This window comes from Sparus aurata, chromosome 24 (genome assembly GCF_900880675.1).
Source record: "Sparus aurata chromosome 24, fSpaAur1.1, whole genome shotgun sequence".
In the NCBI taxonomy this organism is placed as follows: Eukaryota; Metazoa; Chordata; class Actinopteri; order Spariformes; family Sparidae; genus Sparus; species Sparus aurata.
Window position 1 is genome coordinate 21,433,552 of NC_044210.1, and position 142,903 is coordinate 21,576,454.

The 142,903-nt window shown below is 44.0% G+C and overlaps 5 protein-coding genes and 2 long non-coding RNA genes across 28 annotated transcripts; 3 read left to right on the forward strand and 4 right to left on the reverse strand.

The window, feature by feature from the left end:
* Nucleotides 1–2,033: 2,033 nt before the first annotated feature.
* LOC115576597 (uncharacterized) lies at nucleotides 2,034–36,184 on the forward strand. Of its 2 annotated transcripts, XM_030409124.1 has the most exons (22): nucleotides 2,034–4,268; nucleotides 5,012–5,221; nucleotides 6,852–7,018; nucleotides 7,207–7,235; nucleotides 8,230–8,262; nucleotides 10,190–10,236; nucleotides 11,562–14,615; nucleotides 14,725–15,908; nucleotides 16,205–16,366; nucleotides 17,957–18,015; nucleotides 18,164–18,184; nucleotides 20,300–20,553; nucleotides 21,398–21,459; nucleotides 21,542–21,776; nucleotides 22,402–24,215; nucleotides 24,306–24,525; nucleotides 27,042–27,252; nucleotides 27,560–27,748; nucleotides 27,842–28,076; nucleotides 29,225–29,304; nucleotides 30,398–30,456; nucleotides 33,946–36,184. In XM_030409124.1, exons 1-21 carry the CDS (start codon nucleotides 4,172–4,174, stop codon nucleotides 30,429–30,431), a joined length of 8,397 nt encoding a protein of 2,798 aa, XP_030264984.1. In that variant the 5' UTR covers nucleotides 2,034–4,171; the 3' UTR covers nucleotides 30,432–30,456; nucleotides 33,946–36,184. The 2 variants fall into 2 exon arrangements, with proteins under 2 accessions (XP_030264984.1, XP_030264985.1); XM_030409125.1 differs by lacking the exon at nucleotides 8,230–8,262.
* Nucleotides 36,185–51,431: 15,247 nt separating this feature from the next.
* abi3bpb (ABI family, member 3 (NESH) binding protein b) lies at nucleotides 51,432–79,127 on the forward strand. 20 transcript variants are annotated; one of them, XM_030409160.1, is made up of 24 exons: nucleotides 51,432–51,813; nucleotides 56,463–56,642; nucleotides 60,908–60,976; nucleotides 61,061–61,193; nucleotides 64,050–64,231; nucleotides 64,324–64,376; nucleotides 64,840–64,879; nucleotides 65,453–65,524; nucleotides 66,018–66,092; nucleotides 67,897–68,103; nucleotides 69,080–69,157; nucleotides 69,600–69,788; nucleotides 71,000–71,065; nucleotides 72,608–72,694; nucleotides 74,008–74,076; nucleotides 74,172–74,297; nucleotides 74,475–74,564; nucleotides 74,638–74,847; nucleotides 74,958–75,063; nucleotides 75,727–75,806; nucleotides 76,160–76,189; nucleotides 76,268–76,426; nucleotides 76,513–76,635; nucleotides 77,022–79,127. In XM_030409160.1, exons 1-24 carry the CDS (start codon nucleotides 51,723–51,725, stop codon nucleotides 77,135–77,137), a joined length of 2,631 nt encoding a protein of 876 aa, XP_030265020.1. In that variant the 5' UTR covers nucleotides 51,432–51,722; the 3' UTR covers nucleotides 77,138–79,127. The 20 variants fall into 20 exon arrangements, with proteins under 20 accessions (XP_030265020.1, XP_030265022.1, XP_030265021.1 ...); XM_030409162.1 differs by lacking the exon at nucleotides 69,080–69,157; XM_030409161.1 differs by lacking the exon at nucleotides 66,018–66,092.
* A 27,082-nt stretch (nucleotides 79,128–106,209) lies between these two features.
* LOC115576697 (adhesion G-protein coupled receptor G7-like) lies at nucleotides 106,210–124,508 on the reverse strand. The gene is made up of 17 exons (XM_030409283.1): nucleotides 124,407–124,508; nucleotides 121,203–121,670; nucleotides 120,051–121,160; nucleotides 115,323–115,427; nucleotides 115,048–115,160; nucleotides 114,798–114,938; nucleotides 114,457–114,539; nucleotides 114,217–114,365; nucleotides 112,417–112,530; nucleotides 111,996–112,183; nucleotides 110,383–110,535; nucleotides 110,086–110,198; nucleotides 108,921–109,276; nucleotides 108,604–108,685; nucleotides 108,203–108,349; nucleotides 107,722–107,872; nucleotides 106,210–107,111 (listed from the first exon to the last, which is right to left on the reverse strand). The coding sequence occupies exons 1-17, from the start codon at nucleotides 124,438–124,440 to the stop codon at nucleotides 106,917–106,919; spliced, it is 3,702 nt and encodes a 1,233-aa protein (XP_030265143.1). The 5' UTR covers nucleotides 124,441–124,508; the 3' UTR covers nucleotides 106,210–106,916.
* LOC115576702 (uncharacterized) lies at nucleotides 115,722–118,151 on the forward strand. The gene is made up of 3 exons (XR_003982909.1): nucleotides 115,722–116,234; nucleotides 116,868–116,986; nucleotides 117,936–118,151. It is a non-coding gene; the product is annotated as an uncharacterized LOC115576702 (long non-coding RNA).
* A 714-nt stretch (nucleotides 124,509–125,222) lies between the features above and the next one.
* Nucleotides 125,223–129,617, reverse strand: LOC115576675 (adhesion G-protein coupled receptor G7-like). Of its 2 annotated transcripts, none has more exons than XR_003982903.1 (6): nucleotides 129,268–129,617; nucleotides 128,986–129,067; nucleotides 128,605–128,754; nucleotides 128,111–128,267; nucleotides 127,141–127,238; nucleotides 125,223–126,093 (listed from the first exon to the last, which is right to left on the reverse strand). XR_003982903.1 is itself a non-coding variant. In XM_030409261.1 (6 exons), exons 1-5 carry the CDS (start codon nucleotides 129,587–129,589, stop codon nucleotides 127,148–127,150), a joined length of 906 nt encoding a protein of 301 aa, XP_030265121.1. In that variant the 5' UTR covers nucleotides 129,590–129,617; the 3' UTR covers nucleotides 125,223–126,093; nucleotides 127,141–127,147. The 2 variants fall into 2 exon arrangements, 1 of the variants encoding a protein (XP_030265121.1); XM_030409261.1 differs by having other exon boundaries at nucleotides 127,141–127,342.
* A 361-nt stretch (nucleotides 129,618–129,978) lies between these two features.
* On the reverse strand, nucleotides 129,979–131,494 carry LOC115576552 (adhesion G-protein coupled receptor G7-like). The gene is made up of 4 exons (XM_030409080.1): nucleotides 131,346–131,494; nucleotides 130,389–130,541; nucleotides 130,092–130,204; nucleotides 129,979–129,982 (listed from the first exon to the last, which is right to left on the reverse strand). The coding sequence occupies exons 1-4, from the start codon at nucleotides 131,379–131,381 to the stop codon at nucleotides 129,979–129,981; spliced, it is 306 nt and encodes a 101-aa protein (XP_030264940.1). The 5' UTR covers nucleotides 131,382–131,494.
* A 4,524-nt stretch (nucleotides 131,495–136,018) lies between these two features.
* Nucleotides 136,019–136,773, reverse strand: LOC115576726 (uncharacterized). The gene is made up of 3 exons (XR_003982933.1): nucleotides 136,681–136,773; nucleotides 136,431–136,571; nucleotides 136,019–136,082 (listed from the first exon to the last, which is right to left on the reverse strand). It is a non-coding gene; the product is annotated as an uncharacterized LOC115576726 (long non-coding RNA).
* Nucleotides 136,774–142,903: the final 6,130 nt, after the last annotated feature.

The following is a 142,903-nucleotide window of genomic DNA, read 5'->3' on the forward strand; positions in this document are numbered from 1 at the left end:
CCTTAAGACCTCGTCCAGAACACATAACTGCTCGTGTGGTTTGGAGAGAAAACTGCTTCCTGTTGGTCTCGTAACGAGCCGAGTCGCTCCAGGAATTCAATGTAAATAAAACTGTGGGAACAGAATCTGGATTTAATCTGCTCGCGCCGAGCAGACAAGTACAGGATGGAACGAGGCAGAAACAGGAACAAGAGATGTGGAAACTAAACACAAAGTGAGGAAAGCTTTGACTTTATCTCAGTTATCCGTCCGGTCGCCTCTGTCGCTCCCTGGAGACAAAAGGCTTAACAAAAGGCTCCTTAATGGATCCAACATGTGAAGATTCTCCAAAACCAGCTTCTGCAGACAGAAACTCCAGTCACTCGGGTGTAGACCTGAGCTCAACCAGGTCGAGTCATCTGGATGAGACCTTCCTTAGTGTTCGTGCACCTTGTTGTCCTGGAAACAGGAAGTGACAGGAGTCATGATGCGTCCACTAGAGGGCGCTGTCACGGGAACACGTTTGGAGAACGTAGTGAAACAGCGATGATGGTAACTGATGGCAGAACACAAATTCTGAATCTACAAACGTTCTGATTATTTGCATCTGATCACGTCATTCTGTCTGTGACTGATTCCTAAAACCTTTTCAAACTAAATCTGTTGTTGCAGCGAGAATATTTTAATTTCCAACTTTGTTTCCAGAGCGTTGTGAGACACCAGTGCAGCGTTAGAGTGAACTCACTGTGACGACCTGAGAGCAACACTTCTTTATACGTTTCTCAAACTTAATTATGTGGATTCAAACCAAGAAGCAGAGTCGCAACTTCACACTGCAAAAAGTTCTGTCAGTCATCTGAATCTGAAAATCTACAAATCATTTCCTGGTATATATAGTCATATAATATTGACAAGGCAGAATTAATTAATCATGAATTATTTACTTCATTGGTTTTGTGATTGTGTGTGTGTGTGTGTGTGGTAATCTCTCGGGGTTTAGAGGAGCCCCCTGCCCCGCCCCCCTGCTGAGGACCAATCAGCTTACAGCTCATTAACTGTCTCAGACTGGAGGCAGACACCAACACTGGTCGTGATTAACTGATCAGTTTAACAATGATTATTGATCAGCAAACACTGTTCAACATACCGGTTGAACTCGTCACTCTGCGTTTTGTAAACATGATTATTAATTATATGTTTGGTGTAACTCAACATGTGATCAGCTTTTAACAGATGAAGATAAATTAAGCACGTCTGTCTTCACTGATGTCGTGTTGATCAATACATACACAATTACAGGAACACCTTGAGTCTGTGTACCGTTAAATAAAGGGTAAATTATCCAAATCTATCTGATTCCTGAACTGGCCCCGATCTGGCCTTAGAGTGGCCCTTACCTGGTCCTGGTCTGGAGCCAGTGTGGCCCTGGTCTGGAGCCAGTGTGGCCCTGGTCTGGAGCCAGTGTGGCCCTGGTCTGGAGCCAGTGTGGCCCTGGTCCGGGGCCAGTGTGGCCCTTGTCCGGGGCCAGTGTGGCCCTGGTCCGGAGCCAGTGTGGCCCTGGTCTGGAGCCAGTGTGGCCCTGGTCCGGAGCCAGTGTGGCCCTGGTCCGGAGCCAGTGTGGCCCTGGTCCGGGGCCAGTGTGGCCCTTGTCCGGGGCCAGTGTGGCCCTGGTCCGGAGCCAGTGTGGCCCTGGTCCGGAGCCAGTGTGGCCCTGGTCCGGGGCCAGTGTGATCCTGGTCCGGAGCCAGTGTGGCCCTGGTCCGGAGCCAGTGTGGCCCTGGTCCGGAGCCAGTGTGGCCCTGGTCCGGGGCCAGTGTGGCCCTGGTCCGGAGCCAGTGTGGCCCTGGTCCGGAGCCAGTGTGGCCCTGGTCCGGGGCCAGTGTGGCCCTGGTCTGGAGCCAGTGTGGCCCTGGTCCGGGGCCAGTGTGGCCCTGGTCCGGGGCCAGTGTGATCCTGGTCTGGAGCCAGTGTGGCCCTGGTCCGGGGCCAGTGTGGCCCTGGTCCGGGGCCAGTGTGGCGCTGGTCCGGGGCCAGTGTGGCCCTGGACAGGGAGGAGGTCATGTTTTGCCCCAGCAGCCATAGATTTGTGTAATCTGAACGATGGGAGGTGAAGATTAGACAGATTTAGTCTCTCCATGAAGTCTTCATCCCGCTTCCCAAAAATAATCTGAGTCCTCGAGACAGAAAACTGATCCTGAGTCTCTGCTGGAGGCCGACTGAAGTAGAACCACCTCGGTCCAGGACACAGGAGAGTTTCTACAGTTCTAATGTGAGAAAATAAAGTAGAACATTTACAGTCACAGACGCAGCATTCGTTCATGTTAAACATACTTTGAGACGTTTGTGGAATGAGAATCTTGCCGTCTTGGTTTCGTGTTGCTCTGCTCTCGCTTCGTTAATCCCATTATCCAATAAAAGATGTCTGCCATTGTTGACGGTGTGCAGCTGCGGGGGGTCCGGTCTGGACCAGGATGAGTTTAATTATAGAAAACCTCCCGAGTGAAGCTGCTCGGCTTGTTGTGAAGGTTCAGATGGATCCTAACAGAACCACAGTGTCAGCTGACGATTCAGCAGCACCTCAAATTAAAACTCATATTCTAGTTTTTATTGAGACATTTTTGTCACTTGTCGTTATCAATCACAAGTGTTTCCTCGGGGAATTTCTAATTCTAAGGTTTGCTATCACTTCACATGTAAAATCAACATTTTAGCTCACATGAGAACATGTATGAGTATGTATTTATAAATATATATCTTTGAAAATATCACAAGTAAAAATAAACATGAACTTTATTGGCAGTTAAAATTTTCTTGACCAAAGAAAAACAAAATATTGTTGCTGTCCTATAGAAACCACGTATCTCCCTGTCTGATATACTGAAGGATTAATAAAAATAACGATAATAATCATAACAACAATAACGACAACAACAACAACAATAATATTAATGAATATAATAATGATGATGATGATGATGATGATATTGACCATGTGACCTCTGGTCTTTGTATCTGTTCAGCTGCTCACCTTTGCACTGATGTAGTGAACACAGGTGGCGCCTCGCTGTCACCTCTGACCTTTGAGGCTTAATGTGACCTTGCAGCTCGTTCAGGTAATCCACCAGGTCAGTCGCCGTGACGACCACCTGGCTGCTTCTCGCCACCTCCAACTGTGAACTGGGCTGATTCTGATTCAACCTGAGCTCAATCCAAAGCCCAAAAAATGCTCCGACTGCGTCTGAACATCTCATTTTTATTTATTGTTGTGTTATTTTGTGTATTTGAGTCTTTCAGTGGGGCTCGTCCTCCTCGTGAGCGTCTCTCTGTGACTGTGGTCTGTAAGTTGTGATGTTTGGTGAAGAGAGTAAAACGGTTCCTGCTGTGCACGGGTCAGTTCACAGGTCAGGAGCTGCTAATTCATGTCTTTATTGTGATTTTTATTTTATTTTGGGGTCAAATCTCAACAACAACCAACAAACTTCCAGTAAATAAAGTTTAGTTAAAAAACCCACAATTTTCATCAAAGTCAAACTTTGATGATCATCACAGCCTGTGATTGGCAGAATGGTTGAAAACATTATTAATGTGATTAGATATTATTCCTGCTGTAATACTTAGATCTGCCTGCATTGTGTGTTATTAAACAGTTAGTAATTATTTATTAGTTATTTGAAGGAGATTTGAAGACGTGTAGGTTCTTCTCTTCAGCTGCACAGGTGAATCCTGGGAGATGAAGGTGTGAGTCTGCGTGGCAGCGTGCAGGTGGAGTCCCTCCGTCCTGCCTCCAGCAGAGCTCCAGCACTGATTCCAGGGTTCTTGCGTGCGACTGGACGTTGAAACGTTGCGTGTCGTCTCTCTGCGCCACATAATCGTCCTGTTTGTTTGATTTCCTCTGAGCAACAATGAGCCGTTACTCTGGAGCGCTGCGGCTCTGACACTCATCCACTCCAGCAGCTTAACAAATAGGATTAGAGCAAAGAGAAAAAATCTCCCCCGCAAAGTCCCATCTGCTCACCTGAGAGCAGCCCGGCGACGCCGCGTCAGGACCGTCCCGAGCTCCGGACTAGACCCGTCCACTGTGTGTCCTGTTCCATTCTGACCAATGCCGAGCGACCTGGTGGATGGATGACCGCGAGCAGGAGCCGCTGACGAGCTGGGAAGAGTCCGAGCTGGACGTTCAGATTCTCTGAGAATGACCAGAAAGTGTGGGAAGCTGGAGCTGTGGGCGCTGTGGGCGCTGTGGGCGCTGGCAGCCCTGCTGCTGTCAGGATACATGTGCAAGGAGACAGGTCTGTACCTCTACCTCATATAACCTGCTTACATTGTTGTTATAACATTATTATAACTTTATTATAACATTATTATTATGTGGGTATCAGGATACATGTGCATGGAGACAGGTCTGTACCTCTACCTCATATAACCTGCTTATAATGTTGTTATAACATTATTATAACTTTATTATAACATTATTATTATGTGGGTATCAGGATACATGTGCATGGAGACAGGTCTGTACCTCTACCTCATATAACCTGCTTATAATGTTGTTATAACATCATTATAATGTTATTATAACATTATTATGTCATTATTATAATGTTATTATAACATTATTATAATGTCATTATTATAATGTTATTATAACATTATTATTATGTCATTATTATAATGTCATTATAACATTATTATAATGTCATTATACCTTTATTATAACATTATTATTATGTGAGTATTGACATATTAACAGATCTGTTGCCACTCAGGGCTGAACCAAGTACAGGAACATCAAAGTAAAGTACTCTGATAACACGAGTCCTGCATTGTGTATCTAACCTCAGTAAAAGTACTGCAGTACAGTCAGACTGGTGTAGTAAAAGTACTGCAGTACAGTCAGACTGGTGTAGTAAAAGTACTGCAGTACAGTCAGACTGGTGTAGTAAAAGTACTGCAGTACAGTCAGACTGGTGTACTCAGTTACTTTGCCACCTTGACTGAGCGTCTCTGAGAGTTCTGTGGTTTTGGGTCGTAGTTGGTACCGGTGGCCTGAGCGTGGATCAGGAGGAGGGCGGAGAACTGGTGGGCGAGTCGTCGCTGGACTCGGTTCAGCTTCTGTACAGACGACACGCCGCTCTGACTCGGAGAAAAAGGAACGTCTTGTTTCCCAGCGGAGTGAAACTCTGCGCTCAGGAGACGTTTGACGAGGCCGTGACCAACCACCTCAGCTACTTCCACCTCCGAGGTACGTGTTCCCTTCAGCTTCCTGCTTCTTTCTCTTCACTGGAGCAGAAATTCCCTTCTGTCCACGTGTTTCTTTAACTCTTCAGGTGTTTCACTGAAGCTCCTGTTCAAACGGACTTACAAGCTTAAACTGACAGTCTGCTGTCATTAAAGGCAGCCGACCCCGCAGGGGTCAGAGGTCAGCAGAGCCAGATTCACTGCAACAACACGACCTTCTTAACAAGTCACATCGTCTACAAACAAGCTTTCGTTTGTTTCAGCTCCTCAGAGTCTGAACTCACGACCTCACACTCAGGATTCAACCACCTAACCACGTCTTCTAACACACTGTAGAGTATCATCACTCTGCGTGACCCACGTCACACGTTGGTGGAATTTCTAATCCACATTTTCTCTTTCGTGTTAAGATTAAATTCACATGATGAGAATTCTGTTTTCTGAGATTTCAGTGTTGTTTCCACATTTGTAAACTGTAATCCACATGTGAAAAAGACATTTTCATTCATTTCCAAAAAACAAAACAACCACTTGTGACGATGTGCAGTTCACTTTCTTTTCTCATGTTACAGTTTTACCCTTCACATGTGATGTTGTGGTTTTAATGTGTTTGTGGCTGAACAACGTGTCCTCGGTCGGTTTTTATCTCCTTCCTTTGCTTTTTCCATATCTTAAGTCTTCAGTTCTTTTCACAAAAGTGTTTTTGCTCAAATAAATAAAAAACATGATTGAGGATTAGCAGGATTTTATGTCAGGTACATCTGAAAAACATGAAAATCACCAAAACTAGAATCCTTAAGTTTGATCGGAAGAGTCAGTGATCCAAGAACAAACATCTGCACTGAGCCAAATGTTCAACACTGTTTCAGTTATTAAGTATATTTTTAAATAGAAAGTTGCAGTTACTGAGTTCCTGTTGGCCTGAACACAGATGAAGACAGACGTGTGATTATACCAGTTAAACGTTCTCCACATTCAACCAGCGTTCTTTGTCATGTTGTTCACCACGTTCTCCTAACAGCTGATGTTTATGACATTCCCTCCAGTTCTGGTCGGGTCCACACTAAATTCTTCTGTGTGTTTGTCCCAGAGCTGGTGTTCACACTGTCAGTGGACGATATTGCACATGAAGCTTTGTGGAAACATTCTGTTCAAACAGTCACTTTCATGTCAACAGGACCAGAAACTATTAACAACATCTGCTGATAATATCTGAGTTGGATTTACATAAAATCATCTTTTCAAGGAGAAAATCTCAGTGAGTGGAAGCACAGTTCAGGACACCTGAGAAAGTCTCGGCCCGTGTTGAGGCTGAGCTAGCAGGACTGTCAGTACGTAGCTGCAGCTTTCACTGCAGGGTAACATTGCTGTTGGTCGGCTATAAATAAGTCGTTAAGCTCTGAATGCAGCACAGTTACTGACAGGCCCGTGTTTTCTCTATTACATCACCTGTGTGTCCTTTTAAAGAAATATTAATGTATATGTTCACACTTTTATTTGGAGAAAACAACTGGATTCAGTTTGTCATATTTGTTGTGTTTGTGAGAACCCTTAGCCTGACAGCTCGGCACTTTACAGGGACCCTCTCTTCCTCATGCTCAGGACTTCCTGATATGTTTGTGTGTGTGTTTCAGTGTGTCAGGAGACGGTGTGGGAAGCCTTTAAGATCTTCTGGGACCGGCTGCCGGAGCGGGAGGAGTACCAGGACTGGGTCGGGCGCTGCATGGACGACTCCGTCAGCGTCAAGGACATCGGCAGCTTCTTCAGCAAATCAGAAGAGCACAGCAGTCTGATCCAGAGTGTGAGTAACACCATCGTTAAGTTTTCATGATGATGTCTGCATGACTACATCCAGCAACATGAGCACGCTGCCCGCTTTGTTTCATATTTCAGGAAAAGTGACAACATTGATTTGTTCTTGTGTTTTTGTCGGTGTCACTCGTAATCGGTGGTGATTTTCTCTGCTGACGATGTGTTGCTGTCTTTCAGAGAGTCGCCATGGCGGCTACGATGAACAGGTCAGTGTAAAACTCTTGTTGTGTTAGAAAGTGACATGTTCCTGTGTTCTTGTGCTGGTGTTCATGAACCTGTTCAATATTGATTTAACAGTCATTTAGTGACGTGTCTCGTCTCTGAATCTTCTTCCTTTAAAACGCGTGAAAACACGTTCTGACAGTCGGGTCAGACAGAACCTCATGAAACAGTCTTAACAACGTTTGAATATTTAGAATGTGCCCTCTCTTTGTTAGGTAGAAAAGACATCTTCACGGTCAGTTTAAGAGCATACCACAAATTCAAAGATAGAAACTAGTAAATGACTTTTAAGAAATGATATAAAAAAAACATTTAGCAGTGTATCAAAATGTTTTTCTGTCATTTGAATCCTTCTAATGTTATCATTAATCTGCTAGACACAGATCAAATATGAAGTATTTCCTATAATCCAGTAAAGTGTTCTGGATTGTAGAGCTGCACCTTAATGTCACTAATGTCGAGAGAAGTCAACAAGTTAATTTCTATCCTAATGACAGATTTTCCCTCCTTGTTTTGAAGATGTGGTTCTTTGTGATGTACAGACGGGTCCAAAAGTCTGAGACCATGCAGACCTGGAGATAACCAGAAAGTCTGAGGAGACAAAGAGGGTTTCTCTCATCCTCTAATCACAACCAGACTAAAGGACTCACAGATACAGACTTTACTGAATAAACGACCCGAGAGTCCAGTCAGCAGTGGTCCTGTCAGAAGAGGTGGTTTCTGAACCACTTCTCAGGGCAGAACCCGGGACAAACACTTGAGCTGGGCTCAGAACTACCAGAGTCTCCGAGACAGCATCAGATAATCTTGTCACTGGTTAAATATTCTCTCCACTGTTTGACGTGTTTTAAGGAGGCTGCTGCTCAGACGGGACACCACATTAAGTGACCTGTTACAGGTTTTTGCAGCAACATCTCTGTGTTCTGAATGAAGTGGTTGTGTTTTGACACCTGTGCTGTGTTTCATCACCTGCTGCAGTGTGCCCACCACCTCAGGCCCTCCTCCATGCAGGTAGGCCTGAAAACACCAAACACTGAGCTCCCTCCCAGGCTGTCCTGGAGTCAGCTCGTCAGGAACTGAATCAAAGCGTACCAACAGTTTCGACCTGGTGCATTTATCAAAAGGCTGAGGTTATTAAATAACAGGCAAATATTCTAAAACTGCATTAAAACTAGGAGGACACTTTTAGAAGTGTAATGACTCTGACTCACAAACAGAGAAGGGCTTTGCTGCTTTGCTGCTTTGCTGCCTTGCTGCCTTGCTGCCTTGCTGCTCACCCAGCCGGACTGCGAGCAGCTGAACTCGAGCCTGTTTGTGTACGAGATGCTCGCTTGTTGTGTTGCTTTGTTTGGCTTGTTGTGGTTCTGTTAACGCGCACTGTAAAAGTGCCTCTGCCCAATGGCTGTATTTTAATGACTTTAGAAGGGAATGCCAACTATTTTAAGGATTTGCAGATGTTTTGTCATTAACAGCGAATGAGACTGGAACTAGTTTGGTGTCTGTGAGAACGTTAGAAGCCGTGACTCTGCTGACTGTCTGAGGTCCTTTTCTCCTGCTGTCTAATCAGCTTTTAGGAGATTTAAGATGTGAAGCACAAACATGAAAGACCTTGTAAAATAGGTGAAATCTCCACTTTAACAGTCATTAGACAAGCTACAGTCTGCTTTTGCTCAGCAGTGCATGAATCCATTGTGCTGATGATTCTGCCTGGTTGGCCACTAACGCCTCGTTTCCACGCAGCTCTACATCAACCCAAAGTCCATTAGATCCATGAGAACCTCCACGATCCCCGATGTGTTCGCAAAACTCCTTCCATTTAATCGTTTATTTTTCTCTCTATAATATTCTTCAACTGTGTAAATAAATGTGCACTTTTGTGGCAGAATTTTGAGGAAGTTATTAACAAAATAATTAATTCACAGTTTAATTTATTTGCTTTTTTCAGTGTTGGATTTCTGAAACAATAATACAAGAGGCTTCATACGCTTGACCAAAGTTTAACGACATATTTAGCTAACATTAGTAGCGTGCTATGCTAGCTGTGTAGCATATAAAATGCTTGCATATTGTTAGTTGTTTAAATGTCTTTTAACAAAATACATTTGAATTTTTGGTGTCTGGTTTATTAGTTCCTCTCTCACGTTAGCGGTGGTGTTAATACATCCGGACTAAATGCATTTTCTGCGTTGAACACTTGGAGTCGCATGTCTGTTATTAAGGAACAAGACAAAACTGTGTAAACGAGGCATTACATCAATAACTTCATTGTAATGCTTAAAAATCATTGATTTACTACATGAATTATTAATAGCTGTCCTGTAAAATCTTTATATCTTAAACTTCTTGTGTGCTAAAAGGAACTTTGGTTTCCAGTCGATCCATTTTTTACATGATCAAACGACGTATTCGGGCTCAGCTTTTCAACAAATCTTGAAATATTCCAGATCTTTCATTCATCATTGGAAATAATCAAGTTTTTAAGCCAGTGATGCAGTCGAGCGTCAGCTTTTCAACATCCAGCATTCAAACTGAAATGTCATGCTCCAGTTATTTAGAAGTAAAAATATTGAAGTAATTCTTTCTTACTGACAAAAACACTCTTCTGCAACCAGCTTGAAAGTAGTGATTGATTAACTTACAGTCACCACATTTGGACATGAACCTGTTTCCACTGGCCATAAACACACTGCTGCTTTCATAACCTTTAAATCACAATGTCTTTACAGTTATGGATGCAGTGTTCATTCCCTGATCATGAAAAGAAACAAAAAACAGTTAATGCAGATGAATTGATTGACTTCAAAACAATGGTTATACTGATTCATTCTTTAATGTTAATCTAAACTGGCGGAAAATCAAAACAGGATTTTTTGTTACAGAAAACTCTTCAGATAAATCGGACGATGTTTTCTAACATCGTCTTCTTGTCTTTCCACAGCTCTGAAACATCGACCGTCCAGACAGGAGAGTCGGCGACTCTACAAGGTGACCTCACACCTGAAGATCACTGTTCATGTTTAGTCCAGTAACAGAGAGAATTTAATCCATTTCAGTTTGAGACTAAGATATAAACTTTATGATCTACTCTTTCTTTTAAAATGCTCAAATCAAAGGAGAAATTTAGGATGAATGGATTCCTCATCATTTTAACAGATATGACTTGATTGATGTGATTTTGACATTGAAAACTTCAAAACTGAAGCAGCTGAGACTTAATGTAAAACATCAGATGTCTCCATACAGCTGGTCTGCTGTGATCACAGTCTGCAGCAGAGAACACATCACAACCTGATCTTAAGAGATTACCACTTCATAGTCTCTCCTTACATGAGCAGAACTTGCCTTAGAAAAATCATGCATTTAAGTTTTATACAGTATTACAGTAATCCAGTGATAGTTATCTGTACATCCATGAGTTCACTGCAAATGAGTGCTAAAAGCAAATTTTAATGAAATTTTTGAGTTTTTTGTTCACGTATCTCTGTTTTAAATCAAGTCACAGCTGCTTCAGTTGTTTAGCAGAATCCGTTTTACTGTGAAGCTTTAGAACTGTTCTGTGGACTACAGGCAGTTTTGGGTGAACTGTTGCTTTAAGAGAAAACATTTCACAGTAAGCCTTCCTGAAATGCATTAAATGAAATGTTGGACCTGAAGCTTTTAAAGTTTGACAATTGGTAAAATTGATAATTGTAAAGACTTCAGTCAGTTAGCAGATAATCTATTTCATTAAGGGGTTTTATCTGACAGCAGGTGATTATAGTGTCGTCTTAACGACCGCTCAGTGACCCATCCAAAGTCTTTTATGACCTCATGATGGGTTGCGCCCACAAAAACAGTGGTTGTTGAAAGCAACAGTTAATGTCTGTATGAGTTTTAACATCCACTGTCAGCTGCAGTCCCTCACCTTACACCCAAATCTGTCTTACGTGAGGACGGAGTGGGTGCAGGAGGCTGACTTCCGTCACACGCTCCGCTCTCAGAATAGATCTGTAAGCCTATTTACAGGCAGCAGTCTGGTCAATGAAGGGAGGCTGGATGGAGGGCCAGCAGCAGAGATGTAGACGTGAGTTACTGCAGGACACGTATCAGGGTTAGTGAGATCACAGCTACAGACGGCCCTCCTGTTCTGTGGACTAAGTGACCTGCAATGTCAAAGTGCCATCAGAGAGTTCTGGTTTTACAGACTTTCTATAGATGTGAAAGATGAGTTAGTCGTGGGCTAACCAATCAGAGTTCATGGCTGGGATACAGATGAAAGTTATTTGATTTTCTATTACCTCAATCATGGAATTTTATCTATCTTTTGACAGGGGGAGGTGTTGTCATCATCGGATCGGAGACAATCGCAATGGACCAGGATGACCTCCCACCAGGCTTTGAGGTCACTGCTTGGACCCCTCCATTCTCTGCAACCGTAGGGTCAGTTCATGAAGGTGCAACACCTTCACCTGAGATTCCTGTGGGGCCCCCTGAACCTGCAACGTCAGGTTACACTGGAGGGGGTATCACTTCAGAGAGTCCACTGTTGGTCGTCACTAACGCAGAGGTTCCCTTAGAGTCTGAAGAAGCACATGTTGAGGAAACTGTGAAGGCTGCCCCAGAGGTTCCTCACTCTGTTACCCTGGATGTCTTTGATGGGATTGTTGAGAAAGACAAAACTGTCCCAGAAACAACAGAAGAGGAGGAGACTGTAGTGAAAGATGACAAGATCCTAGAGATCATTCCTGAAGATGTGGATGTACGTGATTCTGAGGTGATTCAAAAGGTTTCCCCAAAAGGTGAGGAGCCCCCCTCAGAGGCCGTGGCTGAAGAGGTCATCACAGAAGCTACTGCTGTGGTCCTTGCAAAGCCCACAATAATATCTGCTACAGAAGCTGTCACACTGGAAGAATTAGGGCAGGAAGTATCCCTGGAGCCTGCTGCTGAGACAACTGTCAAGGTCATTGTGGACGCTTCTTTGGATATCACCTCAGATGTAGCCTTGACTGATGACATAATAGAGGAACACACTGAGGATTCACAGGAGTCTATCTATGAAATAGTACCGGCAGGGCCTGTATTAGTTGAGGCAGCAGTTCTTGAAGAATCTAAAGGTGAAATACAGAAGCCGCCTGCAGAACATCCTTCAGAGGTTGCTGTAGACGTTGGTCATGATGAAACAAAAGTCAGCACAGGTGCCACTCCAACTGTATTTCTGATAACAGAACCAGATTCAGAAGAAGAGGCTGCAACATTTCTGAGTGTGACTCCAGAACAAGAATCTGTCTTGGACATAGAAGCCGAGGTTCCCTCTCAAGGCTCCATTCTGACTACAACAGACAAGATAACAGTAGAAGTTAGTAAAGATGTTGGTGAGGACAAAGCACCAGAAGACAAACTAAAGGCTGAGGACACTTCTGAGCCGGTTGTAGATGACCAAGACGAAGACTCCTCCCATGTGACTGAGGAGGCACCACCAGATACTACTGAGGGTGAAACGGAGGCAATAGAGGAGGTCACACCCGAGAAGGAAGAAACAGATGTAGATGTAAAAATAAATGAGGTAACTGAAGCTGCTGTTAAAGTGGAATCTGCTGAGGTAATAACGCCAGAGACAGATATGACAAGTGAGATTGTTGTTGATGAAACAGCAGCAGAAGAAGATGTCACTGTGGCAGAAGGGGAGATGGTAGAAAAAGCAGAGGAAACAGAGGAGGCAACAGTTCCTGAAGATGGAGTAGAAACTGCGGAACATACCAGAACAGCAGAATTAGAACCAGCTGTGATAGAAACAACAATCAATCAAGAAGAGCCAGTAAAGACAGTTGATGAGATGACTGAAGAAACAGAGGGAACAATTAAGGCCTCAGGAGAAGCAATTTCAGGTGCAGAAGAAAGACCTGAGGCACCTGTAGAACCTGTAGAGAAAGAGAGAGCAGATCGAACGGAAAATGCAACACCTGCAGAAGAAAGTGTAGAAATAGTAGAGCCTACAGGAGGTTCTTCACAAGAAGCAGAACTAGTACAAGAAACTGCAACAGAATCTGAATCCACAAGTGAATCACAACAACAAACAGAACTCACGGAAGAACCCTCAGAGAAGTCCACAAACCCCCCAGGAGAACAAGCACAAGAAGTGGAACCTGTAGAAGAAACCACTGAAGATACAGAGCCTACAGTGCAAGAAGTGGAACCCGTAGAAGAAATAGCTGAAGATACGGAACCTACAGGAGCACCAGCACAAGTAGTGGAACCCATAGAAGACATAGCTGAAGATACAGAACCTACAGCACAAGCAGTGGAACCCGTAGAAGAAACCACTGAAGATACAGAACCTACAGCACAAGCAGTGGAACCCATAGAAGACATAGCTGAAGATACAGAACCTACAGCACAAGCAGTGGAACCCGTAGAAGAAACCACTGAAGATACAGAACCTACAGCGCAAGAAGTGGAACTCGTAGAAGGAACCATTGAAGATACAGAACCTACAGCGCAAGAAGTGGAACTCGTAGAAGGAACCATTGAAGATACAGAACCTACAGCGCAAGAAGTGGAACTTGTAGAAGGAACCGTTGAAGATACAGAACCTACAGGAGCACCAGCACAAGTAGTGGAACCCATAGAAGAAACAGCTGAAGATACAGAATCTACAGGATCCCCAGCACAAGAATTGGAACCCATAGAAGAAACCAATGAAGATACTGAACCTACAGTGCAAGAACTTGAACCCGTAGAAGGAACCACTGAAGATACAGAACCTACAGGAGCACCAGCACAAGTAGTGGAACCCATAGAACGAACAGCTGAAGATACAGAATCTACAGGATCCCCAGCACAAGAATTGGAACCCATAGAAGAAACCAATGAAGATACTGAACCTACAGTGCAAGAACTTGAACCCGTAGAAGGAACCACTGAAGATACAGAACCTACAGGAGCACCAGCACAAGAAGTGGAACCCGTAGAAGAAACCACTGAAGATACAGAACCTACAGCGCAAGAAGTGAAACCCGTAGAAGAAACCACTGAAGATACAGAACCTACAGGGCAAGAAGTGAAACCCGTAGAAGAAACCACAGAAGATAAAGAACCTACAGTGCAAGAAGTGGAACCCATAGAAGAAATAGCTAAAGATACAGAACCTACAGGAGAACCAGCACAAGAAGTGAAACCTGTAGAAGAAACCACTGAAGATACAGAACCTACAGGAGAGCCAGCACAAGAAGTGAAACCTGTAGAAGAAACCACTGAAGATACAGAACCTACAGGAGAACCAGCACAAGAAGTGAAACCTGTAGAAGAAACCACTGAAGATACAGAACCTACAAGAGAACCAGCACAAGAAGTGAAACCTGTAGAAGAAACCACTGAAGATGGAGAACATAGAGGAGGAAGTGAAACCTGTAAAAGAAACCACTGAAGATACAGAACCTACAGGAGAGCCAGCACAAGAAGAGAAACCTGTAGAAGAAACCACTGAAGATGGAGAACATAGAGGAGAACCAGCACAAGAAGTGAAACCTGTAGAAGAAACCACTGAAGATACAGAACCTACAGGAGAGCCAGCACAAGAAGTGAAACATGTAGAAGAAACCACTGAAGATACAGAACCTACAGGAGAACCAGCACAAGAAGAGAAACCTGTAGAAGAAACCACTGAAGATACAGAACCTGAGCCAGTACAAGAGGAGATTCCAAAAGAGACAGAACCCACCAGAGAACCAGCTGAAGAACCAGAAGTTGTAAAAGAAGTTGCAGAAGAGACAGAACCTACTGGAGGACCGACACAAGAAACAGAACCTGATCTTACCATAAAGTCTGGAGATGAAAAACAAGAAGAAGGCGAGGAAGAAGAGGCAGCTTCTGAGGTGGTAACAGTGGAAGGAGTTGTTGTTGCCGAACCAGAAGCAGACGGATCTGAAGCAAAAATTGCAGAAGAAGAAGTCCCAGAGACTTTTGATGAAACCCCTCCAGAGTCTGATGAAGAGATCACTCCAGTTATTGTTGTTGTTCCAGAAGACACAGAGAGTTTAGTGCCTGGGACTGAAGTGGAGGAAACTCTTGAACCAGAGGTAATGGTGGAACATCCAGGAGACTCTGAGGTAGAAATACCACAAGAAACCACAAAGAGTCCTACACATATGGTGGAGTCTGGAAGTGAAGCTTCAGACTCCAAATCTTATCATGAAGTTGAGAAAGAAATTGTCCCAGAGGCTCCAGGTGAAACATCTCCTGAAGTTGTGACTGATGCACATCAAGGTCCAACGACAAAAATTGAGGTCACCCAAGAGCCCACTGATGAGCCCGTCCTCGAGGTTTCCCCTGAAGAGGACAGTGTCCAGGTTGTCCAGGCAGAAGTTGAGGGTATCGCCTCAGATGTTACGGCTGAAGGTACAGATGCAATCATGACAGATACTCCTGTAGAAGCCACATCTGAGTCCATTGATGAAATCATCCCAGACACTGTTGTGGAAGTCACTGCAGAGAGTGCCAAAGGCACTGCAGTGGATCAAACTGAGGAACCCACCCCCGGTGCCTCTGTAGATGCCACAACCAAGCAAGCAGTGGAGTACAACAATGGAAACTTCCCTGATCTGACAGAGAGGCCTTTTGATATAGATGACGATATACTTGGAAACAACGGCTTTGGGCTGGAGGATGAGAAGGAGAACTCGGTAAGGAAACAAGGTTTTTGATTGATTGAAATCTTTATTTTGTTTTTCCTTACAAACCAACAGAAGAGTAGTGAACATGAAAACAGGCAATTCTAATGTCAAAAGGAGCAGGAAGAAGTGTGAATGTATCTAATCCCAGCCCCTAACTACATATAAATGCATACATTTAAAAAAAGGAATTAAATAAATGAATAAACAACGAATACAAAAACCATCATAGAAGGTTCTGCTGATGTCAACTGATGATGATCAGTCAATAATCTACCAAACATACTGAACACGTGTTCCCTGCACAGATCGGTAACGAGATAGATGACACCTTGCTGTGGCCCTCGAGGCCCCTGCAGGACCAGGTGGTGGAGCTGAGCATCAAGCTGAGAGGAGAAACCTACAACGACGGTCTGAGAGACCCGGGCAGCTTCCACTACCAGCAACTGGCCAGACACTTAACTCGCAGGGTGAGATGATCTTTACACTTGTCTGAACATGTTGACCAGGAGAGTTTCCCACGTTAAAGCACGGTAAACGTTGAGGACTGAAGTAAACACACGGAGAATACATCTTCTTTACATGGAGGCCTAGTGGTTGGCACTGTCACCTCACAGAAAGAAAGTCCTAGGTTTGATTCCTGGCTGAGGCAGGACTTCTGTTTTGCTTTTTCTAAACGATGATTTCATATTTTTGCCCCTAATGTCAAAGCCACTTCATTAGATGTAGTTAACCGACGTAATTTCCTGTAAAGCGGATAAACCTGATGGTGGTGATGGTGATCTGATGGTGGCTTACTCATTTTTAAGCATACACTTTGTTGGGTAAGGCTTCAGGCTCCCTCTTCATTTTGTGGAAATATGGATAATTAGCAGATGAGTATCAGCATGTAAACAGTTATTACATCATCTCAGAGGTTAAACTTATGAACTGAAATGTTTTCCCTGACCTCGGTCCGTTAGCATCAGGCAACAGAGCCACAGCTCTGCAGGAGACGATCATCATGTTCTTTTGGAGAAAAAGACTTTGCAGTGAGCTGTGGTCGGTCTATCAGCCAAGTGTTGTGATCGCTGTGGTTCCCGTCCTCCTTTTCTTTACTCCTTTCTGTCATTTCTCCTCTGTTACTCCTCTCTGACGTCCAGGATGCACACTCATTACCAAATTGACTTGCTTGTGGTTTCCTTTAAACTGCAGACTCAGGAGTTGGGCTCTGGTTTAAAGGCCTCGCCTGTTTTTCACGCATTAAGGATTTTCACGCTTTAAAGCTCAGTTTCCTCGGCCCTGCCAGCTTTGGGCTATACAACCCGCCGAGGCAGAAACAGAGCTGGAAAACTTCAGAGAACATACAGAATACGAGCAGTGACTCACTGCGAGTTGGTGGAAAAACACGCCGTGCCAGGAAAGCAGAGAGCGCCGGTGTGTTCCCGTACCGCTGGGAGCTTTTCAGGCTCTGCTCCACTGTTAGTGACGCGGGAAGCCAGTTTATGGTTTGGATATCGGGGTCAGGGTCATTAATGAGGGAATATGAAGTGGATAACAGGGCTAATAGAAACAGCAGGAGGAGGAGTGCAGCCACGGGCCAGTGACAGCTGAAAATGTTGATTTTTATTACAAATTCAAGACGTTAGCAGAAAAACTAAATTCATTTAACATAATTCATGTCTGTGTCACAGCAGGCCGGTGGAAGAACACACAAAATGAACATATCCGTCACATGTTTGAATACTAAGAATGTCTTGATTTTAGTGTTTTTTATTGAGATTAATCGTCTTTGTTTTGTTGTGATTCATTTCCTTAAAGTCCTCAAGATGTTGTTCTTGTTCTCAGTGATTCAAGTATGAAAGTAGTTGCATTTTCTTTTTGTAAATGATGATCTGATGTTTTCAGCCGCCTCACTGAATGTCTTTACAGAGAAATGTTTCTTGTTATCCACATAAAACTGATAAAAAAAAGTTGGGCTAATATTTTGAGTCGAGAAAGTTCAACTCTTGAGCTTCTTGAAAAGCTACAAATGATTCAATATTAACGTTAAACTGTCTTTCTTCTCTTTTAACTTCCAGATTGAAGACGCCTTCCAGAGGCTGCCAGGCTTCAAGAACGTCTACATCGTGGAATTCAGGTACGCTTTGTTCTGAGTAAAGTTACTTCTTGTTCTGTTTGTCCACACTATTCTTGAACATGTTTGGAGATATAAAATGAAATATTAGTGGGAGCCTTCATTTTGGTTGAATTTGATGTATGTTGTGATGTTCTCTGTCTGTTTTCAGGCCGCAGAAGGACCTGGAGCGGTGAGTTTCACAAACCTTTCTCCTGTTTGAGAACGTTTTGGTTCTGGAACTTTTTGTACCTGGTTCCTTTTCCCCCTTTCTGCTTCACAGACAGCACTTTGGCGCTTTGGTTTCGTTGATTTTCATGTTTCTGCTTCAGCTCTTTGTGCTTCTCTTCAACATTTAAAGCATGTTTCAGTCCTGATCTCGCTGAGTTCATCCAGAGAGCTCTGAAACCGTCTGATCAATCCGTTTGGCGACCCGTGACTTTACTGCAGAGAATCAACCATCCCTTTAGTGAGCACGGCCTGATGGGAAATTCAGCTGTTTTCTGTTCTGGATGAGGCAGAACAAAAAGAACGACATGATTCCTTTTTGAAGGCGTACCGTTCGCTTCAGTAACTTGTTTTAACATTCTTTTTTACAGTGTCGCTCCCTAAAACAGATTTGATCTAAATTCAAATACAGAAAAATACAGACGCAAATAAAGATGGAAATATAATGTTGTCACATTATATACATTAATAGATGGCAATATATATTATTAAGATTAATTGTGGTGTATTTAATGGACTATTTCCTTTTTTGATGAGCCATTTGATGATTTATTGATTTAGCTTTGACTTTGGCAGTTTCAATGCTGAGTCATCATTTAAGGAAACTTAAGTCTTCTTCTCTGATGTCGGCTTGTTACATGTAAATACTTTCCGGTTTCTTCCCTCCTTCTGAATATCTCTGGGCTGTGGGTGACACACAGACTTCAAAACATTTAAACGTTTTCAGATATTTTATCGACCAAACAATGAGTAATTAAAATAACAGTGAAAACAAGCCCAGCTGCAGCCATGCTGCCTTCAGCTTGTTGGTTTCAGAGAGTCTGGAGTGTGAACGAGTCTGTGAGGGATTTCCTCGTGTCCTCACGCAGCGTCTCCTCTCTTAAAGCCCCTTTCACCTGGCTGTCAAGCTCTGCTGCTCCTCTGCTCTAATTTCCACTTAATGTCCTTAACAATAGTCACCAGCTCTTAAGTGGGATGAGTCGCTCGCTGCTCGCTGGCCACCTGCAGCTGCCGCAGGATTACCGTTAAAGGTTTACGGCAGGCTCAGTGAGCTCCCCCTCCGTCCAGGAACCCCCTGTAACAGTCTGACCGCACCGATAACTTCACTCTGTGATCTCAGAGAGGCTCTTAAACTCACCTGAACTCTGCTGAGCTGCAGGATGAAACCTGGAGTGTCAAGCTGAAAGACGATCCGGTTGTAAAATCCTCAGGTTCTGGTTTTTCTCAAACGCTAAGAAAAAGTGAAGAGTGAAGGATTGAGGTCAGAAAGATGAAGTGACAGACAAGATGAACAGATGTCAGTCAGGTGTTTGTAGATGAACACAGGTTGAAATTGTCATTCAAAGGTCCTGACCTCAGTGAAAAACAGACTTAATAGGTGTACATAAAAATAGGAAACTTTGAGGTCAACACAGATGAAATATCTATCTCTGAAACAAATCCATTGAATTTGATATTACAGCCAGTGAATAGAACGAAAAATGTGATATTTCCAATAAAATAATGACGCATTGTTTAGAAAAATACCCGACAGTCACACTCGAGTAAAAATAGAGACTCTTTGTTAAAATGTTGAAGTGAAAGTCAAACATATCAATAGTAACCAAGTAAAAGTCTGATCTGATAGAAAAAGTGCATGAATATCAAAAGTAAACTCTACATACGTTTGGCTCTGATGCAACATTTATATGTATAATGTGTGGAAGTATAAAGAAGCTGAAAAAGAACTTTGAAACTGTAGTTGGTAACAGAATGAACATGGAAAACGTTTCCTCAACACCTCTGAAATTTGGTAAAAGAAATAATAAAGGCAGAAACATGGCTGACTAAAGGAATGGATGGTTGAAACTTTTTACTAATTCATGTATTTCACATTTAATTTACAGTATGGTCTGAGTGAGTTGTTAATGTTTGGTGCCATGTCTTCATAAAAATATGAAAACATCATCTGAGTATGGTGTCATTCTGCCTTATACGGGTTATAAACAGATTTAATGACTCTTGAAAAATGCATCTTGAACAAAAATAAATCCTTCTTCTTCTTTTCTTCTTCTTCTTCTTCTTCTTCTTCTTCTCTCAGGGGCTTGGTGGTCCTGGCACACTACGCCATCACTCTGGAGGTCGACAGCAGCGGCATCACCAATGACACGCTGGACTTCATCTCTCTGCAGAACAACCTGGTGGAGAAGAATTACCCTGGAGCCGCTGAGCAACCCACCGTCGTTTACACCATCACTGACTTCCGCAACTACATCACTGAGGCTCTGCACAAAGACAATTTCATGACCAACAGCAGACTGGAGACGCAGCCCGACTCCCTGCAGCTGGAGAACGGTACAAATGTCCAGGTTTCATTTTGTTTGGTTTGATTGAATATAAAATATCTGAAAACAAAAAAATATTTGATGGTGATATTATTATTATTTGATGGTTAGTTAAGATATTTTGTGATGTTTGTGGTTTCCTGATAACTCCAAATCAGCTAACCCGTCAGTTCTTTTCACCCTGAGCTGAGTCTCCAGGTACGGAAGCCGACAACGGCCATGGATTTTTCTTCTTTTTATGGACTGTTATCTCGTGATTCCTGTACTATCAAATGAATTAATAAACATTTAATTATGTTTCACATTACATTGCTAAGCTAACGTTAGCCTACATTTACGTTATCTTAGCTGAAGCAGCCAGATAGATAGGAGTTTATCAGCCTCTCGCCTGCTAACCGGTAGCCCCTAAACAAACCCAGTCAAGTAAACAAACTAACGTAAAGTGTAACTTACTGGCAGGCTACAGCTACAGCCAGTGGCTACCAAAGCCGTTCGTGGCAGCTCTTGTAGGTTGAAATCAAGACGAACACATTATTAATTCGTTATCACGAGAAAACAACCTTTGTTATATCGAGATAACGACATAATCATTCGTTATCGCGAGATAAAAAAGAAGAATAGCATAAAAAAGAAGAGAAATCCATGGCCGTTCTCGGCCTCCGTATCCAGGGCCTTGAACGTTTACCAGCTCAAATATTCTGAGTTAAGATGTGATGATGATGTAAAAGCTCTAGTGATGCTGAGATTTGGAAAGTGAAACCTCAGGAAATCTCCTCACAATTAACCAATACATCAACCATTGAATGACAACAGATGTCAATGATTATTCTAAAAGATTTGACTCTCTTCTGCAGTGGAGAACTTGTTACCTGCTGTGAAACCTACGAGCCGACCGGCAGACACCTTCGACAACATGGTGAGTTCAACTGAATGAGAAGAAAAGACTAAATATTACTTTTGTTGTTAGAAACAGAAGAGACGTCTGTTGACTCTTTCAGGACAACGTCCTGGCTGCAGAGAAGCCTCCCGATGCTCCGAGCCACGAGGCTGACAGCACTGACGTCTTCCTGAAGAAAGATGACTTCCTGTTTGACCCCTTCGACCAGTGGAAAGGTCCTCAGGGCGCAGTGGTGAGCGAGAACGACGTCTTCATGTTTGATGAGAGCACAGCTCCTCCACCTGCTGCTGAGTTCCCAGAGAAGACGGTCGACCTGGAGCAAGTGGCACCAGAGAGTGAGTAAATGTTCAATGACTGTGTTTACTATTATCAGATCATTATACGGTCTCATCGTGTAAGTTGGCAGATTTGTAGTTCCTTTGGTTGCAACACAAATCGAAGCTCCAGCACTAATTCATCAGTGACCGATGCCCAAAAATAAAACCCAAAAATTTAATTTTAAGGCAGTTTACGAGTGTTATTAATGCTCAGACAGGTTGTGTTTATCCGGCTGAAATTAGGGGTAAGAACTTTGTAAAGTTGAGAGTTTGGTGATTCTGAAGACTTCTTGAGTACCTTACACAAACTTTGACAGGACTTGAAACCAGAAGTTTTTTTGGTGGAATAATTCTAATTCAGTTGACCTACCAGCTTTTTGGAGACCTCCGAAAAGGATGTGGGATTAAATGACAACAGTTCCTGAGAACACAAGAACAGATCTATATCTCCATGCCAACTCAAAAGTTACTGTTTCAACTTTGATCAAACTCAACACTTTACAGTTTGAAAAACAACAACAAGTAACCATCAAGTCTTTTTGCTCTGATCTCACTGAACTTTATCCAAGTGTGAACCTCATTCAGAGCTCTGAGGCAATAGATCCTGGCATTAAACCTCCTCATGTGCTTTTCTGGTTCACAGATAAAGGAAATATTGAAGATGAGGGATTCCTCCTCAGTAATGCCGCAGCTGAAAAAGACGATTCCCCCCGAGGGGACTATGCGGTCACACCGGCAGGCTCTTCTGCAGCTGCCCTCCCTCCGCCGGTGAAACCTCAAACAGGCTCTGAGGTCAAGCTGGACGAAGGATCTGGCTCTGGTTTTTCTGGATATGGCCAGGGAGCTGATCTCTGGTCCCGGCAGCCAGCAACCTCTGATGGGACTGACTTCTACGAAGAGGGTGACGGTAGCATGGAGGTGCTGCCGCCGCCTGATCTGGAGGAGACCGAGGACGAAAATGAGGATGAGGATGCTTTTGGTGTTGAGACGGCAACCTCAGAGAAAGATTTAATTGCGATGGAAATAGAGTTCACCAGTGCTCCCCCACTGAGGACAACAACAGTTCCTGCTGTTGAGGAATCAGTAGCAGACAGAAGCATTGAGGAACTCTTCTTGGACCTGGTTTTGGTAACTCCGCACATCAGCACAGACCCTCGGTACTCCACCACTACCGAAGCACCTGTGTTCTCGCCCAAAGGCACCTTGACTGTTGAACTTTCAGTGCAAACAGTGGAGGCATCCGGCATCTATGACGACTACTCTTTGACTGGACCACACACCAATGCAGTCCCAGTCACAGATTCTCCTGTACCGGAAGCTTGGACTCGGGAGGTGCCTGTTTTCGCAGGACCAACTGATTCAGCAGTCAAGATTCAAGAAACCACTGAGGAGGTTATTACTGAAGCAGAAATCAAACTGCCAGTGCTTACAGTTCAGTCTCAATCAGAGGAAGATGTACCTGAGAAGGTGGAAATTAAAATCACTGTTGCGCCCGAAGTCCCTGAAGTCCCTGAAGTCCCTGATACTGATGCTTCCTCTACTGAAAAGGAACCCGACCTTGTAGAAGTCCAGGCAGTCACAGTCAAACAATCCAGCTTTGATACGATTACTGAAGAGCCATCTGAACTTGAGGTAATCACAGAAAAACAAAAACTGCTTCTGCCAGAAACTGAAGACCACAATGACATCGAGGTTTTAGAGGAGCAACACATTGGAGCCACTGATCCTGTGATAACAACAGCACCAGTAGCTGGCATCAAAGAAGAGGACCTGGTTGTGGATGAAGTCTTGGTTGTCACTACGACGACTGTCGCTCCGGTCCTCACTTCATCTGTGAGTCTGGATCACAGCAGCAGCATCGTGCTCTCACCTGAAAAAGACTCGCCATTCACTCGAGTGTCCGATTCAGCACCAGAAGACGAGGAACCAGTTCACCACGAGCACTCAAACCATGAAGACATTGATGAAGTTCCAATGATTAATCCAACCTCAGATGTTCCTTCGGTGGTTGTTGTGAACAAAACAGAAGGTGCTCAAGCTGATGCTGAAGAAGGGTTGAAACGGGATGAAGACTTTGGAACCACTTTGACAAATAGTTCTGAAAAGGAATTAGGAAGCGATCCCATCCAAACAGCAACTTCTTCACTTACGGAAGTCAAAAACAACGCTCCCCTAACTGAGATCCAACCCTATGAGCACATTTTTTCTGATGTGCCAAATATCGACGTCAGCTTTGATGTGTTCCAGTATGGCGGCATGCCGACTGAAGGTGACAGCAGCGGCTTCTCCAGTGGGGCTCAGGGGTCGGACCTCGACGCCCTGACATCACCAACCCGACCTGGCAGAGCCCTGACGGTGTTCTTCAGCCTCAGGGTGACCAACATGGCGTTCTCCATGGACCTCTTCAACAAGAGCTCCCCTGAGTACAAAGCCCTGGAGCAACGGTTCTTACAACTGGTGAGAACTCAAGTAGCCTGCTGGCAGTGAATAAAACTTCTAGATTCATATTTAATGTTCCTTACACCTGTCTTTGTCTTAACCATGCAGCTGGTCCCGTACCTTCAGTCCAACCTGAACAACTTCAAGAACCTGGAGATCCTCAACTTCAGGAACGGCAGCATTGTGGTGAACAGCAGGATGAGGTTTGGTAAGCCAGTTCCCACAGGGGTCACCAACTCGGTGTACCTCATCCTGGAGGACTTTGCGAACACTGCCTACCAGACCATGAACCTGGCCATCGACAAGTACTCGCTGGATGTGGAATCAGGTAGGACTGAAATAAAGTTGGGTCAAACTGAGACTGAGACAGAATCTATTAGCTTTCATTCCATAAAATAAAGGGGAAATATATTTGGAGACCAAATGGACAAAAAAAATCAGGCAGTGGAATATTTTTTAGCTCAATTTTCCTTCAAAACCACAAACAGTCATCTGTACTGGAAGACTGTTATTAAAGTCTTGGTAAGATACGGATGACCATGAAGATTCAGATTTTCAGTGCAGAATCTTGTGAGACCACAGATCAGGTTTTACCCCTACCCCTGGTTTTCCAGTGCCCCGTTGATCCTCTGATCAAGGACACCCCTCAGAATTAAGGCTTATCACAAATGATTTATTATTCAAGAAATATCTCGGAGTGAAAGTTTTTTTGTGAGGAAGTGTTGTCGTGTGTTTTGTTTTATAATCAGGCTTGTAAGACTTTATTTGGTGGAAGCACACATGGAGTAGTTAGAGCAGAAGCAGAAGTCTGTTCTGTCTGTAGAGTCCGACAGTGTTTAATAGTGTTGTTATCAGCCTTCCTGTCAGGACTCTGATCTAATACCTGAGATTATCTGTCTGGGAGGAACGTGAGCAGCAGCAGCACACTGACTCACTGTGATGAATCTACATGGGCGCTGTTTACGTCCGTCTGTCTGAGCCCGGACTCAGTCTCACCGTCCGAGTACAAATCTCATGAACTTGACTTGAGTCTTTTCTCTCAGTACAACTTCTACTCCATTACATTCAGTTACAGTTTTACTTTTTAGGTTTTTACACCGTAAACATGAAGAGTTTATGAAATATGATGGTTTGTTGAAAATTAAAACTACCCAACAATTAACACTGTAAACGGAAATCTGTAATTTTACAGAATCTGCTCTTTTTTAAAAACATGTCCAGTGTTAAATAATCTGAAAATGAATCATAAAATTCTTCACAAATGTATCACACTATGAAAAAAGACACGGTAATATTCTGAAAGCTGGGGCGCAAAAAAAATCTTGTGAAATAACAGAAATTAACATCTCATCTCATTAAAACAGTAATTTTCTAATATTAAAAATAACCTTTTAGCTTTGCTTATTTTCTGGTATTTGAATGTTTAATTAAAGACATTTACACATAAAAAAACAATGAAATGACCTTTAATTATAGTTAAACACTGTCACAATACATGGAGTTCAGTTATTAGTGGCGTTTTACTGTATAACGTTCTGTTTATGCGAGTAAATGTTGGCAGAAACATTTATTTCTATGTTGTCACTGATTTTATCTAATGAAATGTATTTAAAGCATTACACTTCCATCTGTTAAGTATAAAAAAAATACCTGATCTGTGAAATTCTGATCAATTTTTTGTGTATCTTTATGTGGAAAAATTGAAGTGTCTTTCACAGCTACAGATTGTTATTTACATCAGACATGTGAAGTCACAGTCTGTTTGTCTTATTTTATTGACATTTTTATTGACATATTTAATAAATACAGGAAAATACTTTCTATTGTAATTAAAACTATAAAAGTTAGATAAAATCAGTGACAACATGGTGATAAACTTGTCAGATGCTTGTCTGTCCTCAGACTCCCTCAACAAATGTCTCTGTTTAGTGAGTTGTTGAATTATATTTATTTTATAAACTTTGTGTAAGATCCTTCGATTGCCTCCATTAATTGTGTCATAATGTAGCTGGAATCTGTTTTTATGATAATATGATATTCAAACACAAGTCAGTCAGTGTTTCCTGCTCTTGTCCAGCTTTTATTTTGGCGTGCAGATTGAGATGACAGGACGAGGCAGTCAGGTTTAACTCAGCAGAGCGTGTACACCTGTATTATTCTCACCTGAGAGAGGTGTAAACTGCTGGTGTTGATTTCTGCGGCTGAGGCGAGATGTCCTGTCATTTCTGTGCTGAGCTGCAGCTGGTTAATCTGTCTGAGCCACTCTGAGGAGCTCCTGACAGCTGATAATCTGCAGCGTGAGTCACCGCGGTCAGGACTCACTGCGGACGCCATAATCTGCACAGCGCTGCAGACGTGTTCTCATCGCACAAGGACGCGGTCACCACACCGCCGTCTGTTTGTTAAAATGAAGAACGATAATACAGGCAATACGAATTATGAATTACCACACAGTAATTGAATAAAATAGAAATGACTAATAATGGTAAACGCTAAAATATTGATAAAACATTGTAGATAATAAATAATTATCAGCATAACTCATCCAAACCCAAACAGTCCTCTTTAATTACTAACCCAGTATCAAATAAATCATATTTAAACCTGCTGGATGTAGATTTAGTTCTTCAGACACCTGAACACACCTGACCTTTGAATTAAAGTCACTAAAACTTTCTGATAAAAATATGAAGTGACTTGAAAAGACTTTACTTCAGTACTTGAGTAAATGTGCTCAGTTTCCTAAACAAACCCTCAGCAGCTCCTGTGTCATGGACTCTCCTCCTCCTCTCTGGTCTTTGTCTGAATCGTCCACTTCTTCTTCTGCTGTGGTTCTGTGGACAGGTGACCGGGCCGACCCGTGTAAGTTCCAGGCCTGTAACGAGTTCTCCAGGTGCATGGTCAACCGGTGGTCGGGCGAGGCGGAGTGTGTGTGCGACGCCGGATACCTGAGCGTGGACGGTCTGCCGTGTCAGAGCGTGTGCGAGGTTCAGACCGAGTTCTGCTTCAATGACGGCAAATGTGACATCATCCCTGGCCAGGGCGCCATCTGCAGGTCGGAGGAGGTTTTTATTATCAGGACATCAAAGTAGTCAGATTACTTTTACTCTTACCATACTCGTGAGGTTAAACTATTGTTTTTTTCTTGCTTAGCTTTGTGCAACATCAGAATTGTTTTATGTTTCTGACTCAAAGAAGCAAAAGATTTACTCACGAAACAAAAAACGTTAACATTTCTTTTGTTCTTGGAGCTCATATATCTTCATTCTGCTCTTCAAGTTAAAAAGTAAATTATCATTCAAAACTGAAACGCAGTGTTTGAATAAACAGAAACATATAAATCAGTGTTCAAAATGCTGCAGGTGTCGGGTCGGAGAGAACTGGTGGTACCGTGGCGAACACTGTGAGGAGTACGTCTCCGAGCCGCTGGTGGTGGGCATCGCCATCGCCTCTGTGGCCGGTTTCCTGATGGTGGCGGCCGGGATCATCTTCTTCCTGGCGAGGTCGCTGCGAGAGCAGTACGACGGGGAGGACACGGAGGACCCGCTCCGGTCAGAACCAGTTCAATGTCTCTGTGATGCCCAGAACCGTTTCTGCAGGTTTTACAAAAGATCCAAATCAAACCAAAACTTTCCCTTTTCCAGACGGGGAGAAAGTGTTCCGACACTGGAGCGCGCCACAAAGTTCAACCCCATGTTCGAGAGCGACCCAGTCACCGCCCAGTACTACCGTCGCTATGACGACAACATGCCGCAGTACCCGCACCGCATGGACCCAGACGTGACCCTGTACAGCAGCTCCCTCAGTGCCGACGGCTCCAAAGAACTCGGAAGCGACGAGATACAACACATCTACCAGAACACCTCGCTCTCCAGAGAGGTACTGAAACTCTCCGTAGTGACAATAAACATTTATAGTTTATTTTCTTTAATCTTTGTGGATCAGACTCAAAGGATGGAACACAGAACTGGCTACGAACAAGTGAGTGTCATCAGCATAGAGGTTTGTTTTAATACTATCTGTTATCTGAGTGTTACAAAGATCATTTGTTTAATGAATGCTCCTAATTTATGTTATATAAGGCAACATGTTCTGTTCTATGTGTGGAAGAGGTGAATCTGACCTGATATTGATATTGATATCATATTGATTTCACAGAAGATATTCAGTGTAACATTAATGACTGAGCCAGCTGAGCCGGTGTTGCAGGATTAAGTTCCACAAAGAGCAACACAAAAAGTACAGTTTCCACTCTCCAACCCTCTGCTGTGATTATTTGTTCAGCTTTAAATGAGGTATCGTGTTCACACAGTTTCTCCGGACAGCCCAGAACAAGTAGACACAACTAACAATAGCTACAGAACGTGCTAACGCAAAGCTCAACAGTCTGAACTCAACCTAAAAGACAGAATCAGTGTTTCTGCAGCTTTACATTTGTGTTTACTTACAGATTTTGGTGTTAGTGAGAAAAACAGTAGTTACTGGGTGTAACCTTTGTTCTGTGAGTGCGTACTTTGCCAATTACCTGCATTTTATCACAGCCACAGTGAAGCACACTAAGTTTTGTATCCTAAAATATTCATGACGCTGTCGCAGAATCCGGGTCGTAGCAGAACGTGACACCGTGAGGAATTCAGTGAAGTTTATGGGTCGACGGGCCTCTTCAATCACTCGTACGTGGCACTACAGAACAAATCTGTTCATGAGGGTTTCTCGAGCCAGATGAGTTCTCGGAGCTGAAAGAGTCGAGAGTTCAGCTTTATTTGTCCTCCTACTTTACTTTACTCCTGCAGAGGGATTGGCTTCTGTTTCTGGATCCAGAGGAGGTATCGAGTGAAACGACTTTGACTCTTTGGACCGGGTCCGTCGAGTGTTGTGACATGTGTTTGGCTCAGCGGTGTTTTCAGTCACAGCGGGACCTCTTCTTCTTCTACTTATTTAGTCTACAACTCGTCCCCCTCTGACCCGCCGGCCCGACTGTTACATCAACATGTTGTGTGTCTCTGACCTCTCACCTCTCTGTGCAGGAGATCCAAGAGCGGCTCAGGATCATCGAGTTGTGTGCCAGGGATCAACACTTCGCTGACTTTGTGCGACAGACTCAAGTGTGAGTGTTTACATGTCCTGACAGCAGGTGTGAAAGTTATTATTCACGTGGGGGAGGATGACATATGTATATGAAATACATTCTGGGCAGAGAAGAAGTGCAAGTGACACGTGAAGAACAATCTGTAATAAAAGAAAACAACACAGAACCTGAAGAACTCCTGAATAACAACACTGACAATAGTGACACCGTGATGACACGAATATCATGATTGATACATTTACATCTAAAATAATATAATGTAACTGCAATAATAACAGTTCATCAAAATATGATTCTGTATTGTATGAATTATCGTACAAAAATATTTAATCAAAGCTATGAATAATAACAATAACATTAGAAAAACATGAATATAAATGGAGACTGTAAAACAATAAAACGTAAACACATGTTGAATATAAATAAAACAACAAAAGCTACAATAACACATCCTGTAAAATAAAACAATATGTAACCAAAGTAACTCATTTAAAATGTTTCATAACAATTATCCTCAAAAACTATATTCAGAGCATCAGTTCACTTAATGATCACGATGGCGTCAGATATGTTATATAAAGGTAAATACAATGATGTTGTATATATTTATAATAACTGTTATGTATAAATGGTTTACCGTTTTAATTAATACAAACTAAATATGATAGAATTCAGCGCTGAAGATTATTCCAGAGGATAATCACAGTTCAGTCGTTTCAGCACCAGTGAGACAAATATTCATCTGATATTTACCAAAAAGAAGCTTCGCCCCAAAACTGCAGCAGCTTCAGAAGCAACCGAGTCTGTTTTCAACAGAATCAGTCCAATGAGTGATGTGATGAAACGTTCCTGTGTTGGTGGAAACAGTTAAAAATAGCACTGAGTTCTGGACCGGGTCCAGCAGCAGCATCAGATAACCAAACAAACAGCACGCTGACCTGAAATCTGTGGAAACATCCAAACTGAGTCCTCCTTCCTCTCTCTCCTCTGTTTATGTTTGGACTTCTTCATTTTGGGTTTTTTGTGGTTTGGACATCGTCTGGTTGGACCACATCACTCAGCAGCCACAAACCACCAAACTAATCCAATTTTCTCTGGTTGTGTGGAGCAGATTCCTGGAGAGGAGAGGAAGCTCGACCACATAACAAGTCCAGCGCCGGTCACCTCCAGGTACTGATGGGTCTCATTCCTCTTCTTCATGTTTTATGTCTTTGTGAGGTCAAACTTTGACTCAGACTCTGCTCCAAAACATTAAAGAAACTGCATCACTTCAGTTTCAGCTTACATGGAAAACATTGTCAAGTCTAATGTGTCCTTTCAAAAGATTGAAAGCAGCTGGAGACTGAAGTTCTGGAAACATTTGACCCAAAACTGAATTCATGCTCTAGTAAATTTTGAGATTTTGTTCTATTTTGCTTCCATCATGTGACCTTCTGTCAGACGAGTGGAAGGAAAATGTCCAAAATACACAAAGATTTTGTCCATTAGCTTTAGATCATTAGCCTCTGTCTGTTAGCCTCTGTCTGTTAGCCTCTGTCTGTTAGCTTCTGTGTGTTGGCTTTGTTTATTAGCCTCTGTCTGTTAGCCTCTGTCTGTTAGCCTCTGTCTGTTAGCCTCTGTCTGTTAGCTTCTGTGTTTTGGCTTTGTTTATTAGCCTCTGTCTGTTAGCTTCTGTCTGTTAGCTTCTGTCTGTTAGCCTCTGTCTGTTAGCTTCTGTCTGTTAGCCTCTGTCTGTTAGCTTCTGTCTGTTAGCTTCTGTCTGTTAGCCTCTGTCTGTTAGCCTCTGTCTGTTAGCTTCTGTGTGTTGGCTTTGTTTATTAGCCTCTGTCTGTTAGCTTCTGTCTGTTAGCTTCTGTCTGTTAGCCTCTGTCTGTTAGCTTCTGTCTGTTAGCCTCTGTCTGTTAGCTTCTGTGTGTTAGCTTCTGTCTGTTAGCCTCTGTCTGTTACCTTCTGTGTGTTGGCTTTGTTTATTAGCCTCTGTCTGTTAGCTTCTGTCTGTTAGCTTCTGTCTGTTAGCCTCTGTCTGTTAGCTTCTGTCTGTTAGCCTCTGTCTGTTAGCTTCTGTGTGTTAGCTTCTGTCTGTTAGCCTCTGTCTTTAAGCTTCTGTGTGTTGGCTTTGTTTATTAGCCTCTGTCTGTTAGCCTCTGTCTGTTAGCCTCTGTCTGTTAGCCTCTGTCTGTTAGCTTCTGTGTTTTGGCTTTGTTTATTAGCCTCTGTCTGTTAGCTTCTGTCTGTTAGCTTCTGTCTGTTAGCCTCTGTCTGTTAGCTTCTGTCTGTTAGCCTCTGTCTGTTAGCTTCTGTCTGTTAGCTTCTGTCTGTTAGCCTCTGTCTGTTAGCCTCTGTCTGTTAGCTTCTGTGTGTTGGCTTTGTTTATTAGCCTCTGTCTGTTAGCTTCTGTCTGTTAGCTTCTGTCTGTTAGCCTCTGTCTGTTAGCTTCTGTCTGTTAGCCTCTGTCTGTTAGCTTCTGTGTGTTAGCTTCTGTCTGTTAGCCTCTGTCTGTTAGCTTCTGTGTGTTGGCTTTGTTTATTAGCCTCTGTCTGTTAGCTTCTGTCTGTTAGCTTCTGTCTGTTAGCCTCTGTCTGTTAGCTTCTGTCTGTTAGCCTCTGTCTGTTAGCTTCTGTGTGTTAGCTTCTGTCTGTTAGCCTCTGTCTTTAAGCTTCTGTGTGTTGGCTTTGTTTATTAGCCTCTGTCTGTTAGCCTCTGTCTGTTAGCCTCTGTCTGTTAGCTTCTGTCTGTTAGCATCTGTCTGTTAGATTCTGTGTGTTGGCTTTGTTTATTAGCCTCTGTCTGTTAGCCTCTGTCTGTTAGCTTCTGTCTGTTAGCTTCTGTCTGTTAGCCTCTGTCTGTTAGCCTCTGTCTGTTAGCTTCTGTGTGTTGGCTTTGTTTATTAGCCTCTGTCTGTTAGCTTCTGTCTGTTAGCTTCTGTCTGTTAGCCTCTGTCTGTTAGCTTCTGTCTGTTAGCCTCTGTCTGTTAGCTTCTGTGTGTTAGCTTCTGTCTGTTAGCCTCTGTCTGTTAGCTTCTGTGTGTTGGCTTTGTTTATTAGCCTCTGTCTGTTGGCTTCTGTCTGTTAGCTTCTGTCTGTTAGCCTCTGTCTGTTAGCTTCTGTCTGTTAGCCTCTGTCTGTTAGCTTCTGTGTGTTAGCTTCTGTCTGTTAGCCTCTGTCTGTTAGCCTCTGTCTGTTAGCTTCTGTCTGTTAGCCTCTGTCTGTTAGCCTCTGTCTGTTAGCCTCTGTCTGTTAGCTTCTGTCTGTTAGCTTCTGTCTGTTAGCCTCTGTCTGTTAGCTTCTGTCTGTTAGCCTCTGTCTGTTAGCTTCTGTGTTTTGGCTTTGTTTATTAGCCTCTGTCTGTTAGCTTCTGTCTGTTAGCTTCTGTCTGTTAGCCTCTGTCTGTTAGCTTCTGTCTGTTAGCCTCTGTCTGTTAGCTTCTGTCTGTTAGCTTCTGTCTGTTAGCCTCTGTCTGTTAGCCTCTGTCTGTTAGCTTCTGTGTGTTGGCTTTGTTTATTAGCCTCTGTCTGTTAGCTTCTGTCTGTTAGCTTCTGTCTGTTAGCCTCTGTCTGTTAGCTTCTGTCTGTTAGCCTCTGTCTGTTAGCCTCTGTCTGTTAGCCTCTGTCTGTTAGCCTCTGTCTGTTAGCTTCTGTGTGTTGGCTTTGTTTATTAGCCTCTGTCTGTTAGCTTCTGTCTGTTAGCCTCTGTCTGTTAGCCTCTGTCTGTTAGCTTCTGTGTACTGGCTTTGTTTATTAGCCTCTGTCTGTTAGCTTCTGTCTGTTAGCTTCTGTCTGTTAGCCTCTGTCTGTTAGCTTCTGTCTGTTAGCCTCTGTTAGCTTCTGTGTGTTAGCTTCTGTCTGTTAGCCTCTGTCTGTTAGCTTCTGTGTGTTGGCTTTGTTTATTAGCCTCTGTCTGTTGGCTTCTGTCTGTTAGCTTCTGTCTGTTAGCCTCTGTCTGTTAGCTTCTGTCTGTTAGCCTCTGTCTGTTAGCTTCTGTGTGTTAGCTTCTGTCTGTTAGCCTCTGTCTGTTAGCTTCTGTGTGTTGGCTTTGTTTATTAGCCTCTGTCTGTTAGCCTCTGTCTGTTAGCCTCTGTCTGTTAGCCTCTGTCTGTTAGCTTCTGTCTGTTAGCCTCTGTCTGTTAGCTTCTGTCTGTTAGCCTCTGTCTGTTAGCTTCTGTGTGTTGGCTTTGTTTATTAGCCTCTGTCTGTTAGCCTCTGTCTGTTAGCCTCTGTCTGTTAGCCTCTGTCTGTTAGCTTCTGTGTGTTGGCTTTGTTTATTAGCCTCTGTCTGTTAGCCTCTGTCTGTTAGCCTCTGTCTGTTAGCCTCTGTCTGTTAGCTTCTGTCTGTTAGCCTCTGTCTGTTAGCTTCTGTCTGTTAGCTTCTGTCTGTTAGCTTCTGTCTGTTAGCCTCTGTCTGTTAGCTTCTGTGTGTTGGCTTTGTTTATTAGCCTCTGTCTGTTAGCCTCTGTCTGTTAGCCTCTGTCTGTTAGCCTCTGTCTGTTAGCCTCTGTCTGTTAGCCTCTGTCTGTTAGCTTCTGTGTGTTGGCTTTGTTTATTAGCCTCTGTCTGTTAGCCTCTGTCTGTTAGCCTCTGTCTGTTAGCTTCTGTATGTTAGTCTCTGTCTGTCCATGTGTCTGTAGACGTTTTGTCTAACGTCCAGCTGTGTGTCTCCACAGAAACCTGCCTTCGTCTCTGATATGTTGAAGGAAGAGGAGTTCGTCTTCTGTTGCCTCGCTGCTTCTGATTGACCGGACATGAAGGTGACGAGGAAACTTTTGGGACTTTACATTCCGAGGACACTTCCTGTTAGATTTGTCGCCTGTTTCAAACCCCTGAACTGAACTTTGACCTCTGTACGGTCACCTCTTCCTCTCACCTTTACCATTTATCTGTTTTTATTTCATTTGATTTCATTTTAATTTATTTAATTTTATTTATTTTGGAGAAACACTTCAGTGTCTCCTTTTTCACTCTGGATATGTCACTGCACCGTATCTCTGTCTTACGCTTTCAAACAGTTTTCATGGCTTCATCTTTAGCTTCAACACAAAGCTTCTGTTTGCGTCCTGACCGAAGGACACGATGTGATTTTGCTGAGTTGGTGTTGCTCCAGGACGTCATGGCGAACCTTGTGAAAGGGTCTGTTGTTTCCTGAAGGTAATCAAGTGTTTTTGAAAGCAGACAAACTGTAAATCATAAGTGATGCGATGATGTTCCCGGAGCAAGACAACCAACAAAAAACCACGTAGCTGATAGTTTGTTGGTTCTGAATGTTTTTGTGTGTTCGGGACGCTCCTCCCCATCAGTGCCTTCGCAGCTCTGTCAGCTCATTCAGGATACGATGTGCAGATCTGGGAGCCCTCGACGTCAGCGTTCCTCAACAATGACCCGGCTCATGAAGCCACCGATCAGCTGTGGTTCACACCGATGTTTACATTACAACCACTGCCGGACTGTTAGCTGATGTGTTTGACATGTGTACCTGTCAGTGTCTCTGATGTAACACGTCCGCCCTACGAGTCCACCGATGTTGGACACGTTGACCACAGTTTCAGAGACGTCTTTAAAAAGCTGCGATGAACAGAATTCTTCAGAATGCTGTCAGCAAGTTCAACAACTGAACGTACCTTTGCTTATCTTTATCCACACGACCTGAGACTTCAGTGTAAACAAGATGTCTTGTTTGTGTTGTTTACGCACTTATCTTAATTGTGCACAACATAATCTTGTTTACATATCTTGATGTTTTAAAAAGATCCTCAAACTCTAATACTGGGCTTCAAATATCACATTTGTTTTGGACCAAATACCTCAATATTGATAATGTGACAATATCGTTGAGATGATTTTTGATAATTTGATCAAATCTGAACAGAATAGGAACCAATAAATCAAACTGGACCTTTATTTTATCTTTCTCAGGTGTTCCACAGGGCAGGATTTTTGGTCCTCTGCTGTTATGTTGAACATAACATTATTGTCTTAACTTAACAACACTGGATCTTTAAGTGTTTTCTGCGACACAAACATTTCTGTTGCGTGTTTCATAGGTCAGGATTCTCCGTCCTTTGATTTGCACATTGGGCGTTTCATGCTTTCATGTAGGGCCGTAACATAATTGAACAACATTTTTAGGCTAAATCATGATAAATATCTTGATTTTTTAAAATCTCTAACATGCTTCGTAAACACTCGGACTGGGTGACAGAATCAAATAGTGATGATGTCGATGTCGAGACAATATTCTAATAATGACTATTGTTTTACCTTCACAAACACAATGAGAACCAATAAATCCTCTGAAATCATCTCTCCGTGGTGTTCCACAGGGCAGGATTCTCGGTCCTCTGTTATTCTGTTTTTAAAGCTAAAGCTTCGTCTCTCTTCAGGCTTCCTTTGATATTATCTCATAACTTTACAGTAAAAACCAGGAAAAGACAACACTTGTGTCCCATCATCATATAACCAGGCGGAACTGTCATGTTTTATAACCCAGAGCTAAAACTGAAAAACAGGACACTTGATCATTTTGTTTAAAATAACTTGAATTTTCTTAGTTTGCTGAATTTACTTGAAAAGTTTTGACCTAAACTCCACCATCTTGATTGTAGATGACATAGTAGATGGACAGCTGATATGTTTTGTGTTGTTTAGATGTTGAATGTCTGTTTTCCCTCCACAACACTTTCAATCAACAGAATCTCACTCCTTTTAAAATCCACACATCAAAGCTAAGCAGCCATTTCCCTCACGTTGATCTCTGGTCCGTTGTCGTTGTATCTGTGTTTTGTATTGTGTTTTCTATGCTGTATGTGCGATTATAGAGCAGAGGCGATAACAAACACCATGATGTGTAAGTACGAGCTGGCACTGTCACATTTTTCTAAAATAAAATGACTATTTTTTACAGAATCATCCGACCTTCGTCGTGTTTTCACAGGGTTACACAATTTTATTACTTAGTCGTTATAAATAGAAACCCCCAACATCTCTACATGGAGTGAGTCAACGAGGGGGGCCAACAGCAGCTGAGCATCATGGGTATTGTAGTATAACGAGTCATCTAACAAGCTGACAGAGGAAGACATCACACGTGAGCTGGTGCAGCTCTGTTAGTTCATCGATCCTTCCTGATGTGGTTCGATCTTGAAGGTTTGCATGGACAGGATCAGAAGAATGGCCGGACCCTGTGCTTAAACTGAGGCGTTAGCATGTTAGCTTAGCTGTGTTTGAGTGGAAACGTGAAGACTTAACAAAAGTCTCCCAGCCTGAGCTTTCAGTCGCTGCTGCTCCTCCTCACTACACGTTTATTTACACAGTGATGATGTTTCCACAGTCTGCAGGACGGAAAGTTTGTTTCAACAGTTTCAGCTGGTTTGTGTCAAACGTGTGAAAACCTGAATCTCCTCCTCCTCCTCCTCCTCCTCCTCAGGTCTATCTTTGGGTTTTTCCACAGTTTGCTTTAGTTTTGAAGGAAAGGACTCGCCGCTCGTTCTCGCTGCATTTCTTCTTTCTGTTTCTTGTGTTTGACAGAGTAAATGATGCTGCAGGACGTCTGCCAGCTTTTAGTTTCATGACCTCGTCATCATTTCTTCTCCTGAGCTGAATGAAACTTCAGTATCAGTCTCATTCTGACATGAACCGGTCCTGTGCAGCAGAAACACGATCCGAGTGTCACTGATGAGCCTGAGCACACCTGACGACTCGCTGCTGTTACACAACAGCTCAAACATTCCTCGTTAGCAGGCGATGAAAATACAGAAATGTGTTCTGTCATCAGCTCGTCACGTCTGTCAACACACACACACACACACACAGCAAACAGAAATCATGTGGTGAAGAGAGGATTCATCTAAAAACAGATCTGACTGCTTGTAAGTTTAAGATGTGACGTCACGTGTTCGCTCTGACATCATCAGAGGTTTACAGGCTCCCTGTGGAGCTTCAGACCTTCAGATTCAGTCTCAGAGGGATCATCATCAAAACGCCACTAAATAAATGATTTACCAGACGTGACCGATTGATCTAATTTTTTGCTGCTGCTACTGAGTATTTAGTCATGTTTTTGTGTCTTTCAGCCCTTAACGACGAATCATCTGTATTTTATGTTCCTGCTGATCAGTATGAAGACTTGAGCTCAACCATGAAAATAAATACGAGCAGTCCTTTAGTTCCATCACGTCTCCAGAACCCGAGATGACTCAAGTCCAGTTTACATCTCACAGGAGGGGAAGTTCTCGGTGAAGCAGCATGAAGGTAAAACCTGAATCCCACAAACAAACTGAGTCTGATTAAAGTTAGTGTGAGCTGAGAGTTGAAGCTCAGCGGGTCGGACCAGTGTTTGCTTTGACCCACGTTGAGTTAACAGTCAGAAACTCAGTAATTCAGACGTACACTGAAGAAAAGAGTGTTTTTGCTGCAGGTGTCTCAGTCTGATGTCTTCAGGCTGTTGAGCGCTCTGAGCGGAGCGTGTGGAGGTAACCTGAGGCCCACCGCCTCCGCTTCACCTTTTTATGGAGCTCGTTGGTGTTTTAATTGACGCTGAGTTGAACACCTTTCAATAACCTTTACTGAGGAAGTTATAAAAGTCGACATTTCCTGTCAGACTGGCTGCCAGCCGCGCACACGACGTCCTCCACAGACTTTTATTTTGGAGACTGAGGAGACAAAACGCAGCAGGAAGACAAAATAAAAGCACCACAAGTTTATTTTATTTCCAACTCCTCGCTCTCTTCTTCTGGCCTCCTCGTTTGAATGATTCTGATTGGACAACAGCTCTCAGCTGCATCCAGTCCTCTGTGAGGGCCGGTGACCCCAGAACTGAACCTGTCCAGGATCCGGTCCAGGATCCGAGCCGGGCCAAAAATATTATTACATAAACTCTGTCCCCACTGTAAGAAATGAACCCTGTCCCCACTGTAAGAAATAAGAAATTAACCCTGTCCCCACTGTAAGAAATAAGAAATTAACCCTGTCCCCACTGTAAGAATAAGAAATGAACTCGTCCCACTGTAAGAAATAAGAAATTAACCCTGTCCCCACTGTAAGAAATTAACCCTGTCCCCACTGTAAGAAATGAACTTTGTCCCCACTGTAAGAAATTAACCCTGTCCCCACTGTAAGAAATAAGAAATTAACCCTGTCCCCACTGTAAGAAATTAACCCTGTCCCCACTGTAAGAAATAAGAAATTAACCCTGTCCCCACTGTAAGAAATAAGAAATTAACCCTGTCCCCACTGTAAGAAATAAGAAATTAACCCTGTCCCCACTGTAAGAAATAAGAAATTAACCCTGTCCCCACTGTAAGAAATTAACCCTGTCCCCACTGTAAGAAATTAACCCTGTCCACACTGTAAGAAATAAGAAATTAACCCTGTCCACACTGTAAGAAATAAGAAATTAACCCTGTCCCCACTGTAAGAAATAAGAAATTAACCCTGTCCCCACTGTAAGAAATAATGGGTGGTTCGGCTCTCTGAATTTCTTCTGATCCAAAAAAATCAACAAAAAGTGAAAATCTGCAGAAAAAGAAGTCAAAGTTTCAAATTGTCAAAATTTCCCATCATGCACTGTTCTACCGTCTGACTCTTCTGCTGCTCGTTGACTTCCTTCTTTTCATTTGACTGTTTCCTCTTTTCTTACTTTTGTTTTCTTTTTTCTTCCCGCTGTGTTTTGGTCGTCATCACCAGCCGACCTCTGACCTCTGAGTCTGTGTCTGAACCTTTCTGATGGTCAGATCTTCCCTCTCGGATCTGCAGACTTTTACGATTCAGCTCACATGGTCCGATCGGACTGATGCTGGAGGAGTGAAGGATTCTGGGACGTCGTTACTGACTGACTGTCAGTGTGACGAACTGACCTGCAGCTCGTAAATCTGCAGTTAATCTGCCGTCAGTGTTGGAGAGCAGCTGAAGTCACAGTGAGCTGTGAGTGAAGCCACAGGAAACCCGGCCTCAGCGACCTGACAGTTAAATCAGCTCATGAAGAATCGGCGGCTCGTTTCAGGCTGAGTTATGGATCAGCGCATTTATTTTGTTTGGCGACGACGCTGCACTCACAGACCGACCGGATGTTTTATGACTCGTACAGACGGTTTCATGTCACGCTGTGGTCCGTGAACAGCAGAGTTTCACCTCCTTTAACACGATTCAGCTTCAGTTCTCAGGCACTTGAACAACATCGTATTCAGTCTTTGATCACGTAGTTCTTGTCTGAATCAGAACATCAGGACAAACAGGAAGCAGCTTTAAACGTATGTGTGTCAGATTCTATGAAGCCACTGTTGAGCTGAAACTGATGAACTCGTGATTCCACTTTCAAAACAAGGATATCTTGTTTGAAATGTATTTGAAATGACTCCAACATGATTCAATAACAATATTCTGATATTTTCCAACAAGCAGTTCATAAATAGCAGCTAATTTCTTTGATATCTTTCCAGGAAACTCCTGGAAAACTGGTTTCTGTTGTTTCAGCAGATCGGTCCGACTTTGTAAGAATTTCCTAACTTGATTCTCGATTATGAAGTTTAATTTTATGGGAGCCGTAAACTGTACAGTAATTAACATTTAGGAATCATTATTCTAAAGTTGGACTGATGTGCAGGAGTTGGACAGAATCTTTAAGCTTTAAGGACAAATTAAAAACAAACTGAGAACTGTTTAAGTTTTAACGTGTTGTTGTGACAGAACTTGTGCTCTGGTCGGGTTTAGGCACAAAAACCACTTGGTTAGGGTTTGGAAGCATCACGGTCGGGCTTCAAAGCAAAAACGTCTTTGACGGTCCAGTTGAGCCAGAATGAAGGTTTTGACCTCCAGGTGACGACCTTACAGAGTTCAACATTAAAGTTTTTACAGTTTTAGACATCTCTTTGATTTCAGTCACGACGTCTGAAGAACGTCTCGTGGTTCAAAATGAAAGTTTTTATGGCGGCCGAATGAGGCGTGCTCTTTACCAGGAGAGCAACACCATGTTGTGATCATCCCACCGTCATCCAGTTGATGAGTAGTTCTCCAGGTAAAGTACACAACTCCGGCAGGCTGCTCTGGTTGAGGTTGAGGGTTTGAATCCTGGCTGTAGTTTCTGCTGTATGAAGTCAAATCTGACCGTTATAAAAGCATGTCATGTTCATGTTGAACCTGTAAGGATGTCACTCAAACGTTCCTCCTCGACTTCACTGGACGTCTTTTAAACATCGGTTGAACTGATGTCTGTTGGTCATGGTGGGTTCTGGTTCTGTTGCCTTTAAACAGCCAAAATGCCTCTTTAAAACACTGCATGACTGTAAGCAGACTGACAGCACAACACGACTGGAAGTTGTCCCGAGGTCTCTCCAGTGGTTTCATGCTTTTATTCTGTCTCCTGGGCTGCAGAGCGCCGATGGAGTCAGCCGATGTGGGATCAGGCTGTTGTTACTCTGAACCCTGAAGGACTTAACGAGTTGGATTCCTTACAGATGTGTGTTGATCTCAAACAAACCGCTCTTGTCTGAGAAAAGAAACTGAAGCTGACGTTGAAGCTAAAGGTAAAGGTTTTGTTTACAGCTTCACAAAGACGCTGACGTGGAGCGGCGCTGTGATAACAGATGGTTTCCAGGAGGAGGCTGATGAAGCTCAGGTCCAGGCTGGTTCGGGTTCAGCAGGTGCCTCTGTGAAAAGTTATCTCCCAGAGACTGGAGAGGCTGTGGACTTGGCCATGAGGGGCTTTAATGGGAAACACAGTCCTCAGCGAGAACAAGTGCCCCTCTGATTGTTCCCCTGCTCGGTCTGGATCCAGACTTCCTGTCAGAGGCCGTCAGCTTCAGTTGCGTAACAGCTTCAAGAAAAGGTCTTAAAACGGTGAAGTGTTTTTTCTCTCTTCGATGGATTTCAGCTGATGGGAGGCGCGTTACGTTTCATGTGCCGGGCAGACGCAGAACTGAGGGATTGAATTCCAGTTTGACGTCACTGCAGACTGAACAGGTGACGTGTGGATCACCTGAGACCGTCAGGAGCTTTAATGAAGATGACTGCAGAGGTCAAAGGTCACAGACGAGTTACCTGAACCGTTATATCACACTGTAAAAAATGCCTCACGTATTCCTGAAACAGGTTTAGTTTGCAAAATGTAAAGCCTGTTTCCAGCTTTCAGTGAAGCAACATCTTAGTGTCTAACAGTCAGTCAGTTTTTTACTATGCAGATTTTATTTGCAGTAAACTTGAGAATAATTAGTTTTCAGCACTTTTGAGGCTGTTTTGGAGAACCGAAGTTGGTTATTTTGCCTTTTTACAGTTATTTAATCCTCTGTCAGGGATTCAAAGACATAATCTGTTATGAGTTATGAGTTTTCTCCTCTTGGTACGTTCAAGAAACAAATCTGAGCCAGGACTGTAAAATTAGCAACAGAAACAAATCTATCTGGTATTTTGGGGGGATTTCCTTGAATTCTGGGAGAGCTGGTCTTATTTGTGTCTCTCAGCAGCAGCTGAAGAGAAGGATTAGTCTGCTCTCTCCTCGCCGGCCTCACAGAGCTCCTCTTCATGTAAGCTGGCATGGAAAATAAGCCGTCCTCTTCTCCGCTCTGCTTTCCAAACCTGAGACGTTCCAAGTGGGGGAGCTGACATGGTGGCGCTGCGCCGGCACAGGCGACATCTGCAAACACTTTCCAAATCACCGCTGCAGCTGAGCAGGAGAAGAAAAAGAACAAAAAAAGAACAGTTCTGATGTGAGTCTTGGACGAGTCGTATCGTCCGTCTGCAGAGGAGCTCCATTAAGATCGGCTCGTGTTGCCAAAGTCGGGATGATGACAGCGAGTTTCATCGGGTGAAACGTGGCTCAAGCATCATTAACACCGTAATGTTTCTACCAGAGAAGTTTCATGAGAGGTGATCGTACCTGAAGTGTCGCTCCAGATCTCACCATTAAACTTCATCTGGTTACAGGCTTCTTCTTGGGAATCCAGATTAAAAACTGAGATGTCATCTTCCTGCTGGAGCTGGTCGGTCAGTCGAGTGGCTGGTTGGTCAGCAGGATTATACAAACTACTGAACAGAGATCAGACGTGGGTGGAGGATGGGTCTTGGCCCGGGATAGACTCATTACCTTCTGGTGCTGATCCAGATAAAGGGACAGATCCAGGAATTTGTTCCGACTATCTTTGACGTTGTGAAATCGGACATTTTTCAGCAGTTTGGTTTGTTTCTTAGTAGATATAACTTGTCAGCCATATTTACAGCGTGGCTACAATTTGATCCTGATCCAAATAAAAATCTGGACCTAGCAGATCATATTGTTGGTGTTGTAGTAGGCTCAAATTTGTGGTCGGCTGTTGGGCCTTGGCAGAGGTTTGCACTCTACTGAACGCCATTCTGTTGAGCTCGCAGCAGCTGCAGACTGATGCAACAAAATGGAGCATAAAGCTTCAGATTTACATCAACCCACTGATCTACCATCAGAGTGAGGAGCTGATTGATGCTCCAGGAACCTCAGGAACCTCCTCAGGGGAACCTTCTCAGGAGAACCTTCTCAGGAGAACCTCCTCAGGGGAACCTCCTCAGGAGAACCTCCTCATGGGAACCTCCTTAGGGGAACCTCCTCAGGAACCTCCTCAAGGGAACCTCCTCAGGGGAACCTCCTCAGGGGAACCTCCTCAGGAGAACCTCCTCATGGGAACCTCCTTAGGGGAACCTCCTCAGGAACCTCCTCAAGGGAACCTCCTCAGGAGAACCTCCTCAGGGGAACCTCCTCAGGGGAACTTCCTCATGGGAACCTCCTTAGGGGAACCTCCTCAGGAACCTCCTCAGGAGAACCTCCTCAGGGGAACCTCCTCAGGAACCTCCTCAGGGGAACCTCCTCATGGGAACCTCCTCATGGGAACCTCCTCAGGAACCTCCTCAGGAGAACCTCCTCATGGGAACCTCCTTAGGGGAACCTCCTCAGGAACCTCCTCAGGAGAACCTCCTCAGGGGAACCTCCTCAGGAACCTCCTCAGGAACCTCCTCAGCAACTTCCTCAGGGGAACCTATTCAGGGGAACCTCCTCAGGAACCTCCTCAGGGGAACTTCCTCAGGGGAACCTATTCAGGGGAACCTCCTCAGGGGAACCTCCTCAGGGGAACCTATTCAGGGGAACCTCCTCAGGGGAACCTCCTCAGGAACCTCCTCAGGAACCTCCTCAGGAACCTCCTCAGGGGAACTTCCTCATGGGAACCTATTCAGGGGAACCTCCTCAGGGGAACCTCCTCAGGGGAACCTCCTCAGGGGAACCTCCTCAGGAGAACCTCCTCAGGGGAACTTATTCAGGGGAACCTATTCAGGGGAACCTCCTCAGGGGAACCTCCTCAGGGGAACCTATTCAGGGGAACCTCCTCAGGGGAACCTCCTCAGGGGAACTTCCTCAGGGGAACCTATTCAGGGGAACCTCCTCAGGGGAACCTCCTCAGGGGAACCTATTCAGGGGAACCTCCTCAGGGGAACCTCCTCAGGAACCTCCTCAGGGGAACTTCCTCAGGGGAACCTATTCAGGGGAACCTCCTCAGGGGAACCTCCTCAGGAGAACCTCCTCAGGGGAACCTATTCAGGGGAACCTCCTCAGGGGAACCTCCTCAGGAACTTCCTCAGGGGAACCTATTCAGGGGACTCCCTCAGGGGAACCTCCTCAGGAACCTCCTCAGGGGAACCTCATCAGAAACCTCAGGGGAACCTCCTCAGGGGAACCTCCTCAGAAACCTCAGGGGAACCTCCTCAGGGGAACCTCCTCAGAAACCTCAGGGGAACCTCCTCAGGGGAACCTCCTCAGGGGAACCTCCTCAGGGGAACCTCCTCAGGAACTTCCTCAGGGGAACCTATTCAGGGGACTCCCTCAGGGGAACTTCCTCAGGGGAACCTATTCAGGGGAACCTCCTCAGGGGAACCTCCTCAGAAACCTCAGGGGAACCTATTCAGGGGAACCTCCTCAGGGAACCTCCTCAGGGGAACCTCCTCAGGGAACCTCCTCAGGGGAACCTCCTCAGGGAAACCTCCTCAGGAACCTCCTCAGGGGAACCTCCTCAGGAACCTCCTCAGGAACCTCCTCAGGGGAACCTTCTCAGGGGAACCTCCTCAGGGGAACCTCCTCAGGAACCTCCTCAGGGTCCAACAGGAGTCGTGATTTATTTGGAAAGCTTTTTTGTCTTTTTGCAGTAAAGTTTCTCAGAGCGATAAAGAAACTCTGTACTCTGTATCATGAACAGAATCAACAGTGTGATTAATTACCTTGAAGGGTGGATGAGGCGTCCATGTTCAGCGTCATAGTTTGAAGCTAAACTTGGGTTTTATTTTTATTGTTTTATTAATTGTATCAGAAATATGTAGGGAACAAACCATCATCAGCATTCAGATCATCTAAAGAAGTTCAAAGTCAACGTGAGCACACCTGAAGCGTTGCTGACAACTCTTCACGCCACAGGAAATATAAGTACGGTAGGTCATAGTTGGCTGTAGCCACAGAGTTCTGTTGATCATTTCTCCGTTCGTCTTCCAGATAAGTTGGGTTAACCTCAAAAACCGACTCATCTCCAGCTCGTGGACCTGCTGTCATCATTTCCCTCGCCTCTTTGCCAGTTGCAGTTTCCCAGCAGCCCCTGAACGCTGCACATGCGAGTACTGAAGAACTCTTTGTGTTTTTAACTTTCCTCTTTCTGTCTCGTCTGTCGTTTCATCTGAAGCCCCTCCAGCCTCCCCACAGAAATCCTGCACAGGTCCTGGCTCCAGGCCCGCAGACTCCACACGTGTCTCCGGGAATCCGTTCAAGGCGTTCGGAAAGAAATACCAAACAATCACTCTGCTGATTACCTCATTACCCAGCAGCCACCTGAGAGCCGGAGGAGGCGGCTGGCATGGAGCGTCCTCGAGCGCTGATACTTCCTGACAGTTAGCTCATGGAATGAAACGATACCAGCGCTCGCACCACAAAGGAACAGGTGGAGGTGAAGCTGAAGGTCACCGTCTGGACCTGATTTGATGGTCAGTGGTTCTAGAAAGGTGTCGACAAAACAGGCGGACATTTTGTTAAATCTGTGTGTTCAGATAAGAAGTTAGACTCGCTCTATATGTTTAGCCTAGCTTAGCACAAAAGAGGCAGTAAGGCTTCTGATTTACACGTTGTAATTTGCTAGCCCACAAGCTAGTTACCAATCCGAGTCTGATTTGGAGTTAGCTCCAAAGCTAAGTGCTAACCACCTTTTAAAATCTTGCTTTCTGTTTACTAAACCAGATAAAACCCGTCAGTGTGCAGCTTCAGTGTCGCTGGCTGCAGGATTTAAAGACGCTCAAACAAAAAAGAAAACAGACTTTTAACTGTCAGATTGAGTCCAGATGAAGCTCGTTAGTCAGGGGTCGTTACATGGATCAATTTGATGGGTATTTTCAGATTAATAAGCCTGTAAACTGCACCGAAGGTAATAAAAATCTATTAATTATTGTAATAATGTGTAATTTAAATCATGAGAAATCCCCTAAATCCCTCCCTGGGTTTATTGTGCTTAATTAATCCTGATTTCATGGATAAATTAAGGGGATTTAGGGGATAAGATAATCTGGTTTTGCTTATATTTTATTGTTAAGTATTAAAAAAGTTGTTTTTGGAGGTTTCTGCTGGTTTTAAGTCTTTTCTGTGTCTGTCTTCACGCTGCCGGCCGGCCTGACGGCAGACAAAGGCATCATTGTACGAGTCAAAGAGAAGCGGAGTGACGGGGGTTATATAAGCCGCGCTGGGTTTTCTCCTCTGGCTTCAGCGCTCATCACCGTGATGCGATGCAGGTGGCGCGTGGGCTCTGGCACGCCGCGTCAACGCCGCTGCTTTGGCGAGGAGAGACGTGTGATTGGTTTAAGAGCCCCCTGTCCCCGGGAACAGCTCGGCCTATCAGCTGACAGGATGGAGATACACTGTAAAAGATGACGAGATGGAAATATGACATTTCAAATTTCATTAAAGTGAAGAAGTTTTCTGTCAACAAGCTTCTTCAGAAATGAACATATATAATAAGTTGGTTGTGGATCCAGATGAAGGGAACGTTCCTGCTGCTCAGGGACCATGAACACATACATCTGAACGATGGCTGAGCAGTTACAGGTTTCATTGAAGGAGTTGGGCTGCAGATTTTATTTGAGGCAACGATCCTTTGGTAGTGTTAGATTAGTGAAGTGTTTTTGTAATTCAGTCTGAATGTGAGGCTGAATACTTCCATGATGGCGTCATCTTGCAGTACCGTGCAGTAGAGTCCTCTCATGTGTTTTAATGAAGGCTGGTGTGTTTTACTGTGAAGGCCGGTGTGGTTTGCTGGCCGGTGCGGCTGCACGGTGACAGTAAAGGTCAGGAGTCGGAGCGAGGAGCTGGCAGCTCTCCGCCTGCAGAGACGCTGGAAACAAACTGCTGCTGGCGCTCAAATAACAGCTGCATTGTTCCAGTGTGTTCACGCTGGAGGAGGAAAATGCTGCTGGAGGTGTGAATGTTTGTGTTCTTTACCCCGCTGGGCCGCTCAGAACTACACGCCTCCCGTTTTATATCAACGTTGTTATTGTGCCGTGAATCACTCGAGTGACCTGATGGAGTTTAACAGCCTCCATGTCCACGTCTGCCTGCTGGATGGTTTCTGAAATACTAAGAAGTGATACTTCTGACAACATTGTGTAAGTTTTAATAATAGAATTAATAATAATAATAATAATAATAATAATAATAATAATAATACTTTCATCTCATAGCACATGGGATAAAATAATGGATTCGGTTTCTGAGCTGCAAAAATATCAGATAACATTGAAACTGGATCAGCTTCAGTGGATGGTCAGCTGGTTGGTTGGAAAAAAGGAAATGTCATCACAGAGATCTCAGTGAACCAGTTCGACCAGCGGGAGCTGAGAAACACCAGAAGTGATGAGTGATAGATTGGTGTCACGCTGCATCGTGTGGAGTTAAAGAGCTAAAGTGGTTTAAAGTGCGTGGAGCAGAAACGACCCTTTGTGTGGAGCACCAGGAGAAACTGTCCTGTGCCCGTCACTCTTTCTTTTGTCTCTGTGAAGTGTAAAAGTCGCAGCGTTGAGCCTACAGTGAAAAGTCCGACAGCTGCCAACTACAAGCTCCAACACGCCGCTCGCTACAGTCAGCGCTGAAGCTGCTCGCAGGCTGTCAAAGTTCCCTCGTCTGTTCTCCTGCCCGCCTGCGTTCATGCAGCTCCACGCCTCATCCTGTAAAACTTAAACGCTCCCACATCAGACGGCGCCGAGGCCCGCTGGGCCGTGCTCGTTAACAACCCTGTTTCAGCTCCAGGCTCTCTGCAAACTCTGCTAATAAGGCTAACGAAGCTAACATGTTGTTGATATCCTACGGCCTGTTAAAGTCAAATCCAACAGAAAACAAAGAGAAATCTGCTGCTGCTGATAATAAAGACGTGCTGTTTCTGTCACAGACTGGGCTTACTGTCCACGTGTGACGGGACGCAGGTACTCTCTCCGCATGCTAACACGTGAGCATCAGCGCTGTCACTGTGAGCTCACTGATGCTCAGCGTTAGATACATATGGAGTCGTCCACATTTAAAGGAACAGTACCACCCGAAACTGTGGAGGGAAAGTTTAGCTAACAGTTCAAATTAGTCGACCAAAGAACGATGAACAGCACCACAGAGTTAGTTATTGTGTTGGATGGTTGATTCAAGTGAAGATTAGCGTTGTTAGCATGACTGACAGCTGCTACTTTAAATATTAAGAGTTCAACTTGTTTTGTTTGTCTTGGCTTCTCTTCCGTTCGTCTGTTCAGTTCAGTTTCTCGCTGTGACGCATCTGTCAGCTTTCCATTTTTAGAAACTTGATTTGTAGCTCAGCTCTTCTGTCAATAACCTTTTTTTTCTTCTTCTGCATCAGCTGCTGTTTGGCAGCGCCACGACTCCATCCGGTCGCATGTGACGGCACGTGTTGGACCAACTGCATCCACAGAGTCCAGGACCAGCGTTTGGGTTTTCCCTCCAGCCCTCCTCCTCCTCCTCCTCCTCCTCCTCTTCATCATCCCTCTATTCACTCCCCAACTCGCTCCAACACGGAGAAAACATGTCAGTGGTTTTGGCTCCGCGGCCGTTCCCAGCATGCACGTGTGAAGCGAGCGGATGTGTTGTGATGCGGGCGGGGTTTGTGTGTGTATGTGCGCGTGTGTGTGTGTGTATTTGGTGTTTCATTCTTCCCATCATGCTCCAGTCCAGCAGCAGCCGGGCCACCGAGGACGCTCTGATTTCACGAACTTTTCTGCAAGCACGTGGAGAAAAACCCTCAGTGACCCAAACACAGTAACACACTGCTGTTACTGTGTAATCACAGTGTGTGTGTGTGTGTGTGTGTGTGTGTGTGTGTGTGTGTGTGTGTTAACAGACTGACAGTCACTTGTTGAGTTTGTGTGTGTTGATTTACATTCTTTTCATTCCTGCCGGTCCTGAACACATGTTTGACTTCCAGCTGCAGCGTTTTATCACCAGAACTTTAACTGTTGAATCACAACAGTAATAATAAAAACACATGTGGTCATAATTATACACACAGCAACGCAAGACTGTAAAAACTGCGTTACATGATAGTCGTGATAACTGGACATATTTACACACTGAATCACTGAACTGGCCGGCCGGACTCAGGTTCAGCTTCAGGTGTTCAAAAGAAGTTTATAGACCACAGAAACACAAAACAACCACAGAGATCACAAAGTGAGCAGATGCAAACAATCTATCCAAAATGAACACAGTGATGTAAACAAGAGACACAAGCAACTACAAAGAGAAACAAAGCAACTACAAAGAGACACAAAGCAACTACAAAGAGACACGAACCAACTACAAAGAGACACACAGCAACTACAAAGAGACACAAAGCAACTACAAGGAGAAACAAAACAACTTCAAAGAGACACAAATCAACTACAAAGAGAAACAAAGCAACTACAAAGAGACACAAAACAACTACAAAGAGACACAAAGCAACTACAGAGAGACACAAAGCAACAACAAGGAGAAAAAAATCAACTACAAAGGGAAAACAAAGCAACTATAAAGAGACACAAAGCAACTACGAAAAGACACAAAAGAACTACAAAGAGACACAAAGCAACTACAAAGAGACACAAAACAACTACAAAGAGACACAAAGCAACTACAAAGAGAAACAAAGCAACTACAAAGAGAAACAAAGCAACTACAAAGAGAAACAAAGCAACTACAAAGACACACAAAGCAACTACAAGAATCTATCCAAAATGAACACAGTGATGTAAACAAGAGACACAAGCAACTACAAAGAGACACAAAGCAACTACAAAGAGACACAAAGCAACTACAGAGAGACACAAAGCAACTACAAGGAGAAACAAATCAACTACAAAGAGAAACAAAGCAACTATAAAGAGACACAAAGCAACTACGAAAAGACACAAAACAACTACAAAGAGACACAAAGCAACTACAAAGAGACACAAAACAACAACAAAGAGACACAAAGCAACTACAAAGAGAAACAAAGCAACTACAAAGAGAAACAAAGCAACTACAAAGACACACAAAGCAACTACAAGAATCTATCCAAAATGAATACAGTGATGTAAACAAGAGACACAAGCAACTACAAAGAGACACAAAGCAACTACAGAGAGACACAAAGCAACTACAAGGAGAAACAAATCAACTACAAAGAGAAACAAAGCAACTATAAAGAGACACAAAGCAACTACGAAAAGACACAAAACAACTACAAAGAGACACAAAGCAACTACAAAGAGACACAAAACAACAACAAAGAGACACAAAGCAACTACAAAGAGAAACAAAGCAACTACAAAGAGAAACAAAGCAACTACAAAGACACACAAAGCAACTACAAGAATCTATCCAAAATGAACACAGTGATGTAAACAAGAGACACAAGCAACTACAAAGAGACACAAAGCAACTACAAAGAGACACAAAACAACTACAAAGAAACAAAGCAACAACAAAGAGAAACAAAATAACTACAAAGAGACACAAGCAACTACAAAGAAAAACAAAGCAACTACAAAGAGACACAAAACAACTACAAAGACACACAAAGCAACTACAAGAATCTATCCAAAATGAACACAGTGATGTAAACAAGAGACACAAGCAACTACAAAGAGAAACAAAGCAACTAAGAGAAACAAAGCAACTACAAGGAGAAACAAAACAACTTCAAAGAGAAACAAAGCAACTACAAGGAGAAACAAAACAACTTCAAAGAGAAACAAAGCAACTACACAGAGAAACAAAGCAACTTCAAAGAGAAACAAAGCAACTACAAGGAGAAACAAAACAACTTCAAAGAGAAACAAAGCAACTACAACGAGAAACGAAATAACTTCAAAGAGAAACAAAGCAACTACAAAGAGACACAAAACAACTACAAAGAGAAACAAAGCAACTACAAAGAGACACAAAACAACTATAAAGAGACACAATGCAACTTCAAAAAGAAACAAAGAACCAGAACTTTTGTTGTTTTTGTGTTTGGTTTGCTATTAAACGATGAGTGATAACTGACAAACACAAAGAACATGCTGTGAGACAGGCTGTGAGACAGGCTGAGACAGGCTGTGAGACAGGCTGTGAGACAGGTTGTGAAACATGCTGTGAGACAGGCTGTGAGACAGGTTGTGAAACATGTTGTGAGACAGGTTGTGAGACAGGCTGTGAGACAGGTTGTGAGACAGGCTGTGAGACAGGCTGTGAGACAGGTTGTGAAACATGCTGTGAGACAGGCTGTGAGACAGGTTGGCTGAGTAATGGAATATTAGTTTCAGTGTTTGCTGGCTGTTAAAACTTTTGTCAGTCTTCTGGTCACAGTTTCTTCTCTCTGCTGGCAAACATCTGGAAGACTGAGTCCTAAAAGTGTCAAACAACCAGAGACGAGTGCAAAACAACACATTCAGAGAGGAGGAGGAGGGGGAGGAGGGGGAGCAGGAGGGGGAGGAGGAGGAGGAGGAGGAGCAGGAGGAGGTGGAGCAGGAGGAGGTGGAGCAGGAGGGGGAGGAGGAGAGGTGATGAAAAACAGAGAGAAAGTCGAGTGAGAGTAAATGAAGAAAAAAAGAAAAACTTCATGTTTGAGGTCCAGAGAGAGAGAGAGACACACACACACACACACACACAGAGTACAGTATGTGCAGGGGGGTGATGATGTCATCCAGGCCACGCCCACCTGCAGAGGCTATAGATGTTGGCGCTCCGCTGGTCCCCCTCTCCACACCGAGGACGTCCAACGGCTGAACAAGTCCTGAGACTGCAGGGAGAGACGCTTAGTGAAGTTGTCCAGCTCCTGGTCGCTCCTCATCCTCCTCATCTTCATCATCCTCCACCTCCTCCTCATCGTCTTCATCGTCTTCATCCTCATCGTCTTCATTATCATCATCAGCTTCTTTATCGTCTTCTGGAAGCTGAAGCTCTGAGGTCATGGCGGGCATCACTCTCCTCCTCCGAGTCCTCGTGCTGCTGCTCGGAGGGACCATTCTGCTCGACGGCATCCCGGCACAGAGGATCCGAGGTGAGTCAGTCGGGCTTTAAACAGAAACATTAGTGAAGACAGACTTTGTGAAAACTGAGCGATCAATATGAGCCCTGACATCAGAACCTGTCATAACAACACAACAACAAGGTACAAAAAGTGCAAAATGAAAGTTGACCTAACAAAGTAGACGTTAGTTCAACCTGACGTCCGACAGAGAGGAAGTCCTGCAGAGCGGGTAATACCAGAGAGAAGCCACAGACCTGACAGGGTTCTGGAATAAACCCGTCAGCTGAACATAATTCAGTCCAGTTAGTGCAGGAGTCCGAAGGTTCTGACCGGAAAATGATTCAAAGTGAAGAATGTTTCTGCTCTTGTGTTAAAGATGCACTCAGATCAACAGAACACGACACCTGTGTGTGAATCATGCTGACTAACACTGATGAGGTCTGTGATCCTCCACAGGTTCTGGTACTGAACGTGTTGGTCTGGTTCTGTCTTCACTCACGTGAAGCTGAACGAGTTCAAACTGAAGAAACAAAGAACGGTTCTACATTTCTCTTTAAAAGTGTGTTCAGTTGATGCACAGCAGCAGACGAGGACGCTGCGTCTCTGTGGATCCTGCGTACGTACTCGTACTGCAGCTGCTTTCATATTTCAGCTTTTAGCTGCATGAAAATAAAGTTTGATAAAGTTATTGTTTCAAAATCAGGGGAACAGTTTCAAACGTGTCCTGCCTGCAGCTGGCAGTCCGGCGGTCCGTCCGGCGCCGTGCAGGTGGTCGGTTCTGTTTGGTTCTGTCTTCATCTGTGCAGCTTTCTGCAGAGTCAGCGCTGACGCTCGTCATGCCGCAGCTGCAGGTTTTGTGTTTTCAGCTCGTTTGTTGTAACTCGACAGCGTTTTGGCAGCTCATCCTGAGTCGGGTGTTTGATGGAGGTGTGTGGAGTTCTGCAGGAAGGGGCGGGGCTTGCTGATGATGTAACCTGAGACTTTAGAGTTATCAGGAGAGATAAAATGGCTGCCTGTGTCACAGGGTGGTCTGATGTGGTGACTCGCAGAAGGCGAGCTCAGCGGGCGAGAGACAGCCAAGAACAACAGAGAGAGTGTTTTTCTGTGATGATGTTTTTTATGCCCTGTATGGACTGACCAATATGAGGCCACGCCCACATGTTGCTGTGAGGCCACGCCCACCCACAGCTGTGGAAACGTTCATTGGTCCCTGCCGGGTTTCATGGCGGGTTCTGGATTGTTGCAGCGTTAAATGTTTGATTTCACAAGTTTTTCTCAAAAATTGCGAAGCATGTTGTGACATTTTTAGTCGGGTTTGTGTGAGTGAGTCTTTTCCTTCATCACAGTCTGAACTGGTGTTGCTCGTCTTAAGCTGGAGTTTCAGGTGGTGAATATGAGACGTTAGCATGTTGGCCTGCAGGTGGCGCCAGATCACCCCACAGCTGCTCTGTTCTGACGACATTCTGACAAACACAAATCAATAAAAGATCTACGAGTTGCCTCCAAACAGTTCAGTTATGACTCACATAATTCATCATCCATCCTGAGTTCCATCACAAGTGTTCAGTCCGTCACACACTCCATGTTTCTACTCAAAGACAGAAAGAAGTTCATGTAGAAAATCTGCTGAATGAACAAGAAGGTCCAAATAATGCAGAATGAGTCAGAGACAGAGTTTCACAGAGTTTATAAAGTGTCTCCAACTCAACAACTCACTAAACTGACACATTTGTTAAGGGAGTCTGGGGACTTTCTCCACATATTGGTTTAATGAGTTTTGGTTCTGATCCATTTGTAAGTCAGTTATCAGGCAGGTTAGCGAGGCAGTAACAGTTTAAAGCTTCCTCTCAGAGTCGACTTCCCTCCAAACCTTTAAAGAGTCCAATGAAACCAGTAAAACCAGCAGCAGCTCATTAGTGCCCACATGAAAGAGACCGCCAGTGTTTCACAGTCGCAGCTGACGAGGCGCTGTGTTCTGTGTTCTGGTGTTTACAGACACTCAGCCAGAATCCATCCAGAGTTCTGTTCCAGTGCTCATCAGGTCTTCTGGGTTGGCCTCCGTCTGTCACTTTGTGTTTGTGTTAATACTTCATCACATCCTGTCTGTATGTGTTAGCAGTACCAGTAGCAGTACTTGAAAGAGTTCTGTTGAAGTCTGGGTGACCCGCATTGGTTCTTGGTAGTACTCATTTTGTACTTTGTGTTAGTTTTGATTATTAGTCCTTCACAGATCTGTTTGTTTCCTTTAGTGCTTCATTGTTGCCTTTGCTTGCAGTAATAATGTTTGTGTGGTTGTGGTTCTTGGACTCTTTGCGGGTCGTTGTTTCTTTGTTGTACTTGTTTTGGTACCTTCGTGGTGTCTGTGGTACTTCTCGTACTCTCTGTTGTCTCGTATTGTTCTGCAGTATGTTTGCAGTAGCAGGACTGATGGTCATCTTGTGATTGAAAAACATCAGTACTTCAGTTGAAGGTCCATTTTTCTGCAGACCTTTTTAGGAGTCGGTCGACTGCTTCGCCTCCTGTCCTGGTCCTCTGAGCCGCCGGCCGTCCTCCATGTTTGTTAGAGGCGTTGTATCCGCTCCACTCAATCAGCTGCTGTTGGACAGCCTTCGACAGGCCGAGCGGCGCTGCCAAGAATGAGCTGCATGATTCCACATGTCCAGCGGGCCTTTCCCAGGAACAAACATCCCAAAGAAAACCTGGACGAGACAAACGTACTCGCGTCCAACACAAAGTGGAAAACATTTGGAGGGAAACGTGGTGTTCTCCTCGCAGGAGGCCGAAACGACTCATTACAGCTGATTGTTTCACGCTGCAGCAGCGCTCACAGCTCATCAGCTAAACAAACAGTCGAGTTCATCCATGAAACTGAGTCATGACTCCGTTAAAGGGACAGGACGCCTCACACAAGAAGTTTCATGTTTTGATCTTTACAGAAAATAACTCTGTTTTCTGGTGTTTTAAGACTCACATACATTTCTTTTCTCTTCTTTAGCTGCAGCAGGATGTGTCAGTATCTCTGTCATCAGTTTACCTCTTTAATTCATCTCTTCTGAACCATATTTGTCATCTGAACATTTAGAAAATGAACGCCTGACTTGCAGCATGACAACGAGAAGACATTTTGTAAAATGAAAGGACATTTGGATGGAGTTTGGTGGACGGGTACGATTCTAAATGTTAGTTTTATTCTACATTTATATATTTTTTAAATTAACTTTTAAATGTCTGACGAGTACGTCCACTTCCTGTACGGGCCTTGAGCTGCAGCAGGATGAATGTTAGTTAAATGTGAGAACTTTTGAATGGAGTCTGGTGCAGATGGAAGTTACGTTTCCATAATGATGCTAATTTTTACATTTTTGACATATTCTGAATGAAGTTCGGCACTTAGTTGGAGTCGGAGGGTCTCAGGCGAGGTTGGAGTTGCGTTCAGAGTCTCTCTGTAAGAACACATGTTGTCCTCAAAGCCGACCGCGAAACATCCCGAACATCAGGAGCTCATTTCTCTGCAGCTAATAAGCTTTTTATGCTGAGACGAGTTTTTCCCTTCAGACTTGTATTCTCCAGGAAACAGACTGAATGAGCAATGAAAGAAGACCTGGTGAAGCCACATGAAGGAGCCTCAGCGTCGGATCTCCTCCTCGCTCTCGTGATGAGCTACAGATGAACTCCACAGCTTCATCGTGGTCGACAGACTCAGAGGTTCTCACTGGTTTCACTGCTGGGAGCTAATCATGCTCTGCGTCTTGTCACTACAGTTCCCATGATGCTTTGGAGGATGAACAGGAAGTGTGATGCTACTATGTAGTCAGTGAGCTCCGCCCGTCTGTTGGACTGATCCAACCATTGAACCAGGAACACAACATCACCAGACTCCCTTAACAAATGTAGTGATTTAAGAGTTGAACTTTGTGAAATTCTGTCTCTGACTAATTCTTCTTGTACATTCAGCAAATGTTCGACATGAACTTCAGTGTGTGTGTGTGTGTAGAAACATGGAGTCTGTTTGTCTCAGAGAAGGACGTGTCCTGGAGAAATGAAAAGCTTTATGGTTCCTGAGAAACCCTGTTGGGGCTGAAACATTCTGTCCTTGTTAAACTTTTAAAAGTGGAGCGTGACGTGGGCTGTGAACCCGGAGAGGCCGGGGTCAGGCTGATCTGCTGTTTGGATGGCCAACATGTTCATTAAGTGTCGGTCCGCAGGCTGAGAGGGAAATCATAAAAAGAGATGGAGAGTTTGGTTTCTAAATGAGATTTCCATGTGAGAGATGATGATTCTTCCCTCAGAGCGACTGAACCTTCAGACACCATCAGCTGCTCAGGAAGCTCATGTTCAGTACGTTTGAAAGAACAAACAGCAGTTTGGTTTGTGAGTGTTACCATGTTCAACATCGAAGTTTAGCATGTTAGCACGCTAATATTTGCTTATAAGCACTAAAACAAGTGAATAAGTCAGGCTGAGGATGATGGGAATAATTGAAGCTGCAGCAGGGTAGGTGAGTAAAACGTGAGAACGTTTGAATGGAGTTTGGTGGAAGATTACAACTCCTTTAATTGATCATTTTCTTTTCACATTTTCAAAGTATTGCTAGATAAACTTGTGCAGCTAATAAGTTTTTTAACCAGACTGAAACGTTCTCGTCTCTAACAACCGTCACTTCTTCTTCCTCTCCTCAGTACGACGTCAGAACATGAAGGTTCGGATCAACGCCACCGGCGACACCATCGTGATGAAGTTTGTGCGTCCGAGTCCGGACGTGAAGCTGGAGGGTTACATCCTGGGCTACGGCAGCAGCATGTTCTCCAAACAGTTCATCCAGCTGCCCGAGAACGGACAGCCGTACGAGACCGAGATGGGTAAGACGGGCTACGGAGGCCTGAACAGGACATCTCTGTTTAATTACTCAAACTATTTTATTGGAGGTTATTTCAATATTTTGTTTCTCTTACATTTCTCACCATACACTAGATTTCACTGGTGCTCGCTCCGGGTTTTCAGACTTTTGGTGGACGGCCTCCTCCAGCCTCATGATATTAGACTTTGTGTTTATAAGGAGTGAGATTTAATCAACACTAACTTCATCAAATATGTATTTTAAGAACGTGAAACTCAACCGATTTGATCAGAACCAAAACACCTGCAAACTCTAACCAAAATGAGCAAAAACGGAGTTGTTCAATCTTTTTTTATCAAAGAAATTCAGAGTATGTTTTGCAGAAAGGTGAAGTTCGCTTCAGTTTTAAGTCAAAACGCTCTACAATTTGACTGGGGTTTGGTGGACGGGTCTCAGGCACCGACCCAAATAAACGTGTGTTCTCTCACGACTCTTCGTGTTCTGAGGCTGAAGGATTCTGTCTCTGTGTCCGTGTGAGCGCCGACCTCCGTGTCTAAACCTTCAGACTCGTGGGAAACCGTGAGTTTCTGTAGAAATCCTTTGGGGGAAGCAGAACGTGAGAAGCTTTGAGCAGCAGAGGACTGTGGCAGCAGCAGCAGGTGGCTCTGATCCGGGTTCTGAAGCCCGGCCAACAATTTTCCCCCCATCAGGACAGAAACACTAAAAGCTGTGACGGCGTGACGTCTGATCGCAGCAGCTCACAGAGAAGCTGCTGAAAGTCGTCCGTCAGCACTGTTCTCTCTGCAGGCTCATGTTGTTGACTCTGCTGCAGCCAGCAGACATTAACGTCCTCCTCTCTTTAAAATCGTCTAAATTTGGCTGAAGTCTGGTGGACAGATCAACAACAACCCAAACATTTAAAGACTCTTTCATCTTTTCATTTCTTTCTTTCAGCCTTCTCAGTTGTGAAGGCTTCATTTCTTCCCTGATGGGAGTGAAGAGACATTCACTGTCTATGTGCAAAAAACCCTTTAATTTATCTGAAGCTCGGTGGCAGCCTGGTTGATACGTACTTTACTTTACCACTGAAGTCAAATACACTAGAATTTGGCTGGAGTTTGGTGGACGGATCAACAACAACAACCCAAACATGTACAGAAGATTTCCTCTCAGCTGTGGGAGGAGTGTGTTCTCTCCTCATGAGAGTTTCCTCTTAAAGCGAAACTCTCGCCAAAAAGCAACCGAGGCTTTATTTGGGATTGAATATGAGTCAAACCTTCGTGTGAAAGCATAATTACGACTAAAGAGGCACTTTTAAGATTTACCGTAGTTTCGGTTTTGGGCACGTTAATTTTGAATGGGAGTGCATGGGGCAGGACATGCTAGCATCAAAATCGCTATTCCCTACCGACCTGACAGGCAGGAGAGTGATGGTGAACCGCTCCTCAAGCGTGCCTGTCAGGTCGCACTCAGGGATCGACACTTTTTGCCTGCCATGACGGCGACGCGCAGGAGACGCAGCAGCTAACGTGAGTTGTTCAAAAACCTTCTTTTGCATAAACTCTGTGTACACAAACAATGTTCTCAATGCTCGTGTTCATGAGTAGAGACCCTGGTGATGCTACCAGCAAAGTTTCATGTTGTGTCGAGACTTCTTACTGTTTTGAACAGAGAGATTATGATGCTAGCATGTCCTGCCCCGAGCTCTCCCGTTCAAAATGAACGTGCCCAAAACCGAAACTACAGTAAATCTTAAAAGTTCCTCTTTCGTCGTAATTATGCTTTCACACGAAGGTTTGACTCATATTCAATCCCAAATAAAGCCTCGGTTGCTTTTTGGCGAGAGTTTCGCTTTAAATAGTCTCAGATTTGGCTGGAGTTTGGTGGACGGATCAGGAACATCTAATCTTTCTAATCTGGTTCTTTTCGTAGATTTTTGCCTCTGGACACCATGTGACGCTGTGTTCATGTGCAGCTGGGACATCCAGACATCCTGCTCCTCCGTGTTGCGTTTACTTTCCGCTCCGTGTAAATCAAACCCAGGAGACAAACAGACATAAACGGTTTAGTTTCAGGAGAAGTTTTAATTTAATCTCCGGCTCCTTATTTGTGGCTCGTCTCTCATCGCCGCTCCTTCTGCCCTGAGGTCACCTGTCAGTCAAGCGGAGTGGGCGGGGCTGTGGTGTCGGAGCTGCTCTTAAACACTCTTGTGGTGTTTACCTTGGTGGTTAAAAGCCTCAGCGGAGGACCATCCATCAGCAGCTCGGGCAGGATCCACCGCAGTGTTGACTCTTTAAATCCGACGCTGCTCGTGGTTTCTGAGAGAGTCGATAACTCAACGTTTCCTCAGAGGCACACGATGACTTCTCACAGTAAACTGTTGCTCCTCTGAAGACGAGAAGGGTCACGTCGAGAAATGTGGTAGAAAAGCAAAGTTCTCACCACGTGAAAAACAAAGTACAGGAACAAATTCTCTTAAACTTCAACAGAAACAACTTAAAGTATTCAGAACACCAAACCTCACTCAGAAGTCAGGCTGTTTTTTAAGACAGTGTAAAAAGCTGATGTCCTGCCGAACCACGCCCGCAGTCAACAACGCTTAAAGAACAACGGAAGAAATCATAATCATAATCTAATCTGTAAATGTTCAGGTTGTTGTTCTCCACCTGTCCACCAACCTGATTCATTAAGGAGCTTTAAGTGCTTTGATGCTGCAAAATATCAAGATTCAAGTCAGGAAGTCAAATGTCATGTAAAGACAAATCAGCCTGAAACACTGAAGTGACAGAAGAAAACGTCCTGACGCCACTAAAGGAAAGACTGAAGCCTCTGACAGCTGCTTTCACCCTCCTGACTGATGTTCCAAGAGACAAAAAACCAAAAGAGAAAGCAGAGAAAGGACGACAAACACTCGCTCTCCCAGGTGACTGCAGGTGATTGATGAGGTCAGGAGGGGAAGGAGGGGGCGGGGCTTATACCCACCTGTCACCTGTGTGTGGAGCTTTGAAGAGCAGCAGATGAATGAAACCTCTCCAGCTCACAAAGAGACGCACAGCTCACACAGGAGGTTTGTCTTAAAATGCTGTAAGTTTGAATGAAGTCTGGTGTGGGACGAGATCGTCCTTTAGGATTCGAACATTTCCAGAAACACAATAAATAAAGTGGATGTGTTGATGAAGGAGGATCAGAACTCATTTATTCAATCATCCATCGATCAATGATAAATATTGGGAATAATCCATAGAATGACAGATTATCCCGCTGAGCTCACGCTCATCCAGTTAACACCCTCGCACTTTACCCATAATGCTGCAGGGCGCCTCACCCGTCACAACCACAAACCTTTTTCATTTATTCAAACATCGTTTTCAATCCGAAGTTTCTGTCGAAGCACGTTTCCATCACAGTCACACAACTTTATTCAAACGTCACGCGGAGACGAGCTGACGAGGAAACGTCTTTTCAGTCGTGATATTCAGAGTGACAAACAGATTCACGTCGTGTTAAAACTCTGTCATGGTTTCATCTTTCTGCTGGTTTGTGTTTAAAACCTGTAAAACTATTTTACATCAAAAATAAAGTTTGACCATGAAACCATCTGTAAACGTTTGTGTTGATCCGTCCAACACACTCTCACAGCTGAGACGAAGTCAAGAAGAAAGAAATAATCTGAAGAAGAAATAATCTGTGATGTTCTGGTGGTTCTGGTGGTTCAGGTGGTTCTGCTCCAGGAACAGTGTGGTTACATTCAGAGAGACCATCATGAAGACTTGTGGAGATTTTCAGGCGTCTGAAGGATTTCCTGCTGAAACTGGACTCCAGCAGAGACGAACTGTTTCAACATGTCGTCTTTGTGTTTCTGTAATCGATACCATGTGTTCGTCTGAACTGGGGGTTGTTTTAATACCCGCCATGACATCATCATCATCATCATCATCATCATCATCATGATCATCATCACAGCCGAACATTTCCAGAGCAGCATTCCTCGCATGTTTCTGGCTCTGAGCTGCAGCAGGAGGATGAAGCATTAGTCTTTGAGCTGGTCGTCATGAAGCAGCCGCTCACATTCAGACTGTTCTTTTTGTGTGACCAGGTTTCTGATGTTTCAGGTTAGATATGCTAATGAGGCTACCTACATGATTATTTGTATGAACACAAATCTGAACTGAAATAAATCCCTTAATGTGTAACTAGAAGCAAAGCAGCGTAAAGCACAGAAGCTGACTGATTGTGTCCCAGTGTTCATGAGATAAAAAGTCATCATGAAACAACTTCCTGTTCCAGACGCTGAGCCCAAGTACCTGGTGGCCGTCCAGCCGATCCCCGTCAACGACGTGAAGAAGCACTGCACAGGTACGCCAGCCGCACACTTCCTGTTTGCTTTGTGATGCTGGTGTAGAGGCCGGCAGGTGTGACTGTCCTCACCTGTGTGCACAGGGAAGGTGAACCTGGAGAAGCCGCTGCACCTGGTGATCGGCTCCGTCAGCCCCACCGCCGTGCTGCTGTCCTGGGGAAACTACCTGAAGACGCCCTACGAGGGCGACGTCATGAACGAGTGCCTGGAGGACGGGTGAGGAAACCAAATACAAGCGTTCTGTCACAGAACCGTTTCACTGCAACACTGTGAAACGGTTCTGTAGAGACAGTTCTGAGGAGTTCTGTTCCCTCGGCAGGTTCCTGACTGTTTAAACAGATTTCAGTCGGTGTGGTTTGTTTGACGCACTGTGAGGCCTCGATGATAGGCGGCCATCTTCCTCGCCCAGTTGGGTTGAGAGAGAGGAATGTGTTTCTCTGCACGTCGTTGTGGTGACTGCTTGGACTGTTGTGTTTGAGTTGTGCTGAGTGATGTTAAACCGGCCGGCCTCTCTGTCGCCTCCAGTAATCCCTTCCTTGTTCTTTTCCCTCCCTGTGAGACGAGCTGGAGAAGCCGTTGGAAAGCCTGAGCCGGGCGTCCTCTGCCTCTCTGGCCGTCCTATTAAAGCTACTGTCGTTTGGCCTCTGAAAAACACGACATGAGGGAGTGGAAGTGCAGAGTTACCAACACCTAATGACAGAGGCTGTTTCCACGCTGAGGCAGACCGGAGCCTCCATGTTGGTCTGTCGGTTGTTTGATGTCAGTGTGGAGCTGTCTGGTGTTAGCACAGCGCCAACCGTGGCAACAAACCAACCCAACATGTTGTCAGGGAAACGTTGATGAGTTCTTTCTCTGCTGAAAACATGATGTCAGCAGTTTGAGGTCATTTATCAGCTTCCTTATGAAAGACAACCTCACGCCATGATGGTTACCGGTTGGCTGTTCTGTTGGTTGGTTTGTATGCAGGACAAACAAAAGCTACTGACCTGGGCTCGTATTCACAAAGAATCTTCAGGCTAAAAGTAGCTCCTAACAGGTGAATTTAGGAGCAACTCCTAAAAATAATGGGCGTGTCAGTCGTAACTTTAGGACTCCTAATTTTTGAAAATAAGAGTTATTCACAAAACATTTTAATCCTAAAAGTAGCAGCTCAGTCTGGGAGACCTTAGAAGTAGTCCAGAGGACTCCTGACTCACTAAGACCTGGTCACAGCCGAATGTTCTGGAGACGCTAAATAACAGGGAATTATTAAAACGATGGCTGATGGACCGTGAAGGGACTGAAGTTGTGGTTGAGTTGGTGAGAGACGCAATAACGTCCCCAACCAACTGAAACAATCCAATAACGCCAGAGTTAAAATGTTTGGCAACACTCCGGTGTTTGTCTACGGGGAAAATGCAGCTCTTCACCCGGGACTAGTATTACCTGGAGACCTCAAGAGATTTAGAAATGATCCCACCACGTCTGTGTTTCGTGCGGCGCATTCACACAGGATAAGCAAAGTCTGTGTTTTAACTCTAATTTACTGACATTATCCCGGGTTGATCACACCGGAGCCCTTACTGGAGCAGCACAACGGTTAGATATGGATATTTTTAATATAATAACTGGTGAGCCTGTTGAAAGATGGAAACATGTTCCTTACCGCATGCTGCCATGCATGTAATCCATCTAATCATCTTTCCAGATTTCACTCTTCTGATGAGCCTCCTGAATTTGCACCCAAAATTCTTTCAAAACTTTCATTTATAATTCCCAACGCAGCCTCCATAATTCTCCACCGGGAAAAAGGCAGAAAAAAGGTGGAAAACACAAAAAACCTTAAGAAAACCAAAAAAACGACCCCAAATCACAGAGATGCTGATTCGCACGGGACTAATATTATCACATGACCTCTGTGTTTGGTGAAATATGGGAGGTAATTCACGGTGGAATTTTTACTTTACAAATTATGGACATGGCAGATTCACACGGGATTAAGATCACAGACGACCTCCGCAATTATTACAGATTACTGGAGGTCCCCAGGTTATACTAGTCCTGTGTGAACAGGGCTTTTGTCAATCAGAAAAAGGGAGAGGGAGAGGGGAAAAAGTTGCATTCCATCTATACACAAATTGTCTTTGACATGTTACAATATACTGGACATTGTTGTGAAATGGCCCGGATCAACACACGATTCCCGAATTTTAATGCAGAGAGGATTGATTTAGCTTTTCGAGCAAATGCCGTTTTTATTTATTGCCGTTTTTTTATTTATCCTCTAATTTGTCATTTTTGTCTGAAGCGTTTTTTGTTGGGGGGGGGGGCACTTAATTCTCCTCATAAATACATTTCTTTATCCAATATCTTTTCATAGGCTTTGTCATGGGCTTGTAGGCAGCTTCCTTATTTTCCCTTCATGCATTGCGTAGCCTAAATGACTTTTCAATGGGCTGCCCTGTCACTCAACAGCCAATCACCGTTGTCACCGCTTCTAAGTGCGTCCTTATAAAATGACGTCATCCATAGCAACAGAGAGTTACTTCTAGTTTAGGAGTTCACTGTTTTCATAACTAAAAGTAGGTCTCAGCGGCTTTGTGAATTACTCTTAAGAAACGACTCCTACATAAAAACTTTTAGTCCGATTACGGAGTCCTCCTAACGTTAAGATAAAAGTCTTTGTGAATACGGGCCCTGATTTTTACCAGTCTTGGATGGAGGATGGGTCTCGGCCCAGAATAGACCTCTTTAACTTTTTGTGCTGGTCCAGATAAAAGGTTAGGTTTGGGTTTAGGGACAGATCCAGGACCTGTGTCTCACTTTCTTTAACATTGTGAGATTGGATGTTGTTCCATGTTTTGGTGAATCTCTCAGGGAATAATGATCATATGTTGATGAAACGAATCCAGTCTGTTAGGTGGCTGGTGTCTGAGGGAGGACAGAAGAGGCTGTTGGGTGTTGGTGGAGGTATGCACTCTACTGAGTGCCATCCAAGACTTGTGATAAGCACTTGGACTGATTCTGACGTTGCGAGTTTCCTTCCATCCACCTTCCTGCTGTTTTATGATGTAACTGCTCTCCTGCCTTCAGGTTCTACACCATCCGCTACAGGGAGAGGAACAGGAAGTGGATCTATCAGACCTGCCCGACCAGCGACACCGTCATCGACAACCTCAAACCCAACACGCCCTACGAGTTCGGCGTCCGGTCCAACAAGGACGACCGCGGCGGCATGTGGAGCAAACCAGTCATCCACAACACCAACATGGGCAGTAAGGAGTAACTTTATTCAATCAATGTATTAATTAATCATTCATTAATCAGTTTAGGATAAATAATAAACATGTTTGTCTGGATTTCACAGATAAGAACGCACAGAAGCCGTACAAGCTGCGTAATCCTCTCGCCAAGCCGCTGGTACGTCACCTGCAGCCTGCATGTCATGTTACTGCACTGACGGAACGTAACTGAGTACATTTACTCAAGTACTCTACTTTAGTAAGCATGTTATACTTGACTGTTTCCATTGACATTTTTTTATACCAAAAATATGACCCGGCACCCAGACGGGTCAAAGGTCTGGACTAGATGTCCTCCCACCTCTGAGTCCGGTTCTGCTCGAGGTTCTGCCTGTTTGGTTCAGTGCCTCAGGAGGGAAACGCTGGGCTCTGTTACGGTTACGGTTTAGATCTGCTCAATCTGGAAACTGAAAACTTATGTAAAATATTAACAAAATGGCCGACTGCCTCCATCCATGACTCCACCATTAGCTCCCTGAGAACATCATCTGAAGCGATGCATGCTGGGACTTAACGTATCTTCTTTGATTGTGTTTATTGGATTATTGTATAGAGCCTGAGGCTGATGTTTTGTCTTGCAGAAGCCTCTGGGCCCTCACGCTCTGTTCCCTCCTCGTCTCGGTGAGTTCAGCCATCTCTTTAACTTCTTACAGTCCGTGAGCCTGTTCAGGCAGCGTTTGCTGCTCCGTCATTAGCTCTGCCTGACATTATTCAAGGAATCTGTTTATTAGCCGTGCAGGTATGTACAGTTGTTTCTTCTGGACTAGTGTGTGTGATCCAGCGCCACCTGGTTTCAGAGTAGGCCATAATAACAAAGATGAGAGAAGCTGTGACCGACGTGGCTGCAGGTTCAGGCTGGTTTAAATCTGCAGGAGGAAGGACAGAATATCTCACAGAAAGGCAAATGTGAGATGGAATATGCAAATGTTCCTTCAGGATTTAGTGAGATTGAGTCCTCAGACAGCTTCTTTAGTCAGTTTAAACATTTAGAAACTGTAAACTGAGACTGATCTGACATGTTATGGATGAGCTGACCTGCAGTGTGAATACAAATATAGAATATTCATTATGAAGCAAGTAAAGTACGGTTTTAATTGAGATCTGAGTGTATTTGAGAGTGATGATTCTTCAATAAGAAAACATGTGACAGACGTTTGTGGTTTTCCTTCCTGTGACGTGTCGACTCGTTTGCAGCTCTGCACAACAGGACTCGAGGTTCTCTGCTCAAAAACCCGGCTTTCCCCGGAGCTCCTCGCACTTCCTTCGGTGATTATTTCTTCTTCTCTCCTCCGCACACACATCATCTCCTCATTTAATTCTTCCACTCAGGGCCGCAGAGACGCCTCAAAAGCTTCAGTCGGGTTCGACAGATTCATAAAACTGCTGAGCAAACAAATTGGAGTGTACGAACCCTGACCAGTTCACTGACTCTTTGCTGCTAATTCTTCTGCAAAGTCTCCAGATCTCATTTAAGGTTAAAGCTCAAAGTGAATGTTAGCACATCATAAAAACAAGAACACAACTTTGTTTTAACGTGCACCATCAAAAAGGGACAAAATTCTTTCATTAAAAATGGTCAGTGATGAAGTTTTTTGAGCTTCACTCACTCGCTGTTTTTTAAGAACAGATTTTACAGTGAGACCACATCAGTCCAACCCGACCGCTGAAGCTGCTTCTTTCCAGACAAGTCCATCATTTATTTCTACTTTCACCACTTTCACATTGACTTCCTTTAAACCAAACATATTATTTCCCACAGCGCCGCCTGAGAGCCAGCAGGAAACGTTACCTCTGCCCGGCTCCGCTGAGCCCAAATGGCCTCACGAGTCACTCGGTAACAAGAAAAGACGCTCGATTTATTCCTAATCATCCCGCTTTATTCGCAGCCTGTCTTTACCTGCTTCGGCTGAGCCCAGTGATGCACCTGGGGAGGGGCGGGGTCTGGGACCATGCAGCTGTTATGATTGGCTGCATGCTAGCATGCCTTGAGCCCAGTTAGAAAGTCGATACGAGGCGTGGCGATGATGTCACTGGAGGTCAGGTGCTACCAGTAAGTTCACTTTGCCCCGCCCACCCTGATTGCAGCCGTACACTTTGCTGCTAAAAGTCATGTGACTGCTTCATCTGTGCGTCTGAAGCTGTCAGTTTTCTTCTTCTGCTTTTCTTCTTTCACACACTTCACTTTCCCTTTTATCTGTGTTTTCTACCTTTTCCTCAACCTCACCATCTGTGTCCAGTCCTCAACCGCTTCATCAGTCTCAAATCGATCATTAACACCTGATGATGTGATGACTCACACGTCCATCCGCGGCTGGCAAGCTAACTGCTAACATACTGTTTGTTTAGTGAACAATCTGTGCTAGCCAGCTAACTCAACAACAGCACAATCAGTTTATTAAAAGCAGCAAAGGATTTTTAGAAAAGTGCAACTGAAAACAGATTGTAGGCTGATCACAAGTGATAGAAGGTGTCATTTTATTGTTATTTCTCAAAGTTTTAGCATCTTTGTCTTTTGATTTTCTCAGTTAACTTTTAATTTAACCCAATTTTAAATTTTGTGAGAAGTATCTTTGGAAAGTTATCCAACAAAATGTACAATGACGTTCAGTGGATTGAAGCAACATATGTCCAAACAACACCGGCCAGTGATTGGTCAGGCAGAGTTCAAGTGGATGAAATATTTTTTGTTTAAAAAATGAACTCAATAACTTGTCAGACAGATATTTGACCTGTGGTTTGTCTTGTTTTATAGCATTAGATTTCAGTGACATCAGTATTATTCAGAGAGACTGAGGCTCTATCTTTAAATCTGTTCTTTTCTCTTCCTGTCTTCCTGTCTGTCTGTCTGTCTGTCTGTCTGTCCTCACCGTGGCTGCTTCATGAAGTCGTTGCCATGTTCAATCAGTCTGCATGACAGGACTGCATGTCAGCCAGTTCAGACGCAGACGTTGTTGGATTTTCCCACCAGGGAAAGACAACACAAGTCGTTCTGCAGGACTCCCGAGCTCCCCCAACCTCTGTACAATGTCTTCTCAACTTTTCTGTATTTCTATGAGGTACAAGATGATGGGAACAAAACCTTATCCTTCAGACATTTGTTAATTTGCTAATTGGAGAGTCTTGTTTCGAAAGTAGGACTGGGTGTGATTGTGTTGATAATATACAAGAGTTTAGGCTAAGTATCAAAACAATATGTTCTAAAGACCTTACTTAGTCCAAAATCACGAGAGCAAGATGCATCCATGCATTATACCCTAAGAATAACAACCAATCAACCAACAACCTGACCAACCGACTGATTGGCCGACTGACCAACCAACCAAACAACAGGACACATAACCTTCCTGGTGGAGCATGTTTCAAAAAGTCCGACCCTTGTCGTTCGACATTTAATACCATTGTAGCACAGTTTTACTTCAGGACAAGTGTCCATACCCAGTCCTACTCAGAGACATGTATCTGATGACTTTCATCAGTCCAACAGTGTTGGAGATGATGACGTGAATCAAAACACATGTCTGTTTAAGCACAGAACAATTTGTCCAACGTCAATCAACCAAAACAGATTTTGGTGTCTAAAACCAACGTGGATGACCAGATTCCCATGATCAGTGTACCTCTCTCCTGTCTCACCCCAGACAAAGGAAACACTCTTAGAAACGACTCCAACAGAGCGGTGGATCGTCGTCCAGCCCTCCCCCAACTCCTGCCCACCAAAGCCCCTCCTGCCACTGCCACTTCCACCGCCTCCCCCCTCCTTAAATTACTCTCCAATGCCGACTCACATCAGGGGCAGACTACTAAGGCACCCACTAAGGCACCCGAGAAGCCTCATAACCCTGCTGGTAATTTCACCTCCCCACTTCCCTTTTGTTTTTTTACCATGTTTGTAAAATAATTGGCAGGTTTTGTGTCAGAAATCAGTTGGCTGGGCTGCAAAATGCCTGCCGAGACAAAAGACAGCCACATGAGCTCAGTGACATCTGAGGGAAACTTCTGTTTCTCCAACAGGCTGTTTGTGTGACCTCCACGGAAACAAGAGTGTCATCTGCAAACAGTTACACTTTAAAGACCAAGCTGCTGTCAGTTAACTGATGTTCCTAGTTTTATATGTGGCTCTCAAAAAGCCAAACCTTTCTTTCTAAAGTCTATTTAACCATTTTACTCTTTCTTTAATGGTGAAGTAGTGCGGTAAAGATTGTTTTGTTTTTTTTATCACATTTAGAATACGTTGTTTTGCTTTGAGGAAATAATTAATGGACAAATCTGTCTTTTAAGTTTAACAGACTCAACGTAGGACCTCCATGAAAAGATTTAGATGTTTATAGAACTGACACTCTTAAAATGCAAAGCTTAGAGTTAGCAGAGTTAGATTGATCTGTTCCATGACAAAAAAAAACATTTTTGCCCAAAATTTTTTATATACACACATTTATTACTTACATTTTACAGTATATGTGTGACTGTCGTCTGCAAACAGTATTAAAAGTCTGTGCTCAGTTTATCATCATAGCATCATTTTATGCATCCAAAACTGAACGATTTGTTCAGTCACAATACAAATAATTACATTTTGATAGTGAAACAGATCTGTGTCACTCTGATGGACTCCCAGTAGGATGTCTTTCTCAAACATCAGAGTATCATCTGCAAACTGTTGAATGTTCTTAATATTACTCTTTACTGCTTTAAACTTTTTCAAAGTCTGTTGTATAGAAATACTATTTCTCATTTCAGTTTTAACTCAACAGGTTGTGGACCATCTCTTAAACCCGCAACTGTCGGGTCTTTGTAGCGTTAAACCTTCTATTTCCCACACAGCTTTCGGCAAATCCCTGGACGGATCGTCGCTGCTGAGATCGGCTCTGGCCAATGAGAGAGCCAAAACTAACAACTGGGGTAATAATGACCTCACGAAACGCTTCCTGTAACGTGCAATCAATGGCAGCCACGCTCTCTCTGTCTGTCTGCTGTTATTCTGCAACCATCTTGTTCCCTCAAGCTTCCAGATACATTGCAGTGTTGAAGTTTTTGTCCACAGGAATGGCTGCTCGCTCCAGGATCTAAATCCATCCCATCCAACATGGCCTCCAATGTCTGCATGCAGCACACAATCTTCTTACAATCATGGTTGCATCATCAAAACTCATCAGCAGCTTAAATGACTGTGGTTTCCTCATCATGATTCCATCAAACTCATTACTTAGTCAAAGCACATTTACTTAAATGGTCCATTGGACTTCCATCACTAACATCACCGCTCAGGGCTGCTGCAAGCTCACCTGACTGGCAATGCAGACAGATCAGATCATAACTCAGGCAACTGTTTTTGATCTTTTAGGTCAAGGCGGCAAAAGAACCTCTTCTCCATCACTGCCTTTGCAGCCTTACAACCCGGCAGCTACCTCGGTGGTCAGATCCATGAGGCCTGCATCGAGAAACCCCCTCTTTCCCTTCTCTAATGGCTTCAGACAACCACACTCTTCCTCTAGACCCAGTAACTCATCCCCGACCTCTGGGATCCTCGGGGGTAATCCTCCTGTTTCTTCACCCCTCTTTACTTTCTTACATTATCTTCAGTGTGCTCTGCGTTACCTCCAAATCCTGGAAGGGTTGGAAGGAAAACACGTGTTCTCTTACATTCTTATTTGTGACTCAAATCACCAATTTTGTGTGCTTTATTATTTAATAATTTAATTTTTAATGTAATAATAATCTTCTGCTTTTTTCAGTAATCAGTTAATAAATAACTGAACATTTCTTTGATACATTTTCATGAATCTTCATAAAACATTAATTAGTCATTTGAAAGAAGAATTTATCAGACGCGTTCCTTCCGACTCCATCCCGGCTTTGCAGAGCACAGATATCACAGTAACCACGGTGGCTTCTGATTGGCCGTGTTGTGACTGGCCTCAGTCTGTCAGTCTGATTGGGTGAAGCTGCTGACTTTAAGGTTTTTGATTGGTTTAACGTTGATATCACTAGTAACTGGTTCTGCTTTTGATGATGTCCTTCAATATTCTTTTAATTTCAAAGGACAGGAAAGAAAATCCAAACAGGTTGATTGTGTCTTTGCACTGTGGCTCACATCTCACAGTCACTTCTGTCTTCAACACTTCTGTTTGTGCCTTTTGTTTGCTGATTGATGAGCTTTCAAAGTGAACTGTGACCTGCTAAATGGACCTCACACCTGAACAACCTAACGACCACTTTAAGCTTCTGAACCTTCAGGTTAAAAAGTTCATTTCAGGTCAATAATCAGAAAATAAACTAGACTCAGTATCAAAAATCTGTTAACAGGATGAAAAATCCATCATGTTTGTGACAGCAACATCAGGGAGTGTGAATTGTAAAGATTGATCTGTTTTCAGTTGTACATTTGATGGTTTAAGTCCACTTTCCCATGAATCAGTGTGCAAATGTTGTGCTAACGGTTGTTACGAACAAGATTTACTCCCAGTTTACTTTTTGTGTTTCAAAATAAAACCACGACTCAAAGTCAGAAGGAATCTGTTCGGGGTATTTTTGGGATGCTGCAACAAAATTCTGAAAATATAATTCCACATTTCAAAATCCACAAAAACATCTTGAACTCCTGGAAAAAGTTTGACTGAAGACAGATGTTGCTCCTTCAGTCTCATGAGACGTCCCTCAGGTCTTGAGTGGTTGTTCTGGTGTCGGGTTCAGTTTTCAGAGACACTTTCTTTCCCTTCGTAACACTCGCTTTTCTCCCAACAGTAAACGGACAGCACCACCGGGGCCTCTCCCCACCTAAACCCGCCTTATGGTCCCGACCTCGACTGGGTAAACAAGACCTCGTTTTGTGTCCCATCATTAACCCTTCAGTCGCTTTTGCAGCATCTTCACCTCCACCACAGCTCATACTGGTGTTTTTGTCTCCATCCATTTTGTTTATTAATACTTTCATGTTCATCCATCCATCCATCCGTCCGTTGGTCTGTCCGTCCATGTCGCCTTCTGTCCGACGTGTTTGTTGTCTTAACGTGAGCTTCTGCAGGTTCTTCTGGCTCGGACTTCTCAAATAATCAAGTGGATGTTGGAGTTGGAGCTTGATTATTTGAGTTGGTTACATAAGTCCAGTAACTGCAGCAGATTATGTCACTCTGTGTTCCATATGCTGGTGCTGGTGCTGGTTTGAACGTCTGGGTTTTGGGTTGTTTTCTCAGAGACTTTCACTGAGATCTGTTGTGAGTCTCAGTCTGATGATCACGTAAAGATCACTGATCAGCATAATATAACAGGGAAACAATGTTGGGTTATCATTCTTTACCTCAGAAGCAGTTTTCTGGAACTCTCTTTATGACTCGGTGGAGTTTAAAGTCACAGCAATTCAGATGCATGACTCTGGAGATAGACGACAAGTTAGCAGCCTGGCAAAACCAGAAGAATCCCAGTTTGAGCTAGAAAGCCTGATCTTGGCAGAGTACAAACAGCCAGCTGTATTAACACGTAGGCAGGTTTTGTTTGGTAGTGATCCTGTAGAAAGAATGCAGGTTTTTGACGACTCAACAATCAAAAGACAAGAAAGGCTTCAGATGTGTTCAGGGTGTCTGTCTGAAGCTAACAGCCCTCGTCCTAGCTTAGACTTCTAAATTGAGATTCAAACAACAACAAGATAATAAGTCAATACTAATAATTGCTTTCCTTCCCATTTGATATCGAAATTTGGAATTTCTGAGTTCCCAGTTTGCAGTTTCAACTTAAATGACGACAAACTTCCCACTTGAGATCCTGCGATCCAAGATGGCTGCTCTGTGGACTTGTTGCTTCATAGTTTGTTTTCACAAAATACAGCGTGATGCATTGTTGTCCACTGAACTTTCTGTTAGTTGTTAATAACTGTTAATGTCACTAAACAGAGCCAGCTGAGATACTTGTTAGCACCAGTGCTAGCTGCTGTATCGACTGAGCTAGCCCCAGTTTGATTCACGTTAGCGTTAGCTAGAATTGAGTCAACCTGGTAGCTAAAGTGCTCTACTCGCTTTGTCTGAAGCCTCTGTAACGTTTTGAGTCTGACCCACACCAAGCGCCTTCTTACTGCAATGAAAAACATCCTTCAGGTGTAAATGAGGTTGAAACTGATTCCTGAGATAATTCCTGGTCCTGATGGATACTGTGCATGTCGAGGTGTGCATGGTCGTCCTGTGACGTGGCATGAGCTGGTTGTTGGTGTCTTCCATCAGTCTGTTGTCTTCTGTATGTCACCATCTTCACAGGGTTGATCCAGAACATGTTGGCAGGAAAACAGTGGAATACTTGTTATGTTTGAGACAAGTTTTTAGTTTGTGAGAGCTGGTTTTAATCGCAGTGCCTCTCCTGCTGCAGTGAACAACTCGTTACTGGAGGACAAGAAGTCTGCATTCCCTGATGTGTTCGGCCGATCGAGTCCCACCACCAGAGAGCGGTTTTATGGTTGGTAAAGGCATGAGTTTGCCTGACGCTGACTGCAGCTTTAACTCAACCGCCACGGCTGCATGGTTTGGTTGTGTCACGTGTTTCAAGGATTTCAAAATGTTGCTCATCAGCTTGAAAGCTTTGGCCAGGAGCCTCGGCGGAGCCTGTTTTCCAGAGAGAATGTGCTCCTGCAGTCGTTAGCTTACTCTGCAGAGCTTTGCGCTTTTCACGCTGCAGAACCTGAAAGAAGAAAGTGTTCCTGCCGGCCGCGTCCTGTTCAGATGCTCCTCATGCTTCAGCCTTTGCTTCCTGCTTGACTGCGAGCATTGAAAGCGCGACGAGCTTCAGACATGATGTGTGTTTAGAAAAGCCTCACGCAACCAGGACAGCATGGCGTGCATCGAGCCGCTCTCCTCCCGATGTGGAAACCGCTGTTTTCTTTTGACTGCAGGACTGTTTGTGTGTGAAAAGAGAAAATCATACCAATATTTATTTCATTTAATCTGGCACTGTAATCACCAGGCACTGCTGAACATGGACTGTAATTACAGCTCAGTTTCCACCATGACTTCCCAGCATGAAGTGCATCTAATGGCTCCATGTTTTGTTGACTCTTAATTTATGTCCAACTGTTGAAGAATAATAGAAGCTCTTGTGAGAAGGCGAGGAGCTCTGCAGGCAGTCTGGCGTCTGCTCGTCCTTCGTACATATTTACATGTGACTGATTGAGAGGAATGCGTCTGTATTGTTTCATGTTCAGAGCTAAAAAGTTTCAGGACTCCACCATCTTTCATGTTTCTGGCTTTGCATTTGTTCCATTTAGTTTTGGATCTGACTCAAGTCCTTGATTGTGAGGAATCTTGGCGTCTCCTCAGATGGGGGGCGGGGGTGTAATTGGCTGCAGGTTCTGGACTTCAGTCCGAGGTGGATTTTTACAAAAACACACACGAATTACACGGGATTGTTCATGTTTTCAGGTTCGTTTGGTGTTTGGAAACGGGTATCGAGTTCTGCTGTAGAAAAAAAAGCAGATTTTCCAGGAGATTAGCGAGCAGCAAGGTAGAACAAGTCGCTGCTAGAGCTTCACTCTTTGTCTTTGTTAGACACAGCAGGCCAAACATGGAACTGATCTGCAGCAGAGACTTTCTGTTAACAGGTCCTGACTTTGTGGTGAAAAAGGAGTGTTCCACTGTTTTCCATTAAATGTAAAACCTTCTTTAATTCGTCTCGTGGATGTTTTTCGTTGCTTATTGGAGGTTTAAAAACTGTGAGAAGCAGCTAGGGTATAAAACTAAATGTAGAGATAATCTTTTATTTCCTGTTTGTTCCAGGGTCCCCGGCTCGTCCATCCATAACCCTCAACAAGAAAACAAACTTGGTGGGGAAACCCGGAGAAACAGGTCAGAAATGAAGAGCAATGTCTGCTTTTCATCACACTTCGATTTTCACTTCAACATAAATGATTATCGCTTTCTGTCGACGTGTTTTCCATCAGACAAAGTAAACAACTTTAAGCTGACCGACAAGCTGCCGATCCTGAAACCAAAAGTCCTTCCAGCGACCGCCAAGCCGACCAAACAGGAGCGGAAACAGACCACAACAACGGCCTCGCCAACACCCGGTATGAGGCATCAGCTTTCTGCTGGCTAACCTCTATTTTATTCTCAATAATAAAACAGACGGTGGTTAAAACTCTGATCAGTTGAAGCTCAGAACTAAAAGCTTGTTTCGATCGATCTGTTGACATAAAATCAAAATGTTATACTCTGAAACTTTGTCTTCTTGTTTGTGTGTTCAGCCAGTCGTCAGGAGACCTGGGAGGCCTCTGAGCTCTTCAAGTCTCAGCCGACCTCGGACCTGGACGCCTTGGGAAAGAAACGTTATGTTGGTAAGTGGACAGTGTTTCTGCTTCACAATGAATCTGAAAACTTGAACTAACCGAATCCCTCTTCCTCCCAAAGCGCCTCACGTTGTCTACCAGACGGGCAAGAAGCCAGACGAGCCGTGTTCCATCACCTCCTCCCTCAACTACTTCCCCGAAGATGAACCCGGCGAGGCAAACGTGACGGCGCCACCCAGGTCTCCGCCCTCCAACCTCACTGTGGTGACGGTGGAGGGATGCCCATCCTTCGTCATCCTGGACTGGGAGAAGACGGATAATGACACCACCGGTACGAAGCTATAAGCTCAAAGATGTCTACAGAAGAGCATTTTCTGTTTTCCTGTTTTGGAGTCGTATGTGCTGATTCTGATGATCAGGACTTTGTTGTCGTCTCCTCAGAGTACGAAGTCATCTCCACTGCTAAAGGACCTGACGGCGAGCAGGTTTCCATCCTGACGACCAACCAGACTCACACCGCCGTGGAGAACCTCAAACCTGAGAGCAGGTAGGCTGGCATGAAACTCACCTCACTGAGCCCAGAGATTCAGTCGGCAAGTCGACCAGCTCCAAACGAAGCCAACGCTGGTGCCAAGACCTGGTCCCCACCAGATCTGGTTATTTGTAGATTCATTTTCTCTTTGGGTTGTTTTGCAACCCTAAAAACTTCTAGTTTAAAGCTACATGCAAGAGAAAGATTAAAAAACCTGTGACATTAAAGTAAAGAGTCCTTCACATGTCTGCTGCACCAACACTTTTCTTCTGTGAGCGTTCAGTCTGACAAAACGTCGGCCGTTTCCCGCTCAGACGGCCGCGCTGCCTTCAGCTGTCCAAACAAGCCGAGGCAGTCGAGCAATTACTAAGTGGAGCGGAGCGCCGCGGCCAGACGTCCAGAGAGCAGAAACAAGCCGAGTCTGTCCGTCACGCTCACTGAGGTTTTAATGAGCCTGGATATGAGAAAACTATTTGGTGTGAAGGACGTCTGGCACGTGTGGACGACTCGACCAGAAGCACAGAGCTGCAGGCTGAAGGGAGAAGAATGTGACACTTGAGGTCCAGAAACAAAATAAGCGTCTGGTCAAAGGAGTCTTCAGAGGAGACTGTTGTTAAATGTTTGATTCCACAAAACTTTCCTCTAATTTTCCTGTAATATCTTTCTGTCTGTTTGTAGTTACGAGTTCAAGGTGAAGCCGAAGAACGAGCTGGGTGAGGGTCCTCTCAGCGAGCCGGTGTCCTTCAACACAGAGTCCGGTACGCTTCAACCCGCCGACTGAAAGACCAGCTGAAGCTGCAACAGGCTGACAGTAGACAACTTAATCTTGTCAGGTTTTAGAAAACCTGCAGCAGAGAATCCAGAATAATGCACTTATTGTGTGATTCAATATAAAGGAACATAGAGTTTAAATGAGAGCAGCTGGTCAAACATTAATAAGTGACGACCACAAAAAAACCTGTTTAACTCTGAGAAAGGTCGGAGACTAAATCATTCAGAGGAGATTGTTGGTTTAAACGTCATACGTTTGATACTCCGTCTGTTTGAGTTCTGTTTGAGTTCTGTGGTCCAGTGTTGTTAAACCGTCTTCTCTCGTCTCTCCCGTCTTCAGCCGACCCGCGGGTGAGCGAGAACGTCTCAGGTGAGGTTAATTAACGCCTCCGTGTTGAATACGTGATGTCAGTCAGTGCGGCGTCCTCATCCTTCCCTGTCTCCGCAGGAAAAGACGCCATCTGGACTCAGTTCCCCTTCAAGACGGACTCGTACTCCGACTGCCACGGCAAACAGTACGTGAAGAGGACCTGGTACCGCAAGTTTGTCGGCGTCCAGCTGTGCAACTCGCTCAGGTACAAGATCTACCTGAGCGACTCGCTCAACGGTGAGTTCACTTTGAATCCTTTTGGATTGTTCAGAGTTTGTTTTCAGCTCCGTTCTGATTCTGATTCTGTTTATTTCACGGTGAAGGTAAATTCCACAACATTGGCGATCAGACCGGCTTCGGTGAGGATCACTGTCAGTTCGTCGATTCGTTCCTGGATGGAAGAACCGGCAAGCAGCTGAGAGCCGACCAGCTGCCGTCCAGACCCGGTAAACACTTTAATTCATCCACTGCTGACGTGAGCTTAAAGCGTCTCAGCTTAGCTATCAGAGAAAAACAAAATGGAGAAATTCCTGAACACGCCGAGGAAAATGTCAGACAAAAAAAATGTCTGACAATAACAATGTGACTTTTTAGATCACTGTTAGCATGCTAACCCTCCTGTGCTAAGGGTCTGTTGCTGCTTGTTAGAATAAATATTAAAACTAATGAATGAATAAGTCAGCTAGACTTTCTCACAGTTTGTGTTTGTCAGTTTGTGTTTGTCAGTTCTGCATATTGCACCTTTAAAAATACATTTCTACAAACACATTTCACTGGACGTCTTCTGCACGTTCAGCTCAGTGAGAACAAAAACTTGTTCTTTCTGCTCCAGGTTTCTACCGAGCCGTCCGTCAGGAGCCCGTCCACTTCGGCCAGATCGGAGGACACTCCCACGTCAGCTACGTCTCATGGTACGAGTGCGGGACGCCCATCCCCGGCAAATGGTGAACAGACAGAGTCGTCCTCGGTGACGCCCAGGAGAAAAATTGTTGGCGACTGCAGCAGGGGTCCTTACAAACCTGCCTGACCTCTTACCCAGTGCTGTAAAAACATGTACAGGACATACTCGTCAGGGAATTAGTAACGAGAGAGCATTTAAAAAAATATGTACTAGCAAATGTGCCTCATCTTTACTATTTATCAAGCAACAAGGCTAAACTGGTAGAAGAGCAGGAGGATCGTGGAGCTGCTCTCCGCGGTGTGGGCGGGTCGCAGACTCACGCTAAGATATATTATATTTTGTGTTAAGATAATGGGAAGCTGGCTCCCTGGAATACTATTTTCATAACTTGTGAGATGTTATTTATCAAAAGTTCTTTGGTTACATTTCTTCACGTGGTCCAACAGGTGAGAATTCACAGGATGTTTTCAGGACGCGACGCTTCTACTGCTCCTCTGGTGTAAATGTTCAACAATCTGTTTTTAAGGTACAACCGTGAAGAGATGCGCAAACTCGACTGCATCCTGCTTCTGTCCAGTAAAACCAGTCTTCTACTGGTAAACAGCAGATTAGTGTGTACAATTGCTGCTCCATGTGGAGGAGATGAACTTTTCTGCCTGATCATAAGCACAATTTCAACTTTTAAGACAACAATAAAAAGTAGAGAACATCTTCATTAACGGTTTTTCAGCCTCGCTCACTGAAAAAGTGCCAAAATGTAAAAAGTCTGGACTCCAGGAAAACAGAAACCTTGAATTTAAGTTAGCGTAAAGATTTAAATGCAGTAGCGCTGATATCAGTTCCAAGTCAAACGCCAGATGTGTCGGTCGAACACATCTCGCACCAACACGAGCTGCCTCTGCTAGCCGGCCGGAGGCTCCTTCACTTGCAATTTGCACAACAGAAATGTATTTATATGTATATGGAGAGAATGTATTTGTTCAATACATTTTTGCAGATGCATATCAATCACCACCATGGCCTTTTTCTTTTCTTTCACTGTACTATGATCTGCTCTTCTTCCTCTTCTTCTTGCATCATGCTAAAGCAGAGTGAGAAGCTAACGATGTAGCCTGATAGCTAACAATCGGGCGTAATGAAGAGATCTTCGGCTTTTAAACAGCTTCTTGTTTCTTTATTTTACAGACTAAACCTGCTGTAGGAGCAAACAGCTTTAGTTTTTGGCTCAGTAATGCTAGATGTGTTAGCAACCACCAGGAAATGTATGAATTATAGAGAGTTTGTTTTCTCATTTTGAAATATTTGCATTTCACAATTTAAAGTACAGCTAAAGCAGGTTAGCTCAGTTAGCTTCCATCTGGCTAACTGCTGACATATTTTTGGTCTAACATATTAGATGGGTACAAATGTAGTCCTGTATTCGGGCTACAAGCTAACGTGCTAATCTTGTTTTATAACTGTTTAAATCAACTGTCTTTGCTTGTGGCTGCGGTTAATCTTCCGTCCTGACTCTTAATTTGTGAAACATTTAAAGCAGCATTGTTGAGCACAACTAAAGCAGGGTTAGCTCAGCTAGCATTTAGCATATGTCCAGGTGCTTCCATGGTGCTGCTCTGACACGTTAGTCTCTCTGGCATCTGTGAAATGAATAATGGTACAGAAACAAACTTGCAGATTGTTAGATGATCCTGATTTGATGTCAGGTGGGTGTGAAAAGATTAACTTTGTGGACAGACGTGAGGCTGAAATGTCAGTTGAATGTAGTCCTGGATTAGCTACAAGCTAATGTTCTAGTCGTGCTTTTGCTTGTGGCTGCTGTTAGTTTCCCGTCCTGCCACCAACCTTCAGCACAGCACCACCCAGTTCTTTTCCTCTGACGGTACTCGTCCACAGACCACATTATCATCAACAGAGTGCATTGTAAAGAAAATGAGAATGTTTGTTTCCATTAGCGGTGCTGTACATGTTGTTCTACATATGTTTGTTTCTATATTGATTTTCAACAATAAAGAAGTTTTGATTTGTTTTTTAATAAAACACTGTATTTGGTATTTATTCTCCACATGAAACAAACTCTTCCATGCTAGTAAGCTAGCAGCCTTTTTCTACTGGGACCAGAATTAGTTTTTATCCAATGTCCTGGTTTTATTAACCATGTTGGGAAAAGACCAAGATGATCAGCAGTGAACTGTCCATTAACCAGTGAACTATACAGTAACCAGTGAACTGTACATTATCCAGTGAACTGTCGATTGTCTAGTGAACTGTCCATTATCCAGTGAACTGTACATTAACCAGTGAACTGTACTTTATCCAGTGAACTGTACATTATCCAGTGAACTGTACATTAACCAGTGAACTGTCCATTATCCAGTGAACTGTACATTAACCAGTGAACTGTACATTATCCAGTGAACTGTACATTATCCAGTGAACTGTACATTAACCAGTGAACTGTACATTATCCAGTGAACTGTACATTAACCAGTGAACTATACATGAACCAGTGAACTGTCCATTATCCAGTGAACTGTACATTAACCAGTGAACTGTACAGTAACCAGTGAACTGTAGATTATTCAGTGAACTGTACATTATCCAGTGAAATGTACATTAACCAGTGAACTATACATGAACCAGTGAACTGTACATTATCCAGTGAACTGTACATTAACCAGTGAACTGTACATTATCCAGTGAACTGTACATTAACCAGTGAACTGTACATTATCCAGTGAACTGTACATTATCCAGTGAAATGTACATTAACCAGTGAACTATACATGAACCAGTGAACTGTACATTATCCAGTGAACTGTACATTATCCAGTGAACTGTACATTAACCAGTGAACTGTACATTATCTAGTGAACTGTACATTAACCAGTGAACTATACATGAACCAGTGAACTGTCCATTATCCAGTGAACTGTACATTAACCAGTGAACTGTACAGTAACCAGTGAACTGTAGATTATTCAGTGAACTGTACATTATCCAGTGAAATGTACATTAACCAGTGAACTATACATGAACCAGTGAACTGTACATTATCCAGTGAACTGTACATTAACCAGTGAACTGTACATTATCCAATGAACTGTACATTATCCAGTGAAATGTACATTAACCAGTGAACTATACATGAACCAGTGAACTGTACATTATCCAGTGAACTGTACATTAACCAGTGAACTGTACATTATCCAGTGAACTGTACATTAACCAGTGAACTGTACATTAACCAGTGAACTATACATGAACCAGTGAACTGTAGATTATTCAGTGAACTGTACATTATCCAGTGAAATGTACATTAACCAGTGAACTATACATGAACCAGTGAACTGTACATTATCCAGTGAACTGTACATTAACCAGTGAACTGTGCATTATCTAGTGAACTATACATGAACCAGTGAACTGTACATTAACCAATGAACTGTACATTAACCAGTGAACTATACATGAACCATTGAACTGTCCATTATCCAGTGAACTGTACATTAACCAGTGAACTGTACATTAACCAGTGAACTGTGCATTATCTAGTGAACTGTTCATTATACAGGGACCTGTAGATTATTCAGTGAACTGTACATTAACCAGTGAACTGCACAGTAACCAGTGAAATGTACATTAACCAGTGAACTGTAGATTATCCAGTGAACTGTACATTAACCAGTGAACTATACATGAACCAGTGAACTGTCCATTATCCAGTGAACTGTACATTAACCAGTGAACTATACATGAACCAGTGAACTGTCCATTATCCAGTGAACTGTACATTAACCAGTGAACTGTACATTAACCAGTGAACTGTCCATTATCCAGTGAACTGTACATCAACCAGGGAACTGTACATTAACGAGGGAACTGTACATTAACCAGTGAACTGTACATTAACCAGTGAACTGTCCATTATCCAGTGAACTGTCCATTATCCAGTGAACTGTGGATTATTTAGTGAACTGTACATTAACCAGTGAACTGTACAGTAACCAGTGAACTGTACATTAACCAGTTAACTGTACATTATCCAGTGAACTGTACATTATCCAGTGAACTGTACATTAACCAGTGAACTGTACATGAACCAGTGAACTGTCCATTATCCAGTGAACTGTACATTAACCAGTGAACTGTCTATTATCCAGTGAACTGTCCATTATACAGGGAACTGTAGATTATTCTGTGAACTGTACATTGACCAGTGAACTGTACAATAACCAGTGAACTGTACATTAACTAGTGAACTGTATATTATCCAGTGAACTGTACATTAACCAGTGAACTATACATGAACCAGTGAACTGTACATTATCCAGTGAACTGTACATTAACCAGTGAACTATACATGAACCAGTGAACTGTCCATTAACCAGTGAACTGTCCATCATCCAGTGAACTGTCCATCATCCAGTGAACTGTACATTAACCAGTGAACTATACATGAACCAGTGAACTGTACATTATCCAGTGAACTGTACATTAACCAGTGAACTATACATGAACCAGTGAACTGTCCATTAACCAGTGAACTGTCCATCATCCAGTGAACTGTACATTAACCAGTGAACTGTACATTAAACAGTGAACTGTGCAATATCTAGTGAACTGTCCATTATCCAGTGAACTGTACATTAAACAGTGAACTGTGCATTATCTAGTGAACTGTCCATTATCCAGTGAACTGTACATTAAACAGTGAACTGTGCATTATCTAGTGAACTGTCCATTATCCAGTGAACTGTAGATTATTCAGTGAACTGTACATCAACCAGTGAACTGTTCATTATCCAGTGAACTGTACATTAACCAGTGAACTGTACATCAACCAGTCAACTATACATGAACCAGTGAACTGTCCATTATCCAGTGAACTGTACATTAACCAGTGAACTGTACAGTAACCAGTGAACTGTAGATTATTCAGTGAACTGTACATTATCCAGTGAAATGTACATTAACCAGTGAACTATACATGAACCAGTGAACTGTACATTAACCAGTGAACTATACATGAACCATTGAACTGTCCATTATCCAGTGAACTGTACATTAACCAGTGAACTGTACATTAACCAGTGAACTGTGCATTATCTAGTGAACTGTTCATTATACAGGGACCTGTAGATTATTCAGTGAACTGTACATCAACCAGTGAACTGTACAGTAACCAGTGAACTGTCCATTATCCAGTGAACTGTACATTAACCAGTGAACTGTACATTAACCAGTGAACTGTGCATTATCTAGTGAACTGTTCATTATACAGGGACCTGTAGATTATTCAGTGAACTGTACATCAACCAGTGAACTGTACAGTAACCAGTGAACTGTACATTAACCAGTGAACTGTAGATTATCCAGTGAACTGTACATTAACCAGTGAACTATACATGAACCAGCGAACTGTCCATTATCCAGTGAACTGTACATTAACCAGTGAACTATACATGAACCAGTGAACTGTCCATTATCCAGTGAACTGTACATCAACCAGGGAACTGTACATTAACGAGGAAACTGTACATTAACCAGTGAACTGTACATTAACCAGTGAACTGTCCATTATCCAGTGAACTGTCCATTATCCAGTGAACTGTGGATTATTTAGTGAACTGTACATTAACCAGTGAACTGTACAGTAACCAGTGAACTGTACATTAACCAGTTAACTGTACATTATCCAGTGAACTGTACATTATCCAGTGAACTGTACATTAACCAGTGAACTGTACATTAACCAGTGAACTGTCCATTATCCAGTGAACTGTCCATTATACAGGGAACTGTAGATTATTCAGTGAACTGTACATTAACCAGTGAACTGTACAGTAACCAGTGAACTGTACATTAACTAGTGAACTGTATATTATCCAGTGAACTGTACATTAACCAGTGAACTATACATGAACCAGTGAACTGTCCATTAACCAGTGAACTGTCCATCATCCAGTGAACTGTACATTAACCAGTGAACTGTACATTAAGCAGTGAACTGTGCAATATCTAGTGAACTGTCCATTATCCAGTGAACTGTACATTAAACAGTGAACTGTGCATAATCTAGTGAACTGTCCATTATCCAGTGAACTGTACATGAAACAGTGAACTGTGCATTATCTAGTGAACTGTCCATTATCCAGTGAACTGTAGATTATTCAGTGAACTGTACATCAACCAGTGAACTGTACAGTAACCAGTGAACTGTGCATTTTCTAGTGAACTGTTCATTATACAGGGAACTGTAGATTATTCAGTGAACTGTACATTAACCAGTGAACTGTACAGTAACCAGTGAACTGTACATTAACCAGTGAACTGTAGATTATCCAGTGAACTGTACATTAACCAGTGAACTATAGATGAACCAGTGAACTGTCCATTATCCAGTGAACTGTACATTAACCAGTGAACTATACATGAACCAGTGAACTGTCCATTATCCAGTGAACTGTACATCAACCAGTGAACTATACATGAACCAGTGAACTGTACATTAACCAGTGAACTGTACATTAACCAGTGAACTGTACATTAACCAGGGAACTGTCCATTATCCAGTGAACTGTGGATTATTCAGTGAACTGTACATTAACCAGTGAACTGTACAGTAACCCGTGAACTGTACATTAACCAGTGAACTGTAGATTATCCAGTGAACTGTACATTAACCAGTGAACTATACATGAACCAGTGAACTGTCCATCAACCAGTGAACTATACATGAACCAGTGAACTGTCCATCATCCAGTGAACTGTACATTAACCAGTGAACTGTACAGTAACCAGTGAACTGTACATTATCTAGTGAACTGTACATTAACCAGTGAACTATACATGAACCAGTGAACTGTACATTAACCAGTGAACTGTACATTAACAAGTGAACTGTACATTAACCAGGGAACTGTCCATTATCCAGTGAACTGTGGATTATTCAGTGAACTGTACATTAACCAGTGAACTATAGATGAACCAGTGAACTGTCCATTATCCAGTGAACTGTACATTAACCAGTGAACTATACATGAACCAGTGAACTGTCCATTATCCAGTGAACTGTACATTAACCAGTGAACTATACATGAACCAGTGAACTGTACATTAACCAGTGAACTGTACATTAACCAGTGAACTGTACATTAACCAGGGAACTGTCCATTATCCAGTGAACTGTGGATTATTCAGTGAACTGTACATTAACCAGTGAACTGTACAGTAACCCGTGAACTGTACATTAACCAGTGAACTATACATGAACCAGTGAACTGTCCATGAACCAGTGAACTATACATGAACCAGTGAACTGTCCATCATCCAGTGAACTGTACATTAACCAGTGAACTGTACATTAAACAGTGAACTGTGCATTATCTAGTGAACTGTCCATTATCCAGTGAACTGTAGATTATTCAGTGAACTGTCCATTATCCAGTGAACTGTCCATTAACCAGTGAACTGTACATTAACCAGTGAACTGTACATTATCCAGTGAACTGTGCATTATCTAGTGAACTGTTCATTATACAGGGACCTGTAGATTATTCAGTGAACTGTACATCAACCAGTGAACTGTACAGTAACCAGTGAACTGTCCATTATCCAGTGAACTGTACATTAACCAGTGAACTGTACATTAACCAGTGAACTGTGCATTATCTAGTGAACTGTTCATTATACAGGGACCTGTAGATTATTCAGTGAACTGTACATCAACCAGTGAACTGTACAGTAACCAGTGAACTGTACATTAACCAGTGAACTGTAGATTATCCAGTGAACTGTACATTAACCAGTGAACTATACATGAACCAGCGAACTGTCCATTATCCAGTGAACTGTACATTAACCAGTGAACTATACATGAACCAGTGAACTGTCCATTATCCAGTGAACTGTACATTAACCAGTGAACTGTACATTAACCAGTGAACTGTCCATTATCCAGTGAACTGTACATCAACCAGGGAACTGTACATTAACGAGGAAACTGTACATTAACCAGTGAACTGTACATTAACCAGTGAACTGTCCATTATCCAGTGAACTGTCCATTATCCAGTGAACTGTGGATTATTTAGTGAACTGTACATTAACCAGTGAACTGTACAGTAACCAGTGAACTGTACATTAACCAGTTAACTGTACATTATCCAGTGAACTGTACATTATCCAGTGAACTGTACATTAACCAGTGAACTGTACATTAACCAGTGAACTGTCCATTATCCAGTGAACTGTCCATTATACAGGGAACTGTAGATTATTCAGTGAACTGTACATTAACCAGTGAACTGTACAGTAACCAGTGAACTGTACATTAACTAGTGAACTGTATATTATCCAGTGAACTGTACATTAACCAGTGAACTATACATGAACCAGTGAACTGTCCATTAACCAGTGAACTGTCCATCATCCAGTGAAATGTACATTAACCAGTGAACTGTACATTAAGCAGTGAACTGTGCAATATCTAGTGAACTGTCCATTATCCAGTGAACTGTACATTAAACAGTGAACTGTGCATAATCTAGTGAACTGTCCATTATCCAGTGAACTGTACATGAAACAGTGAACTGTGCATTATCTAGTGAACTGTCCATTATCCAGTGAACTGTAGATTATTCAGTGAACTGTACATCAACCAGTGAACTGTACAGTAACCAGTGAACTGTGCATTTTCTAGTGAACTGTTCATTATACAGGGAACTGTAGATTATTCAGTGAACTGTACATTAACCAGTGAACTGTACAGTAACCAGTGAACTGTACATTAACCAGTGAACTGTAGATTATCCAGTGAACTGTACATTAACCAGTGAACTATAGATGAACCAGTGAACTGTCCATTATCCAGTGAACTGTACATTAACCAGTGAACTATACATGAACCAGTGAACTGTCCATTATCCAGTGAACTGTACATCAACCAGTGAACTATACATGAACCAGTGAACTGTACATTAACCAGTGAACTGTACATTAACCAGTGAACTGTACATTAACCAGGGAACTGTCCATTATCCAGTGAACTGTGGATTATTCAGTGAACTGTACATTAACCAGTGAACTGTACAGTAACCCGTGAACTGTACATTAACCAGTGAACTGTAGATTATCCAGTGAACTGTACATTAACCAGTGAACTATACATGAACCAGTGAACTGTCCATCAACCAGTGAACTATACATGAACCAGTGAACTGTCCATCATCCAGTGAACTGTACATTAACCAGTGAACTGTACAGTAACCAGTGAACTGTACATTATCTAGTGAACTGTACATTAACCAGTGAACTATACATGAACCAGTGAACTGTACATTAACCAGTGAACTGTACATTAACAAGTGAACTGTACATTAACCAGGGAACTGTCCATTATCCAGTGAACTGTGGATTATTCAGTGAACTGTACATTAACCAGTGAACTATAGATGAACCAGTGAACTGTCCATTATCCAGTGAACTGTACATTAACCAGTGAACTATACATGAACCAGTGAACTGTCCATTATCCAGTGAACTGTACATTAACCAGTGAACTATACATGAACCAGTGAACTGTACATTAACCAGTGAACTGTACATTAACCAGTGAACTGTACATTAACCAGGGAACTGTCCATTATCCAGTGAACTGTGGATTATTCAGTGAACTGTACATTAACCAGTGAACTGTACAGTAACCCGTGAACTGTACATTAACCAGTGAACTATACATGAACCAGTGAACTGTCCATGAACCAGTGAACTATACATGAACCAGTGAACTGTCCATCATCCAGTGAACTGTACATTAACCAGTGAACTGTACATTAAACAGTGAACTGTGCATTATCTAGTGAACTGTCCATTATCCAGTGAACTGTACATTAAACAGTGAACTGTGCATTATCTAGTGAACTGTCCATTATCCAGTGAACTGTAGATTATTCAGTGAACTGTCCATTATCCAGTGAACTGTAGATTATTCAGTGAACTGTACATTAACCAGTGAATTATACAGTAACCAGTGAACTGTCCATTATCCAGTGAACTGTCCATTAACCAGTGAACTGTACATTAACCAGTGAACTGTACATTATCCAGTGAACTATACATGAACCAGTGAACTGTACATTAACCAGTGAACTGTACATGAACCAGTGAACAGTACATGAACCAGTGAACTATACATGAACCAGTGAACTGTCCATTCACCAGTGAACTGTACATTAACCAGTGAACTGTACATTAACTAGTGAACTGTACATTAACAGTTTGTTGTCACACTCCAGAATTGGTGGATTAACTGACGTCTCTTTTGTCGCTCTTAAAACCCACTGACTTTGAGACAAAGAAGGGACATTCACAGTCTGCTGAATCAGCTGTTAGCACTTCCTGTTAGCAGAGTTGTCATGTATGTTCAGTCACTGGATCACTGTGACACTGAATCTGCGTCTGCTGTCTAAAATGTTTAATTGAATTACAGAAGATTATTTATGATGACAGAACCCATGTGTATCAGTTGTGTCACGTCTGGACTCCATCTTTGTTTGAACATTTGTTTCAACATTTGGGTTTAACAATCTTGTTTTTGGTGCCACAGAATATTTTAAAGATCAGATATGAACACAGCAAAACGAGACGCCTTCTTCAGTCTGTAATCTGTAACCGTCTTCAGTTTATGACTGACTGAAGCTTCACAGTGAGCCACAACGTCTCATCTGCTGTGGAGCTCCTCCCTCTTCTGCACCTGACTGTGCATTACATCACTTCCTGTGCACACCTACTGCACTTCCTGTGAGAAAGTGCAGCAGGTGTTGAGGAGCTGCATAAGGAAGAGACAGCAGAGGACAACCCGTCATTAATCAGACGGATGGATGATGATTCTGATCGCTGACTGAATCAACAGATTATCAACAGTTCTTCCTCTGATGCTTCAATAAATGTCAGAACTGCAAAGCCACAGACTGTGAGGACACAAGGGGGGAATTCCCCGTCCAGCAGGTAAGCAACCAAATTGTTAAAACAGATATGAAAATGGTGTCCAGGCTGATTCTGGTGGTTCTGGTGTTGGGTCACTGGTTCTTCACTGTGGAGAAATGTAACTCATACAGACGAAGTCCTTGTTCATATCTCCTTCTCCCTTTGACTCAGAAGACTTGAAGCGTAACGTGACAACGTTATTTCATAGTTCTGATTTCTTCATTGCTGTTCAGATTGTCGTGTTGCATTCAGGGACACGCTGATGTTGTTGGAGGTCAGACCGTCACTCTCCTGTTTGCTGCTGCTTTAACGTTCACAGTGAATGCGTCTGTGCTGGCTGGGCTGCTTCATGTCCAGTCGTTACGTAATGCAGAAACAATAACAGGATATTTATTTATGTTCTGTCAGCTTCAGTCTGCGTGTTTGAAACGTCTGCAGTCAGTTTTGTTCCTCGGGTTAGGGTCAGGGTTTCTGCTCTTGAGTTTGGATCTCAGTCATGTGACAGGAAGTTGTTACCCCCCCCTGTGTCTACCTGCCCCCTCAGAGGCTTCTTCTTCACTGACTCTGAGACAGAGGAAGACCTGATGGGAAACTGTGACGGTGTTTGGTTGGTTCAGATTCCTCGCTGACACATGAAGTCGTTAAACTGATGGAGGAGAACATTTGGATGATGGTGTTGTGTCTCCATCCTCAGATTACCCACAACCCCCCAGTGTCACAGTGTTAGAAACACCAGCCCTGATGTGACGGATGACATCACTTTTCCAGACCGCTGCTGGCACGCCGGCCTCAAACCGCAGGGCAGAGCCGATGGGGGCTTTCTGCTCCGTCGCCGTGGCAACGGCAGGATCGCTTCAGCTCAGAGGGAAAAAATGTGGCGAGCTCTTGAGTGTGCGAGCGAGAAGTGAAGGTTTATTCACCACAGAGGACGAGGAAAAAGAAAATAAGAGCAGGACATCTCGTCAGAATAAAAGCCCGGTGCCAGCTCTGCTGTAATTTCACACTGTTATGTAAGAGGGACGGGTCCACTGGGAACCAGAACCTTCCATCGGAGAGGAGCGCTGAGGTAATGCCCTGGTTCTGCTTAGGTCAGGTCAGAGGTACCGTTGTGATGTGAAGACTCACATCAGGTTTCACAGTCAGTTTCTTTTTTTCTTTGCGTCATCTGTCGAGGTGCAATGCATTCTGGGAGTAGAGCGTCACACTGCCCGCTCCTCAGCTGCAGTCAGGTGAATTCTGATCACGACAAGTTCTGCAGCTGCACGGCTTCAGAACCACATCGTTTTATATACAAGACAAAGGTTCCAAACCATCCGACATGTTGGTCCGGTTGGAAATCCCGGTGCAGCCGCGCGTCTGTTAAAGACGATGAAGTTACGCACCCAGGTATCAGGAACAGAGCGGATACTTCACCTCTGACTGCGTGGAAGTGGTTCAGGTCCATCAACGCTTCAGTTTGACGTTCAGACAAAAGAATTTAAAACAGACTCCGCCCTCTTACAACCACACAAACACTCACTAGCAGCACCTGTTTGGACGAACGCAGCAGAACTTCCTGTCTTGTTATTATTCACACCAGATTCTGCTCAGCGTTACTTCCTGCTGTGTCTCGGCTGATGTTAAAATACTTTCACCTCAAATGGGCGAATATGGATCTTTGAAGTGAACATCGATCCTAAGACAGAGACGTTTGGTATCGACTGCATTGATATTTAATGTAACAATCAGTTTCCTTCCTTTAATGCAGAAACATAAAGTTTCCATCGTTGAATCAAACACCAATTTATCAACAGGAAGCCTCAAAGTTCATGTGTCAGACTCTCTGTGACATCACACGTCTCGGTTTAGGAGTGAACACTTCGGATCAGAGTTTCAGGAGCGCTGAGCGAGGAGAGAAAGCAGCGCTGGATTCAACTCGACCAGCGTGAAATTCAGATTTTCCGCCGTTTACCAGGAAAGGTGAGAAGCGTGAGACGACATGGAGACAGAGGCTGAGCTGTGAACCAGTTCAGATGTTCTGGTTTCATCAGTGAAACGATGAAGTCTGGGTCCTGTAGTTTCAGACTCGCCCCACATATTTCCTGCTGGACAGTCGATGGTGCGTTTGAGTCCCTGCAGCTTCCAGTGAGAACATGATGAAGAAAACAGTCGAGATGAAAACCTCCAGCAGATTCTGCAGTTAAATGCAGGAAATGATGTCATGCATGTAAACTGGACTCAGATATATAAAACACATGAAGGAGCTGCAGACTTCATGTTCAGGACAAACAGACCTGCTGTGAAGACCAGTTATGTAATCCAGCAACAGACCGACTGAAGGTCAGATGGTTCTGTCTCACCTCCTGCAGCCGCTCAGACTGCAAACAAGAAGATGGAGAACCTCCGGGAAAACTCTGGAAACGGTCCTGAAGGAGCAGAACTCTTTGGTTCTGGTTCAACACGCATTTAAAGAGCTGCAGATTCTTTATAGTCTGCTTGTAATAAAAAGGTACAAATATCAAGTTCAGTCTTTCCCTCTGATGTCTGTGGTGAAACACAGACGGTCTCTGAGGCAAGACCAGAAAGTCCAGAACCAAGACCAGAAAGTCCAGAACCAAGACACAGAAATGCTGTTCAGCAGCTAAATGTTGCTAATTAGCTTATTTCTTATGTCACAATCTGAAAAAACTGAAGTCAAGCAACAAAACTGTTTTCTAGCTCAACTTAACTTCATTAGTTCATCTCATCATCTCATCAGTATCTGTGACGCCTGAGTGACCACTTGTGATGTCACTTCCTGCTCTGTTTGAATCAAACCCATCCATCACTGAGACAAACAGACACAATGTTTTCTACAATAAGAAAGAAAGATATTTACAAGAAGGTCCAAATAATGCAGAATGAGTCAGAGACAGAGTTTCACAGAGTTTATAAAGTGTCTCCAACTCAACAACTCACTAAACTGACACATTTGTTAAGGGAGTCTGGGGACTTTCTCCACGGGGACAAAGAAGGAGCCTATATTGTTCCTGTTTAGTGTCTTTGTAACATGTGACATGTTTAGATCAATAACATGTTTCTTCTTTCATAAATCTGATTCCTCTGCTGGATTTCTGAGTCACATGTGAAGCTTCAGTCCGAGCAGGTGAAAACAACTCAAACACTGGAACCAGACGAGCGAGTGGTCGATCCTCCGTCATGCTGCCTGCCGCCCCCCCGACAGCGCTGCACCCGGGGGACTCGCTACACCTCCACAGCTGTTTCAACATGTCGGGCTGAGAACAGACCTGAGAACAGACCTGAGACCTGCTCTAACACAGCGGGGCTGGTAAATCCATGTTCTGGGCTGCACATCACACAGACTGTATTCCAGCTTCAACAAGCTGTAAATAAAATGAGAGCGGGACAAAGAGACCCACATCAGCGGGAGGCCTCGTTGGACAGCTTGTGTTCAGAACCACTAACTTTTGGATCGTCCAGGTCCAAGTCCTCAACAACTGAGCCTCTTTTCACTGAGTTCAGGGACTGTACGAGCTACACAATATCGGTTTGATCTGTTAATGAAAAATATTCAGACTTTTTGTTTACAGTGTTCTTTTATAAACTGGTCATAGTTTTGTGTCTAAATGTCTTCTTGTGTGAACTGGAGCTGTCAGGTAGATGTGTAGCATGAAGAGACTGCAGTAGAAGTACCTCATGTTTGCAGTATTTGTAAGCAGGTAGAAACACGCCGGCCTCTTCTCGTCTGTCCCGTGGGGTTAAAGTCCTCCTGAAGGTTTCCGTCTTTTCTCACACAGAATGGATTCATGTAGAAAAGTTAAATGTCTGCTGCTTGATTTGTGCGTCTGAGACAAACGGGAGCTTTACTTCAGAGTTGTATTGTGATGAAACCTTAGCTGTGAGGGAGGACGAGCGTCTGCACAGATTCACTGACTTCTACAAACATGACAGGGTTTAATAACGAGGGTCGTTAACAGCGCCCAGCCTCCGAGCAAAGAAAACATCCTGCTGAGCAAGATTCACTTCAGATTAACGACCTGTTTCACAAACCGTCCTCTTCTGGTCTGTATGAGACACAACCAACCCTCGCTTTTCTGTTCTCACTCAGTGGTTTCAACATTTTCTTACACGAGGAACCACTTTATGGATCCAACCTGGACTGAAACCTGATCCTGCTCTTTGAGACCTTCAGTCCACATGAGGCCGAGGACTCTGGCTGTGAAACTCCAGACTGAAAACATGCTGCTGCGGGCGACGGCAGGAAGTCACCTGGAAACACTTCACCTGCTCCATCGCTCCTGAACCAGCTCACTGTGAGGCCCAACAGGGGGATTCTGGGTAATTCTCTGAGGTCATTTCCTGTGAAGTCTCTCACTCGCTGTCAGAGGCTTCAAGGACTCTGACTGTTGATTTTGGCAAAAGTTCCTGCAGAACAAAACTTGGACGAGTGTTTTCACTCCTCGAAGACCTCCAGAGGTTTCAAACTCATTTAGACGAAAACAGTTTAGCAATCGACAAGATCATAAACAGCTGCTGGAGTTTAGTTAACAACAAACTCAAACATGTTGCTCCAATTATTGTCAAATAAGAATCATTTCTGGAGCGTGAAAACGCTCCCTTGGGTGTTGAAGCTGTTGTTGACACAATGAAGAACATTATCTCAGAATATTCACATTCTTACCGGGTCTCCTCCTTCCATGGAAGACCGATATTGAATCATGCGTCACAATCGAGGCGGCACAAATTGTTATGGTTTGTTTTTCTGACAACATTGAAACTAGTCAGTTTTATTTCTAGGGTACTGGCAAATGGCTGGAGTCCCTGCCTCAACCCAACCAACTAAACCAACCAACCAACTAAACCAAACAAACCAACCAAACCAACCAACCAACCAACCAACCAACCAACCAAACCAAACAAACCAACTAAACCAACCAACCAACCAACTAAACCAAACAAACCAACCAAACCAACCAACCAACTAAACCAACCAACCAACCAACCAACTAAACCAAACAAACCAACTAAACCAACCAACCAACTAAACCAAACAAACCAACCAACTAAAACAACCAACCAACTAAACCAACCAACTAAACCAAACAACCAACCTAACCAACCAACCAACTAAACCAACCAACTAAACCAACCAACTAAACCAACCAAACCAACCAACCAACCAACTAAACCAACCAAACCAACCAACCAACCAACTAAACCAACCAACCAACCAACTAAACCAACCTAACCAACTAAACCAACCAACCAACCTAACCAACCAACTAAACCAACCTAACCAACCAAACCAACCAACCCAACCAACCAACTAAACCAACCTAACCAACCAAACCAACCAACTAAACCAACCTAACGAACCAACTAAACCAACCAAACCAACCAACCCAACCAACCAACTAAACCAACCTAACCAACCCAACCAACCAACTAAACCAACCTAACCAACCAAACCAACCAACTAAACCAACCTAACCAACTAAACCAACCAACCAACTAATCCAACTAAACCAACCAACCAACTAAATCAACTAAACCAACTAAACCAAACCAGAATATGTACTTTGGGTACAAACTATTTCAGCTGTTGCAACCCTTCACATGTTCGTCATAACTGCGTTCTAAGCTAACGTGTCAGTTTAAACTCGGCTACAGAAGTCACTATTTGATTAGATATTTGTATATCTCTCGTCATGATTAAGATAATAAATCATAATTTTACTACGTTGCTGTGTTATCCTGTGTGGTTGAACCATCCACAGGTTTCCCTGCCGCACCTGCTCTCAGATCAGCCGGACCAGCAGTCTTGGCTCTAACAACCTCTTCTGTGCGTCATTCATCTGCTCAACATGGTTTTTCCAGCAGTCCATCGTCCATCTACATGTCTCTGCTCTGTCCTCGCTCCCCCTGCGTACAGGAAGTGATTGTTCCGTGGAGGTTTTGCTGTTAAATGTTTTCACAGTGTTGGACCTGCAGCAGCAGCTCGGCCCTGAACGTCGCTCTGTGTGAGATGTTGTGATGATTGTTTCACAGGACGCTTTACTTTAATACAGGACCGAGATGGAAAACAGGTTTTAAATGAATGTTGTTTGTTCTCAGAGGTTTCAGTCCATGTTTGGAGTTGTGTGGCTCTACAGGGGCTCGCTCAGTTTTCTGCTGTCTCTTGTTGTATTTTTCTCTCCTTGTTTTACTGTTTGTGGACAAAAACCAACCAACAGTTACCTTCCTTGCAACTGAGGGACCTGGTTAGTTGAAATCAGCAGGTTGGAGCTGAGTTGCCAGATTAGAGTTCTGTAAAACAAACTTTCCACTTGGGTCTGGTTGGTTTTGACTTGCAACTCGATCCTGACTTGTTGGTCTTGATGGTGTTGAACAGGAACTTGTTAGTAGTGAAGTTTGACTTTTTCATCCTGAACAAAACATGTTTGTACACTGGTTAGTTTTGACTTGGGACTCTGTCTTGAGAAGGGACTTGTTGGTCACTGGAATTACTCACAAGTCCTGATTAGAGACTTGAAATCAGATGACACAGAGTAAACGTCCGTGTAGTCCACTGACTTTGTCTTGTCGTAAGTCTGGACCTGTCTGTTTTGACTCAGGACTAAAGACTCTGTGAATCACTGAATATTTGACTTGAGGTTTCGACTCCAGTTTTCTCTGTTGAAGCCTCATTTTAAAGGATAATCACTGTGTTCCCCGTCCTCCTGGTCTCCTCCCGAGCTCCTGATCTGGACTCCAAATGTTTCTCTCTTTGTCGTCTTCCTCCCTCGAGTTTCTCTGACAGATGAGTTACGATGCAGAGGAACTCCTGCTCCCCCCTCTCAACTCATCTGGCCTGGGATTCCCTTGTTTTAGGAAAATCAGACTTGGCTGAGCAGAGCGGAGAGAACGGGGGGATGAGGGCTGTTAGTCGGGGAAACCCGGATTGTGCCGAGGCGAGACGCTCAGAGATTGATAACCTCCACCAGTGATGAGTTCCCTCTTAATCTCTTTCACAGAGAAGCTTCCTCAAGTCTCCTTTGGCTCTTTTCTGGTTGACAATCTTGACCGGCGGATGCGGGATCAGGGTTCATCGACCCTGAACATGAGACCTGTCTCACTGTTTGAAGGTTTTAAACTGACCTCAGATCGCCTCTTGTCTCATATTTTCCTCCTCTTGTCTCAGAGGCTCGGTTCACACTGCAGCTCTGGATCTCTGCCCGGCACATGGATCAGATCACTCCTGAAAACAGCCTTCAGGCAGCTGCTGAGGCCGATTCAGACTCCAATGATCTGTGATCGTTTTCATGAACCATCCTCACCTCAGGATGTTGTTAAAAACATGTACATTAATGAAACTGTCCCGGAGAAGATTCTGAGCATTTGTATCATCAACGTTTTATGTTGCGTGTTTAATCTCCTCATCCAAACTCCATCACCGTCGTCGTCGTCATCATCGTCATCATCATCATCGTCATCATCGTCATCATCATCATCGTCGCCATCATCGTCGTCATCATCATCATGACCCCTGACCCTCTTGTTCCCCCCTCAGGCAGAAACAACATGTATGGGGGTTTAACAGCAGGTTTTTTGCCACAGTGTTCAGAGGGAAGTAAATCTGAGGAGGCATAAGGTGAAGTTTAAATGAGCATGAGGCGTTCAGGGACTCACATGAGTGTGGGGAGCCATTCAAGAAATTCAGGAAAGCTCATATAAGTCTGGGGCGTTGAAGGGCTCAAATAAGTCCAACCACAAATCTTTTATTCTGGTGTGACTGTTGAGTATTTTAAAGATTTTCAGGATGTATTTTCTAAACAAACTGCAGATTAATTTCTGGTTTGTCGGACCGAACAGTTTCTCAGAAGCACTCAGAGACACAGATTCTTTCAAACTTTCCTTTCTTGAACATTAAATCAACTTTTGAGTCCTGTAACTGTCCAGACAGACAGCCGGCAGCTGGCGGGTCAAAGGTCAAACTGTTTGACATGACATGTTGGTAAATCTTCAGTCTGACTTTAAACTTCACGTGTTAATTTACATTCTGGAGGATTTAACGACTCTCAGTCCTCCGAGAGGCCTTTAAACACCGCTGAGTGTTTGTTTTAAAGCTCGCAGAGAGAAACAAACGTTAATATTTCATCGTGCTGCTGGTTTCACCCGACAGCACGAGCTCGTCTACATTCATCCAGACAGTCTAAAGCTGTCAGGACACAAAGACGCAGGACGGAGGGAAACAAAGACTTATCAGCTCGTCAACACACACATGGAGTGAATCTGTGTGTGAGGTGACGGCAGGCGTTGAGAGGAGGAAGAAGAAGAAGAAGAGGAAGAAGCTGTTATGTCACACATGGCCTCAGAGACTGAAGGAATCCAGCAGAAGTGAAGAGATTGATGTCTCGCTGGCTCCTTGTTTTATTCTCCAGACGGCAGATATAAAAGTCAAAACTCCACATTCACAGAGACAGAAATAAAAGCGGGTCTGTGTTCACTTCAGGCACCACGTTACAGACGGGCCGTCAGTTTCACCTCACACAGGAAACCAGCCTGAACTGATCAGACTGCTTCAGAGCTAAAAGAGAAGAAACGTGCGTTACATCTTCAATAATGAATCTGGTTAATTCCATTTCTATGGAAGGCTGTAGAGCAGCAGGTCATGTGATCAGTGGGTCACACACAGCAGGTGGAACCAGAACACAAACTGGGCCGGTTTAGTTCAGAACTCAGGATCCACAGTTGATCGTATGTGCTGTTAAATTAGCAGTTTCTTTATGGGAGTTCTGTATTGCAGCCAGTGATGGAAGCTAACCACGTACGTCCACTCGTATAAATACATTTTGCAATAAAATCAAAAGCCAGCAGAAATGAGACGTCAGTTTTGTGTCCAGTCGTCCTGAAGTGACTCTGATCTGCAGAAAACCTTTTAATGTGATCAAACATGACTCAGCCGCCGGCCTGATGTCGGAGTGAAACCAGACTCCCGACACGTGCAGCCGGAGGAAGTCCATGTGTAGAAAGACCCTGAGAGGACGTGTGTCCTTGAGCTGCAGCGCTGGAATCCATCAAACCCAGTTACACAATCCAGGACGGACCGCTGGGAGACCAGGTCCAGGTCCGGCTGTGCTCCAGTCCAGAGGGACGTCGTGACCTCCGTCGTTAAGGACGACACCTGGTGGCCTCCCGCAGCCAATCACAGCTCACGTACTGCTCATTCCTGCGCTGCTTCAGAATAAAAGTGCACGGACTGATATGTTGAAATGCAAAATAAAAAAAAAACTTCAAACTGAGTTTTCAGTCAGTGAGTGCTGGAGGATATGTGTTACACTGAGGTGTCTGTACTAACCTGTGGAGTCCATACTGGCCCCAGTGACAGAGTGTGTGTATGTAGAGACATGCACCGCCCTGTGCAGCCGCGTCCTCGCTGACAGCAGAGTCTGTGTGTCCTGTTTCCTGCAGGACTGTTTCAGCTGCAGCTTCTGTTCGGTCAGTGAACACAGACGGACCGGTCACAGTGCACCGCAGCTGTCGGGCCTGAAATGTGAATTTTGAACAATTTAAAGACGATATGTGGCCGAACGTTCGCTGCGAGTCGTCTGAAGCTGCAGATTCTGCCGAGCGTTCAGCGCGGCCGTCAGAACTCGGCTCTCCTGTCTGCTCACCAGCTGCTCTCATGGAGATTTTCCTCTGAGTCTCAAACAAAAGCCTGAACCTGAACCCCACCATCTCTTCCAAAAGACATCACTTAATCAGCGCTGGCCCCTGGACGTCCCGCCGGGGGCCGTCCAAAGCAGAGCGGCCCCGCCGGGTCCAGGATCCTGATGACTTCAACAGACGTGAAGCGAGGCCAGAGAGAGCTGATGGTTTGAGCAGAGACTCAGAGAGTGTGTGTGTGTGTGTGTGTGTGTGTGTGTGTGTGTGTGTGTGTGTGTGTCTTTACAGGCCCCAGAATTAGTTCAAAAAGCTCTTTTAAAATATAATTGGCCGTCCCCCCGAGGGCCCGGGGCCGAGCGGGGCCTCACGTGAGCTCGCTGTGTGTTTAATAGACAGTTAAAGAGCTGCTGCAGGTCCAGATCTGCTTCTCATTTACAGGAAGAAAAGCGTTATGTAACTGTCAGGCAGCCAATCAGAAGCCTGCGCAGGAGACGATGATGGAATGTAACTGAGTAGATTACTCCACTACTGTTGGAGTTCCACATACAGACACAGAGTTTGTAAAGTTCATAAAGTTTGTTTTGACTCAACAACTCTGTGAACTGAGCCTTTTGTTCAGGGCGTCTGGGTGACGACGACACAGGAAGCTCCTGTGGGCTGAAGCCAAGCGGACCAATCAGCTGTCAGGACGCTGTGAGTGTAAACGCTGTTTAAGCTTCACCAATCAGCTGACGTCCAACAGTTTGACAACACGTTTCAGTCTCAGAGCAGAAAGAAGACGATGTTCATCCTGCTGACAGCAGCTTCATCTCAACCTGTAAAAACACACACATCTAAACACCATCACTACATGAACGCCCTGCGAGGAGGTGACGAGCACACGCTACAGACACCGAAGATAAAACAGTGAACGTGTCCTTTAATCCCTGTTAACTGAAGCTAACTGAGCGCCCAGCCGTCAGCGAGGACGCTTTACCTCCCGGTGACTGAAGTCTCATTCTGAGGTGGACTGCTCCTTTAGGAGAGCCTGTAAATGAAGACGGATGGCGCTGAAGCGTCCGTCTGCGGCTCCGTTAATCTGAGTTACTGCTGAGTTTCTCTTTCAATAAACTCTGGACGGAACACGATGGATTTCCTCTGGACGGCCGACAGCTTCACGGCTCTGATGGATGGAGGCGGCGCTCGGTGTGGAGTGACGACAATCACCTCAAGAGGTTAATGAGGCGGAAAGAGCTGCTAACTGACAGCAGCCAGGGAGGAAAATGATGAAGACTTCCAGCACCACCACCATCATCATCATCATCATCATCATCAGCTACAGCCTGGAAACACGCTGTGGAAATATTCTGACTCCAGTCAAAACTTTCTCTTTTTTGTTTCTCTCACATTCCTGCAGACGTGTCGGCGCTCGGCGGGTCACATGTTTACAGCTCGCCACGTCTCGCATCAGATTCTTCTTCATGTTTACACAACAAACGCCTGCAGACGCCTCAGAGACTCTTCAGTCATGGTCATCAGTCAGCTGATCCCGTCTGACAAAGGACAACATCCTCAGAGATACAAACGTACTGCTTCTGCAAACCACCCACACGACCACATTCCTGCACGTCAGCGGCGTCCACATGTAGTCCGCCTCCATTAATGCTAGCTGGATTAGCTGTTAGCACTTCCTGTTAGCAGCGTGCTCGCTGGATCACTGTGACACTGAAGAAAACTTAAAAACGTGCAGAGTCCTGCAGCTATAAGGAGCGTCTTCTTTCTGTGCCGTTAATTCATGACTTTATGAAGCACGCTGAGCCAAGACACATTCAGGGGTTTTGGACCGGGCCGACTTCTGGTCCGTTAAAGAGTGCAGTCTGTTCTGGTGAAATAACTCCTGTGGTGAAACGTGACGGTGAGCTGCTGGACTCGTCTCTCGTTCTACACGATAAACTGAAGTATGAGGCGTTGGATCGCAGCTTCCTCACAAATCTCACGTCTCCATGTGGAGTCCAGCGATCGGCCAGCATCTCTGCACCGATAAATCCCAGGAATCAAACAGCAGGAGGTCTGAAATATCTGAGTGTGGATCAGCTCGTCACATCGTCGTTACACAACCTCCGAATGCGGTTAAAGAAACAGCAGCGACACCACAGAAGAAGGTCCAGACTCAGCAGGAGGTGTTCGGCTGGTTCTCAGCTGCATTTTCCAGCACGAGGAGGCGAAGAGGATTTGATTCATTGAGGAGGTTCACGCTGATGGAAAAAATGAAGCTATTTCCTCAAAGTTTGCACTAAAACTTTGTTTTTCTCATGTTGAAGCTCAGCAGCACAAAACTTCTTCAGTGCTTGAAATGCGTGCAGGCCGCCGGCCTCGGGCTCAACATCAGATCTTATTTAGAGGCGCTCGATGGAAATGATTTACATCTTCAGCCTCTAGTTACCAAATTGAAAAAATGTGGTGAAGCAAACTTTTGTGGCCCTGAAGATCATTTCAGAGAATCGAGATAAAACAAACCTGCAGTGGTGTAAACAGCTGATATCTGGGAGATAGAGACCCGTTACATAAGCTGCATACTGCTCTCACCACACTGCTCTGGCAAAAACTCATTTTACCTTCACGACCCGGAGTCTTCTTCAGTGAGGGTGTTTGTGTTGTTGTTCACTTAAATGCACCACAATCACACATTAATGCAAACAGACCAGCAGCTCCGTGTCAAAGAGTCTCGTTTGTTTCAGAGACACATTATCTGTCGTAAATGTGCTGAAGACTTTAACTAAAAAACGTGAACTGTCCCTTTAAGTGTGGAGGACGTAGTGGTTGTAGTGGTTCTTCACGGTCCTGATCGGATCCTCCTCTCGTCGCCCGCCACATGTTTCCACTCTGCTGCTCTCATCACCGTCATTAAGAGATAATTAGATTACAGCTCAGAGCTCCGAGCAGCCGGGGAGGCCTTCAGCACCCGGGGCCGCCGCCAAACCGCCGGGATCGGCCTGGAAAACGCCGCCGCTGATTGGTCCTGGCGGGTCCGGGCCCCGGAGCCGATTGGCTGAGAGTTCAGAATCGGGTCGGGACACACAGGAACATCCATGAAGAAGGAGGTTCATCAGTAAACCGGCCGCCGGGAGGCGAAGCAGCCAGAGAGGGAATGTTGCAACATGTCACCGAAGATGAAAACTGGTTAATGTTTAGCTGCTGGTGTTTTCATCTGGAACGCTCTGCAGCCAAACAGAGAATATCAGACTGAGACTCATCAGAACCGTGACAAACAGCTCACAAGATATTAAAGGACTTTTGAAGTCAAAGCTTCTAATTGCAGCAATTTGTGTCAAACTGGCTTCAGGGAGTCATGAGCCAATCAAAACTGAGCACACGGACACAAAACACATTTATAGACATCATGATCTCTGATGTTCATCCAGAAATCAGACAGCAAAACACAGTTCAGAACTCCACTGACAATCTGCACGTTTAACAATGTGATCCAGTTTTCATAGTGCTAACAGCTAATTCAGCTAACTTTAACGTGTCGTCTTTCCTCTGCACCGTCTCGTCGTGCTCTCCATCATTCTTTGTGTTCTGTTAATGTTGTTTGGTTTGGAGCTGAGGAGAAAAGATCCTTCACAATCTGTGCTGTCATCACTTCTATCATCACTTTGAACACTTTTATGGTCTTCTGTCTGATAACAGCCAGCAGATGTTCTGATCCATTTTTAGATTTTATACTGCAGAAACCTGCGCTGCAGCTTTATGTTGTTGGAGAGACAGAGAGAGGGAGTTAAAGTCCAACATGTCTCAGTTTGTATTGATTAATCATGTTTCTGTGAGCTCTTTGTGACTCAGGAGACCATGAAGCAATGATGATGCTGGACGACATCACCAAAACTGTCCAATCGGTGATTAAGCAGTCAATCTGCATGACTTCATGTTTCCTCCTTCTTGGTTTGTTTGTAAAGGACAGAACCAGAGCGTTTACCTGAGCAGAACTACAGGTGTGAAAGAGAACAGCAGGTGTGAACACAGAAGAAGCATGAAGAAACCTACAGATATTAAAAGAAAGCCACATGTGTGAATTAAGCTGATTGATCCTCCTCAGTTGGTTCTTCTTGTGATGAACTGGCTGCTATAAAGTCATCAAACCTCACGTTTCTGGCTCGGCACTCTGAAAACATTCCTCCTGGTTTTATTGTTTGGATCCTCTTCCTCTGCCGGTGGTTTCAGTCCAGGTGACAGGTGAGCTGAGACTCTCTCTGGGGTTTGTTGGAGGCTGAGTGCAGATTTAAATCTGGACAGGAGAGAAGATATGTGAAGTCTGTTAACATGTTTAATCTCCTCTGATGGTCCCGAGTCGACCTGAACTAAACTCAAGTGTATGAAAGAATCTGGCTCTGAACTCAGCAGCAGACAAGAGGAATCGTTTTCTCTTTTACCGGGTTGTTAACGAGGAAATCCCACTGAAGCACTTCTGTCACATCATGAATCTGTGAGTTAACATCATCACCGTGGTACGTTTCTAACAGGAGAGGTTCAACAACATCCCTCCGGCATTTTACACAAATTCTGATGTTTACGTTATAAAAGACTGGAAGGATTTCTTAGTGTCGGACAGAAAGAGGTTTCAAAAGAGGACCACAGGTGTGAAAGAGACCTCCGGGTGTGAAAGAGACCTCCGGGTGTGAAAGAGGCCTCCGGGTGTGAAAGAGACCTCCGGGTGTGAAAGAGACCTCCCGTTGTGAAAGAGGCCTCCGGGTGTGAAAGAGGCCTCCGGGTGTTAAAGAGACCTCCGGGTGTGAAAGAGACCTCCCGGTGTGAAAGAGGCCTCTGGGTGTGAAAGAGGCCTCCGGGTGTGAAAGAGACCTCCGGGTGTGAAAGAGACCTCCCGGTGTGAAAGAGGCCTCCGGGTGTGAAAGAGGCCTCCGGGTGTGAAAGAGACCTCCGGGTGTGAAAGAGGCCTCCGGGTGTGAAAGAGACCTCCGGGTGTGAAAGAGGCCTCCGGGTGTGAAAGAGACCTCCGGGTGTGAAAGAGACCTCCCGTTGTGAAAGAGGCCTCCGGGTGTGAAAGAGGCCTCCGGGTGTTAAAGAGACCTCCGGGTGTGAAAGAGACCTCCCGGTGTGAAAGAGGCCTCTGGGTGTGAAAGAGGCCTCCGGGTGTGAAAGAGACCTCCGGGTGTGAAAGAGACCTCCCGGTGTGAAAGAGGCCTCCGGGTGTGAAAGAGGCCTCCGGGTGTGAAAGAGGCCTCCGGGTGTGAAAGAGGCCTCCGGGTGTGAAAGAGACCTCCCGGTGTGAAAGAGGCCTCCGGGTGTGAAAGAGGCCTCCGGGTGTGAAGAGGCCTCCGGGTGTGAAAGAGACCTCCGGGTGTGAAAGGGGCCTCCGGGTGTGAAAGAGGCCTCCGGGTGTGAAGAGGCCTCCGGGTGTGAAAGAGACCTCCTGGTGTGAAAGGGGCCTCCAGGTGTGAAAGAGACCTCCAGGTGTGAAAGGGGCCTGGAGGTCTCTTTCACACCTGTGGTCCTCTTTTGAAACCTCCAGGTGTGAAAGGGGCCTCCAGGTGTGAAAGGGACCTGAAGTTTTGAAAGCCGGCTGCAGGTTTGTTGGGTGAATCACAGGAGTGATTGACAGAACTGATTATTTGAAATCAAAACGTGATCTTTATAAAACCTCCTCACTGTGTCCGTCTGACAGAAGTCAAGATATGTAAACTGTTTGTCAGCGAGCTTTATTTTGAAAGGCAGATGTTGTGGTGAATGAAGCTGCTGCTGAAGGCGTCAAAGCTGCACGAAGACCAAACAGATGTTTGCGGATCCAGAGTTTCCTCTGAGGATCTGAAGAAAGAAACCAGGATGGGAACAAATCGTTCCACTTCTACTAAACCAAACTGATCCCGTCTCCTCCGTGTTTCAGGGTTAAACCTCCAAAGCTGACCTGCTGCTCTCCTGGTGCATGCTGGGAGAAACTCCAGATCTGAGACCATGAAGAAGAAGAAGACGGTAAATGAACCTCAGGACAGTCGGTAATGTGATAAATGTGCAACATGCTGAATTCATTCAGAGACAAACTGAATAACATCGTCTGTCGTGTTGCTTTTAATGTGAAATCTGAGCGCGCACACACACACACACACACACACACACACACACACACACACACACACACACACACACGCACACACACACACACACACACACACGCACACACACACACACTGGAGGAAACCCCCGCGCCGTCACTTCAGCATCTGCTTCCAGTCAGAGCAGCTCTGCGATCGGAGGAGGTTTAATCTGCTCCAGGCTCCACACACTGTCTCCACCCGGCCCGCCTCCACACCCCCGCAGAGGAAATAAACCACCCAGCAGCAGAGGGTTCACATCAGGATGGATTATGCAACAATCTGCCTTTAATATATGTTTAATAATGAGATTTCCTCAGAGATGCACCAGTGACAGAGACCTGTCCTGACAGGATCCGTCAGAACGGAGAGGTTGTTGAGTTTCTGCAGGTTTGAGACGTTTCAGAGCCGGTAAAGCTTCATATCAGGCAGCCGGTCTCACCTTCAGTCAGAGGACACACAGCAGAGGGTCCAACATCCTCCTGGACTCACCTGGTCCTCAGTCAGTCAGCCCGCCTGCTGTAGTGCTCTCAGTCTGGTTTATGTTGCTCTGCAGTTTATTAGCATTCAGCTTCACATAAAGACTCATGACTCACTTCAACAGATGTGATGAAGTTTCATAAGAACAATAAAGAGCTTTACATCGTCTCTGAGGACGTAAACTGCACGTGCAGGCCGGCACTGCACAACCGGGACGGTCTGAGTCCAGAGAACTGTCCCTCTGTCAGACCGCCGGACATCAAACTGTGTCCAGTTACAGTCAGAACCACTCATAAGAACTGTCCTCAGTCAGAGGTCAAAGACACAATCTGTGTTTCTGTTGTGACGATGGTGAGGAGGGAATCATCCAATCAGAGCGCAGGAGGAAACACAGGGTTCTGTGAAGGGACGTGAACAAATTGTATTTATTATTCTTTGATGGACATGCGTATATTTAGGTTCTGGTCTGTCCGGTTGTCTCTGTGTTCTGGCCCACCAGCTGGGCTTCACTGAGAGAACAACATGTTGATGCTGTAAACACAAGAAATGACAATAAAGTTTTATGGAAACAAACTGGTGGAACAGGAACACACAGTCCACAGTCGATGTAACGCTGTAGCACGAAACGAGTGGTCCATGCTGAGCAGGAGTTCCTGTGGTTCTGTGCTCGGTGTCATCGGGCCGACGCTGGAGGATCCACAACAAACAGACGCTGAGAGCCAAACGCTGAGTCAGCGGGAATCCCTCAGTGCTCACACTGATGAGTCATGATGGAAACACAGGAAACAGCTGACCTCAGATCAGAATCACTCTGCTTCCACTACAACACATATCAGACGCTCGTTCTGTCTCTGCTGGTTCTGACCCACAGAGCGAGCATCACCTCGTTACAGATGGCTGCTTTCAGTGTGATGACCTGAACTCAGCGCCGCTCGTCACAATCATCGTTTGGATCCGTCTTTGTCTGAAGTCCGTCCAACATGAAGATCTTACACTGCTGTTGCTGCCTCATCAGGGCCGAATGTTAACATAACTCTGCTGGTCATCAGCAGAACTTCAGCTGGTTCTGATCCAACAGGACGTGCTGCTGTCCCGTCAGGAAGAGGGATTCCTACTCCCCTTCTTTTTCTGACATTTCAAAGTGACTGCAGCACCAAAGATCTTCTAAAACCAGTGAAGAATTGACTTTAAGTGTCCAGAATGTCCCAGCAGTCATTCAAAGGTCCGACCCGCTAAAACAAGGGTTGTTCTGTCAGAACATTTGAATTCAAATGTGATTCATCAGCAGTGACTCTGGACCGGCTGCAGCAGCTGTTTTACTCTCTACAGAGATCTCCAACTTGTTTCTCACCTGACTGGTTGAGTGTAAACGTAGTCGGGTGAAGTTAGAAGTTCCTCTCTGCACGAAGCTGACTGCAGCTCTAAATACTGCATCACAGGTTTACTTCAGTGCAGTACTTGAGTAAATGTACTTAGTTACTCTCCTGCTGGATACACACCGCTGTTTGTCTGTAAACTACTGGCTGGAGTTCTGGTGCCCTCTGGTGGCTCGATGTCTCCAGTGTACCAGTACAGGCTGACAACAAACCATTGTGTACTGGTCCATCTGGTGCTGGTTTGACCAGGAAAAGATCATGTGATCGGCCAAAAGCCAGTTCAGACCATTCAAAGATGAACCCTAACATTTAACATAAACAACAGGCATTTTATACCATCAAAGATTCAGATTTAGACACTGAACAGACCATTTACTCAATAAGTTAGCAGCTTAGATTACAAAAACAGATAAATTGACACCTTTGATTACCATTTATTAATATAAATAAAGATTTGTTATCCAAAGGAATAAAAAAGACCAGTTTAGACCATCATTGTGTGCTGGTTTAGACCTCTGATGACCTGTTTACACCACCGATATCCAGTTTAGTTCAATAAAAGACAGTTCAGACATTCAATAACCATTTAATAATATAAAAAATCACAGTTTTATTATGTACAGGCTGATTTGAAAACAGTGTTTGGACCACAAACAACCAGTATGAGACCAGTTCAGACCCTCACATAGTATTCATTAATATAATCAATCAATAACCATTTCATACATTATTCTTTTTAAAGGATCGTTTCATTTCATCTATGACCATTAAAACCATTTTGTTGTTTACAGACCATTGAAAGATTAGTTATATACCATAAGTGATCATGCTAAGCTAACAGCTTTAGCTTTATATTTAGCATACAAACTATTCCTTTACTGCCGTTAACAAACATCTGACAGAATCAGAAGATAATTACATGAAATCCTTGTTTCTTCTTATATAGTTTTCAAGCCTATATTTGTTTAGATTTAGTCAAATGTCCTCCATTTAAAGTTAGCTCAGTTGCACTAACAGTGCACTAATGGACGTACAGACAACTATCACTGGATTACTCTGATAGTGAAAGAAACTTAAAAACATTAAGATTCTGCAGTTCTACGGACTGTCAGAGATAAAGAGATCCCCCTGAAGTGTTAGTCAGAAGTCTCAATGATTCTCAAGTGTTTTGAAGTACCTCAATGTCCTCTGGGATCCCATGTGTACAAAAATAATCTCACATAAATGTGGTCCACAAGGTCAGAGTTTGTTTTTAAAGATACCCATGTACATGATGACTAGAACATAGACTCTTGCTGGTCCTCCAGGTCTCTGTAGGACTCAGAACCAGTCCCCTTCCTCAAGGCCTTGGTCAGGTTGTGGAATCTCTTGTTGAGGTTCATTTTCATGGATGAGATGTACCGGACAAGCCGGGACACGGAGGCCTGGAAGGACGGCGTTCTGGCTGTGACTAGGATGAAAATCTGAAGCCCCTAACAACACAAAAGCAGGAAGATGAAAGATATTTCTGGTGCGTTCACATCACATTGGATGGCCAAATTTCCCAGGTTGAGAAATAAGAGTCACAAGGCGTTTACCACTAAACGGTAAATGTTAATTGTTATTCTGACTTGTGGGGACATTCATGTGAACCAGTTTGTGAGATTATTCTGATGCCTCATGAATGTGCTTTAAGTCTGTCGTTGGTCTTTGAGGGAAAGGACATAAAACTCCACCTGTATGCAGATGATGTTGTATTATTCTTAGATGAGTAACCATATGTGCCACACTGTAGTACAATAACAAATGAGCAATGCATTAATTGATTAGAAAAAAGTTATCGTAACCAAACAATTACTTTCCTCTACTTTATGTCTGAGTTTCTGACATCAGAGTTTGGTAAAAGTCATGTACCCACATTTTTGCCAAATTTCCTTATTGTTCTTCTGACACGAGGGGGAATCCACCTGAATTTAATCAGTCCAGAAATCTTTCCAAATGTGTGCTATAAGTCTGAACAAATTTGTTGTTCAGACTTCATTTAAATCAATGAATAACAAGTCCATGTAGAAGTTAACAGGGAGGTCGATCAAACTAACGTACCTGTGTGGTCGTGCAGAGACAGAAGACGATGCTGAAGACCAGGTGGGCCGTTCCTTCAGAGGCGAGGACCAGGTACCCCAGAGTCCAGGACACACCCAGTAACACGGCCAGAGAGAAACTGCTGAGGATCTCCCTCCACGAAGGCTTGGTGCTGATCAGCACAACAAAAACAAGTTGGTGAGTTCTCTGAAACCAAATTTATTACCAATGTAGTCTTGAAATATTCTGACTTTTCCCTTGAAATTCTTTTTAGATTTTTTCTTAAAATATCATTTAAAAAAATGTATTAAGATCAAATTCTCAAAACCTCACATGACGGGTCTGCTAATGGTAGCCTTAACGTTTATTAATAAATCAAACCCTGTTGCTTGTTCATATTTGAACTGAGTCATCTTTCTTGATGCTTAGTCTTGTTTTCAGATGATGTTTCTAAAAGTTAAAAATGAAGCTTGTGAACACATGTGATGTGTACCGACATTACCTATTCTGTTTTCTGTTAGTCCTCCATGTGGCCAGAACCAACATTACGATGTTGTAGATCAGGATCAGAGCAACAGGAAGCACAAAAGCCCAAAACATCGGCTTCTCAAAGTTAAAATCTTTGTTGTCCCCAACTGCAAGCCAGCAACTACGTGATGAAAATACAAATAAATCAAGTGAAGAAGAAGATGTAACTAAATATGTCTGACCTCAGTCTCAGATATGTTCATATTAAACTTGATCAAACACACAGAACTTTATTTTAAACTCTAACTAAGATTCAAGGTTTCATAGGTTCACTGAGAGAAAGAAGGTTCAACAAGAAAATCAGGAACCAACAACATAGTCGACACATTACACGTTCACACAGTTCATTTATAAATCAGATGATGATGGACTCACAACTCCTCCTGTCTGTATCCCAGAGGACTGTCCACTCTGTAGGTGGCTCCCAGTGTGATCGCCATGATGACGGCCGGCAGTCCTGGGAGGAGACAGGAAGTGAGAACTTCTAAAGACTGAAAAAGCTAGCTTTGCAATCATCCCTTCTAACTTGTTTTAACTGGTCTTTGATGGTCTTAAACCAGCACCTCTGAATCTCATTTGATACGCACAAAAACGTAAGTTCTCTTTCTCTGAGTACTTCAGTTACAATGCACTTACAGAAGCCGACTTAGAGCTCTACTCTCAGACAGAAATCACATGTTTAAACCTCGTACCCCATCCAACAGCATGACTGATTATACTCCAGTGTGGAGGAAGTCCACTGTCTGTCCAGAACAGCAGCACCATCAGTGTGCTGTACACACTGTTCCACATGAAGGTGGCCAACAGGAAGAAGTGAAGCAGAGCCGCCACCGCCGTGCACGAGCCTCTGTCCGGCTCCACGCGCTCATCAGAGTCCGGGATGATGTTGTTTGTTTCGTCGACCTCCACCGGAGCGTCGTTCTGTCTGCTGGAGTTGTGAACTCCAGACAGGAAGGTGATGATGAAGGCCAGCAGGCTGACGTAGATACACAGCTGAGCCATCTTTGAGTTCATGTTGTTAGTCTCTTCTGTAGAGTTGATCTGAAAGCTAAAGAGGAGATCATGGTCAGAAACAAAGGTCGCATTTTAAGAATTTTGAAATTAAAGTCATACAAATTTCAGGATAAAATGTGACATTTCAGAATAAAGCTCAAACATTTTGAAAATAACATCCTACGTTCTTTTAGAATGAAGTTATAGAATAAGAATGAAGCCAAATATTTCCCTTTCTCCTCAGACAGTACGGAGTAACAGTGCAACATTTCCCTCTGAAATATAGTTGAGTATAAAGAAGCTCAAAACTCTATCAAGTAAAGTTCTGGAGTCAAACTACTTGGTTACTTTCTGGCCCATAACGGACAGAAGTGACGTGCCAAAGGTGAAAGAAAACGCTAAACTAAATGCTATCCAACTCCAAGTTTGCCAGCCCTCATAAACACTGCCACCATCCGCAAATCGCTGCACATAGCCCCTGACCCCCACCACCCATTACATCCATACTTTACCCCTCTGGTCAAAGGTTCAGACAACTGTTCTGCAGAACAACCCGCTTCTGCAAAAGCTTCATCCCCTCTGCCATCACAGCTCTAAACAGCAGGTAGATGTCGTGGTTTTTGTTTTATCTGTAAATGTATGTATGTATTTTTTTTTCTGGTGCTGCACGTGTGCTGGTGTCTTTGTCTGGAACAGAACTGTGAAAATGAATTTCCCCTCGGGGACAATAAATAATGAATCTGAATCTGAATGTAAATGTTCAGGAAGAGACAAACAGGACTGTTAACATTTCTGTGCAAAATGCAGGATCTTTATGTTGTGCAATACAACATGTGTATAACCTTTAATGCAACATGATCGTACTTCTCTTTAATGTGGTGGCCGATCGTTACGACCAAGCAAAGGATGGAAAGAGAAAGTCCAACGATGGAGATCCAGTCCAGGGCTTCTGCATAGTCATATTTCTCTCTGTATGTCTGAAACAGAAACAACTTTTCTTCAGTCGTGAAGCTTTTGCTCATTTAGTTTTTCAGTCTTTATTTTGAGTCACACTTGGTTTCAGAAGTCTGTCTACAACAGTCATGTTTGTTCCATTGAGATAAGTGTAATAAACAGAGCTTCAGTCTCATTTGAAGGTTTGTAATATGTTGTGAGATTCACCCAGAGTGCAGCGAAGTTGGTGGTGTGGTTGCAGAAACATCTCAGCAGTCCGTCTGAAGCGTTTCCTTTGGAGCAGCCGTCGGTGCTCCAGTCGCTCACATCATAATTCCAGAAAACACAGGCGAAGTCATACAGCAACGTCCCGTTCAGCATCTGAGAGAGCAGCAGACAGAACAGCTCTTCACCTCCGACTGATACATTCACACTTTAGCTCAGTGAAAGGAGAAAAAACTGAAACCTCCTCTGAGGAAACAAACAGCCAGACCAAAGTTTGTCATGTTCTCCATCTTTGTTCTGCACGTTTGCTTGCCAACATTTGTCACCACATTATTTGAAAATATTAAGTAAACGTGCCAAAAATTCTCAGCTTTTCTCATGGGAGTATTCTCTATTTTCTATATATTATAGATAGATATTAAATCACATATATTTATATATATATGGGCTCATGGTTGGACAAAATTAGACATCTGAATGTGTTTTTCCATCATTTTATTAATTTAATGTATCATTAAAACATCAACAGATTAAGTGAGGATGAAAATTGTCATTAGCAGCCCGACTAATGACCTCTGATGACATGTTTGGTTGGTTGGTTGGTTGGTTGGTTGGTTGGTTGGTTGGTTGGTTGTGTGAGTGAGTGAATCACAGCAGGTACTGAGCATGAACAACAGCTGTGGATCATCTTCAACTTTCTGGATGTAAAGCACCAGGACAGTTTCATTAATGGACCTCATGTTTCTCCTCTGATTCTAGAACAACACAACACTGACCTGAACAATGAGCAGCAGGTTGAAGGTTTATCACTGCCATAAAATCACTCATAAAACAAACACTCAGTTGTCATCAGTCAGTGTTGTTCTAGATGTTACAGTTCAGGCGTCAATCATTAAATAATGAAATAAAGTGTGATAAAGATTCTGCATGTTGTAAACGGGACCGGTGCATGCAGGTGTTCGATCAACAACAGGAAGTCATGTAGTTTGTCAGCAACAGTGTGAGTTAACAATAATACCATGATGATAACTCATAACTCACACACAGTTTTACGTCCATCCAGAATAAATGTCCATAAATCCACTCCCACATAAGAGAAAACAGACAGTTCAGAACTCCCCTGAAAATCTTCATGTCATCTTTAGTTTGAAGTAATCTATTACATCCATGTGTTCACTGCAAACAGGAGCTGCTAACAACAACACATTCACAACACAGGTTCACTCATGACACTTTTCCAGTTTGAGCAGGTCTGGACTCCTTCCTCTATCAATACAGGCTAAAACCTGAATGGCACTCAGTGGAGCGCATACCTCCGCCAAGGCCCAACAGTCTTCTGTAACTCAGTCTAGTCCAAGTTACTGGGGTCTTTTCCGGGCTGAGACCCGTCCTCCATCCAAGATTTTGTGTAATCAAACCAACAACCAACAAAACAACCAACCGACCGACAATGAAGCTAACAACCAACAAAACATTTAACCAACCATCAAACCAACCAACAACTGGACACAGGTCCTCCTTGCTGAAGGTAACCACAGGGCTCAACATGTTGCGAAGCCAGAAGAAACAAATTAAAACCCTAAATGAAGTTTGTTAACAGTAGCAGGTTTTCTTACTGTTGGTCTGAACATTATCTCCACGTGGTCCGGCATCAGGCTGTGATCTTGACCTCCCACCGTCGCTGACAGGACCCTGATGGTGGCCCGCTGCCTTTTATAGCGCCTCGACCTGAAGAATCGGTCGTTCTGGTAGAGGACGAAACCCAGCGAGACATTCGACGGCCTCTGACGAACACCAGCAGCTTCTTTAGATTGAAAAAGACGTTTCAACTCTCTTCAGTGGGAAATCTTCACATTTTTTTTTCTGCAGAGTCTTTCGCTAAAAACAGACAGCTCTCTGAAGAAGCCTTTACAGCTGACTACCTTACAGTAAAATATACTTGTGTTGTTTCAACTGAGTAAATTAAGGCCAACACTAGTTGGAGTATTTCATTATAGTAACACCAGTTCTGTCATCCAACAATCGCAGAAAACTCACCTGCTGGGAATTGTACGTATATCAGAGCGTCAGCTATGAACCCGTTTTCCACCACAACTGTTGACGTGTTTGTGTTCAGCTCAATTCGGTCGGCAACAAAACTTCCAGACGTTCCTAAAAACCCAGAGAAACACAGTCATTAGTGATACTGTCATTACAATTTAAAAACTGATGATATCAAAAGTCAATTTTTTCTAATCGTGATAGTGAGATTTTTGTTTATTTCACAAATAACAAAACACAAGTCCCTGAAGAAGGAAGCAAATTTAGATGCCTCATGTCAGACAAAGTTGTTCACTCAGATTATTAAAATAATGAAACTATTAAAATGCTCAACTGGTTGTGGCTCAACCAGAACACAACACAACAACTGTGATGTGGACTTTAGACTAATCAAACCTGATCACCACTGATTACATCAAATAACTCGGTAAGATCCAGCGATTGTCAACCTCTCTCTCATATTTATTCTGTCATGAAGGCCGATCATGATAACTTTATTTGTTTACCACCTCTGTTGTAAATTATTAAACATGAACAGTAATTGAGAGAAGCTCTCTGAGAGTCAGTATCTAAGACCGATGATCCCAGAGTATTCTGAGTATTTGTTCTGCATTATTTAAAATTTGTGAATTGCCAAATCATGTATATAAAATACTCATCAATTTCCTCAACTCAAGTTACAGCATTTTGTTTTTACGGTCATGCTTTGCATCATTTATTACAAACAACAATGACTTTGTATTTTTCTGGGAATTTGGGGCTTTCAGCAACTGTGCGAACGTTTTCTCTACAAATACAAAGATACACTGTATTTTTAGTACAACTAGTACAACTTTAAGAACATATCTTTAAAATGAGCATTTAGACTTTAATGTTGGGAAATAAAACTTTATTTCATAATGATCCTCAGAGAGTCCAGAGATGGTTGAGTTTTCCAGCAAGTGTTTTTCCTTCAAAAGAAAAGCTCTGCTGCTCTTGAAGAAAATAAATCAATGGGTGAATTATGAGCCATTCTTTCTTTTGGGTGAACTCCAGGCCTCTACAGACCTAGATAGATAAGACATCCTCAGAATTATTGACCTTCAGGCAAAATGCAGTTTTTAACACCTGAGACGGAGAATATCAGGTCACACTGGTCATGAGATGTGATTTGGTTGCAGCACTTTCTGTGTAATTTTCAGTTTTAGAAAACACTTTGTGGTCTCGTTATGTTTAGGAACAAAAAACATTTGATTTCACTAAGGAAAAGATTGCACTTTCTCCTTGCACACTTTTGGGTTATCTGATATCAGGAGGGTTATCGTTACAGCTTACCTGGTTCCGTCACCACAAAAACCTAGCAAGTCACCTGTCTCGCCATCCTCTCCTCACCAAAGTCGGGTAATGTGCTTTTGAACATATCCTTTGTGTTCAGAACATCTGGTGACTGGTCTAGGGTTGCAACTTGACCAAATCAAATCAAATCAGTTTTATTTATATAGCCCAAAATCACAATCACATTGCCTCAGTGGGCTTTACAATCTGTACAGTGAACAACATCCTCTGTCCTCAGACCCTCGATTCCAGTGACGAAAAACTTCACATGTTGATGGAAAAAAAACCTTTTAACAGGGTAAAAAAAACAATGGAAGAAACCTCAGGAAGAGCCACAGAGGAGGGATCCCTCTTCCAGGACGGACAGACATGCAATAGATGTTGCGTGTACAGAAAAGAGCAACAATTCACAGTTTACAGTTACATCAACAGAAAGTCTGATACAAGTTATGTATCAGTGGAGTTGCATTTCATCACACTGACCTGACAGAGAGGTGAACTGGACTCCCTGAGTGCCTGCAGCTGGGATCTGTGCTGACTGGACCACTAGGTTTGGCTGAACCACCTGAGACTGAGATGTGTTGAGACCGAGGGTCAAGTTCACGGAGAGCTCATCCAGGGTCTCCGTCAGGCTGGATACAAAATATATAGAAATGTCAATCAGACATTTTTATTCCCAGGAACACAAGGACATTCAAACCTGAGTGTGGAGGATTTATTTACCCCAGAGTAGCGTTGTTTTCCTCGCTAACATCTGGAGCGCTCAGCAGCTGACTGACTGTAGCTACTGCTGCCACCCTGACGCTCTGAAATGAAACATGGACACCTGCTCAATGAAGCCACTTGTTACAAGTGATCAGCTGATGTCATTTTCTGAACTTAACTGACAGCTCTACTTGTTCTAATACTTTCCCTTACAAACTTAGTCATCATAGCTGCATTACTGATGGTTATTAATCTAAAATTTATTTGTGTTCATATTTTCTTAAAGAAACAGTAGTACTCCAAACAGTATTAGCACAATATCAATATCGCAGCATGTTAGTAAAAATAACAGTTTGTACCTCTGTAGCGTTAGGAGACCGCAGCAGTCTGTCGACAATCTGAGCTGCTGTTGTAACGTTTTCAGCCGTCAGCTCTTCAGGTTGGGAGGTCAGAATTTGAGTGCTGCTCGCAAGCGACTCTAAATCAGCTGGGCTGGTAAGCTGAAAGAGGAAAACTTTTGCTGTTATCAAACATTCTTTCTGCTAACTACAAAAATACTCTGCTACCAAATTAGATCTTTCTGGAAGGGACATTGAGGCATCTTCTCACATTTTGTTGTATGTCGCTGAGAGTCTGGTCACACTGGAGACGATGTACTTTAGGTTCAAAACTCGGTGATCCGTTGATGCTGGAACATCTGGTCGAAGCCTCTGATTTACCAGCTGGATCGAAATGAGTTGAAACGTGACACATGAACACAAAAACACTTGTATATTTTGGCATACCTGATGGATGGGTGTTAAACTGACAGCAGAGTGGAGATGGCAGTAATTACTGATATCTTGATTGAGGTGGATGCAAATTGAATGTTTGTAAAAACTTACCACCACTTGTTCCTGTTGGACAGACTTCCTTAGAATATGCAAACCAGCCAATGGGTGTGCGTGGGAAATTGAATCCACCCAGCTGTTGTGCTCGGCAAAAATTCTCTAAGAGGACAAATTCAAGCAATTAGACCATTAGATTAGTCAAATGTTAGACATGGCACTATTTATTCTTAACTTAAAGAAAGAACCGGGGCAGCTCAAACTGACTGTGCATTCAGACCGAAAGTGCACAAAGAGGAAAATCCGTCTTGTCCGCCTTGTCGACTCCACCTAAGTCGCTTAGTCACCTTGTTCATTCTTGCTTCTAAATTTAAAGGGCCCGCATGCCATTCGCGTTAAACACCACCACGCAACTACTGCTGCACAGCCCATCCATTATGGCGTTATATTTGTGTCAAATGTCGCGCGAGCGAAAACACATCTGCACACGCGCAGATCTCTCTCTCGCGTAAACTATTCCGTGTCACGCGCGCAGATTTCAACTGCCGCGCGCACTAGTTTGATCTTCGCGCACATATTCAGTAACAGAGTGAAGCAGAGGCAGGTGCGCGCGAGTAAAAAGCAACAACCACACGCACAACAAGGCTGTGCAGCTGCTTTGTGCGCGCTCTCTCTCTCCTCTGTGCTCGCTCGCGGTGGAGTTCTGCTCGCTTGAAGCAGACTTTTGACATTTTGGGGGCGGAGACCAAGGCTGACCCCGGCCCTCTTATGATTGGTCATTTTCCAGCCCCCCCACGTGGGTAGAGAGCCTCAAGAGAGAGAGTGGCGCCACCTCCATTCACTGCATTGAGTTTTTTCACAGCAATGGCGGATCATGGAGCTCCTCAAAAGTCCCCGAAGTTAGCACAAGCTAACCGCCGCTCAATGTAATTTCTATGGAGCACACGGCCGGAGCAACACTTGTTTAAGGTAAAATGTTTTAAGAATGACAATTTCATGTCAGTAGTGCATCTGAATTAAATTAAGTATGTTGGAGGATTCTTCCCGTCTAGATTAGAAGATTTAGAGAATATTAACAGCTAAAAGTTTAGGCTAGCACACTGGATAACGACAGCAACACATGCAACAGGCTGATAAATGTCAATTCTGTTCTCTAAATACAACTTAATCCAATGCTGTCAATTTATACTAGTAGCGAGGTTAATGTACAGGCAGTGTGATTGTAGTTGAACATCAATTTAATATCATTGAGGCTGCGACATGATGGGTGAAGCTTATGATATGAGGATACACTGAGTACACTGATTATGAACTGCGAGCTCATAATGTCTCTCACCAACGCATTGTACTGACTTTTTATATATTGCTAGCTAGAAAGAGAGCTATTTTGTGAAATATTGCAGCCCATACACTTATACAATAGCCTACTATATTAGGGCTGCCAGTTTATATTTGATATCCGAATATAGGTGCAGTGATGCCACTTCACAACTTTATTTTGCATGATGCAGGCCAGTAGTGCTGAGTAGACAATAGGGAGACTGAAAACATAATGAATGTGATGTTTTTCAAGCAGTCATTCTAAACAAATGTCCCTAACAGGTGATATCATCTTGCATATATTTGGGAACCTACAGTAGGAGCACTTTGTTGTGGAGCGTCAGTGATGCTGCAGACCAGGAGTACTGAGTGGACCACAGTGAGACTGAAAACATAGTAAGGTGGGTCAGGCATAATAAATCATACTAAATGGGTATTACCTTGCAATATAATTAAAGGAATAATACTACACATAACTATTGCTATTAGTCATATTATTTAATACACCTGTGTAACATCATACAGTGCAGTACAAAGGCTGTGCCATAAATTCTCCTTTTTTAAATCTTATACATGTTCAGTTTTTGTTGACATTATCAGAAAGCTGTTCATTGTACTTTATTTGTTGAGGTCATAGGGTGGGTGGCGGTGCTGTGCTGGACTGCATTATCTCAACAATTGTTGCTTATATTTTGCCTTCAAGTATTGTAATGAAGAGGGCAAAATATCAGGAACACTGATGAATATAATGCGGCGCAGCACAGCAGCATCCACTATGACTCCTGTAATAAAAAGAAATCAGAATGATCACCTTTTTGACAATTTCAGCTAAAAATAGAAATGTATAAGTTTTATAAATGTAAGAATGTATGGCAGAGCAGTTGAACTGGATTATCTTAGATTGCACAAGTGCGCCTAATGACATAGGTGATGAGTCTATGTATATTAGTAACTGTAATGAATATATGGTTATTTAATAATTCAAGTTATCATACGGCATTGATGCTGCATGCTGCACATCAGGAGACATGAAGAGTAAGGACCAAAGATCTTATAGCTCAGGAGTGATGATGACGAGATGTTACATGTCTCTTGTTAATGGTTGTAGTCTTCTGGTAGTTGGTGGAGGGACAGTGATGCTGACTTTATCCTGACACACTTTCAGCTGTTCTGGGGTTGCTTGATGTTGAACCTAGGCCACTGTTCTTTTTCACCTTCTTGGATTGGCTCATGCTTCCAAGATGGCCATCTTTATAAGTTTTGGTTTTTTCCTCATTTTGTATTTTTCTTGCTTCAATCTGCAACCTCAGCCTAATAAATCTCCTGATGATTTTTTCTGTTACTCCACAGCATGATGGAAGCCTGCTGGAGAGTGCCAGAGCTTCACCCACTGCGTTTGGAAGCTCCATGAGGGAGGAACCAGTCTTTGTCCTAAACAGTTCCTCGATGTGGTGAATGATATCAGAGGCTTCTTGGGAGGGGTGGCAAATTGCAACTTCCCTTGCTTTTTGCATTGTTTTTCCTGTTCTGTGTTCTATTTTTCATTAAAGAAATCTTAAAGTTCCAGTTGGTGTGGTATTAAAGTGTGCAAAAGTACAAATGCATTGTTTGAATATTACCTCCAATATTTTTTTGTTAATAAAATCTTTGTAGGTGGGTAAATTGCTCCTTCTGACTTCAGCCAGCCATGCTTTTCTCCGGTCTCTGTCTTGCCTACATGTGCACGCCTTTCTCTGAGCGATCAGAGCATCCCCATGCAGCACAGCACACCTGGTGAAGACTGTTTTCAAGGACGGCATACCAGAAAGGACACAAACAGCTTGACCTGCTGATCTGTTTGACTTCTTTAGATATTGTTTTTAAGGAATTCATTGTGGTATTAAGTGCATTTGGAAAAACAAGACAGTGTGTGATTTATTATGCATCAATGAGTAAGTTTAGGATAAGTAAGTAATAGTTCACAAATAGTGATAGTATTCCATTTACTTGCAATGAATTCAAATCCAAATTATTTTTTTCTTGCCATAGATTTCCTATTAGAACCCAGTTATCAACATCTGATATCATCATCATCATAATGCTGTTGTGAGTCAAGACTTATTGTGCAGTTAGTTGGCAAATCATTGTCAGTCACCTCTTAGTCTGCCTCCCTCAAGTCTGAAAGTTAAAAAAGAATGTTCAGAGTTCAAAGCAATTAACACAAGTGCATATATATTGATAAGAATAGTTAACAAACGGTGATAGAATTCCATTTATTTGCAAATCAAAATGTAATTTATTTGCCATGGATTTCTAATTAGAACACAGTTGTCATAATGCTGCTGGGAGTCCAGATTTGTCAGTCACCTATTAATCTGCCACTGAGCTTCCTGTCTGTGACGGAAGCTGTCATTAGCAGGAAACTGAAAAGGCACCCACGTTGGGGGGGCTGGAAAATGACCAATCATAAGAGGGCCGGGGTCAGCCTTGGTCTCCGCCCCCAAAATGTCAAAAGTCTGCTTCAAGCGAGCAGAACTCCACCGCGAGCGAGCACAGAGGAGAGAGAGAGCGCGCACAAAGCAGCTGCACAGCCTTGTTGTGCGTGTGGTTTTTACTCGCGCGCACCTGCCTCTGCTTCACTCTGTTAATGAATATGTGCGCGGAGATCAAACTAGTGCGCGCGGCAGTTGAAATCTGCGCGCGTGACACGGAATAGTTTACGCGAGAGAGAGATCTGCGCGTGTGCAGATGTGTTTTCGCTCGCGCGACATTTGACACAAATATAACGCCATAATCCATTTACCGACATTGTTGACCATGGAAAGTTACTTGATGAACAGTAACGTGATAATGTGTGTGTGTTAGTGTGCGCGCGCACACTATCACACCCGGTGGGCCGATCGATAATGGGCCGAAGGATGGACATTTTTTATTTTATTTTTATTCATTTATTTATTTCTGCTGTGCCTAGACGTTTCTCTGTCAACCCCAAGAGAGTGAGAGATTGGCGAAAAAATCAAACTGAGCTTCAGCGTCTGTCTGAGGAGGACATCAGCAGGGCCAGGCTGCCTGCTGGAGGGAGGAAGAAGGCTAGCGAGGAGCCTGAGATCAACATGCGGGGATGAGTTATCAGCAAACGGGCACGCCATGAGAGAGTGTCCCGCAAAATGATCAGGGCGATGGAGAAACAAATGTCCGCCACCGTGAGTGACGGCAGAGATGAGGAGTTTGCTGCTTGTGCAGCTGACAAGTAATGACAGTAATCAAGGTTTCCAGCGCCATCCCGTAACAAATGTTTGGTTCCTACTAAACATTCGCTCAGGGATGGCGCTAGAAACCTTGGTTGGGTTAGAACTAACACCTGGACAGTCGGCCGACTTTTTGGGATGAATAAACACAGATTGTGCAAAAGATGCAGTTATTAAATTCATGAGTTATGTGATGCAAACAATTTTTATAGTCTTTTTGACTATGATCCTGACTTACCTCGTGAACAGGTCTCTCCAGTCCATTCATCAGGACAGATACAGACGCCATCCAGTGATATCCCACCATTATGACAGACCAGAGGACGGGGAGTAGTAGGGGCAGGAGTGATGGTGGGAGGAGGGGCAGGAGTGGTGATAGTAGTAAGGGCAGGAGTAGGGATAAGAGGAGTAGTTTCAGTAGGATTAGGACTAGTAGAAGGAGTAGCACTATATGTTTCAGTAGGAGTAGAAGTAGGAGGAGGAGGCAGAGCAGTAGTAGGAGTAGTAGGAGCAGGAGTAGTAGTAATAGGAGCAGGAGTAGTGGTAGTAGGAGCAGGAGTAGTGATAGTAGTGTTGGGGGCAGGAGTGGTGATAGTAGTAAGGGCAGGAGTAGGGATAGGAGGAGTAGTTTCAGTAGGAGCAGGGGTAGTGGTAGTAGGAGCAGGGGTAGTGGTAGTAGGAGCAGGGGTAGTGGTAGTAGTGTTGGGGGCAGGAGTGGTGATAGTAGTAAGGGCAGGAGTAGGGATAGGAGGAGTAGATTCAGTAGGAGCAGGGGTAGTGGTAGTAGGAGCAGGGGTAGTGGTAGTAGGAGCAGGGGTAGTGGTAGTAGTGTTGGGGGCAGGAGTGGTGATAGTAGTAAGGGCAGGAGTAGGGATAGGAGGAGTAGTTTCAGTAGGAGTAGTTTCAGTAGGAGCAGGGGTAGTGGTAGTAGGAGCAGGGGTAGTGGTAGTAGGAGCAGGAGCAGTGGTAGTAGTGTTGGGGGCAGGAGTGGTGATAGTAGTAAGGGCAGGAGTAGGGATAGGAGGAGTAGTTTCAGTAGGAGCAGGGGTAGTGGTAGTAGGAGCAGGGGTAGTGGTAGTAGGAGCAGGGGTAGTGGTAGTAGTGTTGGGGGCAGGAGTGGTGATAGTAGTAAGGGCAGGAGTAGGGATAGGAGGAGTAGTTTCAGTAGGAGTAGTTTCAGTAGGAGCAGGGGTAGTGGTAGTAGGAGCAGGGGTAGTGGTAGTAGGAGCAGGGGTAGTGGTAGTAGTGTTGGGGGCAGGAGTGGTGATAGTAGTAAGGGCAGGAGTAGGGATAGGAGGAGTAGTTTCAGTAGGAGCAGGACTAGTAGGAGCAGGGGTAGTGGTAGTAGGAGCAGGGGTAGTGGTAGTAGGAGCAGGGGTAGTGGTAGTAGTGTTGGGGGCAGGAGTGGTGATAGTAGTAAGGGCAGGAGTAGGGATAGGAGGAGTAGTTTCAGTAGGAGTAGGATTAGTAGAAGGAGCAGGACTATACGTTTCAGTAGGAGTAGAAGTAGGAGAAGACGCAGGAGAAGTAGTAGGAGGAGGCAGAGCAGTAGTAGGCGTAGTAGGAGGAGTAGGAGGAGGAGGAGCAGTAGGTGGAGTATTACGGTGCGGAGGTGGAGAAGGAGTCATTGCTAGCTCAGTGGTCTCATCAGGACTCTGAGTTGAAGGAGTGACTCCTGGAGTCATCGTAGTGCTCTCTGATGGAGAAGGTGTAGTGATCACATGAGAAGGAGACGTCGGATGACTTGGTGGATGTGAACTGGTGCTAATAGTAGTTGTACTGGGTGTGTCTGTAGTAGGACCTGCCTCAGTAGTTTCAGTAGTGGTCTGAGCACTGTTATTTGTAGCCAAAGGAATAACTGTGAGGAAAACACAGGTATTTAAATCAGAAGTCTGAAGGAAGGAAACATTGTCCAACATGAATATTCTCACTATGAAATCATACATTTTCTACCACAGAGAAGCCAGAGATTTAACTGTCAGAGTGGTCCTTGAGACTGTGGTGACTGAATCTATCAGACCTGTAGGTATCAGGGCGTTGATGCTGTTGTTATGTTATGTCTGGTCTTTGCACTTTATTTGCTCATGATAACGTGATCTGACCATGTTTCTACATCATGTTGAAATGTTGTCTTTATGCATATTTTTCACTTAACTCTTATTTATATTCTGAGTAAGTGACAGCAGGAGATATACAAAAGTATTTTGGATGTATACATTTGAATTCATGTTGTTAAAAACCTAAACTTTTTCTCCTGGATCATCAACATCCGCCTGAACAACGACTTTCTAGGTTTTGAAATAAATGGTTTTCATGGCAGCCATTGAAACATTTTTAAAAGAAAGCCTGAAGAGGTCAGAGACTGACACTCAGTCAGATTTGAAAGACTTGTGTTCTTGTTTGCTGTTCTGATCCTGTTCAGGTGGTTTATTAATGTAGTTTTCATATTTGACATTAAGGTGATGAACATATTGTTAACTAGAAAGGTTTATATCATGTTTCATGACTGGATATTCAATCAAATATCAACATTATCAACTTCTGGACATTCATTTACTATCAATGCACTAAATGATCCAAATCCGAACAGTTGCAAATAAGATGTTTAACAACCAATCAGTCCACACTCCCGTCCTGAACACCAGAACACTGAATATGTCCAACTGGATTTGCCACAAATTTATCAGAAAGGAGACAACTTGGTGAAATAATATTTTCCAAGAACTGTGTTTATATTTGGGTCTGCATCAGGGTGGTGGTGGGAATTTTGTCATTTTAGGACCAAGGCCACATGACAGGGCACAAAGGCCATTGAGTAAAATTCGATGATTTACCTTTCAGATTGATACCATAAAATTGTAGTTTATAATAAGACATGAATTATCTATTCAACATTTTTTTAATACCAATAAAATGTTACATTAGATAACAGTGTTTTTAAAGTAAGGTAAAGGTTAGGTGATTTTGGTGACACCACACTGAATATTAGTGAAGTTATTGAATATTTCTCCCACTAGAAATTCCCCAAAATTATGGCAAAGCACATTTTTTCCAAACAAATAAAAAATAACTAGCATACAACTCATAACCATTGTTGTCCGGAGTGATTTTGGTTACACTACACTGCTTATGAGTTATTGATCCAGGAAGTTTGAGTGGCTAATGTGGCGAAAGTAGAGTCGCTATTGTTCTACTTTATGTTGATGTAGCTACTGTAATGAAAAGCACGGGCGCTCGTGTATTGATTAACTGATATTTTATTCCAAAAGTCGTCATAAATAAAGGGAACCACCACATTTAACAGCCTGGAGGATGAAGTAGATAAACCCGGTAGAAACAGTGCCCGTCCGTATGCGACGCTCCTTGAAGTACAGCGAACACACCCGCAAAGAAGCGGGTATAATCTGATTGGTCAACAGTAGCCGGCCTCCTATTGGTTGACAGTGTTGATACACAAGAAAAATCCGTGAGCAGAGGAGAGATCCGAGAGCAGAACTTGACCTGTGAGCAGGTGTGTGTTCTGAGCGCGTGCACTTAGATCTGAGCGCGCAGAGGGCACATTTGAAAGCGAGCGACATTTTTGTTTGCAAGAAGGAGAAATGTGAACACAGGCATGTGATTTTTTACTTTAAGCAGACATTTTGAAAGAAAGCAGAAGACATTTAAATGCAAGCACAAAATGTGAGCATGAGGAGAAAAAATCTGAGCACGCGAAAGAGCTGTGTCACTGAAAAGGAATGAAATCATGCTCTCAAACTGAAAATCTATGCTCTTGATTAATAACTTGATTTAACTTCCATACGTTTGGGTCTAACCCCTTCCTCCTGAGTATTCCCCTGTTTACCAGAACCTGACACGCTCAGGTGGCTGTAATTCAAGGCAAGCTCACTATGCTGACCGGGCCAGGGGCTCAAAGGCCACTGTGGCCGTACGATTATTATTTTTTTTCGCGGGGCATCAAGGCCAAAGTGCGGGGCAACGGCAGCCATGGTTGACATTTCCGCTGTGCAATTCCCACCCTGGTCTGCATCAAACTGTACTCCATTACAGCGACCAGCCACCTTAATACACCTGATACGTCTTGATCCATGCATTATTCCCCGAGTAATGAACCAAAATGTGGAAAAACACCTATGTTTAAAAAAATCCTGGATCTGTCCCTTTAACTGGATCCACACCAACAGTTAATGGTGTCATTCTCTGCTGAGACCCGGCCTCCATCCAGGTTTGGCGCAAATCTGTTTTTTTGTGTAATCCTGCTGACAAACCAACCAACCAACCAACCAAAGCACAAAACCTCACAGACAGGCAACAACATCATTGGTGAATGTTAAAACCATTCTTTGTTCACACAAGATAAAAACATATAATGTTTTGATAAATCTTTGAGAAGTTTTCACACAGTGATGAATTAAGAAAAGAGATATCACTTCAGATCCTGTTCTGATGAATAGATGACAGATTAATCGTGATAAAAACAGTTTTTCAGGGTCAAACTGTCCTGTCCTACATTTGACCACTTCAGTTATCGCTAAAGCTAACACACACCTGCTGAGTCCTGTTAGAACTTCTACAGTAAAGCAAAGTTTCTTACCTAAAGTGAGAACAAGCACAAGCCAAAACTCCATTTTGATTAACAGCTGCAGATCGGAGATGTTGGTGTGTGTTTACCGTCCAGTTTATTCAGTCAACTCATGATATTGTTTCAGAGTTATTGTGCATCATAAAGAGCAATGAAGCCATAAATCACCTATCAGCAGCTCAAAGTTCTTCATTAACTATTTAACACCTGCAACAAGTCGTCACATCTCAGCACCTGATTTCATGTCAGCTTCTTGTTTTTACTTCAAATGTGTTCACTTTTTCTTTATCACACTTTTATCCTCTATAATCATCCTGTGAAGCACTTTGAGCTTCACACAGACTAGAAGATTAGTCATAAACATCACGGACACAAACAAACATCTCCCGTGTATTTAACAATGTAGCACTAAACGAGTCACCCATGCTGAGCAGGAACTTTTGTGGTTCTGTGCTCGATGTCATCACGGCGATGCTGTCAAAGGATCCACAACAAACAGACACTGAGAGCCAAAAGAGCATTTGAAGGCCTCTGATGACCTGTTTTCACCACCAATATCCAGTTTAGTCCAATAAAAGACGGTTCAGACATTCAATTACCATTTAATAACATAGAATATCACAGTTTTATTATGTATAGGCTGATTTGAAAACTGGGTTTAGACCGCAAACAACCAGTATGAGACCAGTTCAGACCCTCAATTAGTATTCAGTTATATAAACAATCAGTAACCACTGAAAGATCCAGTTTAAGACATAAACAAAACATTTAATCTATCAAATTTAATAATTTTGTCTTAATTCAGTTTTCTGATGAAGTCATATGTTTTCTCCGTCTGTCACTCAAGAACACACAGGAAGTTAATGAAATACATGAACGGCATTTTATTTAAAATGACAAAACTGTTCAACCAAACATTCATCCACCAGAAACACAGTAACTGAAGTGACTGAACATGATATAGAAAACACACAAACAAAATAATCTAAAACAACAAAACAAACAATTTAGGACTAAATGTACAATTTAACAGAACTGAAGGAGTCTGTCTTTCCCTCACACAGAAACGTGTTCAGCTTTGTTAATAAATGTAGAGCTGCTGCCACCTGCTGCTGAAACAGAGTGACCGCTTTATAAAGATGATCCGCTTTACTTCATAGTCAGATTCATTTTAAATGAAGAAAAGAGATTTTTGTTCCATGGGGTCTGTTTGAGTCCCTGACAGAAGCTTTGGATTAAAACAGTTTGCAGAACAAACTGACCCCCAAAACAGAAATCCTTTAAAAGCACACGTACAAAACAAACAACAGCAACATATTTGAAATTTCTCTGAAATGACCCAAAACTACCACAATGACGACCTCAGTATTTGTTGAACATGATTTCATGACAATATTCTGCCTTTTTACAACACACAGTTAATAATTAATTAATTTCTGCAGGTCAATAAACTGAAGTACATTTTAAACTATTTACATTTTCGCCAAATCTAAATCACATTGGGTTCATTTTCAATTCATTTGGGGTAATTATGATGGTTGTTTCAGGGTGATTCAACAGACATTTCAAATATGTTGTTTGGTCATTTCCACCTACTTCAATTATTTGAGATTTTTAATGATTTCCATCGAAAACTTCTTCAGCAGAAGTGGACAGGTTCAGTTTTCATGGCGAGGAGAAGAGCTGCTGATCAGAGTTACTACAAAGAAATGATGAAAACAATCATTTTGGTGCATTTTTTCCGTTTGACTTTCACTTGATTTTGTCTCCATCACTCCTCCATTTGTTTTCAATTCTGCCTCAGCTGGTTGCTAAAGTGTGAGCAGAGCAGTTTGAACTTTATTCCCCCAGTCCAACACTCTGGCTTCTCCTAAAGGGTTCCAATTCCTTCTGGGAAATGTAGTTTTTCTATTGAATCCTGGATCTGCTGCAGAAGACACATGGAAGCAAAATACATTCTTCCAAACTGTCTCCGAAAAACCTTGAGGATGTGTTTGAAATTCATCCATCAGCAGTGGCGGTTCTAGACCAGTTTTAATAGGGGGGCCAGGTTGGGGCCGGCTTTTTTGTTAGGGGGCACGTACAACCCGAGAAAAAAGATAAATCCCTCATTCAGACAAAACAGTGTTTACAATTTCAGCAATTTTGATTGGGTAGTAAACTGCTGAGACACTTTATTTCTGCCTTTCCCTTCAAAACAAAATCATTGCAAGAAATCTGTCATTGTATTATTGATGCAGACTCCCTGTCAGGGGGCCACAGGGGGGTCCAGACTCAGAGTTACGGGGGCACTGGCCCCTGTTGGCCCCCCCCTAGAACCACCCCTGTCCATCAGAACTTCTGATCGCTGTCCAGCAACCTGAAGGTTTCCATTAAAGCTCCTTTCAGTGAATATTTGGCCTTTTAAGCCATTATTTTCTTTTTGTCAAATGTTCTCCACTTAAAGTGTGCTAAATTAGCTGTGAGCACTTCCTGTTTGCAGTGTACTTGTGGATGTACAGGCAACTATCACTGGATTACTTTGATGGTGAAGAAAACTTAAAAACCTGAGATTCTTCTGTGAGTTCTGCAGTTCTACGGACTGTCAGAGATAATGAGATCCTCCTGAAGTGTAAGTCAGAAGTCTCAATGATTCTCAAGTGTTTTGAAGTACCTCAATGTTCTCTGGGATCCCATGTGTAAAAAAATAATCTCACATGAATGTGGTCCACAAGGTCAGAGTTTCTTTTTAAAGATACCCATGTACCTGTAGACTAGATCTCAGACTCCTGTTGGTCCTTCAGGTCTCTGTAGGACTCAGAACCAGTCGTGCTCCACAAGGTCTTGGTCAGGCTGTAGGATCTGCTGTTAAGATGCATGTTTATGGATGAGATGTACCGCACAGGCCGGGACACGGAGGCTCTGAAGGACGGCGTTCTGGCTGTGAAGAGGATGAAAATCTGAAACCCCTAAAAACACAAAAGCAGGAAGATGAAAGACATTTCTTGTGCGTTGACGTCACATCGGATGGTCAAACACGACTTGATGAGGCGTTCATGTGAACCGATTTTATTTCATTCTGACACCTCTTGAATGTGTTTATGACTCAGTAAGTCTGTTGATCCTTGAAGGAGGTGACGTAAACCCTCAACTTTATACAGATGATGTTTTATTATTTTGATTAGCCTAAAAAACATAAAACCTTATTACAAACTGAATGTGAGCAAATAATTTACATGCAATATGTGAACTGATAATAAAGAAAAAGGTTATCATAACTAAATATCTATTTTCTTCAGAGTTTGGTACATGTCGTGTACCATAAGTTTCTGAATTCTGAGTTGTTGTTCTGACTTCACAGAAATGTTACCAGTCAGGAAATTATTTTCCAATTATTTCAACATCACATGAAAGCACAAGAAGTCTTAATAAATCTATCTTTTGTCCTCCAAGAAGGCAACATAAAACATCACCTATATGCAGATGATGTTTTATTATTTTTGGACGACAAGGACAGCAAGTAATGACAACAAACCATGTTTTAAGACAATATCACAAATGAAATGTGCAATGAAATGCACCAATGAATAAAAAGTTACTTATCATAACCCAACTTTTACTTTCATCTGCCATGTTTCTGCATTTATGATGTCAAAGTCAAAATTACTTCATTTAATCACCACCAGATTCTTCGTTCCCCAGAAGGTCCGTACAGGGAGTCTGTCAAACTAACGTACCTGTGTGGTCGTGCAGAGACAGAAGATGATGCTGAAGACCAGGTTGGTGGTTCCTGAAGTGACCAGAACCAGGTACCCCAGATTCCAGGACACACCCAGTAACACGGCCAGAGAGAAACTGATGAGGAACATCTTCCTCAAAGACGAAGGATTGGTGCTGATCAGCAAACCAAGACAAGTTGGTGAGTACAAGTTATTCTCTCAAATTAGATCTTTTCATCGGAACAACAAAGAGGAAATATACAAGGAAAAAACTCTGTTACTCTCAAAAAAAGTATAATATCGTTAAAAACATTTTTATTTGTACACATTTTTTCTCAAACATTGCCTTCCTTACTTTTCCAAAATTATGATATAAACCACACTTTAACTTTTCCTTACAGTGGTCTTAACACTTCATAACGAATAACACCCTGCTGTTTGTCAGCCTCTTTCTGTCTCCTGTGTAGTTAACAATGAAGTTTGTGAACACATGCAGTGGATACTGATGTTACCTCTTCAGTTTTTTGTTAGTCCTCCATGTGGTCAGGACCAACATTACGATGTTGTAGATCAGGATCAGGCCAACAGGAAGCAGGAACGCCCAAAACATCGGCTTCCCAAAGTTAAACTGTTGGTTCTTGTCCAGAGCTGCAAGCCAGCAACTACATGATGAAAATACAAATAAATACGATGAAGAAGAAGAAGAAGATGTAACTAAATATGTCTGACCTCAGACTCTGATATGTTCATATTAAATTTGATCAAACACACAGAACTTTAGAATTTTGTGATTAAGAGAAAGAAGGTTCAACAAGAAAATCAGGAACCAACAACACGGTGACACATTATACGTTCACACAGTTCATTCATAAATCAGATGATGATGGACTCACAACTCCTCCTGTCTGTATCCCAGAGGACTGTCCACTCTGTAGGTGGCTCCCAGTGTGATCGCCATGACGACGGCCGGCAGTCCTGGGAGGAGACAGGAAGTGAGAACTGTTTTTATACTTCCTCATATAGATTTTCTTCCAGCTCACTGTTGATATCCAGGTTAGCTTAGCTTAGCATAAAGAGTGGAGACTGGCTGGTCGGGCACTTTGCTTACAATCTGCCTACAGAAGCCGACTTAGAGCTCAACTCTCAGACAGAAATCACATGTTTAAACCTCGTACCCCATCCAACAGCATGACTGACTTTACTCCAGTATGGAGGAAGTTCACTGTCTGTCCAGAACAGCAGCACCATCAGTGTGCTGTACACACTGTTCCACATGAAGGTGGCCAACAGGAAGAAGTGAAGCAGAGCCGCCACCGCCGTGCACGAGCCTCTGTCCGCCTCCACGCGCTCATCAGAGTCCGGGATGATGTTGTTTGTTTCGTCGACCTCCACCGGAGCGTCGTTCTGTCTGCTGGAGTTGTGAACTCCAGACAGGAAGGTGACAATGAAGGCCAGCAGGCTGACGTAGATACACAGCTGAGCCATCTTTGAGTTCATGTTGTTAGTCTCTTCTGTAGAGTTGTTGTGAAAGCTAAAGAGAAGATCACGGTCAGAGACGAAGGGCACATTTTAAGAATTTTGAAAATAAAGGCATAACATTTTCAGGATAAAATGTGACATTTCAGAATAAAACTAAAACATTTTGAAAATAACATCCTGTGTTCTTTTAGAATGACGTTATAGGATAAGAATGAAGCCAAATATTTCCCTTTCTCCTCACACTGTACAGAGTAACAGTGCAACATTTCCCCCTGAAATATAGTTGAGTATAAATAAGCTCAAAACTCTATCAAGTAAAGTTCTGGAGTCAAACTACTTGGTTACTTTCTGGCCCATAACGGACAGAAGTGACATGCCAAAGGTGAAAGAAAACGCTAAACTAAATGCTATCTTCAGGAAGAGACAAACAAGGGGACTGTTAACATTTCTGTGCAAAATGCAGGATCTTTATGTTGTGCAATACAGCATGTGTATAATCTTTAATGCAACATGATCGTACTTCTCTTTAATGTGGTGGCAGATCGTTACAACCAAGCAAAGGATAGAAAAAGAAAGTCCAACGATGGAGATCCAGTCCAGGGCTTCTGCATAGTCATATTTCTCTCTGTATGTCTGAAACAGAAACAACTTTTCTTCAGTCACAAAGCTTTTCCTCGTTTAGTTTTTCAGTCTTTATTTTGAGTCACACTTGGTTTCAGAAGTCTGTCTACAACAGTCATGTTTGTTCCATTGAGATAAGTGTAATAAACAGAGCTTCAGTCTCATTTGAAGGTTTTAAATATGTTGTGAGATTCACCCAGAGAGCAGCGAAGTTGGTGGTGTGGTTGCAGAAACATCTCAGCAGTCCGTCTGAAGCGTTTCCTTTGGAGCAGCCGTCGGTGCTCCAGTCGCTCACATCATAATTCCAGAAAACACAGGCGAAGTCATACAGGGACGTCCCGTTCAGCATCTGAGAGAGCAGCAGACAGAACAGCTCTTCACCTCCGACTGATACGTTCACACTTTAGCTCAGTGAAAGGAGAAAAAACTGAAACCGCCTCTGAAGAAACAAACACCCAGACCAAAGTTTGTCATGTTCTCTATCTATGTTCTGCATGTTTGCTTGCCAACATTTGTCACCAAAGTATTTGTAAATTTTAAGTAACTGTAAAAAAAGTATTTTCATTTTCTATGACATAAAATCACATATCTTTGTTTTTTTGGCCTCATGGTTGGACAAAACCAGACATCTGAATGTGTTTTTCCATCATTATATAAGATACTGTAATAAAGATTCTGCATGTTGTGAAAGGGACAGGTGCATGCAGGTGTTTGTCCCACCCATCACTGCCAGAAGTTATGCAACAGATGTAGGATCATAGTTACCAGCCACCTTAATACACCTGATGTTTTTCATCCATTACTCCCTGAGAAATGAACAAAATGTGGAAAAAATATCAATGTTAAAGAAAGTGAGAAAAATAGTCCTCGATCTGTCCCTTTATTTGGCTCCACACCAAAAGTAAATGGGGTTTTTCTGGGCTAAGACCCGTCCTCTATCCAAGATTTTGTTTAACAACCATCAAACCAACAACTGACAATAAAACCAACAACCAGCAAAACATTCAACCAACCATCAAACCGACAAACCAACCAACAACTGGACACAGGTCCTCCTTGCTGAAGGTAACCACAGGGCTCAACATGTACCGAGGCCAGAAAAAACAAATAAAAAGCCTAAATGAAGTTTGTTAACAGCAGCAGTTTTTCTTACTGTTGGTCTGAACATTATCTCCACGTGGTCCGGCATCAGGCTGTGATCTTGACCTCCCACCGTCGCTGACAGGACCCTGATGGTGGCCCGCTGCCTTTTATAGCGCCTCGACCTGAAGAATCGGTCGTTCTGGTAGAGGACGAAACCCAGCGAGATATTTGACGGCCTCTGACGAACACCAGCAGCTTCTTTAGATTGACAAAGACGTTTCAACTCTCAATAGAATCATTTTTTCTTTTCTGCAGAGTCTTTCGCTAAAAACAGACAGCTCTCATGAAAAGCCTTTACAGCTGACTACCTTATAATAAAGTACGATTATGTATCTTCAACTGAGTAAATTCAGGCGACACTAGTTACAGTATTTAATTATAACACCAGTTCTGTCATCTAACAATCACAGAAAACTCACCTGCTGGGAATCGTACGTATATCAGAGCGTCGGCTATGAACCCGTTTTCCACCACAACTGTTGATGTGTTCGTGTTCAGCTCAATTCGGTCGGCAACAAAACTTCCAGACGTTCCTAAAATCCCAGAGAAACACAGTCATTAGTGATATTTTCATTACATTTTTAAAACTGATGATATGAAAATTCAAAGTTAACACCTAGCTGTCACCACCACCTCACCTAGCTGTCACCACCACCTCACCTAGCTGCCACCAGCTATCACCACCCTCTCACCTAGCTGTCACCAGCCCCTCACCTAGCTGTCACCACTTCCTCACCTAGCTGCCACCAGCTGTCACCACCCTCTCACCTAGCTGTCACCAGCCCCTCACCTAGCTGTCACCCTCACCTAGCTGTCACCATCCCCTCACCTAGCTGTCACCACTTCCTCACCTAGCTGCCACCAGCTGTCACCACCCCCTCACCTAGCTGTCACCACTTCCTCACCTAGCTGCCACCAGCTGTCACCACCCTCTCACCTAGCTGTCACCACCCTCTCACCTAGCTGCCACCACCCTCTCACCTAGCTGCCACCACCCTCTCACCTAGCTGCCACCACCCCCTCACCTAGCTGTCACCATCCCCTCACCAAGCTGTCACCACCCTCTCACCTAGCTGTCACCACCCCCTCACCAAGCTGTCACCACCCTCTCACCTAGCTGCCACCACCCCCTCACCAAGCTGTCACCATCCCCTCACCAAGCTGTCACCACCCTCTCACCTAGCTGTCACCACCCCCTCACCAAGCTGCCACCACCCTCTCACCTAGCTGCCACCATCCCCTCACCTAGCTGTCACCACCCTCTCACCTAGCTGCCACCATCCCCTCACCTAGCTGCCACCACCCTCTCACCTAGCTGTCACCATCCCCTCACCAAGCTGTCACCACCCTCTCACCTAGCTGTCACCACCCCCTCACCAAGCTGTCACCACCCTCTCACCTAGCTGTCACCACCCTCTCACCTAGCTGTCACCACCCCCCTCACCAAGCTGTCACCACCCTCTCACCTAGCTGCCACCATCCCCTCACCTAGCTGTCACCACCCTCTCACCTAGCTGCCACCACCCCCTCACCTAGCTGCCACCATCCCCTCACCTAGCTGCCACCACCCCCTCACCTAGCTGTCACCATCCCCTCACCAAGCTGTCACCACCCTCTCACCTAGCTGTCACCACCCCCTCACCTAGCTGCCACCACCCCCTCACCTAGCTGTCACCATCCCCTCACCTAGCTGCCACCATCCCCTCACCTAGCTGTCACCACCCTCTCACCTAGCTGTCACCACCCTCTCACCTAGCTGTCACCACCCCCTCACCTAGCTGTCACCACCCTCTCACCTAGCTGTCACCACCCCCTCACCAAGCTGTCACCACCCCCCTCACCTAGCTGTCACCATCCCCTCACCAAGCTGCCACCACCTCCTCACCTAGCTGTCACCATCCCCTCACCAAGCTGCCACCACCCCCTCACCTAGCTGTCACCATCCCCTCACCTAGCTGTCACCACCCTCTCACCTAGCTGCCACCACCCCCTCACCTAGCTGCCACCACCCTCTCACCTAGCTGCCACCACCCCCCTCACCTAGCTGCCACCATCCCCTCACCTAGCTGCCACCATCCCCTCACCTAGCTGTCACCAGCTGTCACCATCCCCTCACCTAGCTGTCACCATCCCCTCACCTAGCTGCCACCACCCCCTCACCTAGCTGTCACCATCCCCTCACCAAGCTGTCACCACCCTCTCACCTAGCTGCCACCACCCCCCTCACCTAGCTGCCACCATCCCCTCACCTAGCTGCCACCATCCCCTCACCTAGCTGTCACCAGCTGTCACCACCCCCTCACCTAGCTGTCACCATCCCCTCACCTAGCTGTCACCAGCTGTCACCATCCCCTCACCTCGCTGTCACCAGCTGTCACCACCCCCTCACCTAGTTGTCACCATCCCCTCACCTAGCTGTCACCATCCCCTCACCTAGCTGTCACCATCCCCTCACCTCGCTGTCACCAGCTGTCACCATCCCCTCACCTAGCTGTCACCAGCTGTCACCACCCCCCTCACCTAGTTGTCACCATCCCCTCACCTAGCTGTCACCATCCCCTCACCTAGCTGTCACCATCCCCTCACCTCGCTGTCACCAGCTGTCACCACCCCCTCACCTAGTTGTCACCATCCCCTCACCTCGCTGTCACCATCCCCTCACCTCGCTGTCACCAGCTGTCACCATCCTCTCACCTAGCTGTCACCACCCCCTCACCTAGCTGTCACCACCCCTCTCACCTAGCTGTCACCACCCCCCTCACCAAGCTGTCACCACCCCCCTCACCTAGCTGTCACCATCCCCTCACCAAGCTGCCACCACCTCCTCACCTAGCTGTCACCCTCCCCTCACCAAGCTGCCACCACCCCCTCACCTAGCTGTCACCATCCCCTCACCTAGCTGTCACCACCCTCTCACCTAGCTGCCACCACCCCCTCACCTAGCTGCCACCACCCTCTCACCTAGCTGCCACCACCCCCTCATCTAGCTGTCACCATCCCCCTCACCAAGCTGTCACCACCCTCTCACCTAGCTGCCACCACCCCCTCACCTAGCTGCCACCATCCCCTCACCTAGCTGCCACCATCCCCTCACCTAGCTGTCACCAGCTGTCACCATCCCCTCACCTAGCTGTCACCAGCTGTCACCATCCCCTCACCTCGCTGTCACCCAGCTGTCACCACCCCCTCACCTAGTTGTCACCATCCCCTCACCTCGCTGTCACCACCCCCTCACCTAGCTGTCACCATCCCCTCACCTAGCTGTCACCATCCCCTCACCTCGCTGTCACCAGCTGTCACCATCCCTCACCTAGCTGTCACCAGCTGTCACCACCCCCTCACCTAGTTGTCACCATCCCCTCACCTCGCTGTCACCATCCCCTCACCTCGCTGTCACCAGCTGTCACCATCCCCTCACCTAGCTGTCACCACCCCCTCATCAAGCTGTCACCATCCCCTCACCTAGCTGTAGCACCTTCCCCTCACCTAGCTGTCACCAGCTGTCACCACCCCCTCACCTAGCTGTAGCACCATCCCCTCACCTCGCTGTCACCATCCCCTCACCTCGCTGTCACCAGCTGTCACCATCCCCTCACCTAGCTGTCACCAGCTGTCACCATCCCCTCACCTAGCTGTCACCAGCTGTCACCATCCCCTCACCAGCTGTCACCATCCCCTCACCTAGCTGTCACCAGCTGTCACCATCCCCTCACCTAGCTGTCACCACCCCCTCACCTCGCTGTCACCAGCAGTCACCATCCCCTCACCTCACTGTCACCAGCTGTCACCATCCCCTCACCTAGCTGTCACCATCCCCTCACCTCGCTGTCACCAGCTGTCACCATCCCCCTCACCTAGCTGTCACCACCCCCTCACCTCGCTGTCACCAGCTGTCACCACCCCCTCACCTAGCTGTAGCACCTTCCCCTCACCTAGCTGTCACCAGCTGTCACCACCCCCTCACCTAGCTGTACCACCATCCCCTCACCTCGCTGTCACCATCCCCTCACCTCGCTGTCACCAGCTGTCACCATCCCCTCACCTCGCTGTCACCATCCCCTCACCTAGCTGTCACCAGCTGTCACCATCCCCTCACCTCGCTGTCACCAGCAGTCACCATCCCTTCACCTAGCTGTCACCACCCCCTCATCAAGCTGTCACCACCCCCTCACCTAGCTGTAGCACCTTCCCCTCACCTAGCTGTCACCAGCTGTCACCACCCCCTCACCTAGCTGTACCACCTTCCCCTCACCTAGCTGTCACCAGCTGTCACCACCCCCTCACCTAGCTGTAGCACCTTCCCCTCCACCTCCCAACATGAAAGTCGGGTAATGTGCTTCTTAACATATGCTTTGTGTTCAGAACATCTGGTGACTGGTCTGGCTTTCTAACTTGACCTGAGGAGTTGCATTTCATCACACTGACCTGACAGAGAGGTGAACTGGACTCCCTGAGTGCCTACAGCTGGGATCTGTGCTGACTGGACCACTAGGTTTGGCTGAACCACCTGAGACTGAGATGTGTTGAGACCGAGGGTCAAGTTCACGGAGAGCTCATCCAGGGTTTCCGTCAGGCTGGATACAAAATATATAGAAATGTCAATCAGACATTTTTTTCCCAGGAACTCAAGGACATTCAAACATGAGTGTGGAGGATTTATTTACCCAACAGTAGTGTTGTTCTCCTCGCTAACATCTGGAGCGCTCAGCAGCTGACTGACTGTAGCTACTGCTGCCACCCTGACGCTCTGAAATGCAACACAAACACCTGCTCAATGAAGACACTTGTTACAAGTGATCAGCGGATGTCATTTTCTGAACTTAACTGACAGTTCTACTCGTTCTAATGCATTCCCAAATCCACTTAGTCATTATAGCCGCATTACTGATGGTTTATAATCTAACATCTCTGTTCATCTGTTAATCTGTGTTCATATTTTGTTAAAGTACCAATAGTAATCCGAACAGTGTTAGCACAGTATCAATATCGAGATATGTTAGTAAAAAAAAAAGCTTTAGAGCTTTAGAGGAGATTTACAAGGTATACCCTTCAGGAATTGCATATTACTTTGTGGCCCTTTTGTGACAGTTTGTACCTCTGTAGCGTTAGGAGACCGCAGCAGTCTGTCGACGATTTGAGCTGCTGTTGTAACGTTTTCAGCCGTCAGCTCTTCAGGTTGGGAGGTCAGAATTTGAGTGCTGCCTGCAAGCGACTCTAAATCAGCTGGGCTGGTAAGCTGAAAGAGGAAAACATTTGCTGTTATCAAACGTTCTTTCTGCTAACTACAAAAATACTCTGCTACCAAATTAGATCTTTCTGGTAGGGACATTGAGGCATCTTCTCACATTTTGGTGTATGTCGCTGAGCGTCTGGTCACATTGGAGATGCTGTACATTAGGTTCAAAACTCGGTGATCCGTTGATGCTGGAACATCTGGTCGAAGCCTCTGATTTACCCGCTGGATCGAAATGTAACACGTGAACACAAAAACACTTGTATATTTTGGTATACCTGATGGATGGGTGTTAAACTGACAGCAGAGTGGAGATGACATAATTACTGATATCTTGATTGATGTGGACGCAAATTGAATGTTTGTAAAAACTTACCACCACTTGTTCCTGTTGGACAGACTTCCTTAGAATATGCAAACCAGCCGATGGGTGTGCGTGGGAAATTGAAACCACCCAGCTGTTGTGCTCGGCAAAAATTCTCTAGGAGGACAAATTTAATCAATTAGACCATTAGATCAGCCAAATGTTAGACATGGCACTATTTATTCTTAACTCATAGAAAGAACCGTGGCAGCTCAAACTGAGGCATAGATGTGATCAACCATCATAGATCAACCACACCGAGGGCAGTATAAATACTATGTAACTTTATGAGATCAGTCATTGAGACTGTGGTTGGCTGTTGGCTGGGTTACAACTAACACCTGGGCAGTCGCTGACTATTTGGGATGAATAAACACAGATTGTGCAAAAGATGCCATCATCAAATTCATGAGAGTTATGTGATGCAAACATTTGCATAGTCATTTTGACTATGATCCTGACTTACCTTGTGAACAGTTCTTTCCAGTCCATTCATCAGGACAGATACAGACACCATTCAGTGATATCCCACCATTATCACAGACCAGAGGAGGGGGAGTGGTAGTAGTAGTAGTAGGGGCATGAGTAGTGGTGAGAGGAGGGGCAGGAGTAGAAGCAGCAGTAGTAGGACGTGCCTCAGTAGTTTCAATAATGGTGGTCCAATCACTGGTGCAGTTACTATCAGTGGTAGTGGGGTGACCATAAGTAGCAGCAGTAGTAGGATCTGCCTCAGTAGTTTCAGTAATGGTGGTCCAATCACTGGTAGTAGGACCTGCCTCTGTAGTTTCAGTAATGGTGGTCCAATCACTGGTAGTAGGACCTGCCTCTGTAGTTTCAGTAATGGTGGTCCAATCACTGGGAGTAGTAGGATCTGCCTCAGTAGTTTCAGTAATGGTGGTCCAATCACTGGGAGTAGGACTTGCCTCATTAGTTTCAGTAATGGTGGTCCAATCACTGGTGGTAGGACCTGCCCCAGTAGTTTCAGTAGTGGTGGTCCAATCACTGCTGGAGGTACTATCAGTGATAGTGGTGTGACCAGAAGTAGCAGCAGTAGTAGGATCTGCCTCAGTAGTTGTATTAATGGGATAAAAGGTTGTCCGATTACTGGTGGAGTTACTATCAGTGGTAGTGGGCTGACCAGAAGTAGTAGAATAAGGAGGAGGAGGAGCAGGAGTACTAGGACCTGCCTCAGTAGTTTTAGTAATGGTGGTCCAATCACTGGTAGTAGGACCCGCCTCTGTAGTTTCAGTAATGGTGGTCCAATCATTGAGAGTAGGACCTTCCTCTGTAGTTTCAGTAATGGTGGTCAAATCACTGGTAGTAGGACCTGCCTCTGTAGTTTCGGTAATGGTGGTCCAATCATTGGTAGTAGGACCCGCCTCAGTAGTTTCAGTAATGGTGGTCCAATCACTGGGAGTAGGAACTGCCTCTGTAGTTTCGGTAATGGTGGTCCAATCACTAGTAGTAGGACCTGCCTCAGTAGTTTCAGTAATGGTGGTCCAATCACTAGTAGTAGGACCTGCCTCTGTAGTTTCGGTAATGGTGGTCCAATCACTAGTAGTAGGACCTGCCTCTGTAGTTTCAATAATGGTGGTCCAATCACTGGTAGTAGGACCCGCCTCAGTAGTTTCAGTAATGGTGGTCCAATCATTGAGAGTAGGACCTTCCTCTGTAGTTTCAATAATGGTGGTCCAATCACTGGTCGTAGGACCTGCCTCTGTAGATCCAGTAATGGTGGTCCAATCACTGGTAGTAGGACCCGCCTCAGTAGTTTCAGTAATGGTGGTCCAATCATTGAGAGTAGGACCTTCCTCTGTAGTTTCAATAATGGTGGTCCAATCACTGGTCGTAGGACCTGCCTCTGTAGATCCAGTAATGGTGGTCCAATCATTGGTAGTAGGACCTGCCTCTGTAGTTTCGGTAATGGTGGTCCAATCATTGGTAGTAGGACCTGCCTCAGTAGTTTCAGTAATGGTGGTCCAATCACTGGGAGTAGGACCTGCCTCTGTAGTTTCAGTAATGGTGGTCCAATCATTGGTCGTAGGACCTGCCTCTGTAGATCCAGTAATGGTGGTCCAATCATTGGTAGTAGGACCTGCCTCTGTAGATCCAGTAATGGTGGTCCAATCATTGGTAGTAGGACCTGCCTCTGTAGTTTCGGTAATGGTGGTCCAATCATTGGTAGTAGGACCTGCCTCAGTAGTTTCAGTAATGGTGGTCCAATCACTGGGAGTAGGACCTGCCTCTGTAGTTTCAGTAATGGTGGTCCAATCATTGGTAGTAGGACCTGCCTCAGTAGTTTCAGTAATGGTGGTCCAATCACTGGGAGTAGGACCTGCCTCTGTAGTTTCGGTAATGGTGGTCCAATCATTGGTAGTAGGACCTGCCTCTGTAGTTTCAGTAATGGTGGTCCAGTCACTGCTGGAGGTACTATCAGTGATAGTGGTGTGGCCAGAAGTATCAGCAGTAGTAGGATCTGCCTCAGCAGTTGTAGTAATGGGATAAAAGGTGGTCCGATCACTGGTGGAGTTACTACCAGTGGTAGTGGGCTGACCAGATGTAGTAGAATTAGGAGGAGAAGTAGCAAGTGTAGTAGGACCTGCCTCAGTAGTTTTAGTAATGGTGGTCCAATCATTGGTAGTAGGACCTGCCTCAGTAGTTTCAGTAATGGTGGTCCAATCACTGGGAGTAGGACCTGCCTCTGTAGTTTCGGTAATGGTGGTCCAATCATTGGTAGTAGGACCTGCCTCTGTAGTTTCAGTAATGGTGGTCCAGTCACTGCTGGAGGTACTATCAGTGATAGTGGTGTGGCCAGAAGTATCAGCAGTAGTAGGATCTGCCTCAGCAGTTGTAGTAATGGGATAAAAGGTGGTCCGATCACTGGTGGAGTTACTACCAGTGGTAGTGGGCTGACCAGATGTAGTAGAATTAGGAGGAGAAGTAGCAAGTGTAGTAGGACCTGCCTCAGTAGTTTTAGTAATGGTGGTCCAATCACTGATAGCAGGACCTGCTTCAGTAGTTTCAGTAATGGTGGTCCGATCACCGGTGGAGGTACTATCAGTGACAGTGGTGTAACCAGAAGTAGCAGCAGTAGTAGGACCTGCCTCAGTAGTTTCAATAATAGTGGTCCAATCACTGATAGCAGGACCTGCTTCAGTAGTTTCAGTAATGGTCGTCCAATCACTGATAGCAGGATCTGCCTCAGTAGTTTCAGTAATGGTGGTCTGATCACCGGTGGAGGTACCGTCAGTGGTAGTGGTGTGACCAGAGATAGTAGAAGTAGGAGTATTAAAGGGAGCAGTGGGGATCATAGAAGCAGCAGCAGTAGGAAGCTGTTCAGAGGTGACAGAGGTGACAGAGGTGGGTGTTGGTAACACAGTGGTGCTGCCAGTGATATTTGTGTCCAAAGGAACTACTGTGAGGAGAAACACAAGTATTAAAATCAGAAGTCTGAAGGAAGAACTTGTTGTTGTGCGTTTACACTGTACAACTACTTTAAAACCATTACCAATCCATTAATCAAACTATACACAACATTTCCAGGCAGGACAAAATAATTTGGCAACAACCTTTGGAAACATTGACCAACATGAATATTCTCACTATGAAATCATACATTTTCTACCACAGAGAAGTCATTGATTTAACTGTCAGAGTGGTCCTTGAGACTGTGGTGACTGTATCTATCAGACCTTTAGGTATGCTTTTCTTTTCGTAGGGAAAGTTTAAAAAAATCCTGGATGTGTCCCTTCATCTGGATCCACACCAAAAGTTAATGGTGTCTACTCTCTGCTGAGACCCAGCCTCCAACCAAGTTTGGTGCAAATCTATTTTTTGTGTAATCCTGCTGACAAACCAACCAACCAAAGCACAAAACCTCACAGACACAGGAAACAACATTACCTCCTCGGTGATCATAAAACCACACAAGATATTCACACAAGATAAAAATATAAAATGAAAAAAATATATATGTATATAGTGTTTTGATAATTCAGGAGCTCTGTGAGAAGTTTTCACACAGTGATGAATTAAGAAAGGAGATATCACTTCAGATCCTGTTCTGATGGTTAGATGACAGATTACTTGCAATAAAAACAGTTTTTCATGGTCAAACTGTCCTGTCCTACATTTGACCACTTCAGTTATCACTAAAGCTAACACACACCTGCTGAGTCCTGTTAGAACTTCTACAGTAAAGCAAAGTTTCTTACCTAAAGTGAGAACAAGCACGAGCCAAAACTCCATTTTGATAAACGGCTGCAGATTGGAGATGTTGCCGTGTGTTTACCGTCCAGTTTATTCAGTCGACTCATGATGTTTGAGAGTTATTGTGCATCTTAAAGAGCAATGAAGCCATAAAGCCAAAACAGCAGCTCAAAGTTCTTCTTTACTATTTGACACCTGCAACAAGTCGTCACATCTCAGCACCTGATTTCATCTTCATCATTCCACTTTTATCATCTATAATCATCCTGTGAAGCACTTTGTGCTGGAAGACTTGACTACAACATAAAAAAAACTAACTTGTCTTTGCTTCTGTAAAGTTTTATTGTTGGATTGATTTATTGAAGAATATACTCCGACACCAAAAGAGGAACTTGTCACATGTTCAGTAAAGTCATGTCATCAAAGCAACACAAACATTTAATGTGTTGCAACCTGCAGCTCTTCCAGGTCTTCTTGACATTGTTGTGGCCTAAAAAGAACAATTCTTGATTGCAACAGCTGATTTAAAAATTTCCCACAATAACAGATGTTTGCAGATAAGACTGTTATTGCGGGTGTTGGGGTGATTGATGTGACCTAACACACTTCAATCACAGTGAACACTGACAAAATAGTTGCGATGGGGTTTGCAAGACTTTTTATTCCTTAAGTATTTTTCTTATCACATACAGAGTTTGAACATCAGGACATTGTGTTGCTCAACCTTCAGTTTAATGTGAAACGGTGATGACACATCACAACCAGAGACAAGGACGTGAGTTTGGTGAATGATTCAGCGATACTGAACAGAAGTTCTTCTAGGAGTGAGGGAACCTGAAGCTTGTTCTGGTTGTCTTTCCTCTGACAACACAATATTACATGATTCATTAATTTCTAATCAGCATCACCAGCTTAGTATTTAGCATGCTAACATGAGCTAATCATCAATCCAGCTGAGGCTGGTGTGATGTCATCAGTTCTGCAGGTATTTGGTTATGAATCAAAGTGTTTGACAGACGAACATGTTGACCTGATGATGGCGCCATCACATGGTTGTTGACAAATTTCAGTCTGGAAAAAAATGGAAGCCACACAAACATTACCATCCATAGAACTATGATGCTAATGTGGCTAAAACATTAGCTCCAACTCTAGTTGTTACCAACTGGAGTGACAGAGGTGTTTGTCCTCTCGTCGACCACACGGGGGCAGCAACATGTTGATTTCAGCACCATAAAGAGACATGACAGAGATTCATCTCTGAAGAGCCACATGAAGAGTTTTATAGTCAATAAAACTGCCAGCTGCATGTTACAAACTGATCATTTAGACTAAAACAAAGACACAAGACAAGTTTCCAGGAGGCATTAAGAAACAAGCTGACATGTTCGTGATCTCTGAGTCGACAGTGAGGCGAACCGATTGTTCTTCCTCTGACCCAATCAGCTGTCAGATATCCAGCTGATCACTCATTAACTGTCGGCTGTCTGCTGCAGTTTGGCTTCATGTGATGAAACTCTTTCAGACATTTAACTCCAACATGTGTCCAGCTGTTAGTTTACTGCAGTGTAGATTCAACATGACTTTGATTTGAGTTCAGTGTTAAAGAGCTTTCAGGTGAAGAGAAACAACACGAGGTGACGTTTGGAAGTGCGGCTCGACTTCATCACAGATCCTCAACAAACTGACAGAATGAATCTGACCTTGGATCTGTCGTTTGTCAATGTTTAAGCTTCAGTTTGACCTTTTTTCTTTACATTGT

Bases quoted from the DNA above. Each gene is read 5' to 3' on its own strand.
- LOC115576552 (XM_030409080.1), bottom strand. From the start codon at position 131,381: ATGCCGGACCACGTGGAGATAATGTTCAGACCAACA. The intron at 130,542-131,345 runs GTAAGAAAAACT...CTGCTCTCTCAG, and splicing joins AGATAATGTTCAGACCAACA to ATGCTGAACGGGACGTCCCT. The intron at 130,205-130,388 runs GTGAATCTCACA...TTTCTGTTTCAG, and splicing joins CCAACTTCGCTGCTCTCTGG to ACATACAGAGAGAAATATGA.
- abi3bpb (XM_030409160.1), top strand. From the start codon at position 51,723: ATGGCGGGCATCACTCTCCTCCTCCGAGTCCTCGTGCTGCTGCTCGGA. The intron at 74,565-74,637 runs GTAAGTGGACAG...TTCCTCCCAAAG, and splicing joins GGGAAAGAAACGTTATGTTG to CGCCTCACGTTGTCTACCAG. The intron at 76,190-76,267 runs GTGAGGTTAATT...CTGTCTCCGCAG, and splicing joins GGTGAGCGAGAACGTCTCAG to GAAAAGACGCCATCTGGACT.
- LOC115576697 (XM_030409283.1), bottom strand. From the start codon at position 124,440: ATGGAGTTTTGGCTTGTGCTTGTTCTCACTTTAG. The intron at 121,671-124,406 runs GTAAGAAACTTT...TTTTCCTCACAG, and splicing joins TGTGCTTGTTCTCACTTTAG to TTATTCCTTTGGCTACAAAT. The intron at 107,112-107,721 runs GTACGTTAGTTT...TTGTGTTGTTAG, and splicing joins GTCTCTGCACGACCACACAG to GGGCTTCAGATTTTCATCCT.
- LOC115576675 (XM_030409261.1), bottom strand. From the start codon at position 129,589: ATGAACTCAAAGATGGCTCAGCTGTGTATCTACGTCAGCCTGCTGGCC. The intron at 128,755-128,985 runs GTGAGTCCATCA...TTCATCATGTAG, and splicing joins GGATACAGACAGGAGGAGTT to TTGCTGGCTTGCAGCTCTGG. The intron at 127,343-128,110 runs GTACGTTAGTTT...TTGTGTTTTTAG, and splicing joins GTCTCTGCACGACCACACAG to GGGTTTCAGATTTTCATCCT.
- LOC115576597 (XM_030409124.1), top strand. From the start codon at position 4,172: ATGACCAGAAAGTGTGGGAAGCTGGAGCTGTGGGCGCTGTGGGCGCTG. The intron at 18,016-18,163 runs GTACGCTTTGTT...GTCTGTTTTCAG, and splicing joins GTCTACATCGTGGAATTCAG to GCCGCAGAAGGACCTGGAGC. The intron at 27,253-27,559 runs GTCGGAGGAGGT...AAAATGCTGCAG, and splicing joins GGCCAGGGCGCCATCTGCAG to GTGTCGGGTCGGAGAGAACT.